Source organism: Culex pipiens, chromosome 2, assembly GCF_016801865.2.
Source record: "Culex pipiens pallens isolate TS chromosome 2, TS_CPP_V2, whole genome shotgun sequence".
In the NCBI taxonomy this organism is placed as follows: Eukaryota; Metazoa; Arthropoda; class Insecta; order Diptera; family Culicidae; genus Culex; species Culex pipiens.
This window is the reverse complement of record NC_068938.1, coordinates 79,271,123-79,400,515: the sequence shown is the minus strand read 5'-3', so window position 1 is coordinate 79,400,515 and position 129,393 is coordinate 79,271,123. Positions and strand designations below refer to the sequence as shown.

Genomic DNA, 129,393 nt, shown 5'->3' with positions numbered 1-129,393 from the left:
TTATGGTGTATTTTTTTATTCATAGCAATATCACGCTTTTTCCTTGTGTTCTGCAGATTCGTTCGTTGAGTCTATTGAGTCTCCATCGAATTGTTTTGCTAAGAGTAATTAAATGTAGACGCATGCTTCTTGAACCTAGAAATTCAATCGATCATACAAGAAACATTTTCAGCAGTTAATAAAAAATTACATCTTTATTATTTTTTGGTAATATGTTTTCATGATAAATAATCTAATCTAATCTAATCAGACCCTAGCGCAGCCAATCTTTCGAAGGGATCCTGGAGAGTGCCTTAGGTTAGATGACGCCTAGCACTCTTCTTGTCATTTATTAACATTTGTAGTGCACCATTGCATCGGAATGCATTGAAACATCACAAGCGTTAAAGCGGCCAGGCCTACTGCGTAAAGCCGTATCGCAGAGATGATTCGTAATTGGGTTGAGTTTGAGCACTGAGTGTTCGAACAACAACACAATTCTGAATCGACAGGGGAGGAAGAAGCGTGGGGACACACCACCATACGCTCCGAGATTTTGGTTGTACTCGTTGGGAGCACCATGCTAAGAAGGTTTGGTACTTCCGGGACCCTCTGGGATGGGACATTGTATTTCCACGAATGCCCTGGACACTATTTGCCGTGGTTATAGCGCCACAACCCGCCCTCTGTAACAGTATTCCTAATTCCAGTCCTAGCTTACCAAGTCGTCATGGCCTAGTGGTTAGCATTTTTGCTTACCAACTCAAAGGACGGGGGATCGAACCCCGCCTCGAGCGACTTTGATTTTTCGTTCATATTCATCATTTCAAATTCTGTGTACTTAACTTTCTCGTTGGGAGCAGATGGGAATCGAACCCAGAACCATTCGCTTACAAAGCGAACACCGTAACCAGTCAGCCACGGCCGCTCCGTTTAATCTGTTTACATGATAAATAAATTAATTAATATGGCTATAACTAGAAATAGGAGGATCACTATAAAAAAATATCGATTGCGTGCCCTCTCAAAATTCTCGTATGTTTGGCGAGTAAAATATTCTGATCTATTCAATCTGATTCAAATAGTAGATTTTTATTATTTAAATAACTTATTGTGCTAGGAACTTGCTTGCTCACTTCCTACAGAGCTATTTATTACTTGGAATTAGTGTAAAATGCTTTCTTGAAGATGCTGATAAGTCTACAAGAGGTACCCGATTGAAATAGATTCTGTTCCCCAAAGTATCCACTAGGGTGGCTTGAAGTTGTATGGGAAAATTTCAAAATGGACTGATTCAATCAGAACAGGCATTTTCCGGTCCCATTTTGGCCCCCAAACAACCCCCCAAAATTTGGGAGCGATTGGATTTGACCCGGCTTTCCGCAAAGCGATTCAAATTTGTAAGGAAATTTGTTAGGAAAGCCCTCTTTTTTACATTTTGATTTTATAATTTTCATTTTTCACTCAATTTAAAAACTAACACCGTAGAAGTATAGTCCTGAATGTCCTCTAAAACTTTCCCGAAGAAAGTATGGTCCTATCTTGCTTCTGGAAAAAGATACAGAGTTTTTAAAAGAGGCATGAATTATCTAGACATCCTAACAAATCACTGGAAAGAAGAATCATCTTGATTGGTTGAGTTATGTCCGAGAACCATTGAGTTGAAGTCACCATTCCAAGCCTCCTTTTGCGTGGCAGGCCTAATTTGCGATTTGTACCCTTTACAGTGATCAAAAAGGTCTTAAATAGAAGCTAGAAATGGGTTTACACCCTGTAGATGTGCCACCCTGTCTTCCAACCATGTCAAAATTTCTTGGAATAAGTAGCTTAACAACTTTTCCTAAGACACCAACGCTTTAAAAGGTCACCAGTAGAAGTTAGGGCTTGGTTGACACCCTGTAGGTGTGTCACCCTGCATGTTAATAATTTTAAATAAAAGCCACATTCATATACAACAACTTTTCCTAAGACACCATTTTGCTAGGTTACTTCCTTATTACGTTAAAAATAAGATTTCAAAATATCTACCGAAGTACTGGCAGTGTTGGCAAGAAATATAATTTTCAGCACTTGACATGCCTCTTTTAAAAATTCTGTATCTTTTTCCAGAAGCAAGATAGGACCATACTTTCTTGGGGAAAGTTTTAGAGAACATTCAGGACTATACTTCTACGGTGTTAGTTTTTAAATTTTTCACTCAAATTATATGAAAATTATAAAAATCAAAATGTAAAAAAGAGGGTTTTCCTAACAAATTTCCATACAAATTTGAATCGCTTTGCGGAAAGCCGGGTCAAATCAAATCGCTCCCAAATTTTGGGGGGTTGTTCGGGGGCCACAATGGGACCGGAAAATGCCTGTTCTGTAAAATCGATCATGTCGAGCCACCCTAGTATCCACTCTTTGTGAATGGAAAAAGTGGATTGAAATGAGTTTTCAAGTATCTTCAACTTGGCCGAACATGTATGCTCAACAAAATAGAATAAAAAGTTGTAGTTCAAATTTAACTGGATTGAACCCTCAGAAAGTTTTTGTTTTGTTAGAAATTTGCAATGTTGGCGGCTTTCCCCCTAACTCAATCCCGAAACATGAAACTTTTCATTCCTGCTTCAGTTTCACCAAAACAGTGTCAAAAATTGTTACTTTTCGATACATGTGCTGTATGAGTGTTATAAGAAACTTTTCAGCACTGTTATTTTTGGTAATGATAAGTAGATCAGTTGACTAAAACATGCAGTTCCGTCTGCAAATTTTAAAATTCTGTGATATTCATTCCCTTTTTGTCCTACTACTACTTAAAATAATTTCAGGATGACAAATCAATAGTCCTGAGTTGGTTCTGAGTTGGATTTTAATCTTATTTTATTTATAAAAAAAAAACACGTTAATAAATTATTGAACATCTTACAAAAATCTTGTAAGTGACTTAAGTTTTGTTGTTTTAGTTTAATAAAAATGTTGTATTTACGGTGTTCCAATACAATAATTTCCTACGCAAATGGAATGGTCAAACACTAAAGTTCTCGGAGCGGCTTTAATTTTTCGGGATTCTCTACCCAAAGTAGCTTGGTTCCTGCCGCGTCAGGATGGGCCATAGAATGGCAATTTTTACAATTTTGCAACAAAAAAACACATATTTCCAAAACCATTACTAAACATTGTTTCAGCCAATTATGGTTATCCGATTTGTAAAAGAAAGGAGAACTAATTAGGCTTAATAAAACATACGCATGATTTCGGTTAGCAGACGTTTATTACAATATTGATATCGAGAAGATCGACAACCAGAGAGACAATCGCACTAATCCAAAGAGCCATTTTCCTAACTAAAAATAATAAAAAAAATATACAAAAAATCACCGAATAATTATTTTACAAACCCTGGCACTCGAGAAGAATAAAAATCACTGTTGGTGAAGTTTTTCATCTCCATTGCTGTCACTGAACTTTATATTTGTCATAAGATTTTTAACTACAATAACCTCGCAGAACTCATCCAACGGTGTGCCTTCCGATCAACGATGATTAAGGATGGACTTTTTTTGCACACCTGTTTCCAATCTAACACATTGGTAAAAAAATAGTGAAAAACCCCACTGACAGCACACTAATGATGCTATTCGGTGTAGGGTATTTGTCCCTATTTTGGGTCCCTATAAAGTGCCGAGCGCACTTTTTATTTGATGTATTCTAAAAGGCTGCATAAGGCAGCCTTGCTTTTCTAACATGAATAAGTTGGTTTTTTAATACTAATGCTGTTACTTAATCACATTTTTGACGAAAATACTTTATATTTCTGTATAAGCCCGAGAAATTAAAACATTTTTTGTCCCTATTTTGGTGATATTGCTTCTAGCAAACGACCTTCTTTGGACATATTTTCGGCCTACCTTCTGATTGGTTGAAATCTCGAAGCACGTGGCGAACTTTTTTGACGTACGGTTCAGCCCCAGCTCGTACAGTACAGCCGCACAAGTTTGGTCGACAAACATGCTCAGTCATTGTGATATTTTAAGCCACAAATCAACATTAGAACGATTGATTTCACTTGCATTACGTGCATAATTAACTTGGACATGATTTATATCATTCTTTACGAGTTTTAAACATAATTAAACATTTGTTGCGTAGCCAAACAACAAGCCCGTAATATGCAAGAAACACTGTAACTTGTGAAAAGCGCACACACACTGTCACAATTTGTAGAAGTGTCAAATGGACTGAATATAGAGCCATTCTCTCCGAAATGGACGAAGTTATTAATCAGTTATTTTATTGATTTGATGGCAGTTTGGTGATTGTTTTTTCAACGGGATTTTGCAACCCACCAATAAAAACATTTTGCCGGTGGTTGGAGTTGGAGAAAAAAGTGAAGAGTGCTATTTTTATTGCTTTATTTCTAATTTAGAAGGAAAAAGTAAATTATTCTTGCCCACCAAAATGAAGATAATGACTGCACGTATCATTATCAAGTGGCAGATTCCTGCCAGATTTGGTGAAATGCTCAATTTCGTTGAATTAAGTTTGGTAGACCCAAAATAGGTACTAGGTCCAAAATAGGGACGAATACTCTATCGTCATTTGCGAATGACGGCAAAGTGCTTTCCAGCATCCATTAGAGCGCCCGAAAAGTTGAGCACTGAAAAATTCCAATTGAGAGATTCGACAGAAACGTGCACGCATCCTGGTGACGAGTAGAAGCACTACGCAACGATGTTCGGAATGACAGCCTGCTTGGAAATATTTTTTTTTTGCAGTTTTTGATTTTTATTTCCTTTTTTAACGTCAATGAAAGTTATTGTAAAGTGTGGCAATAGAGCTTTATGACGTTTCGCGTACGCACACTAGCGCATCATTTGATTTTGCTGGCCGGACAAAATTTAACCTCAATCTTGTTCGTATACGTACATGCAATACATTCGCATTTAGAAACCTTTATTGCATAAACGAATCAAATGATGTATAAATCATAGGCGCTGAAGTAATTTTTCATGTTTTTTCCTCAAATTTACCAAAAAGATCTTTTGAAAAATTGATTTTAATAAGATTTATTTGATTGATTATGCTCCTTATGTGTGGTTTATTAATAGAACAAACTATTAGAGTCATATTACAGCATAATTACAATAATAATTTCAAAAAATTGCCAGTTATTCGATTTTTTCCAAAAATTTCCAAAAAATCTCCAAAATGCATTTTGAAGGTCAATATTTTGGTCAAACGGGAAGAAAAGTAAAGTATAAATACTTTTACATAATATTTCATCATTACTTTTAACTTGTGCAACATTTAACTCAAGTTATCCAAAATATCGATCATCTTTTTAGAAAAATCGTTTAAATAAAATACCAGTCACAATTAATCACTACAAATCACCACGCATTATGATCGTTAGCGAAATTGCCACACTTTGCAATACCCCACTTTTCTGAAAATGCTTGATTTTTCATTATAAACGCGATTTTTCCCTAAAATCTGCTCAAACTGGGGCTGTCATTCCGAACACCGCTGGAACAACAGCGAACCTAGCGAAAAAAATGTCGTCGAATTCTTCAATTGTGTTTTCTGAAATTGCAAAAAATAGCTCGCTGGAGAACTTGTTTTTCGAGCACCCGTCGTAACTATCCAACTTGCTGCATTAACTCGTATTAAGTGATTCGATTGTCAGTAGTGAATTTTTTGCAAGGGCACTTGAAAATCGCGTTCGGGCAAAGAATTTTTATTGTTCTATTTTCCTGACATTCCCATTAAATCTCTGTATCAGATAAATATATTTCGAACTTCAACTTACCGTCATGATCATAGGAATATTTCGGATATCAACAAACAAACAAAACATTGCAATTTTTAAAATTTATTACAAAATAACAGTTCTTTTCCGTAAAGTTGTCTCTTTGCCGTTTCCCACCCCGTGTTGCTCCGTATAGGTAACTTTTAATTTTCTTGTGAGTGGATGTTTCTGCTTCTTCATTTGTTAATTTCCTATCAAACTCTGCTCTTAAAACTCTAAGTTTTAGTAGTGTATCGTTTCGACCTCCGCCTCTATACTTTTCGTCGTTTTCATCTACTAATTTATCTTTCTTTCTTTTTTTCACTAATTATAGTTATCGTAATCACATATTTTCAAACTGGTGAGATTTTCCCCCTTCTGCTTTCGACTTTTTTTTCTTTTTAAAAGAGCTGCTAAAGTAAGCTTTTGTTTTGAATTTCTCGCACTCTTCTTTTCCTGTTTTGTTTAGTAACATTTCGAGAGTAGTGACCCCAAGTAGAAAACAAACGTGCCCATTTCCGATTCGAAGGAAAGAATACCAATATTTTTTTAAAGTTGTTGGTAATTTAGTTTTGCCAAAGATTAGCAGACGTAACGAGTGTTTCTTTTTTGTTTGTTTTTGTTTTGGAGGGTCACGAGTTACCGTCTGTTCAACTGTGACTTTACTTATTCTGTTTTTTTTCTTACACACTAGCAGTCAAGTTGTTTTTAATTCTTTTCTCTTCTCCACTCTGTGCTTTAGAGAGCAATAAATCGTGTCCTCTTTCTTCATAATTTGCTGTTTAATTGTTTTCATTGTTTATGTTTAAGGTTTTTGCAAGTTCGCTTGTTTTGCTACAAACTGCCTGGGCTGCTGCGTTCAAGTTCGCCGACCAGGCAGGATGGTTGGTGTCCTCGCTCGTTGTCACAGACACAAACCACCGCGGAAATTTGCTGGTTTTAATTTCGTGCTATTTCACAACATTTTTTAGTTTATTTTTAGGTTGTCGTTTTTTTTCGGAATGATTCGAAGTTTAGTTTCCATTTATTTCTAAGGCAATTCGGGAGGTGAAAGAGATCGAGCTTTCAGAAGTTTCAGGCTGGCACTAGAGTAGAGGGGGGGTTTCTTGGATTGTTAAACTATTTTTTCTTCTGTTAATCTGGGTTCTAGGTGGGACTCAACGAGCGAACTGTGTTGCTGGCTCAGCTTGGTCAGAGTTTCATTCCAAAGTTGGACACACGATCTTGTGTCGTTTGAAGTGAAAAACTGGCCAAATCTGAGCGTTTTTATTGTTTTGTGTATTGAATCTTTCATCTAGGAGTCTTTATCAAAATTCCTCCTCGCGGTTCGTTTTTTGGTCGTTCGGATATTGGCGGAAATTTTGGTTGTGCATGTTCTTTTCTGTTGTCTGTGCTAATTTGGAGGGTGCCAAAACGCTGTAAACTCGATGAGAATAATTTCGCATTTTTCTAAAAAAAAAGTATCGCTGGGATAAATTAACAGTAGAAGATAGATAGTTTGAAGCAGCAGAGCCAATAAATATGTTAATTCAAGTTTTTGTAACTTCAGAGTTGTTGTTTAAAGATTTAATTCAGTTTTGTTTATGAAAAATTGAAAAATAAATTAAATAATAGTCAATTGATGATAAAAACAGAATATGAACATAATTGTTTTGTATGCTCGTCAAAATTTATGAAATCGTAATTTGATACTGTCCAATTATTGTTAAAGATATCTATTATGCAAGATTTTTTTCAAACATCCATCAAGACTTACTTCATTACCTACTTTTAAAGTGGAGATTGAAGGTTTAATAACATGATCCCAAAATTATTTCACGACACAAAAAAGAAATTGAGCAACTTATACAAACAAAGTCTTGATTATTTTAAAAATCTTCAACAATATTTTATTTTAATAAAGTTGTAATTTTTAATGTACAAATTTTCACAAATTACCGTATTTCAAGAAAATATATATTTTTTTATAATTTGCAGTATTGGTATCTAAAGATGCATTTTTTAACTGTGCTACACTTTATTAGATTTTTTTAAAAGCTCAAAATTTCACGAAATGCTGTATTTTATGAAAATTTATTCCAAAAACTCTAATAAATTAACAAAAAATTTGCACAGTTTGACATGAATATTGCAAAAAAATCGAATAAAATTTGGACATAAATCGTGAAAATATTAAAATATTAAAAAATATTATATCAGCAATTCCATTTGAAAAGAGCCTAAACCAAAAAAAGTTCTCCGATCGGGCTCAAAATTTTTCTGGGGGTTCCTTGGCCAAAATAATTGGACCCTTAGTTTTTTGTTTGACAATTAGGGTGACCTACGCCGTGTTAGGGTGGTTCGAAAAATGGCAATTTTCGTCATTTTTCGCAAAAACCTCTTTTTTCAAAAAATCATATCTCCGCGCCATTTCATCCGATTTTAGCTGTCTTAGACGCAAAAGAAAGGTGATGAGTTTGGCTATTTGTGAAAAATAGTGAGAAGTTTCAAAAATATAGCTTACCATTTGACAAAGTCGCATGGAAACTTAAAATGGCGTTTTGGCCGTGTCTGGACCAAAGAGCCTATGTCTGAATATATTTTTATCGGATTCCTCGGAAAATTGAACATATCATATACAAAAATTGGCGATGTCGAACCGTACGTTTCGGAGATATGATTTTTTGAAAATAAAAACTGAGTTTTTCGACGCAACACGCGCCAAAATGGAAAAATGACGAAATCCGCAAAAAATTAACTTTTTCCACTAAAACTGCGATAAATTTAAAATTTCAGCGATGACCAAAGTTGATAAACCCAAATATTCATCACAAACTATTACAAAGGCAAATTGTGGACAAATAGTTATCCAATTACAAATAAATATAAGTTAAAACATTTTTTTTGAAAACTTACCACTATTTACTTTTTTGTAAACGTGAACAATTTGACAATCTTTGTGAATAAAGCAAAAATGTTTATAATTATGGAAAACCCCATCTAGGAAAATCGCTGTCTGAAATGGAAGTGCCCTTTGAAAATCGTCAGTATACGAGGAAACTTAAGAAAAACGGAATTATGATAAACCATACTTACCAAAAAAAAACCTTCGAAATATGAAACCAATGAAAACTCAGAATCGTTTTATGAAAAAGAAATAATCTTTACTAAGAGATATAAAATGTACAAAAATAAAGTTAAGAAAAAAATGTAAATCTAAACATATCAAAATCAATTGTCTAAAATTGTGATAAAATTGTGACTGTTTAGACTTTATTCCACCGTCGTAAGAGAAACCCTTTCTCTCCTAAACTCATTACAGTAAACTTTTGCTAAATGTACGCACTTTTTAAGTAATAATACCGCTGGTTGGTTGCTTCCTTTAAGTAACATAAAAACGAGTGTGATTTATGTACGACTGTGTTAATTGTGTGTTTGTGTAGCGTTAAGATTAGAGCTAAAGGGGTTTTTTTTTGCAGGAACTATTGCAAACTGACTAACTATTCAACTAAACATTATTACCTAAATAATTTTCCTTACAAATAAAAGTATTTCAAGTAGGAGGGATACACGGGAATAAATGCATTTGGCTATTAATGATTTCGTTTTTCGATTAAATCACTGAGGACTGATTTTTTTTTCTTGCTTTGTCTAAGGGAAAACGAAACACGTCTCACGGGGTAACGCTAAAGTACAGTGTGACTATCCTGCGTTCAGTTACTTTAACTACACTGATTGATTGTAGATATTTAGAGTTAATGGTTGCAGTTGTTGTTTGTGTAAATATAACTTTGTGTGAGTGTTTTGTTTTGTTTGTTCCAAAATATATTGTTGATACGTCCTCATCATGTACGTAGAATTGAAGTTTGTGTCTTGTTTTGGTGACATCTTGTACCTAGTAAAATGATTTCAATTGCGCATTTTTTCTATTGTTTTGGGCTTTTTTTCGGTTTGTTACATCAATGAACGATAACAAATTAATATCTATGATTTATGTCTGTTTTTGTTTTAAGTTGATACTAAGTTGCACTGATTGTTTAACTATAGTTTTGTTCGCAGACATGATTACAAGGTAAGATAATATGTAATTGTTGTGTTTTGATGTTGTTGTAATTTTGTTGGAACTATACTGCCATAACTGTACTAATATAGAACAGTGGAATGTGTGTTTGTTTTTTCTTTCTCTCAATATAATTGTTTAATAATCACACTAGTCTAAATGATTGTTAAGTAAAACGGAGGATAATATTAACATTGACTAACCTTTCGTGTCTTACTGTTGGTGAACACAAAGCATTTATATTTAGAAAAAAATATCTATTAACTTCTAAAACATAGAAAATTTGCAAATTTTGTGTGAAAATTCTGGTTTTAATGAACTGGTTTGTTTTCGAGAGAAATTTGTAAAAGAAGAACCTGAACCATCGAGTTAGATGAAAAATCCTTAATTTGCATTAAATATATCAAATAGTGCGAAAATCTTTTGATAAAATAAAAAAGCTAAAAATCCAGTTAATGCTTGTTACAGCAAATGGTCAAAAATAGGTTTATTCGTCTAGTACCTTTTTCCATTGACAATCCATCGCTGTCAAAATTACAAAAAAGGCAAAATTGTTGAACAAATCGCGATTTTTTCTGTCAAGCTTCTTTATGATTTGGGTGCTTTCTCGCCTACTGTGTATCGGTGGAAGCATTTTCATAAAATGAGTTTCACTGAGTACTCGCTTTGACGGAAATCCGGAAGAAACCATGTGGCTCTTCTCTCAAACGTAGAAGATTGGTAAAATGAAAGCACGGACGAACGGACATGACACGAGGTTTCAAAAAGTGAAGCAGGTTTTCTCCTATTTCTTCTTGGCGAAAACCTGCGCAAGCGAGATCGCTTATGTCAAAATCTTCGCGCCACGTGGTCTTAAACGTAAACAAAGCCAGCTGATGGTGCAAACTTATGGGAACTTTTTGAAATGGTCGTGTCAATTTATATTGAAAATACCATTTCTATCAACTTTTCGGCAATTTTATTATCCATGATAATTTACATAGAATCATAAAGACAAACTTTATGTCAAAAAAACTGTTTCTAGCACAATACTAATGCTAATTGTTTTAATTAATTATTGCATAAGACATTTTGAGAAATCACGCGTAATTGCGCGATGCTACTTCGATAACTTGGATGTAGATGGCGCAATGGAGCACCCGATTCGAGTGGTAAAAATGACAGTTCTCCCATAAGGTATACATTGTAGAAAAAAGCAAAAACTGCTCGAATGGAATTGCTTCATTGATAGTTTGCTTCAGAAATTTGAAGAAAATTTGTTCCTGGTCATGTCCATTCGTCCGTGATGAAAGCTTACTGGATAGCAGTAACACAGGAAATGCCAAACCTTGTTTAAGGGGTTACATACATCTAAAAAATCTCAAAATGTATACTTTAATGCTTTGAACACAGATTTTAAAAAAAAGTTTATATGTGTGCTCATACTAACTCTTGACATTTTTGCTGATTTGCATGTCTGTGACCCCTTAACGAAAATTGACATTTAATCGAAAATTATCAGGATTTGCCATTTGGAAATGATACTTATTGTCATTATGATTATCAAGAATAAATCGTTTTTTTCCTCTTAAATCAGAAAAAGGATAAGCAAATCCCATTTTTTTCATGGAATATTCCAAGCCGCACACTAGGTCAAAAATGTCCACACTAACTGTGGTAGTGCAGGCCAAACGAGCGCCGCTCTGTTATTTCTTTAACTTCGATCCTCTCTGAGAATGTCCGTTAGTGACTGTCGTCGACGGACAGAATAGGAATTTTGTCTATGAGAGGAGAGACTAGGTCCCTTTCGTTTTTTTCTCTCTCTTTTTGAGAGATAAAATAAACACTTTTGATTAACACTCAAACGCTTTCAAAGTCATTCAAACCCTATTTTTTTCCTTAAAAATCCAATAATTTTTCGTATATTTGACCAAATTGTTTTTGGTGCCAAATAACAAAAACTTTTTTAGATTCCTGTTTCAAAATAACCAACGCGCCATGGGTTTCCCATATAGATAGGGCCTTTTGAATAGTGCATCCATCCCTGAAGTTCCCGGGACAAAAAAAACCCGGGATTTTTCCAAAACCAGAAATTCTTGGATGTCGGGTTTTTTTATTTTATTCCGAGAATTCCCGAAATTGAAAAAAGTCTATTTTCTGGGTTGGAAGTTCAGATTTGGTTGTGGAAAAAGATAAACAGTTGAAAACTTAGAAATCGTTAAGAATTTTAATGAATAAAATTTGTTATTGAGCAAAATTTGTAATTCAGCATTCATCTGGCTTATAAGGGAAAATCATCAAAGTTTAAATAGTTTTAATTAATAAAACAATATCATATAAATTATTTTCCATCAAAGATCGCCATCTGTGGCAAATCAGGACACATGTATCGATTTTTTGCATATTTTTTTTTGATTTTTTTTATTGATGTCGATTTAAACACGTCAACTGGGGCGAATTGGGACACATGGGGCGAATTGGGACGGCAGTTTTAACCTTGTTGGAGCACAATATTTTGATTTTTCTGGTAGGTTTCAGATAGAACAGACTAAGACCAACAAAATGTATACTAGGATGTAACAAAAATGACTTTTTGGCGGGCATTCAAGGGTTTGTTCCGGTGGGCATACTAAGCCCAAATCTAAAATATGAGCTTGATTGGACGTAACAGGAGCTGGCGCTCCGCCCTTCAATTTTAAATGGGATTTAACCCGTAAAAAAAGATTTTTTCAAAAATGTCACTTTTTGAGGCATTTTGGCCACCAATGCGTTTACCAAAAACATCACTGGCGTGTAGGCCAGATCCTTGCGCATCTTTTGGTATATATAACATTGACATTTAGAGCACCCTAGAGCTCGGTACAGGCCTTCAAAGTTTGGCATTTTTTTGAAAAATCGGTCCCGGCAAAAAAGATATGCGTCGCGCCTCGCGACGCCCTAGACGCCATTTGATTTTGCCGGGGCCGATTTTTCGAAAAAATGCCAAACTTTGAAGGCCTGTACCGAGCTCCAGGGTGCTCCAAATGTCAATGTTATATACACCAAAAGATGCGCAAGGATCTGGCCTACACGCCAATGATGTTTTTGGTAAACGCATTGGTGGCCAAAATGCCTCAAAAAGTGACATTTTTGAAAAAATCTTTTTTTACGGGTTAAATCCCATTTAAAATTGAAGGGCGGAGCGCCAGCTCCTGTTACGTCCAATCAAGCTCATATTTTAGATTTGGGCTTAGTATGCCCACCGGAACAAACCCTTGAATGCCCGCCAAAAAGTCATTTTTGTTACACTCTAATGCAGCTATTCTCAACGGGGGTACCGAGCCTACTTGATTTACATGGCAGGGGGTACCAGCCTAGAAGAAGGTTGAGAATCGCTGCTCTAATGTATACATACATTTCCAAATTTAAAACATTTAAATGCTCTAAACACTGCTGTCCCTATTCAGACTGTAGTCTCGATTCGCCTAAGATGACGGTACCTATTCAGTTTTGTTTTGGCATGTCTTATAAGAAAAAAAAGAAACAATATTGGAGTCTAATTTTATTTCAATTTGAGTTTTTTCAGCTACAGTATGTAAAAAAAGTATTTACACCCCTTGGGCACTATGCACATTTTGTGATTAAACATGTAAAAAATTTAAAGTTTGACAGGAACCTAGTACTACGTTTTGTTCAGAAACTCATGCCAAACATTTTGCTACAAAAAGCTCATGAAAAGATGATTTCTATAAAAAGTTATATAACAAATACTATTACGAAAATAAAAAAGGTGCAAAAAAAGTTTGTACACCTTTCGAAAAATGAACATAAATAATGTTATTTGTTGACAAATCACCATAAATCCAGTCTCCCAACTCCAAATAGGCATCCTTGACTGATTAAAAAAATAATTTGGATTGAATATAAAGTTTACTAACTACTTAGTATAAAAGTTTATATAACTCTGGAAATTCTATATAAAACTTATCTAAACTTAATTTTGCAAACTTTTAATTCAACTAAATGTCAATATATTACCATAGAATTGCTGAATAAACATTTTGGAGTGGGTAGAACACCGTTTTGGGGGTCTTTGTAGCGCTAGAATAGATTTTTCGTTGGAGTTTCGTACCAACCCGGAATTACGTCGTAGGAAAATCCGCCGGCATCCGAACCGGTCCACGATTCACAAGTCAACCTATGTGGAATCAGAAAGGGCATAAAATTTCCGATCTTTTGATACCCATACATCCAGGTTTTCTATAAAACCCACGTTTTTAAATACCTAAGCAAAAACGTTGTCATGGTTTCGTTTGAGCAACCTGCCAAAAATGTATGGAATTTCGTAATTTTTGTTCTCGTAGATCAAACTTACTTTTTGCCCAGGTATTTAAAAACGTAGGTTTTATAGAAAACCTAGATGTATGGGTATCAAAAGATCGGAAATTTTATGCCCTTTCCGATGCCACATAGGTTGACTTGTGAATCGTGGACCGGTTCGGATGCCGGCGGGTTTTCCGACGACGTAATTCCGGGTTGGTACGAAATTCCAACGAAAAATCTATTCTAGCGATACAAAGACCCCCAAAACGGTGTTATACCCACTTCAAAATGTTTATTTAGCAATTCTATGGTAATATATTGACATTTAGTTGAATTAAAAGTTTGCCAAATTAAGTTTAGATAAGTTTTATATAGAATTTCCAGAGTTATATAAACTTTTTTACTAAGTAGTTAGTAAACTTTATATTCAATCCAAATTATTTTTTTAATCAGTCAAGGATGCCTATTTGGAGTTGGGAGATTGGATTTATGGTGATTTGTCAACAAATAACATTATTTATGTTCATTTTTCGAAAGGTGTACAAACTTTTTTTGCACCTTTTTTATTTTCGTAATAGTATTTGTTTAATAACTTTTTGTAAAAATCATCTTTTCATGAGCTTTTTGTAGCAAAATGTTTGGCATGAGTTTCTGAACAAAACGTAGTACTAGGTTCCTGTCAAACTTTAAATTTTTTACATGTTTCATCACAAAATGTGCATAGTGTCCAAGGGGTGTAAATACTTTTTTTACATAGGTACTGTATCTGAAGTTCAAGTTAAAAAAACTCCGATTCACATTTGTTGAAAATCAGATTCGTTTCCAAGAATACCAGATGTCTCACTGGTGCTGCTTTTTTTAAGAGTTAGGAAGAGATTTTCGCGACCGTGTTTCGCGATTTCTCACAAGCGAGCTCGTCTCACTTTCGTTGGCGAGAGAACTTCGCTTTTGAGAAGAGAGGAATTGCCAATAGAAATAGCAAACGAGGTGTTTATTGCAAAGCTTGTTTTATTTTATTTTCAAAATACTATGAACAGAGTTAAAATTTGTCAATTTTGCAGATAATTTTCAAAACAAGGTTTAAAATTGCTAAAAAAATTTCAAAGCATGATTGTGTCCACTAACAGTAAGTTTTGTTTCTTTTTTTACTTTTGATCCCGCGTATTAAGTTTCCCGTTTTTCATCACTTTAGTTGTTTTTCTCCTTCTTCTTCTTCTCTACAGACTTATTTGATGTTAAATATATTAATCCTCTCTAACCCAAGATGATGTCTAGTTTTGGTTACCACAAAATGTATACATATAAAACCTAACATATAAGTAACATTACCGAGTATGCTGATTAGTGCTGCTGCTGCTGCTGCTTTAACCCACTTTTTACAGTGGCGTTACCAAAATAAGGGGGGGAGGGGGGGGGGCATACGGGTTGAACTAGTAGGCCACGTGTTTTGTTTTTTTTTGTTATGCTACTATTTTTTACCTCGCAGCTGAGCTAAAATCGAAGGAAGCTTTGTGCAGCCGGCCAACGCCTACTGCTGCTGCGGTTGGCCGACTTCGGAACTGGGACTGGGACACGAACCCGGACGACGATAACGACGACGACGGCTGAGGAAGTGCACACCGGTAAAGACCACCTAGATGAAGATTTCTCATATGGGATGCTGTTCGTCGCCGCAGTCCTCGTCCTCGTCGTCGTCCTCCTCGGAGTCGGTCGAGCTGGACGAGAGCAGGGCCGTCGTGGCCGGGTTCGTCGACTTCCGGCCGCCGTTGGCTGGTTTGGGCGTACCGGACGCCTTGATTAGAGCCGGTCCTCGGCGGAGTGCGGCGGCGGCGGCCGCACCGGCACCGATTCCAGCTCCGCCAGCTGTGCTGCCGGACCCTCCTCCTCCTCCACCGGCGCCGATGCCTCCGCCGTGTTTGTCTCGTTCTGGCAGGGACTTTGTGTAGTTTTCTTCTGGGATCGCCTCGCTGGTAGGGGGTTTCGTCACGACGGTTTTGTTTTCGATTGTTTCGGATTCACGGAGTTGTGTTGGTGTGAGAGCGTGTAAGACGAAGAGGGGGGCGTAGCGCCAATGGAGAAAAAAAACGAAGAGGGGGGAAACAGATGTTTTCAAATTTGATTTTTGAACTTTTAGCACTCAATTTTGGGTGTATTTTTGCAATTTATTGATTGGTGGGAGGTGGTTGTTGTGGCAGTGTTTTTTTTAAATGATTCTATGTTTATTTATTGACTTTTTTTTTCATCTAGAAACTAGTTGGGCCGTGAAACAAAATGGTCGCAAAGCGAAAACTATAAATTCTCTAGTGGAAATGTACGGAACGCAAATAGAACAGAGCGGAATAGACTAAAGGTATAAGGCTTGTGGTTCGGCACGATAGAAGTTTAGAGAACAAGAGAAAATCCAACGAGTACAGAAAAAAAGCTAAATTGCCATACAACGAGAGGAGTAAAGTAAACTAAAAACTTACCGAAGCTATGGATTGGAAAAAAGCAGATGTCCAATTCTTTAGATTATTCAACGCAGGTTATATTAATTTATCTAATCACCTCTGTTTTAACATTAAAATCTCACTATTACAGATTTGTAAAGTACAATCAAGCCATAATTTGATGTTTTGCCAGTTTATCCATTTTAAGCTTTTTAGTAAGAAAAATGCTTTCGAGTAAGAAAAATTTTCCAATTTTTAAGTTGCGTTTCCAAAACCTGGGAAATTCCGTTAACAGTTAACAGAAATTTAACTCATTGCACATATATACCAAAAGTATACATATTAGTACACTGAAGTACCACGCGTCTCCATAAAAGTAATGAGAAGACTTATATTAAATGGAGCCGCATGGTGATTTTTGTTCGAGAGTATTCCCATACATTCCCAGTGTCAAAAAAAAATTTGCATCATTTATTTTTTATACAACTATTGGTTAAATTTTCAATGTTTCAACTTTTGTGTAATTTGCTGATATTTTAACATCGTGTTACTATTGAAAAAGTCTATAGATAGTTTTCTTTATTTCATATGAGCTTTTTTATCAAATTATGAGCTTTTTGAAATATTTAATGAAATGTTCTGAGCTTTTCAAAAATATTATTTTCAGAGATTTTAATTCGAAAAAATAATGTTTATACTTAAAAAAAAAGAAAATCAAAAAAATATACCTAAAAGTAGCTATAACTTAAAAACGGTAAAAACTTCTTTTCATGTAAATTCGATTTTGCTTTTAACAATAGTTTGTAATATTTGTTTTGTCCAGATTTTCGACATATTCAAAAAAAAAAAACGTTTTTTTTCAGAAATTCGTATCTCTTAAACAAGATTTTGAACCATGACGCAACATGGCTGGAAAGATGTCTTTTTCTGTACACTTGAACATATCGCAAAATTTCAAAAATTTAAGAATACGTATTTTTAAGATTCAACTTTTAGCTATAAAAAATTAATGAAATTTTTGCGTGAACCTATATTTTGCTGCAAAGACCTATGGTGAAAAATTGATAATTATTCAATCATCAAACAAATTTCGAGTAATTCTTTATTCTTTTTAATGTTATTTTTGCTTTTGTGGCCAAAAAGTGCGTAAATATATGAAAAATCATATTTTGAAATCTATCAATGTGATTCTGTGATTTCCAAAAATGGCAGGAATTGGTAAAAATTTAAAAGTAGTAGCTTTCTTTTAAATAATTTTCTCTTTTTCTCTTTGGATTACTGAGTGATAAATTTCCCTTCTAAACTTATTTAAGTGGTGAAAACAATGCATTTTGGAGCTATTTTTTAATGAGCTAAAATGTTTTGAAACAGAGTATTTAAAAAAAGATGATTACATAAAAATGTCCAAAGCATGTAAATGTAAATGGTCCTAAAGCACTTTGTTAAATTTCATGTTAAAAAATGACGAAAACGCACCTTTTATTTCTAAACACTTTTTTTACGTGAGAAGACAATTATGACAAGACGAAATTTAATGAAAACATTGTCCATTTGAGTGCAAAGAAGAATTTGTTCAATTTAACACATCTCGTTGAATTTTGCAAAACAGAGCTAAGATTTCATGAAGGGTCAATACTTTACATTACAAAAAAGACTGAAAGTTTTCATTTTATCGCCAATCCAAGCATAAGGCCTTATTAGTAATTCTTATAAAAGGAAACATTTTTCCTAATTTTCATTTCTTGCAAGGCCATATCTAAGCAGACAAAGGTTAGAATATCAATGGTCAAAATAGAAAATTGTAGATTATTTTTGAACGATTATGGGCACTGCTTTTTTTTTTTGGCTTTTTTTAATGATTCAGGAACAAAAAACTTTTTGAGATACAGAATTTTCAATATTTTAAAGCACCACCATCTGGGGTGAATCGGGACATCTTGTCTTGCACAATGTTTGGATAGTTTTGAGTGGTTTCGGATAGAACAGACATGGAACAACAACAAAATTCCAAATTTCAAGTGTTCTAAAAATAGTCCCGATTCGCCCCTGCTGACGGCACTATTGTGTGGACAGCCTCCAAATTTGTATGAAGACTTGTGCATTGCTAACTTGGCCATAAAAAACGATGGACAAAGTATACTACAAATTTAAAAAGTAGTATAAATAAAATAGATATCTTCATTCTTTTCAAAAACACCAAATCTAACTTTACAAAAAAATCCGAAAAAAATCATTAAAAATACCTTGAATAAATTGAAAATTTTATGAGGATGAACAGACAAAATAATTATGCTCTCGCGTTCGAATTTCAAAGACATTTCCAATCGATAGCTTCGGTCAGCTTGCTTTACAAACCATATAGATTAAACCCGTGAGTAGAAAACATCTAAAAATAAATGCATAATACGCTGTTCCCAGACTACATCGATATAATATACCATAGGAGAAACCAACCATTAATGTGTATCCCGTGTGTCCGTGTACAACCGCTGTGTATTTGTGTGTTTATGTGTTCAGGTGTTGGTGTGTATGATTGTGTGTATGTGTTTGTTTTGTTTCATATACGTTAATATGTGATCCAAAGGTTTCGTTTTGCCAAAAGTAAAAGGAAGTATGAGTAAACCACAACACAAAAGAATTAAACTACTGGAGGCTTAAATTTCACTGTTTACCGTTTATTAATAACCTTTTTTTTATCATCAAAAAACAACAACTACAAAACACAGAAAGTATCGTTAACCAAACTACGTTCCTTTTTTTTTGCTGGTTGTACCGGTTAATATCTACAGAAAACAGGTGTGAAGAAGTGTAAACAGTAATATCTTTCATGCCAATTAGTGATGATGTTTGTTTTTGGATTATGACTACTTTAACAGGAAAAGATAGGGGCATAATAATACGTTATAGCACTGGGTTTTAAACATAAATATAACAACAAACTTAACCTTTTTTCTCGGAGTTTAACTGATAAATAACCTCTTCACTGGAAGTGTACTAATAAATAAAGCGATTAAAAGCCATGCAGGAATAATATGTTGATGCGTAAAATACTCGTTTTGTTTAGTAAATTTGTACAGATTAAAACTGACTTAGTGTGTTAAAAATGTAGATCTTAATAGCATGCTCGTTAAAAGCCTCTGGCGTAGCCTCTCGTTTTTTTTTTACCAACTATAAGTTAAAAATACGTTCTAGCAATAATATGCGCAATAATGACTAAGTAGTGGTAGTAGTAGTAGTAGTTAAAAGGCACAATAGGTGGAGTAAAATGTGGCTTGTTGAATGAGTTCTAACAGCAACATGAAATTCACTCGTTGCACACACGATCGTATGAGTCACCAATTGAAGCTGTACAAATGCAATTCTTACGCCAACTCGTGAGGGGAACCGGCACGTGGAGGGAGGGCTTGCTTGTTTGAGGTTAGGTTTTTGATCGAACTTCTTTATTCAATTACGTGAAGCGTGTATAATTTCACCACAAACAAACAGACGCATTCCTTAACAGCATTTCCAAGATTTTTCCCAAACCCAAAAAATTCCGAATCCTGTTTTCTTTAATGTTATGTTCCGTTTTTGCGAAATTGTTAAAAAAAAACAAACATACTGATAAAGATATAATTTAATTTGGTTGAAAAAATTAACCTAACATGACTGAATTTATGACTGTTTGGTTTAATAATAGATACTTGAACCGTTGTTCAACAAGGGAGAATTTGGGAAAAGTGGGATAAAATGAGACTTTTTTTGCAAATCTTTGATAGTCAAACAAAACTAAATATGGTCAAAATTAGCATAAAATAAGACACACACTACGCGGAGAAAACAGAGTTCCGAAAATCGTGAACAAGCGTTCATGAAATTGGGAGCCACGAACAAAGTGTTCAAATTCCATGGTACGATTTTCAAAAACGTACCATGGCATTTGAACACTTTGTTCGTGGTTCCCATTTTCATGAACGCTTGTTCACGATTTTCGGAACTCTTTTTTCTCCGTGTATGTACACAATCATGTATCTGAAAATTACTCTTCGATTCATCTACCCAGTGAGAATTTGGGCTCGATCCTCGAGTCCAAATTCTCACTGGGTAGCAATCCGATCATAAAATTTACCATTTTTTTTACTGGAGTGATGTTGTAGCGAATCTACGGCAAAACGACATCACAACAGGCAGTCAATAAGGTAAATATTATGATCGGATTACTACACTCAAACCCCGACGGTTTGACACTAACTGTTGTCAAATGAACGGGGTCTCTTTTAGTTTGACACCCCTTTTTACACGGAGTTCACACACACTATCAAACGTTTGTTTTGATAGTGTCCATGCGCTCAAAAAAGTGACAGTTCATGCGCTCCGTGTAATACGAATAGGGCGCAATTTTAGATGTAAACAAAAAGTTCTCATTTTCCAATCTAGTGTATGTTTGCATTGAGTGTGAGTGTGACGAGCAGCTTGTTTAAATCCAAGGTTTTTCCTTTAATAAAATTGGCAACTTGAAGTATCCTGTTTGTTTGACAACAATCATTGTCAAAAAATCAGGTTTTCAGTGAACTGAGATGAAATTTTAATGCAGCGCCACCACTTGTAGGGGTGGACAAAATGCGAACTAATGTAAATTCAAATTGATCTTTTTGACTAGTCAATGCCTAAAAACGCGTCTGTTTGTCTGTGCCTCCACGGTGTGGTTCCTCTCCGGAGCGAAGAGGAGATTAGTTGCAGAATTTTGCGGAGGGCTCTCCTCTGCTGGAGCTGTGCCGAATTGTGGTACGATAATTTTAATTTCGTTTTGAAGGAGATTAGTGATGAGAGTGTTTTGATTGAAGGTTAAAAAAAGTTATTAAAAAGTACCAGCATTTCATCGACAAGCGACGATGGGAGACAATAGTAAAATCGACATAGTCGGATGTGTTGTACCTGTTGCGGAGATAGTAGATAATATAGATATAAAGCGAGAGTTATCATTATTAGTGGCCTGCGGTTAAGGTGCGAAGTTCTTTGCACTGGAAAAGGTTCGTTTTGAAAGAATAGTAGTGCGTTGAGTTAGTTTTTCTTTCTTTTTTTTACGGTTTAGTTGGTAGTACTTGTTAGTGGAATGTTACGTTATGTTTTCAACCCTAAACTACTGTTAGATCTACATTTTTAACACTGGAACGCCCAACGCATGTCCAACTTACACGGACGCCCAAGCCTCCCAAAAAAGTTGGAACGGTAACTTCAACTCGCTGGTTCTCAGGCATAACTCAACCAATCGGGACGATTCTTGTTTCCAGTAATTTGTAAGAATGTCTAGATGATCCTAGAACTTTGCAGAACTTAATTTGATCAAATCTGTAATTTCTGCGACCGAAAACATCGTTCCACCTTTTTTCAAAACGACTGCCTCCGCGGAATTTTTGGCGAATTTTTTTTTTGTACGCGAAAAAAAAAGTTGGAACGATGTTTTTAATCGCAAAAATTACAAATTTGATCAAATTAAGTTCTGCAAAGTTCTAGAATCATCTAGACATCCTAACAAATCACTGGAAAGAAGAATCATCTTGATTGGTTGAGTTATGCCCGAGATCCGTTGAGTTGAAGTTACCGTTCCAACTTTTTTGGAACCTTGGGCGTTGGAATGTTAATAGTACGGTAAATTATAAGTACAATCTGATATCTATACAAGGAGCATGCAGTTTCTAGCAAATCCCATAATACTGAGGCCAATTGATCGTAGTAGTCCATGCATTGCGCTTTTTTTTCTTACAACTAAACCTTTCATTAATCACATTGGCATGTGGTGACCTTCTCCTCAAACATGCACTGACTGGAATGTGTAACCCTTCAAGTTAGATGCCTACTTCGATGTAAGTATGATCGTTCTGCCCTTGGCTACTAAACAAACTAAAATTAGTTCCACTGATCCTCGCACACATTTCTAAGAAAAATGTCCTCACAGGGGTTCGTCCATAACCAAAGTAACGACTAGCACTCATTTGGAAGGATCAGAGGTGGTGGTGGTGGTGGTGGGTTCGGTTTGGGAAGTGGGTTCGATCCCTTTCTCGTCTGCCTCAAGCGGAGGAGTTGGGAAGGGCTCCAGCGAGAATCGGCTCGGTCGTCGTCCCGTCACTAGAAGTCTGCGGAAGGGGAATACAATACTTCGATACAGCGCCAGACTCTCTACAACGCACGAGACTGTGATAGAGCTTTGCACTGAACACTATTTGTTTGTATTTTTTTTATGATTACAGTCAAACTCTGCGAGTTGCAAACTTGTTGCACAGCAGTTTTAGAAACTATTGTGCAACTTGTTTGCATCAATTCCGTGCAAAACTCTACCACCTTTCTCCGTTTTGTTTCTGCATGGTAAGTTTAGTTCATGTTCATGTTAACTTTCTGACTTGTGCAAACCTACTGAGGCTGTTGTTGTTATATTGGTTCTGTTGGCTGTCAAGTATCATGTTGAAGTGTGTCGTCACGCCGAACGTTTAAAGATTCCAATCAAAATTTTGCACTGCATGTCGCCTACCAAGGTCGCCTCTAGAGACGAAAAAAAATAACCGAAAAGTATTTGTGCATGCAAATCTCAATTGTGAAAAAATCAATAATAATTTTGCAAATTAAGAATAACGGCTTTTTGTGTGTAAAAAATGTTTCAAAGAAGGAAAAATGGTGGAAAAGTTCTAAAAAAATGCAAAGCACGCATTTAGAGAGTAGGGCGTAGTGTTTGTAGAGTTTTGTAGAGTTAGAGTATAGGAAGCTAGGTGAGTTGCTTTTTAGTCTTTTTTTGCGTATCGGGATAGAGAAATTTCTCAAAAGGCTACTAAGATGAAAGGTTTGAATTACCCAGAAAAACGATTTGCTAAGGCCACATTATCTGGATCGAGGAGAAAGAAGAAGAAATATACACACATTTATAACGGAAAGGAAAAAGGATAATTTGGGAATGTTAAACAACGATTGAACGGACTAAATTTTATTTAAAGAAAAGAGACAGGAAAATAATTTGTGAGTAAATTTATATCTATAAAAATTGTGAACATTTAGAACAGAACTGTTTGACTGTTCGTTCCTGGGTTGCAGCACATGCAAAAGTTTTAAATAAAGATTTCAAAAATATAAACAAAAGTTAAAAATAATTAAACATGTTTAAAATATCTCAGATCTAAGTTATTCCACATTTCATTAACTACTCGGAAAAAAACAACAGTCTCTGAGAAAATAATTGTGAGAACCGTAAGAAAATTTAGGCAAGTTTAAGAATTATGATTTTTGAGTTACACAGAAAAAAATAATGTAAATTTGGAAGCTGTAATTTTTGAAGGTTGAATATTACCTCTTTTATGATGTAATTTTACCTCAATTTAGACTGAAAAAGTGACATTACACCAGAAAAGTGGTAAAATTACACATTTCCAGAGGTGAAATTACACCTTTTTTCTGACATAACAGATGTACCCCTTCCCAGATGTAATATTACCATGATTTTTTTTTCTGTGTATATAGGAGCCCCGAACCAGAATGTTTTTTAACCAATAAATTCTAAACAAGATATTTGTGTATACCGGCATAAGGGGTGACATAGGGTCTGGGGGGTGAGATTGGGTCATACAAATTTCAGCATTTTTGTATGACCCAATCTCACTCCCCAGACCCAATGTCACCCTTGACGACGGTACTTTAAAATTTATGCTACACAGTAAAAAAAATAATGGCAATATTACATCTGGGATGGGGTGCATTTTTTATGTCAGAAAAAAGGTGTAATTTTACCTCTGAAAATGTGTAATTTTACCACTTTTCTGGTGTAATGGCACTTTTTCAGTCTAAATTGAGGTAAAATTACATCATAAAAGAGGTTATATTCAACCTTCCAAAATTTAAAATTTTTACACATATTTTAGGAAATATTACTCAAAAAAGAGGTAACATTCAACCTACCAAATTTTCAACTTTCCAAAATTCAACTTTTTTTTTGCTATGAACTACAAAAAATTATATAGCTAATCAACGCAATTGTGGAGTTGGCATAAACATAAAGGGCGAGAAATCTGGGTAAGAATCGCAGAACAATTGTTGCAAACTTACAGCCATATGTTTCTTACAAAAAAAAATAAATAAAAAAAATCGATATGGGCAGTTGCATTTTTTTCAGTTTTTGTCTCACCCGACTGCAACATTTTGCCAATACAACATTTTTGCAAAAGAATAATTTTTGGCTAAATTTGAAATTTTCATTGGAAAACACTGCCATCATATCAATTGTGATTTATTATGAATAAATTGGAAAACTTTACATCTTCAATGAAATATTTTAATCATACCACAAATTTTGAATTTTGAAGTGACAGATCGGAAAAAGATGTAACACTTTAAAAAATTGTTATCATAAATTAATTGATATTTTTACATTTTTGACGGTCAAACATTTAAATGATGTTTCAAACGTATTGTGATACTTTTTGTACCATTATTTTTAAAATCAGGCTTGAAAATTGGTTTCAAGAAAGAAGTTTAAATTTGCAAAATAAACAAGCGTTTTGAACCAAATTTAAATTTAAAAAAATTGCGAGCGGTATAATCTTGCATTGAACTAGAAATTTACTGAGATTCATATGCCGATTAGGCGCAAATGACAAAAACATCGAGTAAAGCCTCTTTGGAATGTTGATATTTGTGATATTGAGTTGGGTGAAAATATCCTGTCACTACATGTTTCAAAAATGATAAAAAAAATTTCAAAAAAGATATATTTCCTTCGAAAATTGCATTTTTTTAACAATTTATGGATTCATTTTGATAAAAATCTTTGAAACTTAGCTGGTTTAACTTCTTTAATTTTCTTCATAGCAACTTGCATTTTATTTTATTTTTAATTCAACAAATATTACATTTCTTGAGAACTGGGAAAAAAAATGAAAAAATATACAAATTTTTAATTTATTCAAACATGTAAATAAAAATCTTTGTTCAGAATCGTTACTAACAATAAAAATTGGTTTTCAATATTCTATAAGATTTTACATAAAAAAATCCAGTTTTTGGCATTCATTGATTGTTCTAAATCATTTGGATTATTTTGAGGCTCGATTAAGGCCGTTGCAAATATTATTCAAAGTTTATGTTGCCCCCTTTCCCCCTTCAAAGTCGTCCTGCAGATGGCAAAACAATTTTTTTTGAAAAACACCAAAATTTTAATGAAAATTTAAGTTTTATCAACTGAAAACCAGGTAAAATGCATTTTTCTGCGTTTATAATCATATTTAGCATGTTTGAACTGTTTTGAAAACATTTTAAATTTTCATGAAATATCAATGTCCCACAAAAACTTTTTTTTTTGAGAAAAAAACAATTTCCGTCAATACATCGATATTTTGAAAACTAATTTTTGGAAAGCAACTGGATGCGTTTAAAATGAATTTTAAAACACTTTTTTCATTCAAATGTTGAAACCTAGGCTTGCAATTTAATTTTTTATATTCTTTTTATTTTTTGTCCCCCCTCTCGTCTTTGGTCAAGGCAGAGGAAGATAAACTTAAAAAAATATTTGCAACTGCCTAACTTAACGCCGAAATATCTTTGGCAGAAAATCGTAAAATAATCACAACAAAAATAAATAAAAAAAAGCTTTAAAACGAAAAAAAAAAATAGATTCTCACAAAAAATGTCAAAGAGCGAATTTTAATATGAAGGATAATTTGGGTGCTAAAATGTATCCAAATAAATTAATCTTAAAATCGAGGCGCTGTAACTATTCACAACATAATCATACATATTTCAATATTTTTTAGCAGAAAATTTGATTGAACACTACACCCTCAACAGACAGTCGAGAAAATAACTTCACCAAATTTCACAGTAAAAATGGGCACTTGCGAAAGAATAATTCTCTCAGACGCACACCAACACAAAATAGTGTTCATTCGTTCATTCAAACAGTTCATCCCATAGAGTGGCTTACATTAGCCAATAAAATTCTCATGTTCATCGAACCGCGGTGGCCGATACTGTAAAGGCACAGATTTAATGTGCTTAAGGAACGATTCTCGAAATCGATTTTTTTTTTTCAATTTGACGAATGAACTTTTTTGAGGTTTCCAGTTTTTGCACGTTTTTCATCGTTGTTTCATTTATGAGTTATGAGATATTTCCCGTATCAACACGATATTTGCGTTCTCATGACCATAGAGACAAAAAGAAAGTATGCCACCTTGAAGATTCTTTTTCCAGTGTAAAATTTTATAAAATCAAAATTAGGAAGATTAGGAAAACAAGTTGAATCAGGATTACCAAGGGGAAGAAAATACTACAATGTGTGCGAGTTAAGGTTCCGAACGTGATGTTAGAAGAATGATCCCATGTTAAGGCTAGGGGGTGATGGAACTCGCTTCCGGACAGTGTCCCGTGTTGTCCTGCTGTTGCCTAGTTGGTTGTGTTAGCCTCTCTAGTGTGGTTAACTGACTGAATCTGAGTGTCACCGTGTGTTTAAGTTTGTGTGCGTGTTTTAATGTGTGTTGGTGTTAGTCTTAACTCTAACCTCTTACAGACTAAATAGTGAAAAGTGTAAACAACAATAACAATAAGAGAAAAACACAGTAAAAATACCAAAGAAAACACCACACACACATACAAAATTACAAGTATAACATTCGCCGACGAATATCTACGTTTAGTTTTATTCCGCATGCAAAGTTTGACATTTAATCGCGTTTAGAGGTTAGGATCTCTTCTATCCGGAATGTCCCACGCAAAAGAGGTCGGCCCATTTCGGATGGTTGAGCGTCAAATAAAAATTTCGCGCGCCTTGAACACTTGAGCCAATTAAGAAAAGAGACCACAATCAAAGAGAAATAGAGAGAGACCAGGGAGATTCGGGGACACTTTCTGGGACACACAGGAGATCTTCAAACACACTTACCCGCTCAGTTCCAGCATCGAGCCCCGCCGGTTGTTCCGCCGGTGGCTGGCCGTAACGGGGAAGGCATTGGCGTGCGGCACGGCAGCCCGCGACACTCCCAGCGGGTCCCCGTTAAGCGCGTCCGACCCAGCGCCGCCGGAATCGACCGTGATGTAGCCGGCAATCGACGCGGACCGTTTGTCCTTCTTGACGCGGCCGATGGGCGTCGTGGCGGTGACCGGGGTCGACGTCTCCGAGTCGGTCACCCCGCCGATCACGATGCCACCCGAGCCGGAACTCTCCCGCCGGAACAGACCTATTACAGACTTGGCCTGTTTAGGTTGGGTTAGGCCACCTACGCAGGCGCGTTGTTTTGTTTTCGGACACGGATATTTTTTTTGTTGTTTACGGAAGGAGAGAGAAGGTTCACGGAGTGACGGACGAGGTCACGGTGTGGACACAATGGATAGAAAATGCGGTTAGGTGCAAGCTAATGCGGCGGATGCAAATTAATTAAAACTAAAAAATATATTTATATTTATACAAAATGTGGGGCGGTGAGCTGCGGTTGTAGTACACTTTGAGTTCAATATACACGTGGCGCGGAGGAAGGTGAATGAAAGAGGGAAGATTTTTCAGCTGAAGACTCTGTAGGGTGGGTAGCTCACACGGTGAAGGGACGGTTCTCACGGGTGGGAAATTCGATGTGGGAAAACGGAGTTCCGCGAACTTAGTCCTGGCAAGTCGGCGGTGGAGTGTTTGGTGCAAACGGATGAAATTTTTTATAAAATTTGAAAAGCTAATAATTAGAGTATTTTTATTTTTTTGAAAGAAAAACTAAAACTTGGGCAGATGGAAATAACAAAACGAGGGTCATTTCAATAACAAGTCCTGTTAAAAATTTTGATTTTGTTATCAGAAAATCATGACCATCGGTAATTAGAAGAAAAAATAATAGCATTCTCAAAACTTCGGCTAAACATCAAGGTTGTTAACGATAAAATTATCGAGGTTTCGTTATTCCGATAATTCCATCGGAGATAATTTTATCGACGATAACGGACGATAACGTATATTTAACATATTTCTAAAGTTGACTAAAACCAACCGAATTATGTTGAATATTCAAGCTTCCTCTTAGTAAATATAATTTGATAATGTGGTAAGTTTCAAAGCATAAAAACTTTTAAAAAAATCACAAAATACCGTATTTTTATGAAAGTACTCAAATTTTTATAATTTGCAATATGGGTATCAAAAGACTCGAAATTTTGCATGCATTTTCACTATTATAGTGTTTTTTTAATGAAATACTAAAATTTTCACAAAATACCGTATTTTCTCGAAAATACTCATTTTTTTTTATAATTCGCAATATAAGTATCAAACGATTCAATTTTTTGCATGTATTTTAACTGTTTTAGAGGTTTTTGAATAAAATACTCAAATTTTCACAAAATACCATATTTTTTCGAAAACTTTTTTTTATATTTTTATAATTTTTATAAAACCATTATCGTTAGACGATTATATCATCGACGATAATTCTATCGATTAACAACCTTGCTAAACATAGTTATTGAGCAGATCTTATGAGAGAATGCCAAAAATTGAGGCAATAACAACTCAAGTTATGGCACATGGAAAATCATTCAATCATCGATCGCGTTATTCATGTGATATTCGAATTTGAAGAAAGAAAGCAATAAGTAGTCATTACCATATTTTTTCTAATTTTTTATTGTTGAATTTTATTTCAACTATGGGCAAATGTTGACAAATTTTTATACCTTAATTTGTTATTATTTTTTAATTAGCTATATATGGCTAGAACTATGGGAAAATGTTGACCAATTGACATTATGTTGGTCTTGAAATGTGGTCTTTATACCAAAACTCATTTAAAAGTGGATTTTTTTTAATGTTGTACCCTCAAGGTAATCAATTATTTGTTCGAAAATTTTCAAAGTGTGCATAACGACATATTGAATGTAGTAAATGTATATATTTTGAAACATATTTGAATAATCAAAGTTTCTGTGCGTTCTATCGCTTCTCCAAAAATATCTGGTTTTTTTTAATAGCATTGTATGGGTAATGCAGGTATTTTTGTTAAATGGAACGTAAATTTGAATAGATAATAATTTCTATGAGGTCTTTTTTAAACAGAGTTCTTAGTTCTTAGATTTCTATGGAAAAAATTATAAGTTTTTGCACTTTTTCAAACATGAACAATGCTATGAGTAGCTTTTGAAAGGTTTTCCAAAAATAGTTATTGAATTATTGCATTTTTGTTGAAGACTTATATTAACTTTTTTGCATTTTACAAAAGATGAAATTGGTTTTTTCATATCACTAAATAGCAGAATTTGTAAAATTTAACTTTTTCAAATTTAAATATCTGATAAGCTAATATCACAAAATCGGCTAAGGAATTTTGAACATTTTTGAAAAGTTATTATCATTTTAGAGCCAATGATTCTTCCGATAATTCCTTCTCCTGACGATTCACTGTTATCTCCAATCTTCAATACTTTCATTCATTTAGGCTAATTTTAAGTGCAAGCATGCTTCGGTAATATTGCTTGAAGATGGTTAAACGAAGGTTAAGGACTCGACCTTCACCGATTTGGACCAAACTTGGAGGGAACGTTCATCTATCGATAGTTAACAGAAATTCAAAGTTTGGTGCTGATTGGAACATCCCACTATTTTTGGCACCGCCCTCTTTTTTTGTCGATTTTCTAAAATACTATTTTTTCTTTTAATCATAACTTTGCAATTATTTGAGCAAAAGACTTTCAACAGGTTGCATTTTATAAAAAATTGTCCAAGGATTTCGAAAAAAATAATATTTTAACCCTTAAATGCCCACTAATATTATATTTTAACGTTTTAAGTATTAAAATTCAGTTTTGACCAATTCCTTATAATTTTATTTGTTATATTTTATCACCGTCGTGTTCCCCGGACAATTTTACATAATAATCAATTTAGACCTCAAACTAAAATGAACTATTGGCAAGATATACGATTTTACTGAAAAAAGTTTGATTTTGCGCTGCACTCTGTCCTATGAATTCACATCCGAAATAAGTTTCTCACATATAAAAACCGAACTATACGGGATTCATCCCTATTTGTTGAAAAATACGACATGTACTTCCGAGTGCTGCGCAAAATCAAACTTTTTTCAGTAAAATTCGGTGAATTTTCTCGACAAAAAAAGTGTGAATTTTCTCGACACGGAAAAGATTAATCACATGTAAACTCAGTTGATGTAAACTTGAGATTCGATCTAAACGGTTGAATCACATGTAAAATCATGTTTTTACGATAAATTTGTTGCAAATTTACATCAAATTGCATTTAGATTAAAATGCTTAATGATGTGCAAAAGTGTTAAATCATCAATGATGTATCATTCGTTAATATTTTTTGTGTGTATCATTTTTCTTTTGCAAAGAAAATTGAGGTGAAATTACATCATAAAAATGAAATAATAAACCTTCCAATATTACACCTTCCAAATGTACACAATTTTCTACTGTGTAGATTACATGCTATTGCATTTAGAGCAATTTTAGTGTAATTTTAAAGTTTCGAAAAAAATAATTATACAAAGATTTTTTTTTCATGATTCGATTATACGAAGTAAAAATTTTACGAGGACTTCGGGTAATCCATCAGCAAATTAAAATTGGTCTTGTTTGGGATTTTTATAATATTTCATATTGATTTGAATTTAGCCTGGTGAAAAGTGAGTTGACATGGAGTGTGTTTTGAACTTCACATGTAATTTTCACTCCAATATTTAAATTTGCATGAAAATTAAAATGTTCTCGAATGTCACACAACAAAAAACAAAAAAACAATCATGCAAAATAATGAAAAACGAGATTCGAAAAGCCATTCAAAGTGCTGGGTGAATGAGTGACAAAAGTTGTTTCTTCACGTCTAATACAAAAAAAAAAATAATCTTAAACCAAAAACACACCACTCTTTCGCGAACTTTCAAAAGCTTCTAACCTCACTACCGTCGAGGACCTCTTTCGGGATCACGTTGATTTGCGAATGCTGTTCGCCACCGTTTTGCTGCTGCTGACACGAGAGAAACTCTTCGAGACGGGGACAAAAAAGGACAACAATAACCAACGACGGATGACACACGGAGGGAAGAAAACGTTTGGTGTTACGAACAAATAAACTCAAAAAAGCGCTTCTACAAACTACAATTTGCAGCTTTTTTTTATGGGCTTGTAGCAAGCCACAGCTTTTAGCGCGTTATTTTTGTTGGATCTTTTCATTCGACGACGGTTTGATTCATGCGACTAGCAGCGAGTGTGTGGTTGTGACTTAAGTGAAACTTAATCATCGAAAAACGGGGATAGTTAGAGCAAAAGAGACACAGAAGGACATGGTGCAGTAACGACAAGAAGGTGTTTTAGAGACGCCATTTTGAACAAAATCGTTTGATGGTGGTGGTGCAGAGATAAGGAAAAAGAGAGAGAGTTACAGGAAGTTACAGATATTCACACATAGATTGGAAAATTTCTATTGTTTTTCTTTTTGTGGTGAGCTCTGCTGACGACTGATTCTGCCTGATTGAGTGTTTGTTTCCTTGTGTTTGTGTCGATTGTTGTGTGTTTGTTTCTTTTCATCGGGGAAGGTGCCATTTCTTCCACTGTTGAGTTTGGGGGAACGAAAAACCAAATAAAATATATCGAAAATAAACAAACGTTGGGAGATTGTTGTAAAACTTAAACTTTCAGAATGACCATCAAGGAGTCATGCAGAAGAGAACAACAATCGGGACAACGGAGAAGATACATCAAAAGAGAGAGAGAGAGTGAGAGAGAGGTAGAGTCTAGGTTTGGGTACACAGCGAGAGAGGGGTGAGAAATAAGATTGGGAGCAAAACGAGCCCAAGGCACGCCAATTGGTTGTGCGGGCAGGCGATCGCGCTAAGTTGCAGTTCAAAAATGAGCGATGAATGGGAGGGGAGCATGGATCAAGGGAGGAGGGGTAACCCAACTACAATAGTTCCGCCCACGCCCACCTCAAGAATCGTCGCGTTACGTAACATCCGGCTCCGTTCTTGGAATTGAATTGAAAGATGCAGGAGGAGAACCGGTAAACTTACCTAAAAATGTTGCACTTGGTGAATTATAAGCTAAATACTCCTTGTTCGAGGCCCACGAGGGGAACTCGTTCTGTTTGATAGCACCGTTTTCGTCGTCCTGGTCGGCCCGCTTCCACGGCAGCACGGCCTCGATGGCGGTGGGCGTCTGGACGCGGGTTTCCGCTAAATTGATAGTGTAAAAAATTAGAATCGTTATTATTTTAAAAATAGTGATTCATTTGAAACTGAGTAGTTCTGTAGATGTTTACATATAATTTCACGATTTTTAAATTTATATTTTTTTATTTGTATGAAACTTTGTCCATACATTCCCATTGTCAAAAGATTTTTTTTGCATCATTAGTTTTTCCATACAATTTTGCTGGTCAAAATGGGTAAGTAATTAAATGAATACGAGATGGTATTTTCTGATCGGGTTGGTGTCTTCGGCAAAGTTGTGGATTATAATTGAGACTATTCAGAAAAATAGCTACACTCAAGAAAAATTACCAACACCTCTATTAATATTATTTTTAGTAAAGGTTGAAATCAAAAACGAAAAAATTTATTCGTTTTTTTCTATTTCTTGTTTGAGCAATTCCAGCTCAAATCAGGAATTTTTCTTTTGTACCCGACCCTTGCCGATTTCAATGACACTTTTTAGACATGTAATCCTAGGCCTACATAAGCCATTTTTGTGTATATGGAGCCAGTTGCACTCGAAAATGTCATTTGAGAAGGGCGCAAGTAATTTAAATATTTTTTTATTTTGTAATTTAAAAATTACTGTAACTCAAAGTCGTTGCATCGTATCAAAAAGTGGTCAAAGACATACATGTAGGAAATTGGACGGGCTTTCTAAAAACAATACACTGAAAGAAAAATACACGCCAATTCCACGAGATTTTTCAATTTTTAAGTTTAAAAGTTAAATTTGAAGGTGATGTAACGATTTTTTTTCGTTCAAAAATTTTGAGGAAATAGCCAAAAATGTAACAAAAAGACTTACGAAAAATGCAGGATGGTATGTCTCTCCTAAAAAAATACAAAAATCATTTACTAAAACTGTTTTTTTGAAAATTGGTCTAAACGTCAACATTTTTAAAAACCGATAGTGGGAATCGATTCCCCAGACAATTTTACATAAAAGTCTCCATATTGACCATTGTCCTATGCCCAATCCTTGTGAAGATACAGCGGTTTTAAAAATAAAAATGTTGAAAAAATGTAATTAAGGCCATATCTGTAAGCCCATACATCCAATTCAAATGCTGTTAAAGGCAAACTTATAGGAAATTGGACGAGCTTTCCGGGAAAAATAATTTCGAGACTGAAAAATCAAGTCCATCATTTAGAAATTGCAAAAAAAAACCATCAAAATTTAACTTTTAAACTTAAAAATTGAAAAATCTCATAGAGATGGCGTGTATTTTTCTTTCAGTGTATTTTTTTCAGAAAGCCCGTCCAATTTCCTACAAGTTTGTCTTTGACCACTTTTGTTACGATGCAACGGCTTTGAGTTACAGTAATTTTTAAATTACAAAATACGAAAATATTTAAATTACTTACGCCCTTCTCAAATGACATTTTCGAGTGCAACTGGCTCCATATACACAAAAATGGCTTATATAAACCTAGGATAGCATGTCTAAAAAGTTTCATTGAAATCGGATAGGGTCGAGTACAAAAGTACCAGAAAAATTCCTGATTTGAGCTGGAATTGCTCGTTTTTAACATTAAATTCGCTTTCATTGCCTTTTAAATAATAAAATGTTTTTTACATGCTTATTGTTGACACTTAAAAAAACATTTGTATTGATTCGAATGCTTTGTGAGTTTGTTTCTCAGAAACTAATTGTGCAATTTTCTTAATCTCAGAGAAAAAATTGTTGGAAATTTTCTCAGCTTCTCAAAATTGCTTTTCTTTTAAGAAGTATTTTTAAAATGCAGGTGTCTTTTTTGAATGCGTACTTTGGGAATTTAACTGTTAGTGATAGAAAGTTAGATAAAAAATCTGAATTTGTTTTCCGTGTACCTATTTTTTCCAAAAGTCCTAATCATAACTTACAACTTTGTCGAAGACACTAGGTCTATAAAAAAATTCCTTCTCAAGATACAGAAATTCATACATTTACATATCCATTTTCATATAAGACTAGCCCCGAAAATTGTATGACAAGGACAAAGTTCCATCCAAAAAGTAAAATAAAAAAAAACAAAATCACGAGCTCGAATGGAAATCAGAGCCGTATTATTGAACCGATTTCAAAAGACCCGAGTTGTATTGTTAATTTGATTTTGGTTTACCGCGGTGGTTTTTCATGAAACAGTTCGTTGGCGCTGAACTGTCAGAAATTGATCGCGGTAGATGCTTTGGTGGATTTTTGACAGTTAGAATTATTTCAAGAAAATCCAGAACTTGATTTGAACAAATCTGTGATTTCTGCGGCCGAATATATCGTTCCAACTTTTTTTTCTAAACGACTGCCTCTGCGGAATTTTGGCGATTTATTTTTACACGTGAAAAAAAAGTTGAAAAAAAAAGAAGCGATGTTTTTGATCGCAAAAATTTAATATTTGATCTAGACATCCTATCAAATCACTAGAACAAAAAATTGTTCCGATTGCTTGAGTTATGCCCGAGAACCAGCAAGTTGAATTTACCGTTCCAACTTTGTTGAGGGCTTGGGAGTTGGAATGTTAATCAGCACCGAGTGAGTGATCTCTGATTTTTGAATCGAAAATCAGGATCCTTGAATTAATTGAGTTGTTTATGTTTTGTAAATACTAACCTTCAGAATCTCTCGACTCTCTGGAGAAGCGTTTGTCAATTTTGGTGGGCTCACCGTTCTCGTCAACTGTCGAGAAAGAAATAAAAAAGAGAAAGCAAAGAAGCACATAAACAATTAGTTTAAACCATTTTACTTCAAAATAATTCATCTAACAGCTCTAAGAACCACATTTATAGCGAAAGCGCTAGAAATAACAAGGGAACACTGTTTGTTTTTTTCTTAATGTTTCGATTTTTCATCAAATAACTTTACCGTGAGAAATGCCGTGCCACTTTGTACATGAACACACCGACTGTTTAAACTTCCATCATGCAAAATCGCCAAGGTTCAGTGGTGTGTAAGTGAGTTCGTGATGTCTGAGAGAGAGTGCGCTTGTGTGTCACGGAGTGCAAGTCAGCAGAGTCGATCAGAAAACGAATTTCAGAACAGTTCGGAGAGCTTAAAAACACATTCGAATTCTAAATGGGCAAACGCAAAAAATAGTGTCTAACGCAAATCTTTTTTTTATTCGGGGTAAATTTATGGAATTTAGAAAACTATGAAATTTGTTGGCTTGGCAGCCATTTAACGTGTAAAAGCATGCAAAAACGTGTAAAACCGTCTAAGGTAACGCTAGAGACTAGAAGACACTAATATGGAACACGTCTCCGGCAGTGGAGAGCTTGTAACTCGAAACAAATCAATTGAAGAACAAATTTTGAAGGAACGCAAAAGTGAGCAAGAGAGTAACTCTCTTTTGTCTTGATTCCTCTCTGTTTTTCTTAAGCTTGCAAAGAAAATGAGAGAAATCAAGAGAGAAGAGTGCTGTTCTCTTGCTCGCTGTCTTCCCCGATGAAAAAGTGTCGGATAGACGAATTGAATGCTAAACTTTCAGTAAAAAAAACAAAATCAAACTTCAATAAAAAAAAGAGCTGCAAAACAACACGATCGCTACAGAACTGAACTGAACTCTAGCCGGAAAGTGGTTCCCAAAACGTACCGAAGCTCTGGTACGACCTGTCCCTGCGCCAGGGCAGAAACGACTCGGCCGCCGTCGGTAGCAGACGTTCCGGCCGTTCGGAGGGAGTGCGGGCCCCGGGGAAGGTGACCTGATCCCCGGAGCCACCACCACCGCCGCCGTTGTTGATGTTGGTGTTCGAGGAAGAGGAGGAAAACTTGCTCGAAACGTGCTTGACGATTCGGGCCTTCGTCGGATCGAACCCGGGCAGGCTCGTGATTTGTGCGATCAGTGAGCTGTTATTGGGCTTGCCGGAAGCCGCCGCGGCCGCACCCTGGCCGTTACCCTCGGCGGAACCGGTTCCGGCGGCGCTCGTACCGGAACCGCCACCGATGTTGGCACCTGTGCTACCCCGGTCGGTCGGAGTAATCGCCGACTTCAAGCGGCCGCTAGTGGGAGATTCTGCTGTTTTCCCGGAGGAGAGGAGCACCGATCGAAACGAGGACGGAATTGGAGAGTGAGACAGAGAGTACGGTCGAAAGAGAGAATCCAAGTGGATTCAAGAAAAAAAACGGGGGATAATTTCAATGAAGAGTTTGGCAACCTTGAAGACTCTCGGTGCTTGGAGAATGATGTGGATGAAGGATGATTCAACGAAAGCACTGAGATTAAATTGTATGGTATGAACATGGATAACGATTGAAACGGATGAAGGTAGACAATATATTTTATATTCAAGAGCCAATATATTTCATATCATCCATAAAATACCTAAAAGCGAGATCAAAGATATCATGGAAAACTTTTCGAGAAACTTGAAAACTGTTGTGAAGTTGTGAGTTCAAGCCAATTTAAGTAATACAATACCGCCTTTTTTCGTCGGCTCACGATTTACTGGATGTTGATAAAATCTGACCAATTTAAAGCTTTGTTCGTATCTCAGACATCAATGTTCTGAACAAAATTAGGTTGTTGTTTATAGGACAAATGTAAACATTGTAAGCAGGATATATTCAATGTTTACATTTGTTTATATGACCTAATAATCATATTTTGCATGTTTGGGCTTGTTTAAACATGTTGTTTGGACTTGTTTAAACATGTTTTGAATTTTCATGAAATTCCAATGTACAGCACCGCAAAAAATATATTTTTCGCAAAAAAATAAAATTTTCGTCAATACTTAGATATTTTGGAAACTAATGATGGTAAAACAACTGGACAGGTGTATAATGCATTTTTAAACACTTTTTTCATTAAAATGTTGAAACCATGGCTCGTAATTTAAATTTTTATACTTTTTTATTTTTAAAAATGACTAGAATTGAAATAAAAGGTAGCTTAAAACCATCTCCCGGCAAAAATCAGAATTATACCGATTAAAAATATCGCATTTAAAAAAAAAATCAAAGTTAATGTCAAAAAATATCAAAATATAGTTCATAAGAAGAAACAGTATAGATACAGAGCAATTCTTCCCGAAACTGGCAGATTCCTTAAATTTTTAATCATCAAATATAAATATAAATAGGCAAAAATTTTCACGATGATTTTAAGAAAACTTTTTTAAGATAACTTTTCCAGAGCATTGACATTTTTCTCAAAAATTCTAAAACAACATTTTTCAAGTAAAAATAAAGACAGTAAAACAAAGAACAGTTTTTAAAAAATCCTGTAATTTTCATATGATTTTTTGACTTTCAAAATCAGACAATTATAAATTCTCAAAAACTGCCTCATAACTCTTTAAAGAACTATCATTGGCTTAATAAATTTTATTTTTAGAGGAATAAATTTGAAAATCCAAATCAAAAGTAAGTGCTTTTGAATCGCTAATTGGATTTTATACAAAAAAAAAGTCAAGTCCGAAAGTTGTTTTGACCTTAATTTCGATATTTTGTAAAAATCATTTTTTTTTAATCATAGCATGTTCAAACGAATTTGAATCAGATTGTGCCATAGCTATAAGATGGCATTTTTAGTAATCTAAAACGTTTAAAACATATTTTTTTCTTGCGCAATTTGAAAAGACAAATTCATCAATGCAATGCAATGCAATTTAAATTTACTGTTTATAGTTTTGTAAAAAATATCAAATCAATATAAATAAAACTTTCAAATCTTATAAAATTAAAACTTTTGAATTCACAAATTTATATTCTTGAGAAGGGACCATCCATAAACCACGTGGACACTTTTTTGGGAATTGGATACCGCCCCCCCCCCCCCTCCATCGTGGACAATTGTCCATAGAAAAAAAAACTTTTTTGTATGGATCGTGGACAACCGCCATAACCCCCCCCCCCCCCCCTTAAGTGTCCACGTGGTTTATGGATGGTCCCGAAATAGGAATAATTCAATATATTTCCACAAAAGAAGTAGATTGGTTATCGCAGAAAAAAAACAAGACTAGAAAGATACACAAATCTTAGTTTCTAGGTTAACTTTCATAGCGATCATGTTTGAAAATATTTAAATTCAAGTTTTAAACTACTAAATATAACGTTTGATTCCGATTGTCAAACTATAAATGAATAAAGTTGGAACAAAATATGACCATAAACGTAATCAAAAGGTTCCCAGAATGGACAGTGAAACAATCAAAATAGTAACATGAGAGTAGAGAGAGACAGACCAAGAAGTGAACAGTGCTGCCACCTGCAATATATGTTTGATGTCGAAATTTCGACCACAGTAGATGGTACTTACGTGACGATTTGGCGGTGAACGTCAGACCACCACCGTCCCAATCATCGGCCGGTCCCGCCGCTAGCCTCTCCTCGTCCTCGTTGTCCTCGTGCAGAACTTCGTTGATGTAGTCTGGAAGAAGGTTGGTAAAGGGGGTGGTTTGGTTTTTCGACCGTTGGTAAGATGAGTTTGGTTCGCATCGTCGTTTTCACACTGATGGTTAGTAGTTATGGTTTAAATATACTGATTATAATAATGGTTATTGTTAGACACGGGTTTAAAATTTTGGAAAACACTTAACAATTTGTTCTCACTTGGTTATACGAATAATGACAAAATCAAAACTAACAGTGATGGCAAAATGAGCGACGAGTTTGTTTGGTTCACAAAAAAAGTAAACGAGAAAATGTTTATAGTTCTCAGTGGTAGTAGTGGTGCAAGGGAAATTTGTTAAACTATGTGTTACTTGGTGCTACAACAATTGGGACAGGCACACACTCACCACGCAGGTGCTGCCTCAGAGATAAATGATAGAAAAAGGACACATAGAAAGGATACTCGTTCTCTTTATCTGAATTAAACATGATGAAAACAAATTGATATTGAGTGTTTAGCAGCCAAACGCCAAACATAAAGAAAATAAAGTACTAGCTTTCATTGTATCGTCAGGAGTGACATTATGTCCATGGGGTTAGACTGGGTAATACAAATGTGTATGACCCAACCTTACCTTTTAGACTCAATCTCATTCCTACTTGGATGATTGGATAATTGGAAAATGCTTGTTTTATATTTATGCAATCGAAAAGTTGCCATTTTGTGGAAAAATAATTTCTTTTTATTTAGATTGTATATTTCTTGAGCAAAGTAGCTGAAAATAACTAGAAGTAGGTATTTTATGAAAGTTTTTTTTTTTCAAAATTACCTCGCTTTTTGCTCCTTATTCACCTATCGCAGAAACTACACAAACTGATAAATGTTGAATGATTTTTTCGACGCAGTAATGTCGAGTGCCAGCAAATTAGGTTCCATTCATTTGCCGATTTTTCACTTCAAGCGACCAGTTATTCTGATTTTGGCAGAATTTCTCTGGCCACCCTGTCTTAAGACATCACACTGAATTAGAGTGTCCAATTTCCCGTACCGGGAAAAAAATTTCTGGGAATACCCGGGACTTCCCGGAAAAAAATATTTCACGTTTCCCGGAAAATTTTGAATTTTCCCGGGACAATGCTGCTGTTCAACACAATTTTGTTGCAAAATATTAATCAGAAGCGAAATCAGAAATTTTTTCGATAAATTTCAAATTTCCCGGGAAAAAATAACAAATTTTATGCTTGAAATTTTCAAAAATTTCTATTAAAAAATCATTTAAAAAAATTGCCACCAAAACCAATACCATCATCTTGTAGTCTACTTCTTTTTGAACAATGTTGCTTTTTGAATAGTTAGTTTTTGTCACTTCAGTGCCAAGATACAGAAAATTTAGTAAAAAAGGCGAATATTCAAAATTCCCAATGAATGTGTATGTGATAAAATTTAGATCACTTACACCGCTGTTTCAGTTACTGCCAGCATTTTATATGTTTCCCTAATTTTTGCATTGTTTTATAACAGCAATTTACAAGCAAAAACAATAATCACATTTTTTTCAAGATTTTGATAAAAATTGCTTTTTTATTAAAAAATAAACCACATCGCCTTTTTTTGGGACACACTACTGAACCCACTTGTAGATATAATGAAAATTTAGTTGCTGTTATGAAGGCCTCGAGACCAAAAAGCTCAACATATATTCTATGATTTTTTTTAAATGTTTAACGTAACACATCCAACAATGGTGGATATTCACTACAGGATTTCGAACTAAAAGTACCATGCTTTTCCATCGAAATGAGTTCCCAGTACAATTTGATGGAGACGCATGGTGCTTCATGTTCAATTAATGTACCGAATTCCGAATTTTAATCAGATTTTATATGGATCCTGCTGGTTTGACGTGAAATTGTTGTAAAAATAGATGGGAAATACATTCTGACATTTCGGGAACACTGCCATGTGAAATGGAATTATGTTTTCTTAATTCATATAATCGAGACCAAGGAGAATTACAATCGGTGTTTGCATATTTAACTATTTTCCAATTATCCTTTCAAAATCCTAGCATTTCTATTTTAACAAAATCATAAATTTTACGCATGCAACATATATTAATTTTTCAGTTTCACTTTATTGTTTTCTTCTTTAATTTTATACTTCAACATTTATATTCGATTACACTACATACAGCCAGAGTAGTCACACTACAACAGCAACTACTACCAAATTGTGCCATGTTCGAACTGCAACGTTGAAATAGATTTGTTGGTCCGAATGAATTAATTAATTTATTCCAAGTGCGAACAAGGCATTTTTCGTTCAAAACAACAAAAAGAAGGAACAGAATTGAAAGAACGGCTCATCAAAAAAGGAAGTAAAACAATTGTAGATAGTTTGAGTTCAAATAGTGTAAGACACAATAAGAAGAGACAGTTTGAGAAATAAAAGGTAAAGAGAGACAGTGAGAGATCAAAAGTGAAAAAAGAATTATCTGACGAGTCATTACCTATTTCTAATCTACGATATTTGCTAAGACTCTGAGAGTATTTTCTTTTACTTTTTTTGCGATTGTAATTGTTAGGTGGTGGTTGTGGTGGTGGATGGTGGTTAGTAATCGTAATGGTATCATTAGTCATAACGATATCGTTCGTACCGTGCGCAAACTGTTTGGCCGACCCGTTCTGCGCGAACTCCGGGAACGAGACGTGGTTCTGCTGCTTGCCGTCCTGTTGATTTATTTGGTATTTTTGTTAAAAAAAAGTTTAAGTTTGACGCTAAATTTATTTTTTATGCGGAAATCGCTTACCTTTACTCGTTTACTTCGCTTGTGATGCTTCTTCTCGCTGATCATCCGCCGGATGTTCATTTGCATTTTATAGTTTACTTGCTGTAAAAAAATAGAGTTATTTACTTAAAACATCGCAAAAAATGTTAGTGCAACCCACCTGAGTCGTAAGATCTCTATCGTCGACTGCGTGCCGACTGTAGCTCAGTCTTCGATGCTGCAAAGACAACAAATTGGATCTGTTTAGTCAATTCACAAGCAAATCTCAAATCACTGCTCTAATAACGAGAAGCCAGATTGGTGTGTTTTTATTGCGTTTAATTTCAAACATAATATATCTACTAGCCGAATGTCGGTTCGAACCGAATTTAGAACCCGTTTACAGAAACAGAAACCACAACACTGGAATATCAACAGCCAACATATTGCATTCCTTATTCTTAATTAGCATTAGAAACCTTCCACCGATCCTCAGGTTAGGTGATGTGTTTAGTTTGTACGAAGCTAACTCTAACGAGATTTCCGCTCGATATGGATTACTGGATACACGTGTGAGATATGCTAGACTCCTACGGTGAGATTATTGAGGAAAAGCGTTTGCTTTTACAGCTAGCAAAATTTTGGTATGAACTAAGACGAAAAATAATTGGCATGCTAGCTATCAACTTGGAGTGCATTTCTATTCTATTAGTTTGGAAAGGTGTGGACTCAAAAAAAACTTTTTTTCATCAAAATTAAACTACAGTAAAATCTAGCTAGATTGATATATTTTTGTCTGATCGTTATCACGCCCAATTTGAAAAATTGTAACGCGTTTTTAATTTAGCTTGCAAATCAAGTTAAATTCCATAATTTTATTAAGTCTTAAAATTTCGATAGTGATTTTAGGTAAACACGAAGAATAGTTTTGAAATTGATGAAATCAACAAAATTCTGCCGCTTGGGTTCAATATTGGTACTAGGTCCAATAAAAGGACATTTGCCCTACGCTAAATAATTTGACAAGAGCAAGATAGCAAAATGCTTTCTTCGAGATTTTTTTGAATAATATTATTAAATTTAAGGCTAGTTAAAAAAATGTAGAAAACAAAAACAAAAAAGGAAAGATTTGTGAAACACACTTCTACGGCGGTGATTAAGTATCGAGAATATTCATGTGGTTTGGAATAATTGGTCAACCACTCGAATCTGACTTAGTTAAAGGTCGCTGGACAGGTAATTTGTCGTAAAACCATGGAAATTTTAGAAATCGAAGAATACATAATTTTTTATGATTTGATTATCCTAAATGCCTAAAAGAAAATCGAACAATCTAACATCGGATAATGGAGTCTGAGAGAGATTGTAACCTTTATTGAGTTAAGATGACAAACTTGAAAGTTAATCCACCTGCCGCTGGATATTTACATTAAAAGCACCTCGCAAAATACATGCAAATTTGGCTAAATTTAGCTGCGCTCGCTGTTCAAACTTCATTACTGTGACTGTACAACTTTTGAAAAAAGTAAAACATTATCTGACTAATTTAAAGACTTAAATTTTAGGAATATTAAACAATTGAACGAGAAAATATTTAAAACTGTAAGAAAAATACTTCAAAGTAAACCAGTATGAGCGCACCTTGTTATCATGCTACACGAGATTAACACATTGTTATTGATTGGGTGTGGACGATGGGTAGTTTAATTGGAGGTAATGTAGAAAAAGAGAGCAAACACGAGTAGAGACATGAAAAAAAACGTAGAAGAAAAACGGGGAAAAACAGGTGCCAATTAGTATTGCCGATCTTCTACACTGCTGCGCTGCGGATGCTGCGAACGATGCGGAGAGTTGTTACTCCACCAGTTTTAAAGTTATACGGAAACTTATGAGTATGAGATACAGAGAAAACACAACACAACACGACTCTACAGACGAAATTGGTGCGCGTAATTTTTAAATGGTAAATTGTATGCAACACGGAAAACGCAAATGGAAACAGAATGGTTATTAAACGAGAGTGTGTTTATGTGTTTTTCGTTTGGTTTTAAGTCCTGGAGCAACCAACCACAATGCATAATATTCCACGAAAAAATCGTATCGCTTTTTGTCAACTTAATTGTGAGGTATTAAATTCCAATAATTTCATGCTTAGGATATTTTTTGATTGTTTGAATGGCATTGTGAAACAGTACCGAATTTTCTGGACGTACTAAGCCTAAGGGGTTACATACATGTAAATCGGCAAAAGAGTCAAGGGTTGGTATGAGCACACATTTATTTTTCTATAAATCTGTTTTAGTGCATTGAAATATACATTTCCAACTATTGACAAAACTAATTTAAAAATATTTGGACGTATCATTGCCGAAATATACCTTTTTGAAGTATTTAAACAGTTTCAAAAAACGGATGCCACGATATCTCAACACTGCTTTGACCAAATCGGCTCAAAATTTTGGTGAAGACTCGTTAAACCGGTCCCATGACGGACGAAGGCTCGTCAGTTTCTGATTTTTTTTAACAAAATTTCACACGGGATATGTTTTGAGAGTCTTCATCCCAAATTTTTAGCCAATTTGGTCCATCAAATCTCAAGTTATCGATGAATCAAATCTCGAGATAAACCCGTAAATCAACTCGGTGTTTAAAGAAAAACGCTCAAAAAGTTTTACAGTTCACTTTGTGCAAGGCAAAATTTCAAGCATAAATCGTATGTTTCTCACTTTACCCATGAAATATTTGACAAAATTCTGACTTTTTAACAATGTTAACTAACATTTATATGTTTTTTGATAAAAAGCAGATAAACTTGGTTAACTAAATATAAACATTTTTTTTTTGTAGAAAGTATATCAGTAACCTTAGTAATACTACATTTGACGTAAAAAAATAATTTGAACACCTTAAATCTGATTTTAACAAGATAAACTAGGTCACCCTTTAATTCAAACTAAGATTTTTTAACTTAACTTTTTAACTGATTTTTTTTTTAAAATGGTGCATAGACTTTGTGTGGCCTATCCCAGTACATGTTTTAAAAAGTAATATTCTTGAGAAAAACCTCACCAGTTGGAAAATATTCCAAAAATAAATTTAAATCCTATCAATGTCTCCCCGGTTTACGGTACATTTTGCAAAAGATTTTATATGGGGAACGTAACTTTTTCAGTAGGGGTCATTTTTGAGCATATTAGTCATTTTTGCGATTATTTTAAACATCATTGAACTTCTTGCGACAAATTCGCCATAAATCGGCTCTAGAAAGCATGCAATTTTTTTGTTATGCATACCAAATTACCTGTGTGGCTAATATTCCCAAAAATGGCAATAACCGAAAAAGTAACTTTAGCCATACAACATCGCATGAAAAATGTATTTGGCTTGGGCAGCTCGAGTTTTCGTCTAATCAAGTTCATATTTGGGATTTAGGCTCAGCATATCCATACAGCTCAGCCCTGTTTAAGTTGAAGTCACAAAGTCTTAAACCGAGTAAAAAAAAAGTTACATTGCAAATCGTATTAGGTTCATTTATTTTTAAAATATTTTTTTAAGGTTTTCACCCCTGAATTCAAAATAACAACTTGCAACGCAAATATTTTTCAAAACATTACCGAAAAACACTTCTAGAGTTTTTTTTGATTAGGTCCTATAAACATATGAAAGACAATAGTTTATTGGTCCTTTTCAAAAAAAAAACTCTGGACTTTTTTTTTAAATACATGGATATTTTGTGAACTACCCCAGTTTTACATGTTTAAAAAATATAAATCATTACTAGTTGAACAATATTTGAAATTCTATCAATGTCCCCCTGATTTACGGTACACCTCAGTTCCGTTATCATATTTTTTTTTGCAATATTGACCTTTTAAATATTATGGGTGTCCTAAAAAAAACTGAAAAAATATCGATGGGATCAGAAAAAATCCTATCTTAAATCCTACAAAAACTATCTGTATTGGCTTAATCAAAATTATCCTGAAATAAAAAATATACAGTAGTTGTTCGATAGCTTGGTGTTGTTTAACTGGGCAGCTTTTTAACTGGGCGCTCGATAACTGGGCCGTAGCCCAGTTAAAAAGCAGACAAACGTCAAAAAACCAAAACAAACCGAAATGACCGAGGGGTTAATGGATGCAATAATCATGTTCAATAAATAAAAAAACTTTTTTCAAACTTTTATTTAATTTCAAGTCACAATTAAAGAAATATGAAAAGTAAGCATTGTAAATAAATTTGATTAACTTTTATTTTTATATTTCATCAGGCAAATATTATGCATCGGTGGTCCCTTCGTTATTTTTCGTTCAGCCCAGTTAGCGAGCAGCATTCGGTGACTGGGCTACGTTCTCAGCCCATTTACCGGATAACTACTGTATCTAAATGAAATTGCAAATTTCATGCCTGATTTTCAATATTTTGAAACAAAAAGTATCGCAAAGTATTTTGTTATGCTTCCTTCAAAAAGACCAAAGAATTCTTAAAGGTATATTTTATCCCAAACCGAACTGTAGTCCCAAAATTCTATTCTGTTTTTTGAGTGAAAATGCATAAATAAGCGTTATACAACCCAGTAAAAAATTGTGTAAATTTGGAAGGTGTAATTTTGGAAGGTTGAATATCACTTCTTTGATGATTAAATTTTATTTCATCCAAAACCAAATAAAGATAAATAAAGCTTAATTGATGCACTGAACCATTCATTATATATCAGAAATCATAGAAACTTTGTAACATTTTCAGTGAAACAAAACAATTTGAAACAAAAATAAAAATTTAATAATTCTCCAATATTCATTTTTTTATAAATAGTTGAGATTAATGTTTGGATTGTCAATTATGTAGATATCTGCATTATAAACTGTTGCTTGGTTGCTCCAGGACACAGGTACATTACTTTTAAGTAGAATGAATGAATTTAAAATGTTTGAAAAAATCGAAAGAAATATATGTTCGTACCATATGCGTTGATGCCTTTTTTTTTTGAACCGGTGATTAATGAGGCAAGGATGGCATGGAAGAGCGCAATCGCGTTTTATTTTTAGTTTTTGTTTTCCACCCGGTTTTATTTTCGGAATTCAGCAATACCGTTTTGGGAGATGTTCATTTCCAGGAAAAGCCGATGGCAGGATGTCGACAGAATGGGCATATTTTTGAAGGTGGGGGAGCGCATTGTTTCACCGATTCGTTTGATTTTTTTTTGGTTCGTTTTGTTTTCCGTTTGACGCAATGGCCGCCGTTCAGGCAGGTGATGATTTATAATTGTAATTGGTGTGTTTTTGATTTATTTTCGAACGATGCACACCCAGGTTGATTTGTCGAGCGGTGAAGATGGTTTAAGCGGGATTTGTTTGATTTTTTTTTCGCGCGATTCGTTTTTGCACGCGGACGGGGGGAAGATGTTGAAAAGGGCGAAAAGAGAAACGTAATTATTCAAATTGGATGTTAATTAATGTCAAACGGGGGAGATATTCTCGACTGCACTACGAAATAAAGCTACCGAAATATATCATGTGGAATTGGCACTGTTGAAGGGATAAATAATTTGCCGAGTTAAATGTTGCTCAGTTTGTTTTTGGTGGAAGCTAGCCTAAATGGAAATTTGTTGAAATGGTTGCACTTTTCACGGTTTGCCGTTCGGTACTAAGCTGTGAGGCGCAATCGAAGGTGACGAACTAAGTGTTCTAGCATGGCGCCAATGTACGGTAGAACATTTTGGTGAAGGCATTCTTGAAAGTACTCACCCTTCGGTACGGTTTCAGTTCCACCGATAGCAAATGGTGAATCTTTGCGTCGGTCAAGTCTTTCTTCGACGGATTGTAGTCCAGCTCCTGCATGTCCAGATTGCGCGTTGAGTTCTCCAGATTCGAGAAGCTAGGGCTGTGGGTGGATTGAAAGTTTGAAAATATTACACAAATTTAGGGGGTGAACAATTTGTTAGGAAGAAAAACATCTTAGCCATCTATATTAGGTAAATAAAACTAATAAATTGATGCATGTTACGGGAATCACTTCGCAGTAAATCCTGGCACCAATCGTTATGCTACTAGAAAATCGGGAGCTCAAGTCCTAAATATATCTGACTGTATAAAAGAGGAAGAAAACCAATAAATTACAGGGAAATATACTTAAAAATTAGGAAAACATTACGAAAACACAAAATATACACAGAAAATAGAGAGTTAGTAAGTTTAAACCTTGATTCGATTCTTTTGTGCTCCCACAAAATTTACTTCATGCATGCATCGATCTATTAACTTTGTTTACCATGTGCCCAGAAACGAGGCCCCGCACCTGCCACCGAAGACGCCGGTGTAGTTGCGGAACAGGGCGCTCATCGACTCGGTGCCGGACATCTGGCCGATCGTGGACGGGTTCCGGCGCATGTAGTCCATCGCGTCGCGCATCGTCAGCTTCGAGTACGTTTCCAGAATCTTCGGCTCGGGACCCTGGGTAGGAAAAGGAGAGAATCAAGTTAGTTCAAGGGGCAAATAAAATCTCATCAGCTAAACTCACCTGTAAATTCTTAATCAGGTATGGACGAATGAACCTATTGTCAAATCTCTTAAACTTATCCCTAATATTGTAATTGCCCGTTTTGCCGACGATGTCCTCGATGCCGGCCATCATGTGATCCATAAACTGTGGGTGGGAAACAAACATAAACAACGGTTATCAACGCGAATCAAAGCGAATATCAAACGACAACAAAAATTTTCCTCGAAAAAAGACATTTCGGCCCTTCTCACCCTCTCGTGGATCCGCTCGTTCATCGTGGGCTTGCGCTTGTTGGCGCGCTTCACGTTCAGCACCCGCACCAGCGGCTTGATGGTGATGCCCTGCAGGAACACGGTGAAGTAGATGACCGCGATGGTGGTCGTCACGAACATCGGCTGCAGCGGAATGTGGTCCGGCGAGACGAGGAGCACCAGGGCGAAGGCGACCGCACCGCGAAGGCCTGTCATTATGTGTGGGGGGAAGGAAAATGGGGTTGTTGAGCAAATTGAGGAGTGGTTTTAGGGGGACATGATTGCATACCTCCGTAAGACATAACAAATTGATCTACTTTAGATAATTTATGTATCCTAAATCGATTTGCCATCGCTGATAGAATTAAAACACCTGCAAACGATAACCTCAAATTAGCTTCCTGGTCGAACCTCAGTCCAAAATCCCTCACCTATGATCCTAAACACGGAACAGAATACTATTGTCAGCAGGACGAACCAGGTGTTCCAGATGTGCCGGTTGTTGACCGTGGCCACGCCCAGGAACATGAAGATGATGGTTTCGGACGACGAGGACAGCATTTTCAGCGCGTACTTGATGGTGGTGTGCGATTTGTGCGAAACGTTCTGCTCGACGTAGTTCTTCATCGTGATGCCGCAGAAGGTGATACTGGAAAATGTAGAAATACCGATGTGAATATCGAGATCTTGCTTTTTTGAGAAGCAGAGATTTTTAAGAAATGTAAAACTAAATTTAACAATTTGAGAACAGGAAAAAAATTAAGATCTTTGAAATTTAATATCAAAACTAATGATCAACAATGAACTATCCAGCTGCAAAACATTCCAAAAGGGCGTGGCTCCAAGTCATCACTGTTTACATGAAATTAGATTCCAGATTCAAATTAAGCGGCCAAACTTACTCTAAGAAAGCATTTAAGACATATGCTTGCAACGTCGTGTAATTAGTAGACCTTGCTTGTAAATTCTGATAAATTTTGAAAATTGGCTTTCCTCACTCAAATATCTCGGGTCTTGAGTATCGAAATTGCATTTTCTCAGAGAGAAAAAAAATCGTGATGAAATTTCCAACAAGCTGCATGTATAAGTTTGACTGAGAAAAATGGGCTACCCTAAATTAAATGAGCATTTTCTATTTTGCGATTTTTTCGACATAAACCCGCCTAGGAGAAGCCAAAAACTTTAATTTTGGTCAAATATTGATAGTGTATCTATGGACATAAACCTATCATTTGAACACAATACAAACCTAAATGAAACAGTTTGTGTATTGAATCCGAGCAATTTAAGAAATAAAATTCAAAAGAGGAACTTTTTCAGTAAATCGAAGAGGGGGTGTGAGTAAGTTTTTTACTGCAGTATGAATCATTTTTTCAAATATTTTGAAATAGAAATTATTCGCTTTTGTTAATATGCTTTATTTTCGTTAAACATGCTTGATTTTCTTCAAAATATTAATTTAAATTTAAAAGTTTTTATTTGTAGAGGGGCTATAAATCACTCGAAACATATATTTTTTTAATTTGACCTCCTAAATCTACTATTTTTTAATACTTATTGACTCAGAATCAAATTCTGAGCAAATGTCTGTGCGTATGTGGGGAGGTCGATCAAAAATATTCACTTGATTTTCTCGGCTTTGACTGATCGAATTTTGTCCAGATGTGGTCTACTCGGTCCAGTTCCGGGTCCTACAGCTTGGTATTGAAAATCATAAAGTTTCGTTTAGTTGTTTAAAGTAATGTTGAAAAAACTATTAAGACGACAGCAAAAAAGGGTTATTCAGAATACATGTCACTAATTTCGAAATATAAAAAAAAAATTTAAAATATTATTGAAACATATTCAGCTAAACACTTTTTTTAAATAGGTACTTAAAACAATAAAATCAACAATACCGATAGAAAACTGCCATTTTGTAGTTCCTATTCTATTTTTCTATTATAGCATTAAAAATACCAGAAATTTCGAAAACCTTCATCTGGTGGATGTATTTTGTAGTGTTTTTACATTAAAGCAACGTATTTAATTTCACTTTTTAAATAACCTTTTTGTAAATTTGGCCCGCAAGAAAATTTGAGCTCCAAATTTGGCCCGACCTTCAAAAACTTTGAGCACCCCTGCGTTAATGGATGCAAAAATCATTTTCAATAAATAAAAAAAAACTTTTTCAATTTTAATTAATTTCAAGTTACAATTAAAGAAATATGTATGATAAGTAAGCATTGTAAATAATTTGAGTAAATTTTATTTTAATATTTCACAAGGAAAATATTATGCATCGGTGGTCCCCTCGTTATTTTTCGATCAACCCAGTTAACGAGTAGAAGTTAGAAGTAGAGAGCCTATATGGAGAGGCGAAATGTCACTCTCGGGGTTCCAATCGAGCAACAAGACCATGGAAGAACAAGGTCGGAATCAATTTAAAATAATTTTGGCCAAAAAACGAGATTTATAACAATCACAAGCATTGTAAAACTGTTAATTATTATAATCTGGTAGTTTTTGTTATGTTCCTAGTCCCTATTAAGAAGCAATAATTTTAGTGAATAAGAAAACTTTTGCACAACATTTCTTCATTTTTTTTTTCAAAATGTTTCCAGTCACCTCTAACATTTTTAAAATGCCGAATTGAAAACAATCCAAACTTTTCACATGACCCAAACAAATCTTTAGATACCAAATTCATACTTGTACACAACTAATTAATTTTTAAACTGTGAACTCACACAAAAAGTCAAATGTTTTGTAATTTTATAACAAGAAATACATTTTTTAACTATTCGAAGATGTTTAGGCTGAACTGCCGAACTAATAAATTGCGTTAATATGCCAAATTTGGTGAATTTGTAGAACAAAATAGCCTTTTTTTATAAAAACGAAAATTCACAAAAAATCGTCATGTTGTTCTAAAAAATCACCAAATCTGCACTGATTTTGCAAAATAATTTCACCAGGGCTTTTTGCACCCCCTGCTTTTCTCGGTATTGGGAAGAATTTTTCGGGGAAAAATCAAAGAAATTGGAAGCTTAACATTGCAAAACTATGCTAGAAAAATTTGAGCATCGCATTTGAGCTTAAGTTATTTGCAAAACTTTAAAATGTTGTGTTTTCATCTAATTTTCATTGAACTTTCAATATGATATTTGGACAATGCAAAAAGGATTTATTGATATTGTAAGTGTTGATTTATACAGTTTTTGCCATAATTTTCATTATTCTATACATAGATGAGTCCAAAAACATTAGAAAATACTTTTTTAATTAAATTTTCTGCAAAAAGCGTGATCGGGGCAAAATGCACCGCTGTGATGCTCCTTTGTAAAAACGGCGGTGGCATCTAGTGGTGACTAGTGAAAACTGCATTTTGCCCCGTTGTTGTGGTGCTTTTTGCCCCGTTGTTGTAGTGCATTTTGCCCCAAAGTTGGGATGCATATTGTCCCGCAAGGTTATTGGAAATGAATCAAAAATGTTTTAAGAAATTTTATAGTTGCGATCAATTTTGAGGTTTTTTAAGACTTTTTTCACGTGGATGACGAAGAGAATTAGTTGTTTTGAAACATCGAACAAATTCTTCCATAGATGTGCTGATATAGTTGAGAAATCAGAGTTTTCCCTTCCCCTCCCTTGCATATTACCCCCTCTCCCCCTGAATTGCATAACAGAAATGTTGTTATCGATTTTCATACAAGGTCAAAAACTTTAAACCCCAGGGCCGATGGTTCTTCTGCATGGATTTGGCTCAAATTTCTGCCGTCGGCCTTTTTTTGCATGGAGATTCGACCACCAAATATTCAGAACGATCCGTAAAACTTTTAATTCAAATTTTAAACAATCATCACGGTATAATATGCTAGGAATTTATTTCCAATATATGAATTGTCATACTTTTATTTTTGAGAGTTGAATCTATTAAGCCAAATAAAATAATATTACTGGAATTATCAAAACTTACGCCAGAATGCCGCTCATGTGGAATATCTCCGCGTTGAGATACGCCAGGTAGGCCATTACGAAGATGAAGATCGGCTCGATGACGCGCACGTGATCGGTGAAGCGCGTGACCAGCCCGGTCAGGAATCCCCAGATGACACCTGAAAGCAAGCAGTTCGTCTTGTAGGAAAGTGGGGATGGGGACTCATTTCAATTGATCCTACCGATGATCGTGCCGCCGAGGGCGACCACGAAAAACGACGCCACGCCGGATACGATATCGATCACCTCGATGTTGGAGGTGCCAATCTCGTTGTACGACTCGAACATGTGGTACATCACGACCTGTGGATGGATGGGGGAGGAGGGGGAGGTAATTCAAGTTGACATATTGGGGTTGGACATATGTGTGCAGGGAACGGGGCTGGAAAGTTGTTCAGGTGTGCAATATCTGATGGATTGGGCTCCTCTGGGGCTGACACGTAAATTATTGTGGTTTGGTTGTGCGTTTTAGCAGAATGCATTACTGTGAATACAAAGAGACGAGTTGTTCCTTTTAATTCCGCTATATATTTTTAATATCTTGACAGATACGTATTTCGTCTACTACTTGCAGACTTCATCAGTGTTCTGTTCTCGACTGAAGGTTCATCGCTGGTGTATCCATATTTGTAGTTACTGTAGGTACTACCTCCTCGTTCTTCTTTTGTGCCTGTATAGGTAACAGCTTAAACAGCCACGTCGAGTCGTTACCTGAATCCTTGTTGAGTAAACGTTTGTTGCCTGCCTTGAAGATTTCCAAACTTTCGGCGACAGCCAGCTTCGATGGGTTTGTGATGTGTCTTAAGATGACCGCGTCGCTAGTTGTGATGTTATGTTTTTCCTCGATGATGTGTTCGGTTACTGCTGACTTGAAATGGGGGACAAATCCTTTCCGTATTTCCTCCTTGGCAATTCTGACATATGTGTTTATATGCTCATCCAACCTGGTTTGCAGCAATCTCTTAGTTTGTCCAATGTAGCTCATATCACAGTGGCCGCAGGATACCTCGTAGATGCCGGGTTTGCCTAAAGTCGGTATGGGGTCTTTCGTTGAACCTAAGATGGATTCCAACTGGCTGTTTCTACTGCTGAACACTAAATCGATGCCAAATTTAGCCAGTTTTTGTCGTAATGGGCGTGTTATCCTGTAGTCGAATTCTACTGCTGCTCTTCGCAGTGGCTCTACTGATGGCGTAAGGGTTGTGAGTGAAGTTCTGTGCAGTTTTCTATCCTTCTTATCGATGATTGCTTGGATAGTTGTTCTGCTGTAACCGTTGATTTCCGCTGTTTCAAATATGTACTCCAATTCTTTCTGTTTTCCTGCTTCGCTGAGGGGTAAAGTTGTCATCCTATGTATGAAATAATGATATGCTGCCATCTTATGTTGGAATGAATGGTTTGACGTGGCTGGGATTGTTCTTCTGGTGTTTGTTGGCTTCCTGTAGATCTCGAAAGAAAACGAAGATGGGCAACCTGGTTCTCTTAGGATCAGGATGTCTAAGAAAGGTAACTTTCCTTCGACTTCCATTTCGTAAGTGAACTTGATGCTCCTTCGTGCACTGTTTATGGTGTCCAGTACCGTTGTTAGTGAATCCCTTTTGATGATACAGAAGACGTCATCTACGTATCTCCACCAACGTTCTGGTAGTAGGTTTTTGGTTTGTAGTTCGTGTTCCAAAGCTGCCATATAAACATCGCTCAGGAACGGTGACAGTGGGTTACCCATCGATGCTCCCATCTTCTGTTGGTAGATGCAATCCCTAAACTGGAAGTAGCTCTGTTCCATGCATAATTTGACGAATGTTATATACTGGATCGTTTTTTGTCTCCATGGTTCTCCCTCGTATTGTGATTGCAGCCAATCCCGTAGAGTTCCTATTGCGTTTTTTACTGGTATGCTTGGGAACAGTGCTGTTACGTCGAAGGAAACCATTATTTCATCCTCAGCTATCGGTCCCGACTCTAAGAGCTCCTTTGTGAACACCTGCGAACTGATGATCGAACGGCTCGGGAAGGGTTTCGGCATACTCTTGAATTCCTCGACAAGCCACTTTGCGATCCGACTGGTTGGGGCATCCACTGCTGAAATGATTTCTCGCATCTCGTTGCCTGGTTTATGCACTTTAGGTAGTGCTTTAATTCTTGGTAGAGTTGGGTTCGGTACTCTCAACGATTTTGCAGTTTTCCCAACCGATTTCAAAAGACCTGCACATTCTTTGAAGGTGTTCTCTACTTTTTTGACCATATCGATTAGCGTATATCCTCGTTGTAGTGAATATTTTTCCCTGTTTCCGAGTTTCTCAAGAAGTTCCTTGTCGTATTCGTCCCGATCCATGATTACTACCCGGTTTCCCTTATCCGCTTTTAGGTAGTACACGGGTTTCTCCTTGAGTTCCTTCACTACTCGTACTTCGGCGTTGTCCTGGTGTTTTGTTGTTGCTTCTCGTATTAATTTGGATACCGTCATCCTGACGCTGTTGATTTGTATTCACAGTAATGCATTCTGCTAAAACGCTCAACCAAACCACAATTACCATGGCAACCAAGCCTTCGGAGCACAACAAGTTCATCGGACTGAAGAAAATCATCGCAGGTATCCACAAAGACATCGCCTTTTTGAAAAAAATACGTCGAACACCGAGTTACACCAACTAGCCACAAGATTAGGACGAAGGGTCATACGGACAGCAAGATCATCCGGAGGGTGGAGTTAGAGCTTGTCAAAGAGAGCATCAAAAAACTCTACGGTAGACTGAGTATCAAAACTCTCGAATGCTATTCACTCCATCTGAAACTAGCCAAAGAATTCCCCATCGAATTCGAAGCCTTTTTGACGAAGGTGAAGGTAGCCGAGAAGTGCGAATCGGAAAGGAAACGCAAGATACTGGACAACAAATTCCGACAACTGATTTCCCACATTGCCCCTACAATGAAACCAGTAGTTAAACCCTTAGAAGAGTTCGTTGTTAATCGTTCTTCTGAAACTTTTTCAGAAGAACAGTTAACTTTACTCAACAAAGGTCTTAAGTACGCGGTATCATCAAAACCAAACCTGGAAAACATTGTTATTGACATCGAAACTGTTATCAATGCTAACAGCATCGATGAAAAACAGACAAAACCTCCCCCGCTCCTTCCAGCACAAATCAACAGCGTCAGGATGACGGTATCCAAATTAATACGAGAAGCAACAACAAAACACCAGGACAACGCCGAAGTACGAGTAGTGAAGGAACTCAAGGAGAAACCCGTGTACTACCTAAAAGCGGATAAGGGAAACCGGGTAGTAATCATGGATCGGGACGAATACGACAAGGAACTTCTTGAGAAACTCGGAAACAGGGAAAAATATTCACTACAACGAGGATATACGCTAATCGATATGGTCAAAAAAGTAGAGAACACCTTCAAAGAATGTGCAGGTCTTTTGAAATCGGTTGGGAAAACTGCAAAATCGTTGAGAGTACCGAACCCAACTCTACCAAGAATTAAAGCACTACCTAAAGTGCATAAACCAGGCAACGAGATGCGAGAAATCATTTCAGCAGTGGATGCCCCAACCAGTCGGATCGCAAAGTGGCTTGTCGAGGAATTCAAGAGTATGCCGAAACCCTTCCCGAGCCGTTCGATCATCAGTTCGCAGGTGTTCACAAAGGAGCTCTTAGAGTCGGGACCGATAGCTGAGGATGAAATAATGGTTTCCTTCGACGTAACAGCACTGTTCCCAAGCATACCAGTAAAAAACGCAATAGGAACTCTACGGGATTGGCTGCAATCACAATACGAGGGAGAACCATGGAGACAAAAAACGATCCAGTATATAACATTCGTCAAATTATGCATGGAACAGAGCTACTTCCAGTTTAGGGATTGCATCTACCAACAGAAGATGGGAGCATCGATGGGTAACCCACTGTCACCGTTCCTGAGCGATGTTTATATGGCAGCTTTGGAACACGAACTACAAACCAAAAACCTACTACCAGAACGTTGGTGGAGATACGTAGATGACGTCTTCTGTATCATCAAAAGGGATTCACTAACAACGGTACTGGACACCATAAACAGTGCACGAAGGAGCATCAAGTTCACTTACGAAATGGAAGTCGAAGGAAAGTTACCTTTCTTAGACATCCTGATCCTAAGAGAACCAGGTTGCCCATCTTCGTTTTCTTTCGAGATCTACAGGAAGCCAACAAACACCAGAAGAACAATCCCAGCCACGTCAAACCATTCATTCCAACATAAGATGGCAGCATATCATTATTTCATACATAGGATGACAACTTTACCCCTCAGCGAAGCAGGAAAACAGAAAGAATTGGAGTACATATTTGAAACAGCGGAAATCAACGGTTACAGCAGAACAACTATCCAAGCAATCATCGATAAGAAGGATAGAAAACTGCACAGAACTTCACTCACAACCCTTACGCCATCAGTAGAGCCACTGCGAAGAGCAGCAGTAGAATTCGACTACAGGATAACACGCCCATTACGACAAAAACTGGCTAAATTTGGCATCGATTTAGTGTTCAGCAGTAGAAACAGCCAGTTGGAATCCATCTTAGGTTCAACGAAAGACCCCATACCGACTTTAGGCAAACCCGGCATCTACGAGGTATCCTGCGGCCACTGTGATATGAGCTACATTGGACAAACTAAGAGATTGCTGCAAACCAGGTTGGATGAGCATATAAACACATATGTCAGAATTGCCAAGGAGGAAATACGGAAAGGATTTGTCCCCCATTTCAAGTCAGCAGTAACCGAACACATCATCGAGGAAAAACATAACATCACAACTAGCGACGCGGTCATCTTAAGACACATCACAAACCCATCGAAGCTGGCTGTCGCCGAAAGTTTGGAAATCTTCAAGGCAGGCAACAAACGTTTACTCAACAAGGATTCAGGTAACGGCTCGACGTGGCTGTTTAAGCTGTTACCTATACAGGCACAAAAGAAGAACGAGGAGGTAGTACCTACAGTAACTACAAATATGGATACACCAGCGATGAACCTTCAGTCGAGAACAGAACACTGATGAAGTCTGCAAGTAGTAGACGAAATACGTATCTGTCAAGATATTAAAAAAAAAATATATATATATATATATATAGCGGAATTAAAAGGAACAACTCGTCTCTTTGTATTCACGTAAATTATCATGTAAATTAAGTCATTATTTTCTGACATAGTAGCGTGTATTGGGATTGTTATATAAGTATACTAGATAAAAATAGATCAATGGGGAGACTAACTGAGGCTGACTGAGTTATAGTATTAAAATTTAAAAAGCAAAGTAACCCACCGTGACGGCATCGTTGAGCAGCGACTCGCCAAACACGACGATGTACAGCACCTCGTTGACGTGGATCTCCTCGAACACGGCCAGCACCGCGACCGGATCGACGGCCGAGATGAGCGACGAAAACAGGAACACGTGCAGGAACGGCAGGTCCACCCCGAAGATTCCGGTGAGGCCGCACCCCCACAGGGAGAAGCCTGATAGAATAGATGATAGTTCATAGTTATTGTATCATTTCAATGGAGACGCACGGTTGTCAAACTCACCAATGGTGGAGATGTTAAATATCGTTCCGACCACCGCCATCAGCAGGATCGTGCCAATGTTGTCGAAGAACATCCGGTTGGGCATAAAGTACCCGGCATCGAGGATGATCGGCGGCAGCATATAGAAGAAGAACGTGTTCGGCGTGAGCGGGGACACGTGCAGGTTGGTGGCGTACCTCAGCAGCACCCCGATGATGACACCCACCACAATCAGCAGGCAGGACTCGGGGAACATTTTGCTCAGCTTGGGCGTCATGTGGAAACCTGCGGAGACGGGAGAGGAGAGAAAACAGGAAAGGGTAAGACATGTGATTAGTATTCATTTCAGTAGCTGCTCTGATGCGCACGTGTGCCGTCGGGGGATGAGCTTTTTCTTCTTCATCACTCTATGAAACAAGATGCACTTTCATCGTCTAATTGACTGCCGGTTTTACTATGGTGCATTTGGATTTAAATGATGATGTGATAAATTGAGAGCTGATACTTAAAAAACAAATTGTCCGAAGTAATTATTATGAATTTATGATAAGAGTAAGTTCTATTCCTTTTTTCCTCTATTGAAGATAACCAATAGAAACCACATTTTTTTAACAGTGTAACATCCTCTAACTCAGAAACGATCCATTCAAGCGTCAATAATTTCCCTTCCCGCAATAGTCAATTACTGGTAGATTGCATTACGGACGAGCATCTGTTTCGCACTGAACAGTCTCCGGTAATCAAGATTTATGCACACATAAATCTCGTCATTAGATATGTCCATGTCAAAATTAATATTAATCTGCTGTAGCTGATTAAATATTGCATACGAGTTGTTATAAGAAAACAGAGGTTATTTTATTCAATAGTTGAGCAAATAATTAAGATAACAAACCAAAATTTTTTCCAATGATTTTTCAATGCAATCCATGACCTCGGATTCACTGAAGGTTTTGCTTTGTTTAGCAACAAAACAAAACTGAGATGCACGGTGTTTAAACTAGAGAACCTGGAGCTTATTAGAACAAAAGTACCAATCGAAGCACGAGAACTGTCAAACTGTCAAAAATGTTGCAAAATGACTGAAATCCCTTTTCATGATTCTTTGAGAAAATTAAATTAATTATATTTAACAACACTTTAGTTGTTGTATTCGTAAGGCATCTTCTATAAAGTATGTCACGCTAGAATCGGATATTTTTTATTTATTGAAAATTGTTTTCAGCTCAGTTCTCAGTTCTAGCTTGTAGACAAAAAAAATCATACAACTCCATGAAAAAAAATATTTTTCTAATTTTATAAGCTGTTACTCAAATCAAACAATAAATTAAAAAATGATCGCAGGTTTCTTCTGTTGAGATGTATTTTTTGTATCAAAGTGACCAGTTTGAGAGAGAGTGATTCAGATTAACATTGAAAACATACATGCAAAAAATATGTTTTTCAGGACAATTAATTTTTCTTGAACAAGGTATATTGGCTGTATCTTTTTAAAACTACTAAGATTTTTAGTTTTTCATGAACCACCGTGGTTTAAAAACATATTCGCATTCTTTGGGCACCTTTCAAACAATACGAAGTAGTTTTTTAGTGATTTTTTATGGTTATAATTTGGCATATAGTTTTCAACCCAATAAATAACATTGGTTGTATTGTAAGTTTTTTCATTACAAAAAAAATATGATTTTTAATTACACGCTGAATAAATGAATTAACCCTCTACTGCCCAAATTTTTTTTTTGAAAATTTTTATTTTTCCCGTGTTCTGGAGGTCATTTTGAGCAACTTTTGTTCTACGAAAAACTTCACTTCTCTTGTTTTATGTTTTTCTTGTTTCATTTTTAGTATTTTAATTTGCATTTATCTTGTTTAGTTTATGTTTGTTTTTGGTAGTATTTGGCCTACTCTACCACCTCCTATCATTACATTTTACCTATCTAATTTTTTCATGTTTTTACAGTAACTTTTTCAATTTTTTGCATGTTTTTCACATTTTCTGCTATAAAATGAAACCATTATCATTTAAATTGTAAAAAAATGCGTAGAGGCATAGTCTGGGGCACTAGAAAAATTACTGCATACTTCTTTTTACTTAAAATATAGGAAATGTTAGTAAAAAACACAGCCAAAGTTGACCCCTAAAAAAATTACATTTTTAAAAACATTGGCAAAGTCACATAAAACAAGTCAAACTTCCAACCCTAAAATTTTCCAAAATTTTAAAAGTTCTTCTTTCCAATGCTTTTTGAAGATCAAAAATTGGTTGAAAAATGGATTTTTGGCGATTTTTTAAATCGAAGCCCGTCTAGAGGCGGGGTTGGGTTGTAGAGGGTTAACATCATTCCACAATCAATTACTCTTTTTTCATAAATTGTAATTGAACTTATTTTTCTTGCACAATCCTATTTAAATTGTTCAATGATACCAATTGAATGTTCATCCTATTTGATTATGGTAAACGAAAAAGTAAAAAAATGTTTGGAGGGTTATTTCGAGATTCATCCTAAAAAGAATACACAAATAAGGTATTCTTTAACAAGCTTACCTAAAATATAATAGTTTATGTGTACTTTGTACACTCTTGTAAGAAAGGCGAAAACACACGACTTCCCGAAGGTTAAACATGCTCTATTCTCAGTTTTGAACCCGGTTTGCAGTACCTGTGTAAACAATGAAAACTTCATTTTTGTAATAATATGCAAAATCTATATATATATATATATATATATATATATATATATATATATATATATATATATTATATATATATATATATATATATATATATATATATATATATATATATATATATATATATATATATAAAAAATTTCGATGGTTTTGTTCGAACGCAAATCAGTTCAATACGGAGCGTCGGATCGAGGTGCTTTTTTTTGCGTTGGGTTCGCATAAGCCCAAGGAAGGTTCTTACTAATTGACACATTGGCCACTCTAGAACCGATTCCGGAGCATCGGCAAATTGTATGGAGAAAGTTACGTAAAATCATATTTTGATCACAGGAGGCTGATAAAGCAACCAAGCTATACGTCAAGAAATAAAAAAAAAGACAAGACGAAGTTTGTCGGGTAAGGCTTGTTTGCTGTAAATTTGAAATTCAAAAAACTAAGACTACTAAGACTTACTAAGACACGTTTTTCAGTGATTTCTCGCTTACTTTTTCAAAAGGTCCTATGTACATAGGAAATCCATGGTGCATTGGTGGTTTTGCAGAAGTCATCTAGATTTGTAGTCGAAACCATGAAGAGATAGAAATTTTGTGTCAAAAGGACTTTTGTCTAAAATTGGACGCCTGATTTGATGACGTACTAAAAAAAAAACTTATTTTTCATCAAAAAAAACTTCAAACATAGTTTATATATCGCTGCCACTTCCCGTTACTCAACTCTCATTTATGGGAATTACCCCATAGAGAAAAATTTCAAGAAAATCCAAGAGGGGTCGGGGCAACTTTTCCGATTTCGTGTGAGTTGGCGGAGAAATACCCATCTGCCTTTTTTTTTTGAAAATAGATCAAAGAAGTGTCGTTATTATAGCGAACTAACTTATAAACCACGAAATGTGAGGAAAACATCTTCTCGAGGTATTTTGTACACTTTTTTAACAAATGCCGAATAATTACAAGTCTTTCTGTTAAAATTTAATTCATATTTTTTTATTTTGCAAAACTATCTCTAACCCTCAGGGTTGCGAATGAGCGAGCGAGTCAGAAGCCGTGCTCGCTCATTTATGAGCATGAGGACTTAACAGGTAGCTCGTGCATGCGCTCATCAGCAAACCAGGTAGATTTTTAGTATTGTTGATGAAAATGGCACAGGCCAATTGGATTGCCACTTTCAAAATAATTTCACCGTGAAAAAGGGACACCACCTCCGTGTACGCACGAGAGCAAGCAGCAGTCAAGTGCTCAGTGCTCCATCGTTTTTTCGATTTTTTTCGCCGTAGTTTACCGTGATTAGCCGCGAGTTTGCTCCACCAGCATGCCAAGGGCCGGCCGTGGCCGTGGCAGTTCGAGTGCGGCCTCGAGTGACCCGCGAAGTTCGTCTACCGGCCGTGTGCAAAAAGGTAAACAAACAAACGCCGTGTCGACCGCCATCGCGCAGGGGAGAGTGAGCGCAGAAGGAATCGACAAAAAGTTACTACATCCCGGATATGTTCCAAGATCACCAGTGCGAACCCGTTCAGGTACTTCCGGTGCCACGACCAGTGGCACATCGACATCCGCCAACATTCCCATCAGGAACGAGTTCCAGATGCTGAGCGACGACGAAGAAAACAACAACAACAACACCGACGGTAGCAGCACTACCGACGACGACGACGACGATGATGGTCGTGCACGGAAAAAAGTGCCGACGCCAAAAAAGAACAATTCTCCAACGGAACGAAGACCACCTCCAATTTTTGTTTTGGACACGTTGGCGGACGATGTTGACGAGTTGCTGGAAGGCCTCGGATATTGTCTGAAAATCGGTAAGTCGGCAGTGCAAGTGATCACACTGAACAGAAAAGATTTCGACCTGGTGCTTGAAGAACTGAAGCGTAGCAACTTCAACTTCTACACATACGACCCAGAGAAGCCCCCTGTTAAGGTTGTCTTGCAGGGTTACCAAGACCGTCCGATCGCCGACCTGAAGCGACACCTCTCGAACGCCGGAATAAAGCCACGGGAGATAAAAGTGCTCTCGCGAAAGACAACAGTCACGGGTACGCATACCCTGTACCTGTTGTACTTCGACCGCGGCACCGTCAAGATCCAAGATCTGCGGCGGACTAAAACGTTGGACGGTTTTTGGGTAAACTGGCGGTTTTACACCAAGAACCCGACGGACGTAGCGCAATGCCACCGTTGCCAGAAATTCGGCCACGGCTCGCGGAACTGCAACCTACGGCCCCGCTGCGTGAAGTGCGGTGAGTCACACCTCTCGGAGGCGTGCGCACTGCCACGAAAGGCGGATTTGGGGGAAAACGCAGAACAAACTAAGCCGCGCGTAAAGTGCGCGAACTGTGACGGCAACCATACCGGCAATTACCGCGGATGCGTCGCGCGCAAGGCCTACCTCGAGGAGCAGGAAAAGAGGAAGAAGAAAGCAGCAGCGTCCCACTCTCCTCAGCGAAGTACGAGCGCAGCCGTTCCTGCAGCTGGACAGCGTACGGTTCCAGCGGACAACCCAGCGATCCCTCCTGGATGGGGGCGTTCGTTTGCCAGCGTGGTCGCTGCCGGTAGCGGCGATGCGGCCCAGCAAGGAGTCACCGGGGAAGATCTCTTTACCCTGCCGGAGTTCTTTGCTCTCGCGGGGGAAATGATGACGCGGTTTCGGAGCTGCCGTAACAAGGCGGAGCAATTTCTGGCCCTCGGGGAGCTGATGATCAAGCACATCTATAATTGATTATTTTTGTCTGTGATCTAGTTTTAAGCTTTCTCTCTATCTATCCTTTTCCCATTGCACTTTCTGTAAGTTTTTTGAAAACTTTTTCTTACTCTTGTCTATTCCATAGTTACTGTAATAATTTTTCGATTGAATTACGATGCAAAACACAGCTGAAAGGAACACCAAAACTCTGTTGCGTACCTAAATGAACTCATTGTAGCTTGATTATTCACAAATAAAACCGAATTGAAATTGAAAAAAAGGGACATGAACTCATCAAAGTTGCATTGGTAATTTAATTTTGGTTAACCGCAGTAAATTTTCTTGAAATCATTCGTTGGCGTCGAACTGTCAAAAATTGATCGCGGTGGATTGCGGGGGATACTTTTCTACCACAGTTTTTTGTGTGATCAATGTGGTAATGGTAAATGCTTTGGTGGATTTTTGTTAGTTCGAAATATTTCAAGAAAATTTACCGCGGATAACCTAAATCAAACTAACAATGAAACTTTAATGTTGTCCGCCTATATTTTTTTTAGAGTTTGATAATTTAGAAAACTAGTTTTGATCAAATTCCCGATAAATGAAAAATGGCTGACTCGCAATCAAGGTGTCTTAATTTGCTAAGAATCCCAGACACTCTTTTTAGCTTATTTCACTCTCAATTTTAGAGTAAACTGTCAAGGAACGGAATTGTTAGGTCTTGAATAAGCTGTGATTAGGATGGTAATCGACTTTTTTAATATTAAAACATGTTTTTCTTTTGAGCACGCTCATTTCTCATTTATATTTTTGGATCGACTCCAGCATATAAATAAGATAATTGATGTGAAAATTATCTAAGACACGGGTTTGACATTTATTATGCAAAATTATTTACAAATAATTGACTAAACAAGATGAGGTGCCCAGGAATTAAAACATGACTAAACGTTTTACCAAGAAAAAATATTTGTGTTCCTTAAAAGATACTTTTCAGCTTTATTAAATAGTTCACTTTCACGTGTCACTCTATTATCAACTTTTTTTTCATTAATCGAATTATTTCTACACAGTAAAAAAGTGTACATTTGGAAGGTGTAATTTTGTATGGTTGAATATTACCTCTTGAATGTTATAATTTTACCTCGATTTAGACTGAAAAAGTTGCATTACACCAGAAAAGTGGTAAAATTACACATTTTCAGAAGTAAAATTACGCATTTTTCTAACATAAAAGACGTACCCCTTCCCAGATGTAATATTTCTATGGTTTTTTAACTGTGTACAGATCTTAATGTAACAACTTAACTCTGACTCCAAAACAAGTTTAAAAACAAAAAATATGACAAATAACTTCATCCAATATTATTACATCCAAAGTTAAAGAACGAGGGGATAGTCCTCACGAAAAGAAACGTGAGGAAAGTGCTATTTTGCGAGAGTATAGTCCTCTTGCGTGTTCATTCGTTCATTGCAACAGTTCATCCTATTGAGTGGCTTATATGGACAAATGAACGCCACTTTGTCACCGAACCATGGTGGCCCATACGGCAAAGGCACGGTTCAATAAGCCGAAGGTCTTGGGTTCGAGTCTCGGTACCGGTACTTTTTTTTTGATAGATGAACTTTTTTTGAAGATGAACCCATGAGTAAAGTACTCTCGGTAATTTCGGGATTTATCCTCTCCGTCCGCACACAGTACCATTATACTACCGAATCGTGCTCTTTATCCTCTCGTATGCCGATGCCCAGTTCTGGGTGTAAGATTAGCCTATTCAAGCCTCCATTAAAAAAAAAACAACCTCGAAGCTCTACTGAAAACAAGTTAATATCGTTTACAGGTAAAAATACCGCTCATTTTGCTCAATGAGCAAAAATGAGCGCGAGCGCGAGCAATGAGCATTTTCGCTCATAAAATAAATGAGCAAACACGAGCACGAGCAAACGTGAGCTAGCTCGCGTCGCGCTCCTCCTCACGAATGAGCGAAAAATGCTCGCTCATGAGCGGATGAGCGCTCAAAATCGCAACACTGCTAACCCTTGATGGTACCTGCGTGGACGATGCAAACTTTATTGTTGTAATAGTGGGTTAGTGTTTTAGTATCGATTCGTGATGTCGTGACACTGATTAGTATTTCTTGTCCGTAAAACAAGCACTAACTAGCCACAGTCATTATCACGAGTGATTAATTTAATAGAACACAATAAACCTCGTGATATCGTGTTTATAGTTTGCTGAGTCTGCCTTTATGTTGAGCAGTTCATCATTTTAAGGAAAAATTGATCATCATTGAAATTTACAAAAAAAAATAATCATGCTATTTTTGACCATTTAAATTTAGTAATGATTTACATATCCTAAACATAAATTGGAAAATTGGCACAAAATAAAACACGATGTGTAACATAACCATGATTAAAATTCAAAAAAGTGTCACAAGTAAATATTTTCCCTTCGCAAAATCCCCCCAACCAAAATCAATAACGTTTAATCCCGTTGTTTTTCCACAGCATTGTGTACACAACACTAAGAAACTTTCCAGTGCCAACATAACCAGAACAAGCATCTTCAAAAACACTCTCTCTATCTAGCTCGAGAACACACAGTACAAGTGGGAGCGGGGTAGTACCTACTACAAGAACTGACAAGTGAAAAACAAAAAAACTTTCATAAGCTCATCGAACACGCTGCCTCTCCCAGTAGTTCCTTCTTTCATTAACCGGCAAAACATGCTCGCTCAGGGGTAAACTTTGGCTCGTGCTCAACCGAACACTATGAATTAGGAGAGAGTGGCGTATATTTGGCCAATCTGACTGTTTTTTTTAAATAATTAATTTTACAAAACTAGAATAGATTTCGGCTAAGATATCTTAAATGTTAAGGTTTAAAAAAATAAGTTTGTGCTATAATATGAACCCTCTCAAAGATAGGATTTTTGCTGCCATGTGTTCGGTGATGTTTCGCTACTTTAGTGTCAGTCTATAGCCATTTATGATGAGTGAGTAAATGTGGCACATAAGACGACAGTGTCAAGCAGCTTTTGACACATGTGCCATGGCCTGTTGAGAGTTCTTGGGTTATTCGTTGTGAAAATGAGTAAGAATAAGAAAATTGAGTTTCATGCATACTTTATTCAGACTCTGATTTGTCGTCATTTTTAAATAAAAATTCGAAACGCCAACCAAAAGTGAACCTTAATTTGCACCAATTGAGGTCTCATAAAAAACACGATACTACCATCGGGCACTAGTTTTAACCGCTTGAAGCGACTTCAATCGAATTGTACCGGATCAAACCACACCGTTCGCCTGCCAGCCTGTCATTATTAATTTAGTGCACGAATGTGGGGTGGTGGTGTGGCTCAGCTTCAGCTGGGTTGTTGATGGCAATTTGCCGCCACAGATATGCCGTCGAACTTAAAAGTAATAAGTGTAACAAGTTGGTGTTTGGTTCATCACTGCTGCTGTGTCTTCAGCCTTCACAGCAAAACTCGATATGAACAGAAGACCTCTTGGCTTCCAGTAACTGATAGACTAATCAAGTAAATTGGCTGGTTGGATGCAATGCAGTCCAACGAAGTACACAGCAAAAAAAAGTTGAATTTTAGAAAGTTGAAAATTTGGTTGGTTTAATATAACCTATTTTTTTGGGTAATATTACTCCAAAAATGTGTAAAAGTGTGAACCTGTAAAATATTCACCAGAAACTGATAAAAATTCACCAATTCCTGATGTAATTTTACACATTTTTTATGACGCAAAATCTGTCGCCATTTCCTGATGAATATTACCATCATTTTGTTCTGTGTAGTTGTGAAAGTGATAATAATGTGAGGAAACTATCCATTGCGACTTGATTTGCTTTTAACAGGATTACAAATACACAGAAAAAAAAGTTGAATTTTGGAATGTTGAAAATTTGGTAGGTTGAATATTAACTCTATTTTTGAGTAATATTACATAAAAAATGTGTAAAAATGTGAACCTGATGAATATTAGCATAGCATAGCATAGCATTGGTGTCTACCCGTAGCTGCTACTTCGTTATTGACCAGGACCCCCAAACATTGCTCCGTGGACCACAGATGAAAAGTAGGAACCAATCATCACCCCTTCGCAATTTTCAAAGGTCCCTATCATGCTGATCAATACCGACGCCGGCCACGACCAGAGGTAAGACACGGGGAAGTGGATGGGAATGTTAGTCCGATACTTGAGTGATGGGACCGCCAAATCGACTGCGTCTCCGACAAAGTATCACATGAGTTTTGAGGGGTTAGTAAGATGGGTATGAGGTCAGGATTCACTGTGGTAGGTGATGCGACCATAAGCAATTTGTTTATCGGTTGAAATTTTAAAAATCTTAGGCAGCCGGCTGCGGAAAGATAGCTATCTAGGGATTTAAATATAGTATTAATTCGACCGCGATTCTCCAGAAATTCTCCGTCGGCGTGCCTTCCGATCAACGGTGATGTAGGAAGGGCTTCATTTATTGAAATGATTATTGAAATGATATAGAAAGGGCTTAATCCAGCAATACGACTTGCTAGTCTCAAAAAAAAAAAAAATAGGTACGTTTTTATAGAAAACTGTAAATAGAGAACAACACAAAAAAACTCATCGGCCAACGAACGCGAGTGGAAAAAAAACAATGAAAAAAAAAAAGAAAGTAAAAAAACAGAACTGCGCGTCCCGAAAAGCACCACACTACTGATGCCATTATTTAATTATAATAGCCAATCACCCAATGCACTCGAACAGCGACACAAAAGAGACGGAAAATAACACGAAAAAATAGGACTGCGCGTCCACACAGGCACCGCACTACTCCGCCAAATGTGAACCTGATGAATATTCATCAAAAACTGATGAAAATTCATCATTTTCTGGGGTAAAATTAATCATTTTTTTGCCACAAAATCTGTCACCATTTCCTGATGAATATTACCATCATTTTTTTTTTCTGTGTAGTTCTTAAATTTATATGGGTAATTCTCCGCCAACTCACACAGCAGTTGCCCCGACCCCTCTTCGATTTGCGTGAAACTTTGTTCTAAGGGGTAACTTTTGTCCCTGATCACAAATCCGAGGTCCGTTTTTTGATATCTCGTGACGGAGGGGCGGTACGACCCCTTCCATTTTTGAACATGCGAAAAAAGAGGTGTTTTTCAATAATTTGCAACCTGAAACGGTGATGAGATAGAAATTTGGTGTCAAATGGGCTTTTATGTAAAATTGTACGCCCAATTTGATGGCGTACCGTAAACCGGGGTGACTTTGATAGGATTTCAATTTGTTTTTGGAATATTTTTTAACAGGCAAGGTTTTTCTCAAGATTATTATTTTTAAAACATGTACTGGGGTAGGCCACACAAAGTCCATGCACTATTTTGGAAAAAAAGTTTTTTCAATAATGTTTAGAAAAATAGTTACGTTAAAAATTCTTAGTTTTAATTCCGGGGTGACTATGATAGTCATAGTTTTTCTTGTTAAAATCATATTTATGATGTACAAACTTTATTTGTACGCTAAACGTACCATCACTAAAGTAGCTGATATAGTTTTTAAGAAAAAAAATCAATGTTTATATTTAGTTAACTAAGTTTATAAGCTTTTTAACAAAATACATATAAATTTTAGGTAAAATTGTTAAAAAGTCGGAATTTTGCCTGAAATTTGTTAAAACCAGTTTTGTTTGTAAAATTATCGGTTTATATTGCATTTTATACTGAATTCGAAGCACGAATCACAAGTTTTCACATTTTACATGAAATTTGTTCAACTGAAATTGCCTATAAATTTGGAATTTTTTTTAATTGTGTTTCAAAAACACATATTATTTATTATTTATAAACTTTTTTAACCTTCTCCAAGTGGAAAATTGTCCAAAGAATCCGAAAATGCATTCCGTTTCCGATAAAAAATCATGTTTATTGAGAAAATCATGACACTTTGAGAAGTTTAAAATAATGACTTTCATCAACATTTTCTTAACTATAGTTAACTTACTTTTTAAACTTGTCAAAATTTTATGAAAAGTTCTTCTTGAGGTACTTTGAACACTTCTCTACCACGGTCAGTATGTTTCTAAACCATTCCTTACGTATTTTAATTGTACTCTTCATTTTGTGGAAAAATCGCAAACCTATCAAAGTCACCCCGGCTATCAATGTCACCCCGTTTTACGGTACTCAGAATTCCGAAAAAAAACGTATTTTTCATTGAAAAAACACTTAAATAGTTTTAAAAACTCTGCCATTTTTCGTTACTCGACTGTACAAAATGTTGTAACTAGAGCGTCCAATTTCCCGTCCCGGGGAAAAAAATCCCGGGAATTCCCGGGATTTCCCGTAAAAGAATATTTCCCGTTTCCCGGGAAATTTCTAAATTTCCCGGGAATTCCCGAAATTCAAGCGGAAGTATACATTTTCTTACTTTTTTGGTAATTTTTTTAAAGCTACAAAAAAAAATAATGGAAGGACTAAATTTAATTTTAATACATTCAATTTACTGTTTTTATAGAACTTATTAGTTCGTCTGAAAATTTCATGTCAAGATTTATTTCAGATGATATTATTTTTTGAAGCATTCACAACTAGGAATAGATCTTTATTTGTTGGGCAACAAAAATTACGATATTATGAAATGAAAATAAACTATTAAAATTTTTGTAAGCTTTTTAAACGATTTTTGTTTATATCATTTGAAAATAAGGTAACTCTTCCCGCCAAGATCAAAGAATTAGGTTAATTTGTTAAAAAGTGTTCGAGAAATTACAGTCAAAAGTTAAAAATGTATAGAGCTACCAAGGGCGTGCCGTTTTAATCTGAATATACTAAACTTTTTTTTTTCTATGAAAAATCTTTCAACCGAAGTCTTTTATTAGGCCGAATCATGAAAAAACATTAAAAAACTTTTTTGCAATTCCGCCGTGAAACAACTTACTTTTCCTGTCATTCTTGAACGACGAAATAGCCTACTTTTCTGTACCAAAAATAAAAGAATCGAATAGCAACACTTTTCAAAATAAATGCTGAAAAGTTCTACTTTTCAGCACTGCAATGGGTGCTGAAAAGTTGAACTTTTCAGCACTTCTTTCGATAAGTAACACTTTTCAACATTTTTTTTATTTAAACAATTTATTGACAAAATACAAGAAAATTTTACTTAAAATTTCACTCAATGGGTGTTTTTCGGAATTTCAAAAAATGTTCTATGGAACTCGTTGCAAAACTTGATTTTTTCAGCACTCGACGTATTTATCCAACTCGGTGAACCTCGTTGGATAAATGTACGGCTCGTGCTGAAAAAATCCTCTTTTTGCAACTTGTTGCATAAACTACTATTTCGTATTATATAAAAAGTGCCTAAAAAATGCAAACATATTTCAAGACTCGCTCCAAACATTTGAAAACTTTGAGTTGTGATTACATAAAAATTGTAATTCAAGTGAATAGCAGATTTTTAAGGTAAATTCAATGCTTATCTATTTATTCATGAGATTAAACCAGTAAGATTTGTTCTGGATAAAATATTTGCCATGAAAAACATATTTTCTTCATTCTTTTTTTCATTTCAATGTTTTGTCATGAAAAACATATTTGCATGTTTTTTTTTTGTTTCTGCTAAATTATCAATTTTATTCTTTATCATATTCTCTTAAAATGGTCACAGAGACGTATTCAAAATCAATTTTATCGTTTTGGAGCATGGATTCATTTTACTCACTTTCCAAACACTGTGATTAAAAAAATTACCTAGCTACTTCTTATCAATACAAAATAATAATCTTTTTTTTTATATTTTGAACGAATTGCAAGACAGCTTATATATTTAGAAAATTTATATATTTTCTTGAAGTTGTATGTTTTTTTTACAAGCAGCCAAGGCATTAATTGAACCTAACACTTATTTTGACCATTATAGTTGCTATTTTATACTATTTTGTTGCAAAATATTAACCAAAACCAGGATCAGAACAATTTTCGATAAATTTCAAATTTCCCGGGATTTCCCGGGAAATTTGTTGAAAATTTCCCGTTTCCCGGGAATTTTGTAACCCCGGGAAATTGGACGCTCTAGTTGTAACATGTCATTTTAAGGGAAATTTAATATACTTTTCTAATCTACATTGACCCAGTTGGGTCTCTTTTAATCAGGAATGGCCAAAGTGTCGTGTGGCGTGCCCAGCGTGAAATTCTGGGTCCACTCCGGTACCAGTCTGTTGACAACAGCAGACCTTGACCGAATCTACTTTCGCGTGAGAAATGTCGTCGAGCTTGTGGTCTAGGTCAAGTGGCGTGAAGAAGCGCGCAATTTATGAGTCATTCGCAGTTTTGGGTTGGGCTGTTTTTTTTGCATTATTGGTGAAGCGGGTTTTGCCCTTCTTGAGAAAATCAAACTGAGGTCACCTCTGGAGTCCCATTAATTTCACTCTTGTGAGAGATTCAAGTCTCAGCAATTAAACAAATCGAATTGAATTCTCCCACTCGGGGTGCCAAATGAAGCTTGACGAGATGGGCCGAGAACTCATCGAAACGCCTGTCATATTTGAATTAAGATTGATACCAATTCAATTACAGTGTCCACACGCCACCTAGTGACTGTAGTGTATAGTGTAGTGGTGCTACTGCTGGCCATAATTGCTCTGGAGCAGAGGAGAAGAGGCCATCTACGCCCCATCTAGGGGCCATTTCACAGCCAGCAGTATTGCGGATGGTCCCGAGATTCTGCTGCATGCGGGTTCAGTACCGATCAAACTCGAATCGAACTTTATTTATCGGTATGTGATATGACGATATAAGAGATGAATTTATGCGTTCAACCTCGTTCCAAATCGTTGAACCGTCGACCCACCGAGTTGTCGTCGATGGCCACACTGGACGTCCAGTTGTCTGCAGAAAGTACGAAAATAGCACCAACGCCACCAGAGACTGCGAGAGAGAAATGGGCATTTAAACATTCATTCAACTCGGGCGCTTTTATTGATTCATAAATAATGGCCGCTTGAAAATTAAAAATAAAACCGCAGAATGCAGCTGCAAATGGTGGCGCATTCGATTTGGGTGTCCCTCTTCAGGACAGGGAGGATCGTACCCTCAAATGAAGTGACGGGGGAAATTGAAATAATAATAGAGTCGAGATCGATCATTTCAATTGATTCGTATAGCCGTGCTGAATGTTTGATTAATAATTCTGACGCTTCGTGAATTTGATGCTGATGAGGATGGAGCTTGGTAACGAGTTCAACCAGAGTCAATTGAATTATGACAGTTGTTTATATTTAAACAAAAATGCCTTTTTTACTGACCTTCCTTCACGAGATTTGAAAAAAGTTGATTATGATTCAAAAATCACATAAATTAGGAAAACAGGATTGTGGTGAATGAAATTGTACATCCTCGTGGATTGAACTGGCAGCTACACAGTAAAACCAACTAAGTACACTCAACCCCCGGTGAATGGTCACTTTTTTAGTTTAACACTTTTTTAGTTTGACACTTTTTAACTTTTTTTAAACTAAAAAGTCACGAACTGTCACTTATTACACGTTTGATAGTGTGTGTGAACTCCGGGTTAAAGGTGACCCCGTTCGTTTGGCAACAGTTGGTGTCAAATCATCGAGGTTTGAGTGTCATTTTGGAAGGTGTAAAATTAGAAGGTTACCACTTTTATGATGCAATATTACCAAGTGGCAAAACACTGCAAAAGTGGTGAATTTACCCAATTTTATATGTAAAATTACACATATTTCCATTGTATCCATAACCATGATCAGATGTATATTATCAAGATTTTTTTTACTGTGTATGTCCTGCAGACATACTTTGTCAACTCTCACGGATTCGAAAACAAAAGACCCTTCCACTTTTTAATATTGGAGGATAACATTTCATATTTAAAAAAGGCTTAACAACATAAATCTTAGTCCTTTTAAAATGTTAAGCTTGACTTTAAAATATAAAAAAAATATGATAGAATTCAGATAGATCTCAGTTTAAAACTCCTTTTAAAAGTTGCAGTTGAACTTCAAAGTGCGATATGCCATCATTACATACACGACAGAATAAAAAAATGTTGCTTTAGTCAGATTTTCATAGTTATAAAAACAAAAATTGCTAGAATTTTCTCAGACACCTGATTTTTTTTACAGAAATGGATTCTTGAATTAACCTTAACTTGAAAGCAGTATGTTTTATTGTAAACAAAGGTAATTTGAGTACTTTATGATTGTAAACTTGCTTATGCTTTTATAAGGAATATTGTCTTTAGGAATTTCATTATAAAATATAGAAAAAGTTTGCTTTGATTAATGTCCCAGACTATGCCTCTCCCATTTTTTTCTATTTTAAATGATAATGGTGCCATTTTATAGCAGAGAATGTGAAAACAAGCAAAAAATAGATAGGCAAAATGTAACGATAAAGGGTGGTAGAATAGGCCAAATACTACCAAAAACAAACATAAACTAAACTAGATATATGCAAATTAAAATACTAAAAATGAAACAAGAAAAACGTAAAACAAGAGAAGTAAAATTTTTCGTAGAACAAAAGTTGCTCAAAATGACCTCCTGAACATAGAAAAATAAAAATCTTCAAAAAAAAACTTTGGCAGTAGAGGCTTAATATCTGCCAAAATTGTATGAAAACGTGTATGGACCACCCAGTGATGTAAAATGCTTTCTTTGGTCATAGCCCCTCTAAAAGTTTAAGTCGAAACAAAAATTATAATTTATGAAATCGGTCGATTTTGCTTATTTAAGCAAACAATTTTTTTATTAAGAGCAGAAATTTTCATTTTAAGTTTCAAGATTTTTTAATTTTTGTACGGTTATTTTTTAGAGTGTAACAATACTACACATCTACTATTGAATCTTTTAGTAAAAAATAGACAAACTGTACCAGAATGAGGTTGATATGTCCAGTACTTAATTGAATATTTCTACAGAAAACACAACAACGTTTCTCTGAAAACATGTTCAAGACTTTTTGGTCTCCAAAAAGTGTCACCGGAGCAAAAACAACGCCATTAACCGAAGGATGTGTACCAGTGCAACCTGTGCTCAGTAAATTCCGCACTTTGCACTGGTCGGCAGATGCACTCCCAACAAACACCGCACATGTTTGTCCAAGTGCTTGATCAACCGCCAGGACGGTGAAACGGTGTGTCAACATACCCCTCCTGGATGATATATTTCAAACCATAAAATAACTAATTTTCCATCAAAGAAATATGTATATTTACGATGTCGTTTGCAAATAAACTTGAGCACACACACACAGAGGGAAAAACATCGCCCGTTAGCTTGCAATAATTTTCGCCCGAGAATCTTTCGTGATAACAATCCATAAAGTTGTCACCAAGGCTGAGGAACTGATGGCATCGGTATCGATTACTTCTGAATCAATAAAGTGAGTCAAACGGGTGGCGTTTACCGCCAGTTCTCGAGCCAAGTGGTTTGGAAAAAACAGAAAACAAGTCACACACGTGCAAGTACGCAGCAAAGCCATCCTGCAAGCCCGCGCTTCCGAAGGTATGTTGTGTTGAACAACTACATTGTGCGCGGAGATATCATTCTCTCACGTATCAATTCCATCTGTGAGATGCAAACTATTGCTACAGTTTTATCTATGTTGGGGGAGGAGGGTGAAAGGTGATTGAGGTAGGGGAAGGAGGAATTCCAGACCAATGCGGTGTTCTGTGATCTATTTTTAAAATAGTGATGTATGTTAAATTATAGACATTACGTTTGATTCAATATCATTAGAAAGAAATCGATGATGCTATTATGCAGTTAATGATGAGTTATCATATGGCTTGGATAGCTATTGATACGACTAATTGGTTAAAGCGAACCAAAATAAAAATTTAGCAATTTTCTCATCAAATAGTTTGGCTTAAGATTTTGTTTTAATCTTTTTTGATTAAATGTGACAAAAAATCAACAGAACATTTTTTCAAAAAAAAAATGGAATTTTTTGATAGTTGAGCATGAGCATGAGCATGAGCATGGTTGACTGCCAATGAGCTGCTACTCCGTTATTGACAGATCAGCTGAAGTTAAACAATGAATCAAAAATGATCAGTGGGAGCCAACCATCCGTTCACTGTTTAACCTCTGAAGATCCCTGCTTTATTAGTCAATACCGGCGCCCTCCCAAGAAGCCTGCAGTTCAACGAAAGGGAGGAATGTTAGTCCGATAGTTGAAGTTGCAGACTCATCAAGCACATAGTTTTTCGCTATATACTTGTTGATACCGCATGAGACCGTTGAATCCACAGCATCTCTTTCAAGCATCACGTGATTAATATTTTTTTTGGGTTAGTAGGATAAGGTATTGGCTTTTCGATGCCTACCGAGCTACGACGCTATGGGGAGGACTTTCATAACAGACCCGTCGGCGAGCCTTCCGAGCAACGATGCTATGGGGAGGTCTTTCTGGTTAACACACAAAATCACTCACACACAGTTTTTTGCTTCACTATTAACTTGACGATCCAAAATGTCAGTGCGTCTTTCGATCATTTTATAGAAATGGCTTTTTCACCGCAAAAAAATAAAACCTTATTCAAAAAATTAAAACACAATCCACCTGACGCCGTGCCTTCCGATAAACGGTGATATAGGAAGGGCTTTGAAAATCACAAAAATCACTTTTCACTCCGATTATTTGTTTACGACCACGCGCTCCCTTTGCCAATTATCCACTCAAATGTAATTTTTTGATAGCTTAAACTATTAATTTTGCATGTTCAAAAATGAAAGGGGTCGTACCGCCCCTCCGTCACGAGATATCGAAAAACGGACCTCGGATTCGTGATCAGAGACAAAAGTTACCCCTTAGGACAACATTCCACGTAAATCGAAATGTGAGTTGACGGAGAATTACCCCGATAAAAAATATAATTTTATTTAATTTTTTTATCAAAAAATTTTAATTTCAAAAATTAGGTTTTTTGATGCAGGTCAATCTTGCAATCGACTGGAACATTTTTGGAAAAGAGCAATATTTTCAAAGTATAGAATTTTAGGTAAAATGTACGAAAAAACTATTTTTTTACAATTTAAACAATATAAACGTTTCTACATTTTCTATTGAGCTTTGTAGACTGACAAGTTGTAGACAGTGACAACAAATAGTTGTGACAAAGCCTCTTACAGTATAAAAAAAAGTATAAACAAATAAATTACAAGCAATGATTTCAACATTTGAATTATTTTTTTTTTTCAAAAATAATGTATTAAACACCTGTCGACACCCATTAGTTGCTGAGATATCGGCATTAGAAAATTGTGGGTTGTTCGGTTGAGGCTAAGAAAACATCAATTATCCTGTTTTCAAACACTTGCATGGCAATATCTCAGCAACTAAGGGTCGTATTAACAAAGTTCAAAAAATCAAAATATAGAGAATTTTCTCAGCTTTTCAAAAATATTTTTTCAAAAGTGGGCAAACATGTGCACTAATTTTGAAAAATGAAAAACTGTGAGTATTTTCAAAAAAGTTTCTTAAAAATGGCTTTACCTAAAAAACGGTCCACTTTATCAAAATTTCACTAAAGTACTTTTTGATTGCAAATTTGATTTTACATCGAAAAATGAAGTTGAAAAATTTTTGCGACCAAAATTTCATTTTTTTGAAAAAATCAGTATTGATTAAAAAATTCAACTCGGTCAAAGATTTTTTGCACAACCTGGAAATTTCTAAAAAGTTGGCATTTAATGTCCCCTAAAATATATTAAGAAAATAGTGTTTTTTTTTTTTGCAAATCAAGTTTCAGTGACAAAAAGTTAAATCATTTCATGTATCATTTTTTTTTTCAGTGTAGTCCTTATCCATTCCTTCAAAAGATACAGATTTTTGACTTTTCATACTTCATTTTTGTATGGACAGCTGCCAAATTTGTATGGAAAATTATATGGACAAACTAATGATGCAAAATGGCTTCTTTGGGCATACCGAAGGCACAAAAAAAAATTCAGTCGGATTAAAAAATACCTAAAAAAAATCGAATGACCGAAATCTGAGTTAACTGCTCATCGACAATTTTCGATCGACAATCGATTAAACAATCGCATTATCTCGTTCTTCTGTCGAATTTTGTCAATGGTAGATCGAAATATTTTGATTATGACCGAAATTTTTCAATCGACAAAATTCGATCGTGAATTGAAAATTAAAAAAGATTTTTTAAGCTAGAAACGATAATCTTCAATAACCTTGTCATAAATAAAAGGTAAATATATAAAGTAAAATAACAAAGATAATCCAGTGATAAAAATGTTTCGCAATCATCATGAAAAATCGTTATCGCCTGGTGCAAAAACCCCGCCAAAACAACGCACCAGAATAAACACAAATAAAGCGATTCTACCCCCCGTTTCAGCCCCCCAACATTGAACCGTTTGCGAAATTAGAGACCTCCTCCTGGTCTCACCAGACATCGTTACATTGCCCCGGGGCCACGCGACTGCCACGCGCGCTCTTCTTCAAATTGAGCCCTGCGCGATGAATGGCGTAAGCATATTTTTTACTCCTAAATGGTAAACATGTTTATGGACGGAGAGTCCTATTCCGGGTAAACAAATGCTCCTCCTGGCCCCGAGACTGGTTCGGCTGTTTACACGTTGCTCGCCCTCCGGCCAAACCATTGAATGGTCGCCCCCGCTCTCAACCGTAGATCTCTGATGGACTCAAGTAACTCAAGTAGAAAGTGTTTTCAAAGCGTGAGCGGCCCAGTTTTTGAAGTTTTGGTAATTGTTTAGATTTTCTTATATTTTTTTCGTAGTATAAAACGAATTTCACATCAAATAAATGTCCCTTCACCCTACACAATTTCTAAGCGCAAATTACACCCATCCGTTCCGCGCCGACGCCGGACTTCATCCATCAATGACCAACTGACCACAACACCCCTCGACTGACCACCCCACAGTAGTCGGAGTCATTAATGTGTCAATAATTAGCCCTAGCTACTAACCGCCCACAGCCATCACTCACCGATTTTCGCTATACTGGCCGACAGGATCCACACGCCAATCACGAAGGGCGTCTCGACGCGGGAAAATTCCACCTGCGCCACCGGATATCGTTCCACCTCGTGCCCTCCAGTGGCATGGCCATCCTCGTCGTGGCCAGTTTCACCATCCTGCCGCGAGGAACCACTGCCTCCTCCTGCTCCGTCCGATGGCACCGTCGAGGACACTATCGAGGCCAGCTCGGCGGATCGTTTTAATTGACTCTCGCTTGGCCCCAGGGAACCGAAGCCGGCCAGCCCCGGCGTGGCCACCAGCTGTTCCGACGACTGTGGAGGAGAAAGCAATAACAACGGATTAATGAGAATGTCAGTGGAAATGAGCTTTGGTTGAGGTTTTTTACGACACTTTGTTTGTAAGCAGTGGGATAGCTGGTAACATTTCGTCGCTTGTGTGCTATCTTGTGACACGTCTGCTGTAAAAAGATAGGACGTGTCACAAGATAGCACACAAGCGACGATTTATTAAAAATACCTGACTCTTATTAAAATTAAAGATTAAAGCAAAAATAATATAAACGCAATTCAAACGAAAACGGTACCCAATTTTCCCAATGCTTCTAGGGCTACCCTTACAGCTGGCCGTGCAAAAATGGTCAGTTTTGGGCGCTAATAATTGCGGGAAAAAAATCTTAAAATATGGTGTCTTGTGGAAAGTTGTTTTAAATTTAATTAAGGTTCTACATCCGAGAAATGTTAAGAATTGGATTACTATGGCGCCCTCAACAGGTAAAAAAGTATAACAGTTGCCTTTCTCCATACATTTTGACGATTTTTTCCATACAAACTTCAAACGATTAGAGGGAAATTTGGAATTAAGCCGTGTGATGGCAAAGCAAAGCAATCCACTTTAACGACCCCCGGGTCTTTTGTGGGCTCTGTAGCAAGTTTCTGCTCATTTCTAGGCGTCCGAAGGTTAAGTGTGGTGAGTCACCCAAAACCTCTTTTACGCAAATGGACCGACGTTTTACTTCCCCATCCGATAGAAAGCCAGGAGGATAAGGCGGGAATCGAACCCGCGCCCCATAGCAACTTAGGGATCGGCAGCCGAAGCCGCTAACCACCGCGCCACGAGGCCCTTCGCCTTGTGATGGACCAATCTTTAATTTCAGGGGGTAGCCCGAGGAAGCCTGGATTTGGACCACCCTACTATTCATTAATGTAATAATTGTCGTAAATGCAAGCGTAAATGTTAAATATGAAAATGATTTTTTTAGTCAAAATGGACCAAAACTTGCCGAGATATCTGACCAACTAAAAGAAAGGTGCCTCTGGAATATCTATTTTTCATGTCATGCAATCTTCTTGAGGATGTACCCTACAGACCAGTTTATCGATTTTCGGGAATCTCATTAATTATAAATTTTGAAGCAACATAAGTCAATCAACACCATTAAATAAGTAAAATTCCATACCGCAGGTCCATATGAAAGTTAAATAGTTATGTCTTTGGCCAAAATAATGAGACCCGTACTTTTTTTTGTTTAGCAATTAAGGTGATCTCTATTTCAACACAAAAATCACCTTTTTCAAAAAATCATATCTTCGCTTAATTTTAACTGTCTTGGGCGCAAATGAAAGATGATAAGAGTTTCAACAGTCTAGCCTAACATTTGAAAAAATCATCTGAAAACTTCACTTGCCGTATTGACAGTGTCTGGATCAAAAAGCCTAAATCTCAGTGGTTCTCAATTTTTATTGATCCATTTCCCCTTTGGCTGAATTACAAGAACTGCATTCTGCCGTTCATATCCAACTAATTGATATCATTGCCCAAATGTCATAACTTTGGCATTAATGTTTGCAGAAAGATAAAAAAAAATCACAGCATTACATTTTTTCTTCACTTGCAACAATTTACAAATATTTGAAGCATTTTCAAAAACGATTGTTCATTTACCTGCTCTTATTTAATGAAATGCAAAACCTTATGAAAAATATTTGTTTTTCTAAATATTCCTCAATGAAGCAAATGTAAACACTCAAAGTTTTAATTTTGATCAATCATGGTCTGTCTACCGACCGATTTTGGTTTAAAAAAAAAAACAAAAAGGTTTAGGTGTCAATTCACTTTTACAAAAATATTATTCAAAGCTCGATTATTATTCATATTAATAATAATAAAATTTTGCTCAACAATATGCAGAAACTCCCACAAATTAATGAAATAACAATCTGAAAAACTCAAATCTACGAAAAAACTCACGACTACTTTTTCATAAGAGCCCAGTTTCAAAAGAATTCAAATTTAATTTAATTTTCATAAAATTATCTAAATCTAACAAAAATCTAAAAAACATTGTATTTTTAAACAACCGTCATCTGGGGCGAATCCGGACACATGGGACGAATTGGGACAGCTGTTTTAGCAATGTTGCAGTTTAATGTTTTGATATTTTTGAGTGGTTTCGGATAGACCAGATTCAGAGCAACAAAATGTGTACATCCATTTCCAAATTAGAAGCTTTTATCTGCTCTAAAATGTGCCCAGATGACAGTACTCATTTTGAAAAAATATAAATACTAGCTTGAATTTAGGCCAAATATTTTTTGAAGTTTATGTCTCCTAACTCTGGGCAAAGTTGAGGGGGGAGAGGGGGGCAATAAAAATAAAAATTTGAAAAACAATCCATGGTATAAACATTTGAATGAAAAAAGTGTTTTAAAAATGCATTTAACACCTGCCCAGTTGTTTTGCAATCATTAGTTTTCAAAATATCAAAGCATTGACGATTTTTTTTTACCAAAGATAATCTTTTAACATTGCGCAATTACCACTGACTTGGACTTTGCACATGTTTATTACCACACAGAAAAAAAAATGATGGTAATATTCATCAGGAAATGGTGACAGATTTTGTGTATAAAAAAATGATTAATTTTACCTCAGAAAATGATGAATCTTCATCAGTTTTTTACGAATATTCACATTTTTACACATTTTTTATGTAATATTACTCAAAAAAAAGAGGTAATATTCAACCTACCAAATTTTCAACATTCCAAAATTCAACTTTTTTTCTGTGTACCGATTGCACTATTGCGACTTTTTGAATTCGAATGTTGGAACAATGGCTAATAATTGCAATTTTTATATTTTTTATTTTTACTTTGGTCAGAATCGAGGGACATAAACTTCAAAGAATATTTGCAACGGCCTTACTGTGAAACGTAATTTCACATTCAAAATATTTTTCATCAATCAATCAGACATCAACAACTTTGAAAAATGTTATAATTTTTTGGAAATGTCGCAAATCTTTATTTTTTTTTTCAATATCACATGATAAAGTTTGCGTAAAAACTAAAATACCGGGAACCAGAGATTTTTTCTGCTACGGTAAAAGTTAAAATTAGCTTCGACATTCCGAAGATATACAGGTTAATGTATTTTTTTATTTCAGTTTACAATATATGATTTTGAAACAAATTTGCTTTATGGAACAACCGTTTCAAAACGTCATTTTATGGACTTTACTTAGTCTGCTAGGACCACCCTAATCACCAAACAAAAAGAAAGGGTTTAGTTATTTTGACCAACTTCCAGCCGAAATTTGAGCCAATTTGAAGCTTATTGGAATCGCTGAAAAGTTTTGTTTTATCATGCCGAATAACACGTTTAACTAATTTTTTTTCTCGGTAAAAATTTGGTACTTAATTACAACGTTTTGTACCGCACTCATGGGATAAATGGTAGAAAACAAAAATAAAATGTTTTGAAACACTTCTTTCAACATGATTTGTACACAAATTATGTCAAATAGATACAAGAGTTTATTGCCCTCTCCAAAGCATCCAATGTATCTCTAGTTGCAGTTGCTGCACATGAAACGTTGCAATCCAACTATACCCTTTTGCAATCAGAGACAACCCGAATAACTTAATTACGAGTTCATCATAAGCTCCACTGTCATCCAGGGCGCGGTAATAAATGATATCTATAGTCGTCACACTGTTTTGACGACCATCCATCTCTCGTTGTCGTACACACTGAATGGTGCCAGCATGGTGACATGAAGACCGATAAATTGCTGCAAACGCGACCACTGTCACCAGCAGACTCTGCCGCATGGTATTTATCTTGGTAACGTAATACCTGGGACGCGGCCTGCCTGCCATAATTGGGCTCTCCAACAATGACAAACGACCGTTTGATACACTGCCATCATTGAGTCGGCTCGATTTCATATCTGTTGGGATGTTTACCATGTCGCAACATCAAGGTGTTTTTATTCGGTAGAATTTATTCTATGAAAAACAGTTTATCACCTGTCTTCGGCGAATTAGAACAATGTGGGTCAATCAGCAACGACTTCAACTTCACTTGATTTGTGCTACATTCTTCCATCAGCACGGGTCGAGTTCATTAGATTCCACTCACGCCAAATTTGCTGACGGTGCAGAAAAAGATCCATCAATGAGTTGAAGACATGCTCAGGTGAATTTGGCGTACGCCTTAAGCACGTGATCATGACAACGGATGACGAGATGAATTGGATGAATCATCGTGGAACGAGGAAAAAAAACAGTTGCTAATTGAGTCGGCTAACCGGTACTTCCCATTGTTTGAGTCGGGTTTTTTGGGGTTTCGATGTCACGAATTTCTAGCATGTTGTTGACCTCAGAGTATTTTTATGTGGCTTATTATAAATATCAGTTTGAAACTCACCATCGCCGCCTCCTCGCTGCCGCTACCTCCTGCCAGCACATTGCTACGATTGGGTCTAGCTAACACAAATCCACCGCCCTCGGCCAACAGCACGGTTACCACAGCCACACAGATGCCCAACTTCACTAGGTACTTGCTAAAACTACTGCTTCCGACGGGACGACCCTTCCGGGACCCACCAAAATGACCCATCACTAGTAGTGCCTTAACTAACAGGAAAACTTGACCAATCAAACCAACAACAACGGAACAACTCAACTGAACGTGGCCACTGGAATTCTGCTTCTTCCCAACTTCTTCTTCCTCTTCTTCGTTCCTAAGGAACCTGGCCCTAGCATCCCCAACACAACCCTCCTCACTATTTACGCCGGATTCTTCCTGTTCCGGTTTAGCACCATTCGTTGGAACCGGTTCCGGCACGACCCGGCAGGCCCGCCGTGACAGGTTCACCTCCTGCTCGAGCACGGTGGCCGCCGTCCGGGAGATTCTGCTCCAATGTTGCTCCATCGTGGACGACGACGATACTTCCGGCAAAGGTCCGGGATCAACCGACGATCTGCCACCTTTCATTGAGCGGACATTCCGGTTGCGTTTGTGTGTGTGTGTTTCTCTGTGTGTGCGGAGTATTGTGCGTTTCGTCCGAAATTTGTATCTCCGCGAGCGCGACAAATATTTACTTGCGTTTGATGTTGACTTTTTTCTGATATTTTTCTTTGGCTCGGATGATAGACGAGAACCACTTTGGCTGATGATGCTGGAAGGAGATAAGAAAAGAAGGGAAATGTTTATTGCTGAATGGAAACGGGCCCGAAATTGGATTTTTATGTGAGCTGAAGCAAAAGGCGCGTCGTCGTTCATCAAGCGCAGTTTAAGGGACTGACGAGCGTGTTGATGGGCGCAAATTGCGCGTGCCGTAAAAAGTTACGCAAACTAATCAATGAGGCGATATGATGGCAAATAGAGTCAATTCTTATTTAACTAATCAAAAGTTATTGATAAGAAAGTGGCTGCTGAAAATTGAACGAAAAAACTTGATTTTTGACCTGACAACCTAACAAGTTGCCGTATCCAATAAAACAAATAACTGCAAAAAATATCATTTGAAGCCTCAGATTCCAAATGTATCACAATTTCAAACATTTCTAACTTTTAATTCTCGATCACAAACATGCTGTGTGGTTTAACAGATCCAAAATTTGCATACAGATCGATAGCTGCCTAAACTGGTTTGCATTTCTATTTTAGTCTGAATTCATCTCTAACTGGAACATCCAGTCTCGAGCATCGTCGCGCTTGATAATATGAAGAAACTTCGTCGGCACAACAAGACCACACTATCAGTGAACTGCACTTTCAAGCGTTAAATTTAAAAGCTTTGCAGTGTCCAACATGGTCAACCCACTTAAATATAGTTTTTTCGAGAACAAACAAACCCACTTCCAAATTACAAGACCGTTTAAAAGTAAAGACACTTTGCTCAGTCATAGTTGGTCGTCAATATTTACTCTTCAAGGAATTGAAAGTAGTGTTTTGCAACACCGTTGTCGGTCTTTGGGCAAATATAAATTACAAATTCAAGCACCGCCACTTGCCACCAGCCGCAATTCTAATTTGCTTCTGCTGCCTTTAAAGTGCGATACCGATATCGATCCGGAGTGGCACGTGATTAAACTTGAACTACCGCGTGGGCTTATCAGAGCTGCGGCGGTTGTCCCACTTGAGCAGCTAACATGTCACACTTATCGGGGTGCACGGAAATGTCACGAGTTTGTCCAGCAGCAGCAGCTTCTCAGATTTCCCTTATCGAACTCGCGGTGGGCTGTTCCGATGGCACGGTTAGATGGTGGCCAAAATTGGGGTAGGAAAGTTACTGAATGAAAACACCCCCCTTCGATTGACCCTAATTGATTGTGCGTCTCCATTGTTGTCCAGTGATTGCGTTTCTTTGCACTGTTGACGTCGCGATAATGAATTTGTTTGTGTCGATTATGATTGATCGTCGGCCCGAATTTATTGACACTTGTGAGAAGATTTGTTTCGCATCGATGTGCTGTGGAAAATTCCTCCAAGAATCAGTGATAAAATAATTGATATCTATCTGTAGAATTTAACTTATAACCCCACGAGAGAAACATTTGAAATTTTGACAATTTTAAACAATAAAATTACCTTTTTTTAAAGATATTCAAACCTCAGTTTTTGTATTCGAAAAAAATTAAAAAGTATTTTTATTTTAAAAAGTAACATGTTTTAAAATCTACCTTATTCCAATAATTTTTTTTTGCAATAACATAGAACAACAAAATTTTGGCACAGGTTCAATTCGAGGGAGGGCATCCCAAGTAACATTTGAGACTTTATCGTAGCCGTTACAACCGCTATAAAACCTATCAGCCAAACCAACATTAAAACCCCTTAGTCGTATCAACCTCCCCAGAACCCCGATAAAACCCTAAAAAAAGGACCTCCGCAAAAGGTTCTTACGGCCTATTTATAAAACCTTCATAGGAGTACAAGGCTTTACAATTTAACAATGGTGGTTTTAACAACCTCCTCAAAGCCTTAATAAAACTGTTAAAACTTAGTCAGTAGTAATGGAAAAGTGACACTTCATACGTCTTCAAAGTCTTATGCGAAAAGTAAGTTTTATTCGGCCAAAAAAAAGGCTTCTTCTTACCAAATGATATAATGAAGATAGCTTGCAAAACTGGCGATGATCAATAAAAGATATTGAGGTAATTAATAATTTAAAAGCTTTCATCTCGCAATTGGTAGTTCAATTTCAGCTGCAGTTGAAATATTATCGATTGATGTGAGGGAGATATGACCGAGCCACGTAGCCCAGTGGTAACGCTTCCGCCTCGTAAACGGTAGATCGGGGTTCAAATCCCGGCTCGGACCAACACAACTTTTCCCTTCTGGAATCGATTGCTTAGTAAAGGGAAGGTAGTGTATCGTCACAAACTGGACCTTATCACGACACCTTAGGGAGGCGACCTATGGAATGTTAACATTAACCTTAATATGTTAACATTAAGTTGAGAATGAAACTGCCACTGAATCCGCTTTGTAAATGCCGGCCCCGATACTCTTCAAGGGTGTTCCCCTCAGGAACTGGGAAAGATTTACTTACTTGAGGGAGATAGAGCTGAACAAATCAACTCGCTTCATCAAAAATAATTATTTTGTAATTATAGTAAAACATGCTTTTACTAAAGTTACAAAAACGTGTGTTTTGATCAAATTTCAATCAAATTTATTGCTTTTTCTATTTGTTCAACCAAGATGGCGGCCAATCACATTCAATCAGACCACGCGTTAAGCGCCATATTTATGCATTGCTATTTCGCCGCGATAAATGTTTTTTAGAAGCTTATGGTTTCAAGTAAGCTTTTTGCATGCCTGATGGCACTTGACAACTACAACACCCTTGGTTTTAAACAATCACGCAATAAAACCGTTGGCATGGCATTGCCATCGGGTTTTCAAGATTCTCTTAAAACTTTCTTAAAACCTTATCGAAGCTAGTTAGCTTTTATTGTCACCAGAATGTATGTCCGAGTCATAAAACCTTCTTAAAACCTTTTAATCAGCCTAGCTTATTGGTTGCTGTGAATGCCGAAATAAAACTAACAAGCAATCAAGATGCTACCATAAAACCTCTTTGAACTTTGGGAACCCCAAAAACAAGTGCACTTTGATTTTTTCAAACATATTTTGACTGGTCCGATAGGTTTTTCTCCAATGTATGGAAAGTAAGTACGGTTCCCCTTATTTTTTGTTATTTGTTCATGGAAGTACATTTTTTCGGATTTTTGAGTACAAATCGGAATCGGAATAAATTAAACATCCAATTTAACATAAAGTCATCCCACATTAATGCAGCATTTAATTGAAAATCACATCTTTTTCGAATGAAAGAGATTGAAACGGATCGTATTATTCCTTAGGACAAAGTTACACGCAATTCATAAATTTAAAAAAGAAATAAGGTGACGACTTAATGAAATACAAAGCATTTTTGATCAACTTTCTCTTAAACTAAATGACCGCTTCACCTTAAGTCTGTTGCAAATTCTATTAAAAGTTTTTGTCCCCCGACTCCGGTCAAAGTCAAGGAAAGAACTTTCAACTTTCAACTTTCAAAAAAATTTGGAGCAAGAAGTATTGCAAAAACTTTATCCCGAACAGCAGATGACCAAAAAGGTTAAAGCAGCTGTCAGAAACTAAAACGATGAACAACAACAACTACCGAAAATTTGCAAAATATCAATAAATTTATGAAAATATTTTTTTCCTCAAGTCTTATTTCTATTTTCAGTTCTTAGTCCTAAAATACTAAATTTGTAAAAGTCTAAATAAGCAGTTTTTCATTGAAAATACAAAAAATAATCGTTCTAAATGTATTTTAAATAGATTGGGTAATTCTCCGCCAACTCACACAGCAGTTGCCCCGACCATTTCTGCCATTTTCCGTTACTCAACTGTAATTTTTTTTGGAACATGTCATTTTAAGGGAAATTAAATTAACTTTTCGAATCTACACTGACCCAGAAGGGTCATTTCTTCATTTAGAACAAAAATTTTCATTTTAAAATTTCGTGTTTTTTCTAACTTTGCAGGGTTTTTTTTTTGGGTTGTAACAATGTTCTATAAAGTTGCAGAGCAGACAATTACAAAACTTTTAATATAAAAACATAAGGGGTTTGCTTATAAACATCACGAGTTATCGTGATTTTAGGAAAAAAAAGTAACATTTTGCGTTTTCTTTGTTTCGTTGTCCGTGTCTGTCACTGGTGACCATGAACGGCCATGATCAACGACGACCAACTTTTTCAAAACTTTTTTTTTCATAAAATCGCGATAACTCGTGATGAATATAAGGAAACCCCTTATGTTTATATATCACAATTTTTATAATTGTCTGCTCTACAACTTTGTACAACATTGTTACACTCTAAAAAATAACACTGCAAAGTTAGAAAAAACGCGAAATTTTAAAATGAAATTTTTTGTTCTAAATGAAAAATGACCCTTCTGGGTCAATGTAGATTCATGTTTCATGTTTCAAAAAAAATTACAGTTGAGTAACGGAAAATGGCAGAGTTTTTAAAACTTTTTTTGTGTTTTTTTCGATGAAAAATACGTTTTTCGGAATTCTGAGTACGCCATCAAATCAGGCGTCTAATTTTACATAAAAGTCCCTTTGACACCAAATTTCTATCTCATCATCGTTTCAGGCTGCAAATTATTGAAAAACACCTCTTTTTTCGCATGTTCAAAAATTGAAGGGGTCGTACCGCCCCTCCGTCACGAGATATAAAAAAACGGACCTCGGATTCGTGATCAGGGACAAAAGTTACCTCTTAGGACAAAGTTTCACGCAAATCGAAGAGGGGTCGGGGCAACTTTTCCCGATTTCGTGTGAGTTGGTAGAGAATTACCCATTACAATCAATTGCACAAATTTTTCAATGAAATTTTAATTTTCAGCATAAATTCTCCCCTGATTTTTTGGAATATCTTGGAGGAGGGGGGGGGGGGACAAACACATGAAATAAAATTTGCAAATAGTAAGCCGAGAAAGAAATTGGCCTTACTGATCAAATCACAAGCCAAGTATTTTATAATGTTACTCGTTATGTAGATAAATGAAACTATTATTTCACTAACATTGCCTTGTTCTTATATTTTATTGCGAACATTTCGTTTCTCTGTAAATGGGATCTATTCAAACGTAAGAAAAGCAAATCATAAAAAAATTACTCTCCCTAACCTTGCTCACAGTTTGTTGCCCTTCATCCGCCGTGCCAAAAGTTAATCCAGCGTGGTCTGGTCGGGAAAAGTCGAAAAAACAAAAGCACCCGTCGGAAATATGACGATAACTTACGATGCCAAAACAAAAATTGGTCCCATACACACACACAAATACACACGATAAGCGCACAAACACAAACAAGCCAGAGAGCTTAACCATGCCGCCGAGCCGGTCGGTTATGCTCGAAGGAATTTTACGAGCATCGCATTCGCGAAAAGCCCCAGACTTTGTTCGGCCCCAAAACGATGTTAGCATACAAATTGAGCCCAAAGGAAGAAAAAAAGGAAAGAGAGCAATTCCAGAAACACCACCACCACTGCCAGAGGAGCTGAGACTGAGACGTTTCAAGTCAATTTGGCGCCAGTCGGCAAACCATAACCTTTTCACTCTCGGATGGAGAAAAATGCGTCCAACTTTTGTTGTCCTTGGTTCGCGCGCAAAAGTCATCAAAGAGCTTCAAAGAGCTACTTGGGGCAGGTTGGAGCCACCAGCAGCAGCAGCTCACGCTCGAAACGATGATGGGAGATAAAAGCTGAGCTGGCTGGTGGAGAACTTGAACTTAATCTGACGGGGGTTATAGCTAATCGTATACTTAAATAAAGATTATATGATTCACTGGTTATGTTTCCACCAGTTAGAATGAAGAAAATCATATACTTGGTTGTGTTTCAATGAGATGACATTCACATCTGTATGAACTCTTTTGCATTTCTCATCGATCGAATGCAGATCTTTTTGTGATTGAACATTTGCATACAAATGATAAAAGCGATTGCATCGTAAAATGCACTAGCCAAGGGCTGCAAAGTAAATCACATTCTCGAAGAAAATTTAGATTTGGCTCACGGTACTGATACTTGCTGGTAGATGCAGAATAGGGTGACAACAAAAAAAAATCGTCATCAGGGATCCCCTCTGATTCGATTCCTTAGGCAAAAATAAGTATCTGTGCCAATTTTGAGCCAAATCGGTTAAATTTTAAGGGTGGGAAAAATGCAGAAAAACATTGTCCAAGTGTGAGATTCTTGTAGGAAATTTAATTTTCTACAACTTTGTCGAAGGATGCAAAACGATCCGAGTTGATCCTGATTTTTGATGACTTTTAAGTCAATTTATTTTCATCGCATTGCTAATAACTTATCAGGATCAACTCGGATCTTCTTGCACCCTTGGACAAAGTTGTAGGAAATTAAATTTCCTACAAGAATCTCACACTTGGAAAATTTTGGGCGAGACCCGCGCCACCTGCTGCCAAAATCTTGAAGCGATGTTTTTCCCCATACATGTTTGCGGTTTTTCCCATATAAACTTCAACGATAAAAAGCGACCCCTTAACCTTAACCGATATAGCTCAAAATTGACACAGTTACTAACAATTGCCTAGAGAATCGATTCAGGGGGTATTTCTTCAGATTTTACAAAATTTTAAATTTTTCTTGCCACCCTAATGCTGAACCAGTGAACCATATTAAGTTCCACAATTGGAATTGAGTGTTAGATGCCCAACATTTTTGTTATTTCGCCCACACTTGTTGGTTTTAATGTTTTTTAAAGAATTAAAAAAATTTAAAATACAGTCTACATAAAGCAGGTTATATTGTACTTATGTAATTTATTGTGTAGATCAATCGATCCGGAACCTGGGTGATGAATAGAGAGAAAGCGTAACGTGATTTTCGAATGATCCCACTTTGTTTACATCTACAATGAGGAGGCTGTTCAAGCACAAGCATGACTTTTTTCTTACTGGTAAATGAGCTGTTTTATAATCAGTAGTATGTGTTTTATTTTGTCTAGTTTTTGACATTTTTTGCTGGAAAATTGTGTGTGTTTTCAAGTTTCGATCGGTTAGAAGAGGTTTTTCTTTTTTACGGGTGACGAAGAACTGCGGCGAGAGTGTCATTCTGCGATGTCGCAGATAAATTCCCTGGCTGATTTTGGAATCGAAAAACATCGCTAATTCTAGCGAAGCTGATCAAACAAACAGAGAAGATTTTCACTAAACCAGTAGGTTTTCAAACGGAAACAACCAAAACAAAGGCATCGACTCCATAAACAACTTCCATTTATTATTATAAAAAATGAAAATCTCGCGTTCAACATTCTTAAGATTTCTTGACTTCAACTCCAGGTTCCAAAAGCCACACATTTTTTACTTTTGCAAAAAAAAAAAAAACAATTTTTAATGATCGACAACAATACTCTCCACTTTTGGCGAACAGTAAATTGGTTCCACTTTGACAGTTCAAAATTGAGGCCGTTTTGCGAACCACTTGAAAAGTGACCCGAACAAATGAAAATTTTGAGGCCATCCATGAAAAAAGTAACATAAGAGAGGGAGTTCTGTCGAATGCCCAACTTACATCATTATATGGTGAATTTCGAAAATGTTTCAAATAAATTAATATGGCAGTGAATGGCCAAGAATGGTAAAACTGCAAGACATTTTAGGCCATTGCACATATTTTTCAAAATTAATGTTAAAATGTATTTTATTTTCATTTTGTTGCTCGGATCACGCTCCAATTTGATGTGGATTGACCCGTATTTTTTTCTGCCATTAGGGTATCCTAGGTCAGTCAGGACAACAACAACACGCCGCGATTCAAATGATTTTTTGGTGATTTTTTGAACTTTTAAGAAAAAGCAGTTTGGAGTTTGAAAAATTATGGTTTACATTTGGAAAAGCTGTATGAAAATTTTAAAAGGCCGTTTGACAGTGTCTGGAGCTGGAGAGCTGGACCAAAAATACTTTCAGACATAAGCTCTTTGGTCCAGATACCATTACAACGACATTTGAAATTTTCCCACGACTTGTTCAAATGTTAGGCAAGATTTTTTAATTCCAAACTATTTTTCCTTGAAAGCGCCAAGCAGAGGTTTAAAATTTTAGCAACAATTATAAATACTAATAAATTTTCCCTTGATTTTTTGTGGAAATTTTGAAGAAGCAAGAGGCAAAAAAAGCATCGGCGAAACTATTTTTCAAAACTTGTAAACTACAGTTGTTAGAAGATTCTGATGTTCGTAGTGAAATTTTGTTAGGACTTCAGGCAATCGTGTCTGGACTGGACATGGGAAAAATTACTTTTTCCAGTTGCAAAACTGCTATCAAACATCTCCTGATTATTATTTTTTGTGATGAAAAAGTTATCCGTGCACTGCAACTGAACAAACAACATTCGTGTAGCAGTGACATCAATACCGCAACGCCTCAGATGCACCACTAGCAAGGCTCTAATTTCTCCTGCAGCAAAACAGACATGGGCAAAACACTTACACATATTTATGTTTTATTTTATTTTATTAAAATTATCCCTAGTATTCAACACAGGATAATTCCACTCAGCAGTTTATTAGTGCTCTACAGTATACTTAGAAAACTTGCACGTAAAATTTTACAGACAAATAATAGTTCAAAGTATACTTGACTAAACCAGTTGTCAAGCCATTCAATCTTAACAGTCTGATATAATTTTGAACTACACAGTAAAAAATAATCTAAATTTGGAAGCTGTAATTTTGGAATGTTGAATATTACCTCTTTTATGATGTTATTTCACCTCAATTTAGACTGAAAAAGTGACATTACACCAGAAAAGTGGTAAAATTGCACATTTCCAGAGGTAAAATTACACCTTTTTTCTGACATAAAAGATGTACCCCTTCCCAGATGTAATATTACCATGATTTTTTTTCTGTGTAATGTTTACCAACATCTATACGACCTTTCAAGTGTCAACAACCAAATCCAAAACAACCCATTCCAAAACAACCCCAACCGAACCAGTCTAATCTCCACCCAGCGCTGAACCAGCGCGTCATCAGCTGATTATTCAGCACGGTCGGTTACCTTGACCGTGCCCAACACCATTAGCCTTGCCAAAGGGGGGAGAAGGGGGCATCGCATTGGCAGTAGAAGCCACCAACTGGCCACCGAATTGCTACTGGCTGGCTGGTGTCAGTTTACTAACCGGGCAGGTGCCAACGGTCGTATTATTGGTCCAAGAAGAGAGTATCGATTTCATGCATGCATAAACAGAACAATGTGAGCGGAAGGAAGTAGTAAATCTTCGCGGGGAGTTCGTCTGATTGGACAAAGTTCGGTAGATCTGAATGGTTCATAAAGAGTTGTAATCGCTCAATCGATCGGACGGTTGGTCGTACAGTCAGCGTGTATACAAACAACTTTCAGTAAAGATCACATTGCAGGTTGTGTTGGGTGTGTCAGCTGACCGTGACTGATGAGGAGGATGGGCAGTTGCAGCAGATTCCCAGATTCGATTTCGTCTAGTCTTGCCGTCTCCGTTGGAAAGCTGATGTGGATGCACCCCAGGGATGCCACATGATTTTTTAAAATGTCTGTGTAAAAGTCTGTGTATGTCTGGGCCTCTGTCTAAAAGTCAAATATATCAATTTACAGTCATAGAAATCCATCAAAAATTGTGTTTTTATGCATTTGAAGACTAACGAAATAATTTTCGATTGATATTTTTACAAAATAACAATTTAATGAAGTTTTTAAAAAGTCTGTGCACCTCAAAAAATGTCTGACACGAGCTCAAATGTCTGTGAAACACAGACAAATCTGTGTATCTGGCATCCCTGATGCACCCTGAGTCGTAAAGTGAACGTCAGACGATTTAGAAGATTGGAGATAAGAACGCGGTTGAGAATTCATAGCGTCCGCTGATGTGATGAATGAATTGTATTAAGATTGCTTTCGGTTGAAATTGCATAGTTTGATTAAGCTTTCGTTCGCCACGAACTTTGCAAACAACTTGCATTCTTCCAAACTAATCATTTCAAGGTCGTTTGCGCTCAAAGTTCGCCCACCCAACTTGATATGCAGCAGATGAGGCCACCGTCAATTTCCCATTATGAGATTGGTTCGCGTTGCTATCTTCCAAACTTTCAAACCTGCCACCGCCTGAGGCTTCTGGCTGGAGGATCATCATGAACCGCTGCTGTTTGGATTTCTTCCAAAACGGGCCAGCAAGAGTCTGGGGAAAAAAAAATTCAGCGCCTCCCAAAATACTCAATTTAAATTCAATTCAGAGAATAATTATCTGGAGCAGCCCGAGCTGCCGGTAATGAGATCAGAGCTCAGCTCAATCCACGTAAAGATGTATGGCTTTGCTGATATTTTGGATTTTTTCTTGTCCTCAGAAGGGTTCTAAAATGTGTACACTAGAGGTGGGCAAAGCCCCTCTTTTTCGTACGCTCATTAAAAAGAGCCGCTCATTTGAACGGCTCTTTCGCTCTTTTTCACAATGTGAATCCAAACTTAACTCTAGGATGTTGCAAAAATTGCTATTAATTTTAAAATTGCGTTCAATTTGCAAGAATTGAACTAATGCTGATATGTTATTTGGAGAAAACCTTCTGTGAACTCTTTTCTACATTCTGATTTAATCGATAAAAGCTAAAGTTTAATCGGAAATAGGATTTGTTTTTTTTTCAAAATCTCTAAACTATTCAGTAGATTTTTGGTAATATTTTGCAAATTATGCAATTTGAAATGCTCAAATTTGTATTCCGGTAATACTTTAATGTACAATCAGTTGTAAAGTGAAAAGTTTTTTTCATGTTGTTTAAAAAATCATTTACTTTTGGGATTAATTTTTATAAGCATTGAAATATTTGAAATTGCATTTTCAATTCTCAAAAACAAATTTAATCAATAAATTACATTTATAGCATGCCATCATGAGCCGGTTCTTTCAAAAGACCGAAGTTTAAAAAAGAACCGCGGCTCGCTCTTTTTTTGCCCACTGTTACAGTAGTAATGGAATCTTTTTTTTTCAAAAAGCTATGGTTAAACAAAAACTAAAAAAAAAACTAACTTAATCCACCTACGTGGTTGATGCCTTCCTCACTTTTTACCAACAATGGGTAATATGAGTGGTTTGGACACATATTTCAGCTATTTTTTTTTTAAGCCAGAAAAATACGTACACACATATAACTTCAGTAATCATAACTCGAGACAAGGTTGCCAGATCAAAAATGTTGTGAGCTCGTTAGAAAGGTTTTTCGATTACCTAACCAACGATGGATTGGATTGTTGATCCGGACATAGTTTACATACATTTAAGTGAGATCCGGCTTCCAAAAAGTACATAAATATTACTTAAGTGGCCATATCTCGAGACAAGGTTGCCAGATCTTCAATGTTTTGGACTCGTTGCAAAGGTCTTTGAGAACCTAACCAACAATGGGTCGGATGGTGGATCCGGACATAGTTTACATACATTTAAGTGAGATCCGGCTTCAAAAAAGTATATAAATATTACTTAAGTGGCCATATCTCGAGACAGGGTTGCCAGATCTTCAATGTTTTGGACTCGTTGGAAAGGTCTTTTGATAACCTAACCAACGATGGGTCGGATGGTGGATCCGGACATAGTGTACATACATTTAAGTGAGATCCGGCTTCCAAAAAGTACATAAATATTACTTAAGTGGCCATATCTCGAGACAAGGTTACCAAATTTTCAATGTTTTGGACTCGTTGGAAAGGTTTTTTGATAACCTAACCAACGATGGGTCGGATGGTGGATCCGGACATAGTTTACATACATTTAAGTGAGATCCGGCTTCCAAAAAGTACATAAATATTACTTAAGTGGCCATATCTCGAGACAAGGTTGCCAGATTTTCAATGTTTTGGACTCGTTGGAAAGGTTTTTGATAACCTAACCAACGATGGGTCGGATGGTGGATCCGTACATAGTTTACATACATTTAAGTGGGATCCGGCTTCAAAAAAGTGCATCAATATCACTTATGTGGCCATATCTCGAGACAGGGTTGCCAGATCTTAAATGTTTTGGACTCGTTGCAAAGGTCTTTGAGAACCTAACCAACGATGGGTCGGATGGTGGATCCGGACATAGTTTACATACATTTAAGTGAGATCCGGCTTCCAACAAGTACATAAATATTACTTAAGTGGCCATATCTCGAGACAGGGTTGCCAGATCTACAATGTTTTGGACTCGTTGGAAAGGTTTTTTGATTACCTAACCAACGATGGGTCGGATGGTGGATCCGGACATAGTTTACATACATTTAAGTGAGATCCGGCTTCCAAAAAGTACATAAATATTACTTAAGTGGCAATATCTCGAGACAAGGTTGCCAGATTTTCAATGTTATGGACTCGTTGGAAAGGTTTTTTGATAACCTAACCAACGATGGGTCGGATGGTGGATCCGGACATAGTTTACATACATTTAAGTGGGATCCGGCTTCAAAAAAGTGCATCAATATCACTTATGTGGCCATATCTCGAGACAGGGTTGCCAAATTTTCAATGTTTTGGACTCGTTGGAAAGGTTTTTTGATTACCTAACCAACGATGGGTCGGATGGTGGATCCGGACATAGTTTACATACATTTAAGTGAGATCCGGCTTCCAAAAAGTACATAAAAATTACTTATGTGGCCATATCTCGAGACAAAGTTGCCAGATCTACAATGTTTTGGACTCGTTGGAAAGGTTTTTTGATTACCTAACCAACGATGGGTCGGATGGTGGATCCGGACATAGTTTACATACATTTAATTGAGATCCGGCTTCAAAAAAGTGCATCAATTTCACTTATGTGGCCATATCTCTAGACAGGGTTGCCAGATCTTCAATGTTTTGGACTCGTTGGAAAGGTTTTTTGATAACCTAACCAACGATGGGTCGGATGGTGGATCCGGACATAGTTTACATACATTTAAGTGAGATCCGGCTTCCAACAAGTACATAAATATTACTTAAGTGGCCATATCTCGAGACAGGGTTGCCAGATCTACAATGTTATGGACTCGTTGGAAAGGTTTTTTGATTACCTAACCAACGATGGGTTGGATGATGGATCTGGACATAGTTTTCATGCATATAAGTGAGATCCGGATAAATGTGAAAACACATTTTTATATATAACTTTTGAACTACTTATCGAAACTTCAAACAATTCAATAGCGATGTATGGGACCCTAAACCAAGTCGAATGCAACCAGTTTGATCAAAATCGGTCCAGCCAGTGCTGAGAAAACTTGGCAAGAATTTTGAACACATACATACATACACACACACACACATACACACACACACATACACACACACACACACAGACATTTGGTCAGTTTTCGATTCTGAGTCGATAGGTATACATGAATATAGGTCTAGGAGCTGTTTTTCAAAAGTTCAATTTTCGAGCAGGATTATAGCCTTACCTCAGTGAGGAAGGCAAAACAATTTTAAATAAATTCAAGTATTTTTAAATGAGCTCAAACATATTCAGAATCAACAATAGTGCAAATTTAGTTTCAAGTTATTCACAAGCTAATACTTCAAGCTAAAATTTGAAGATTCAGTCAAATTATTGTATTATTTATAAAAATTTATTTTTTATTTAAATTCAATTGTTTTTTTATTTATGTTTCCCCCATTTAAGTTAATTTTTTTAGTAGTTCCTTTTTTAATACTGAAAATATCATTGTTTCTTTGAAAAGAATAAAGAATATATTCAATACAAACAAACAAAAAAAAACAATTTATGATGTTTCATTAAACATAATCATTATCATCAAATTTCAACACATTTCCAAATAAGAAGCCGCAGAGAACCAGTGGCACCACGGCATCAAAAATTCTAGAAAGATTTTTTAAAGTTTTGCAGCATAAAAAGAGGCGCTGCTGTCGTTCACGAGCAACTTCATTTTTCGTACGACCAACTTTGTGCCTGCGATAATCTGCTAGTCGAAGCAAATTTCAGAAAAGAAAAAAAAATAAGCTAGCAAAAACGAGATTTTGAACGGCTTGCGAAGCTCATCGGAATTGTCGGATCATGAGTGGATAAAGTGAATTGAGAAGAATGTTTTATCATCACATAATTCATTATGTGTTAGTTTTTGCCTTTTATTCTTTTAAAATGTAGAAAAATCAATTTGATAAATTTTAAAATATTGAACTAAAAAATTTAACTCATCTTATTAAATAGATTTTCAAGTCCTCTGTTTCTATTTTGAATCGATTTCCTTCGTAATTATAATTTGAAGTAAATAATATTTCTAAACTTACGCATCCAAAACAGTCTAAAATGCCAAATCCGCGCTAGGCAACTTGATTTTCGTCAGCAGCCAGCTATCATCATAATCGTCGTCTTCTACTGGAACGAGCTTAATTGCTCACAGTGTGTTTGGTGCTCTCTGGCGCGGAACATCAGACATGGTAGCAGCTTCCAAAGTTGATATACATAATTTGCCAATTCAGCTGTGATTTTGCTTTTATTTTGGGGAATTTGGAACAACGTCAGCGACTGAGTTTTGGAGAATGGGTCTGACGAGAAAAACGGGTGCTTCGTTGCTGGCTGACGACTTTTTTTGCAAAATGTAAATCGAAATGTTAGATATTATTTCTTTTGGAAGCTATCTTGGCAAAACCAAGACAGTGAGTGAGAGAGTAACTCTCTTCGGCTGCTTTGCTCCCATTTGTTACAGTTTACTCTTGAAAAAACGGCAAGACAGTAAGTAAGAGAGCAACTCGCTTTCCTTTCAATTTCTCTCGTTTTCTTCGCGAGCAAACTGCAGCTAACGGGAAGAAGTGAGAAAGAAGGAGAATTGCGCTCTTGCTCACTGTCTTGCCTCAAGCTCAAATTTTCAGGTAATTTTCAGTGTCATCCCCTACTATTTAACCATACAATGCTATCTAATTAACACCAGTAAATGTAGTGCAGGTTGCAGGTTCTAATTATTCCCCCAACGAGCGATAAATTGGCTGCTAACAATAGCACAAAGTGGCGCTAATTTGGCGCAAACTGTTCAATCAATAATCACCTCAGTGTGTGTGTGTGTGCACGTGTGATTAAGCATTTGTTTACACTCCAGTTTGCAGCTGGGTGTTACAATTTCGGCGAGAGTGATTATTTTCATTCTGATAGCCCAAAACGAACGAATCGACTTTGAGTTTTCAATTTGTTCCGACAGGTGCTAATAATAGAGTTATGGCTTCATTAGACCGAGCTTCGGTTGTTGATAACCTCTGTCTTTGTGCAGGTTCAACGGATTGATTTGACAGTTGTAGTTCTAGGTTAAGGTCCCCCCTCTGAGTGATAGCGTGATAAAGAAAAAAAATGACACGTGCGGCCACGTGGCATGAATATCATATTGGCTGAAACGTATAAAACATTTAAATGCAAGAAATTGCATCGCCACTCTGGCGAGACCAGCAGTCTGCAACAATGGGAGTGCATTGTTGGGCAATTTCAATTCATAGTGACTTCATTGTGACAGATCCCTCGTCTCCTGCTGACATCCCCGGGACAGTAGTCTGTCGTTGCGAAACTGTGTTTGCTCCATCTTGCTGTACTGAACCTACCTTCTCCCGAGTGGTTTATGGGGAAAAAGGAGCTGTTATTGTTCCAAGGGAATGCCACTCTGGGGGGCACACAGAAAATGGCATTCCGCAGATGATAATTTTTCAATTTATTTCTCTCCATCCCACAAACAATATGCACTTGGACGCGAGAGACGGGAAAAATGAAGTAAATTCTGTTGCAAATTGGATGAGCTGCGAGGAGCAGTGAGGGAAAACGCAATTTCATTTGCAATTTTATTGAATTAATGTGCCTTTTTTGATCTCAGTAGTCAGCCACTTGAATGGATTTGGCTGTCGGCAACTCTCTGTCCGGGGAAAAACAAGTCGAGCTGACCATAACCTCGACCAGACGGAAATCATTGGATTATCTTCAATGTCTCATTTATTCTATTTGGAATTGAAATACAAACAAAAAAGCGCAGTCTCAAATCGAGAGAAAAAAAAATCAAGATGAGAGCGTTTTCCTCTCAGATTACTTTAGTATTCGATTCGCCTAGTCTTCAAATCTGCAAATTTGTTAACAAACTTTTTAACGTTTTAACTCTTTAACTCTTCAACTATTTAACTCATTAACTCATTAACTCTTTAACTTTTTAACTCTTCAACTCTTCAACTCTTCAACTCATTTACTCTTTAACTATTTAACTATTTAACTCTTTAACTCTTTAACTCTTTAACTCTTTAACTCTTTAACTCTTTAACTCTTTAACTCTTTAACTCTTTAACTCTTTAACTCTTTAACTCTTTAACTCTTTAACTCTTTAACTCTTTAACTCTTTAACTCTTTAACTCTTTAACTCTTTAACTCTTTAACTCTTTAACTCTTTAACTCTTTAACTCTTTAACTCTTTAACTCTTTAACTCTTCAACTCTTTAACTCTTTAACTCTGTAACTCTTTAACTCTTTAACTCATTAACTCTTTAACTCTTTAACTATTTAACTCTTTAACTCTTTAACTCTTTATCTCTTTAAATATTAAGAAGAAATCTGAATTCTCAAATTGATTTTGAAACATACCTTGTGTTTGTTCTGCTTAAGTAGCTTCAGCCGTGTATCTGCAATTGAAGAAAGAAAACAAACATTGATTAATCCCGTCATATTTCGGTACACGCCGGAAATCTTAGATTACTCTGACTAATCAAGTCTTAAAAAGCTTAATCAACCGTGTGATGCCCATCAATTCCCGGTGCCCGTGTCACTTGCCAGCACATCTGGCATGTTACACTTGAGCACACTTGTCGACGGCCCGATATGGCCGATCGATCACTGGATGCACTTTTCCCGCGATTATACGCCCTGACCGACCACATACTACAAATGCGATCCGACGTGGAAAATTAAGTGCATCTGGCGTTGACCAGCCAGCCAGCCGGCGTTCTGCGAATTTAATGAGTTTTTCCACGCCACGGCCCACATTGAATCCCCTTCTTTGGGATCCCATCGGGAAAAACTCTCGAGGCCATTAGCGGTCCTGGACCGTGTAGTTCGGAGAGGAAAAAGTACGAAAAAAAAAACTTTGCAAAACATCTGCCTCGAAAATTGCACTCGCGGATGCACTTTTGGAGCATGCCCTCGAACGGAGGAGGTTCTACAACGTTTCATGGCTGGTAGTTGGCCAAAATAACTACACGAGCACTTGCCCTCTGTCAGTAACTGCAAATCTGTACGTACGCGGAAGGGTAGTGTGACTTATTATTTGCTATTTTTGGTTGACATAGAATTTTTTGATTAATAATAAATACAGTATGTAAAAAAAGTATTTACACCCCTTGGGCACTATGCACATTTTGTGATGAAACATGTAAATAATTTAAAGTTTGACAGGAACCTAGTACTACGTTTTGTTCAGAAACTCATGCCAAACATTTTGCTTTAAAAAGCTCATGAAAAGATGATTTCTATAAAAGTTATATAACAAATACTATTACGAAAATAAAAAAGGTGCAAAAAAAGTATGTACACCTCTAGAAAAATTAACATAAATTATGTTATTTGTTGACAAATCACCAGAAATCCAGTCTCCCAACTCCAAATAGGCATCCTTGACTGATAAAAAAAAATAATTTAGATTGAATATAAAGTTTACAAACTACTTAGTATAAAAGTTTATATAACTCTGGAAATTCTATATAAAACTTATCTAAACTAAATTTTGCAAACTTTTAATTCAACTAAATGTCAATATATTACCATGGAATTGCTAAATAAACATTTTGGAGTAGGTATAACACCGTTTTGGGGGTATTTGTATCGATAGAATAGATTTTTCGTTGGAATTTCGTACCAACCCGGAATTACGTCGTCGGAAAATCCGCCGGCATCTGAACCGGTCCACAATTCACAAGTCAACCTATGTGGCATCAAAAAGGGCATAAAATTTCCGATCTTTTGATACCCATACATCCAGGTTTTCTATAAAACCCACGTTTTTAAATACCTAAGCAAAAACGTTGTTATGGTTTCGTTTGAGCAACCTGCCAAAAATGTATGCAGTTTCGTAATTTTTGTCCTCGTGGATCAATCTTACTTTTTGCCCAGGTATTTAAAAACGTAGGTTTAAAAAAAACCTAGATGTTTGGGTATCAAAAGATCGGAAATTGTATGCCCTTTCCGATTCCACATAGGTTGACTTGTAAATTATGGACCGATTCGGATGCCGGCGGATTTTCCTACGACGTAATTCCGGGTTGGTACGAAATTCCAACGAAAAATCTATTCTATCGATACAAATACCCCCAAAACGGTGTTATACCCACTCCAAAATGTTTATTTAGCAATTCTATGGTCATATATTAACATTTAGTTGAATTAAAAGTTTTCAAAATTAAGTTTAGATAAGTTTTATATAGAATTTCCAGAGTTATATAAACTTTTATACTAAGTAGTTAGTAAACTTTATATTCAATCCAAATTATTTTTTTAATCATTCAAGGATGCCTATTTGGAGTTGGGAGACTGGATTTATGGTGATTTGTCAACAAATAACATAAATTATGTTAATTTTTCGAAAGGTGTACAAACTTTTTTTTGCACCTTTTTTATTTTCGTAATAGTATTTGTTATATAACTTTTTATAGAAATCATCTTTTCATGAGCTTTTTGTAGCAAAATTTTTGGCATGAGTTTCTAATCTAATCTAATCGAACACAAGCGCAGCCAGTCCGAAGAAAGCATCCTGGAAGAACTTGTGGTAAGATTACGCCTCAAGTCCTTTCTTGTCAATATTAATGATTACAGTACATCCGAGTTACCCCGAAAATGTATAGCAAAAATTAAAGCGGCCAGGCCTACTGCGTTGCATTAACCGCAGAGACAGATTCTGTGAACGGATCACATTTCATAGAATCATCAGGGGAGGAAGGATGCGTGGACATACCGTACCAAACGCTCCGAAACAGTTGTGGTGTGGTGTGTAAGTGTAAATTTGGCAGATAATAATATTTAGGGGCATGGGGGGGGGGAGGGGAGGGGGAGGAAATGTGGATAGGAGAAAAGGAAGGTGGGAATGGGATAATATGGATATGATCAATAGAATATTATATAAAATAAGGGAATAAAATCATCTATCAAATAATGATAGATAAAATGGATAGATCTCACCAAGTCAAGATTCAACAGCTCCAGGCAGCTGGCAACCGTTTCCGTATTTTTATATTCTCCGTCACATCCAGATGGGCGAAAAACTCTTCCACGATGACGATGGTCGTCGAAATCATGTGCGCCACGAAACCAACCTTGGGCTTGTTCCTTGTTCAGCGTCTGGTCGCGGGTCCACCGTCCGGATCTTTGGCCACGAGCAGCAGCTTGCAACGCGCACCCTTGAAGCAATCTCTTGCACCGGTTTGTAGTTCGGACAATTCCGGTACATAACCCATCGTGGCCTTCATGGCGTTCATCGTGCCAGTGCTTCTTCCAGGATCCAAAATCGAGCTTCTTATAAATCCACAGGAACCACCGTCGCAACTGCCGAAACCACTGGCTTAATCCAAAAATCCGCGTTGATTCAAATACTTCTGAAAACTTTTTTCTAAAAACTGATCGTAGAGAAAAAAAACGACAGCAGAAAAAAACACGTCTGCCCGCACGCCCGGCTTACTGTGATACCGTAGCAAAATTTTTGGCATGAGTTTCTGAACAAAACTAAACTAAGTTCCTGTCAAACTTTAATTTTTTGACATGTTTCATCACAAAATGTGCATAGTGCCCAAGGGGTGTAAATACTTTTTTTACATACTGTATTTGAAACTAGATATGAACAAGAAGAAACACCATTAATTTATAAAAATAATCCTAAACATTTTAACCTGGCCTTATATGGAACAACATCAACCATAGAATCAATTACCTTAGTTTTCCAACTTGCATACACTGCCTCATTTCGGGTAAATATTTGGATTGCAGCAGTTGGAAAAACACAAGCCGCACGGCCCGTTCATTCCATGCAACTGAAATTTAATTTAACTTGGTTGAAACCGTTTGAACATATCACTTAGTTGTCCAAATCAAATTGCATTGGGGTAATTCTCCGCCAACTCACACGAAATCGGAAAAAGTTGCCCCGACCCCTCTTCGATTTGCACTGAACTTTGTCCTAAGGGGTAACTTTCAAGGTTGTTAATCGTTAAATTGACGTCTAACGATAACGAAAATGGTTATCGTTATCGTCGGGACGATAACGTTAATTTATCGTTATTGTTATCGTTATTTCGATAATTCATTAATGGACGATAATTCATTTCTAATATCTATCTAAAATCGACTTAATTCAACCATATAAAGTTTTAATTTCAATGCTTTCGCTAATAATATATTTTTTTAAGATGTAGTATGGTTCGAAGTATAAATTTAGTGTTTTTATTTAAAGGTCCTATAAGCTATTGTGTTTCATACAGTATGTAAAAAAAGTATTTACACCCCTTGGGCACTATGCACATATTGTGATGAAACATCTAAACAATTTAATGTTGCCAGAAACCTAGTAGGGGAAATTCTCGTATGTTTGGCAGGTTAAGCTCTCGCTCCTAATTCCATCCAATTTGCTGATTTTCATTATTTAAACAACTAATTTTGCAAAACTTTTGATAGAAACTTGCTTGCTCACTTCATATTGAGCTGTTTATCACTCGATTTCAGTTGAAAACGCTTTTAATTAGCTTTAATTGAATGTCAAAGTTTTGACCTGCCAACATTAGAGGCACGCTGGAATTAGATGCTGTTCCCCTACTACGTTTTGTTCAAAAACTTATGCCGAACATTTTGCTACGAAAGGCTCATGAAAAGATGATTTCTATAAAAAGTTCTATAACAAATACCATTACAAAAATAAAAAAGGTGCAAAAAAATTTTGTACACCTTTCGAAAATTAACATAAATAAAGTTATTTGTTGACAAATCACCATAAATCCAGTCTCCTTACTCCAAATAGGCATCCTTGACTGATCAAAAAATATAAAGTTTTCTAACTTCTAAGTATAAAAGTTTATATAACTCTGGAATACCCATATAAAACCTATCTAAACATAATTTTGCAAACTTTTAATTCAACTAAATGTTAATATATTACCATAGAATTGCTGAATAAACATTTTGGAGTGGGTATAACACCGTTTTGGGGGTCTTTGTATCAATAGAATAGATTTTTCGTTGGAATTTCGTACCAACCCGGACTTTTTCAATAATTTGCAGCCTAAAATGGTGATAGTTTGGAAATTTGATGTCAAATGGACTTTTATATAAAATTGGACGCCGGATTTGATGGCGTACTCAGAATTTCGAAAACACTTATTTTTCATCGAAAAAGATACAGTAATAGTTTCAAAAATTATGACATTTTTCGTTACTCGACTGTAAACAAATTTGGGACACGTCAAATCAAAAAAATAAATTAAATGTACTTTTTGAAGCTGCAATAACCCAGAAAGGTATTTTTTTCATTTCGAAAAAAAATCAGAGTGAGAATGACCCATTGAAATTTGTAAAAATATAAAACATATAATGAAAGGGTTTTTAACATTATTGATTCATCCTTAAAAAATTCTCCATGATTTCAAAATTCATTTTTCATTTTTTTAATACACGTTTCCATACAATTTTGCAGACTGATCACAGAAAGAATTGTATGTAAACATTTTAAAGACTGTAATAGACTTTGTCACAAAAAAAGCTCAACTCTTAAAATATATGTAATTTTTAAATTTTTAAACACTTATGTCAAAGATAGCGCAATTAAAATTTGAGCAGTTCTGCATTTTTTTTTTTCACTTTAAATAAATAGCTAACCACGGAAAAATACTCATAACTCCTTACTTCACATCATAAACTTCAACCTTTCCAATTTCTCGAAAAAAACAGCAAATTTGGCATCCCACCGTTCATTTGCACCACACCGTCGAAATTCGGATAGCCAATATGTTATACGACGGTGTGGGTGCCAGCGCAGGTGAATTACAACCAACTGGCGTTTGAGTGCACTTGCAAGTGCACTGCACAGTTAAAAACAAGTGGTATTATTACATCTTGAAATAAAAACAATTTATATGTCAGTAAAAAAACATAATTTTTACCTAAATAATATACGTATAATTTGCAAGATTTGTAAAAAGAGATTCATCACCACTTTCAAATTCAACACTACTCAATTTCACACTTTTTTAACTGTGCAGTGCAGCAGCTGGGTGAGAGCAGCACCTCTCGATATAGTGTGGTGTAGTGTTTACGTTTAAAAATAGTTGACGCGACATGTTATTTTTGATTTATAGCAAACGGCCAAATAATGCGCGACGCGAAAAGTTTTCGGGTGCAATTTTGGGGATGGGAAATTGAGCTGGAAATTTTGCTCGATTTTTTTCTTTATTTTATTTGTATTGTCTAAATAAACTTATTCAAGATATGATTTAAAATCGATGGCAAAGTTACTCAACAGGCTCACATTTGATATTTTTATGCAGATAGCTGAAGGCCAGAACAACCATTTCAAGTTTGCATGAATAAAGCTAATTATTTTCTGGTCTAATAAACTTCAGTAAAGCACTCTTGCTTAATGGGATTTCAAATAAAAGATAATGACTTTAAATCGTTTTGCACTTTAAATACTTCGCTACAACCAGCAATTAGTTAGTAGTAAGAAAAAATCGACTAAAATAAAGTTTTTAAAGCACAATTTCAATGCAATAACATAATACCGTAGAGTGCCTAAAAGGGCACCTCAATAATGGTGAGCCCCATTCAGCGCCACTGACTGGTTTATACGGTCACTAAATTATTACACCATTATATGCAAATTGCCGGCCACTAGAATAGTACAAACTTGCACCCGCCATGCGAAAAGCACCGAAGCGGTGTGCTTTTGAGGTTGTTTGTTCCCAAGTCCGGAACAGTACGCAATGGCTTAATGTACAAATTGCTTTGATTGTTTGAGGGCCGCAGCGAAGAAAAAAAATACAAAAAAAAACTTTAAAAAATTAAGTTTAAAAATCTTGAAATGTCATAAACAGATCCATTGCCAACCATAAAATCTGCCAGTAAGCTGTCTTCAACTCGTGTTAATACAATGTAATGATTCTCTGAAGGAAATTCATGGAGGTAAACTGACGATGATCTCACTGGCTATTTTGTTGCTGAATAGTTGAAACGAGTTGGCCAATTAGCAACTTTCACGCAAGTCTTACAATGTTTGAATATTTGGGTAACAGTGAACGGTGACCACCAGGTAATCTTTCTTACCGGTACTTTACATCGATAGGTGGATATCAGTCAGTTTATCTTGATTATTTGATTAAGTGATTTCCCGTAATCTGGTAATGGGTACTCAACTTTGACAACAACATTTTGACGTTCAATTACAGCTCATAAAATGCGTTTTCAACTGATATCGAGTGATGAACAGCTCAACAAAAAGTGTGCTAGAAAGTTTCTATCAACAGCTTTACAAAATAAGTTATGTAAATATTAAAAATCAGCAAATTGGATGGAGTTAGGAGCGAGTACTAAACCTGCCAAACATATGCCCCTATCTAGTGAAAATGAGAGTGAAAGTAAATTAATTCATTTACAACAAATTGTGCTCTCCTGAAGTTGTTATTGATAACTCATTCGAAATTTTACATTTCAACGTCTATTAAAACTACGTTTGTTGAATTGTATAAATCAAAGTTTTGTAAAACTCGTAAATCTGAAGATTAAGGACACTCTCCTATCTGTGATTCTAAAGTCATATTTTTTTTTTTTTCAAAATATTTAATGTTACAGTGGACTCTCTCGTTGTCGATATTGAAGGGACCGTCGAGAGCGGGAGTTATCAAATTATAGAACGAAAAATCAAAGCAATCTATTTGAAGGGACTGCAAAATTTATTGACAGCTGGAGCAATATTGATATCGAGAAGATCGACAGCCAGAGAGTCCACTGTATTAAAAATAAGAAACAAACGTAAAATAAGATTTACTTTTCGACTCTCCGATGAATGCTGGAAAGTACTCTTCGGAATTGTTGTTTTTAACCATAAAAAAAAGTAGGCCGTTTCGTCATTCGAGAATGACAGGAAAAATAAGTAGTTTCACAAAGGAATTGCAAAATAGTAGTTTATGCAACAAGTTGCAAAAAGAGGATTTTTTCAGCACGAGTCGTACATTTATCCAACGAGGTTCACCGAGTTGGATAAATACGAAGAGTGCTGAAAAAATCAAGTTTTGCAACGAGTTCCATACAACATTTTTTGCAATTCCGATAAACACCCTTTGAGTGAAATTTTAAGTCAAATTTTCCTGTATTTTGTCAATAAATCGATTAAATCAATTTTTTTTTGAAAAGTGTTACTTTTCGAAACAAGTGCTGAAAAGTTCAACTTTTCAGCACCCATTTCAGTGCTGAAAAGTAGAACTTTTCAGCATTTATTTTGAAAAGTGTTGCTATTCTGTTCGATTCTGTTATTTTTGGTACAGAAAAGTAGGCTATTTCGTCGTTCAAGAATGACAGGAAAAGTAAGTAGTTTCACGACGAAATTGCAAAAAGGATATTTCAGCCTACACAGTTAAAAAATTCATGGTAATATTACATCTGGAATTGGGTACATTTTTCATGTCAACAAAAAATTTGTATGTATCACGAGTTATCAGCCCTTTTTATTAATTTCTATCTTTATATTTCAACATTATGACTCGAAACGATAAAGGCTATACAAATCAATAACTTTCATTGAACGCTCGTTAAACACCACAAATCTGACTCAATCTTTGCCACCGTAACGTTAACGTTATGTTATTACACCCGCTTTCAAACTATAAGAGTAAAAGCAATTTTATTGAACCATAAAAACCTTCACATCCATGCTGCACTGATGATGTGTCCAGATGTGCGCACATCGTCATCAAGCATCGTCAGCCAAATCGAAAAACCTTAGCCTTGAAGTCGAAGTTGGCTTCTTTGAACACCTTTCTTCCGATGCACAGATGCATCACCGCACGAACCCTGACGTTGCAAAGCCTGCTGAGCTGTGTGATCGACCCATATCACGATATGCCGGCATCGCCGTCGGTTCCGCCGGTGCTTCCCTCTCCGTTATGTATACGAGGAGTGTCTTCTTCGTTTGATGTTTCGTACGAGTTTGTGTGCCTGTACATATGGCAAGCATGGCACGAGGTTTCCGAAAAAACGCGATAGACCCAGAATAGGTGCACATAACGAACCGGGTGAAACAAAAAAAAATGTGGAAAAGTTCAACGAAGACATTCGTGCAAACATTAACCGTAACACCAACACTAGTTCGAGCATGCCGTCAGCGCAGTTCCAGCAACGTATGCAGTGATTCATTCGTGGGAAGTTTTGTATTATTGTAATATTTTTGCTTAACAAATTTCTTCGACAAAGTAGTCCGTGTTACCTGTTTTGGAATCGATTTTGGAGAAATCCCCCCGTGTCGAAGCCGTAGCCGCCCAAACGCCTACTGTTCAGCTGGCGAACGCAATGCGTCACTTCGTCGAGCTGTCACTGGCAACAGTGCGAGCGATGCATGCACGTGGTCCGCTTATATACAGCGCCGTACATAGCCTACTGTTAGCCGAACTACACGGTAGACCTGGGGATCCGGCGTGTGCGAAAGGAGCGGGAACGACAATGCCAAGTATTTCCTCCGGCTAAACGCTACAACACCGTCGGAATCACGTACGCGTCACTGACCTTCGTGTATTTCGCAGGTTTTGCTCTTCAGGTAGCCAAAACAACAGCAGTTCCAACTTCTCAAACCCCCCAACAACAACCAGAAATCAACCCGATGTTGGTCCGACACTCCGGAACGACTACGACGGAAGCAAGCTCGCGCGCGGTTTCAGCAGACAACCGTCTGGGAAGACAGCTGAATGAAAACTACACCCTTCGACTCCGGACGGAACGGAGAGTCGTGTTTTGTTGTTGTACAGCGCGTCCCGTTCTTTTTTTTTCTCTCGATGTATGCTGTGTGTTATTCTCATCCGTTGTACAACTTGCCAGCAATACGACGAATGAACCCGACACTGTCGGACGGACGTGAATGGGCTGGCACGAATGAATCAATATTTACAGAAAACGGACACATACACACAGGCACGTGGGTTGGTTGGTACGAAAACTAAGAGGCGGCACAAATGAATGAATATTTGATACGGTTTTGGCGCTGGGTGTTGTGTTTGATTGTAGGGATGCTAATAAATTCAAAATAGAAGATTCGGATGGTTGGATTAAATCTAGAACGTACTTCCATATACAAAAGCGGTTAAACCCTCTGACAAATTTGACAGAAGTTTTGCAAATCTCAGTAGTGCTGCAAATGGATACCAGTAGCTTTGTAATCATTGTTTAGCAGTAGCGTTTGTTTTGGATGAAAAAATAAAACTCATTCTAAAACAATCAGATTCCATCAAACCAAACCTATTCTTAAGTAGTGTAGTGGTAAGCGTGGTTGCCTCTCACCCCAGTTAGCCTGGGTTCGATCCCAGTCGGCCCCGGTGTCATTTTTCGAGACGATATTTGGCTGATCACAGTTCCGGCCTAACCCAGAGGTTAGGTTATTAGGTCAGTCAAGGGGTTTAGGAGTGGTCTCCCAGGAAACCCCTGCCTCGGTAGAGTCACTTGTCTGCAGTTGGACTCACAATCCAAAGGTCGTCAGTTTGAATCACGGGGTTGATGGGAGCCTAGGTGTAAAAAGTTTGCCTCACCGTTTCAAGCTTTTGGACACCAAGTTTCGAGTAAGAATCTCGAAATAGAGAAGGCCAAGGCCATGCTGTAGATCGAACAATTTTTTTATATGATCTAAACTGCCCCTGATCACATAAATGTCCCATATGCATTTTCATCGTTTTTGAGTTATTGATGCAGTTTTGTTCAGAATCGCGAGATCTTTCAGAAAAGCCTATAACATCCAGTACTTTGTTCTAGAAATCAGGAGGAATTCCAGTTTTTTCGTGAAAACTTAACACGTAACCTTATGTGTCGGACAAACTTCAAATTCGTTTTTCTCAGCTTGCTGTTTTTGCATATGGGACATTTATGTGAACATGGGCAGTAAAGTGATCTGGGAACATGGTATCAAAGATGGCCAAAGAGATAAAGAGACAGGCTTGACCAATTTGAGGTCGATACTTCGGATAATCAAATGTGGACTGTATTGATGCTCAGTTGTCACATTTTAAAATTCAAATATATAATTCACAACCCTAGTCAGTTTGTTTGCTCATTTGGTACACGCGATGTGTTGTTCAGACAACTTGGAATGAATTGATGTACTAACAGTATAGAGTGAAACGTTGAATAAGGACAGGAAAGCAGTAACACTGAATATATATTAATATTTTCTTAGACTAAGAGGTCTAATATTCGTAAAGACACTTTTAGTTAAAATTCATATTACTCAATATAATTTTTAAAGATCGATTCAAATTTTGCACTCAAGATTAATCATCAATGAGATCCGGGAGCATCGTACCAACACAGATCCAATCTTTCAAACGGGCCGGGATTTGTGGCATCGATTTGCAAACACGTGCAACACCGCGCAAACAACGACACCAATACACTGAAATAAATGCTTATCACACCAGTTGGTTAACCGTTAATTCATTCACCATTAATCGGGCTACCGCGTAAGTACACTGGCTGATCGGAGTTGTAAACAGTAGAGTATAGTGGACGGTTGGGTGGCTTACAAGTGCACACACATACACACACACACATAGGTGGTGCTCGTAACCGCAACCGTGACCTTAACCGAGGCCCCGCCGAGCACGCGATTGGCCCCCAAACCGGCCGGAACGGATCGGTTGGTGGTGCGTTGGAGCGTTGGGGATGATAACTTGACTCTGGTTGTAAACCGCAGAACTATATTGAATTGCTAATAATAGGTCGTAGAAATGTCATTATGGGGACATTCTTGAGATTATAAATTGTTTTAAATTGCTCTATATTTTCAAATGGTGAAATTCTTAAGAATATAAAACGTTTTAAATTGCTTACTCTAATTTTTTGAGAAATATTATTATAAAACCATTTTTTTATTGTTCTGACTTATACAGAAGTTTATTTCGAGTTGGAATATTTTTAATAATTGTTTTTATTCCATGCATTCATTATCACTCAAGTTTGAATTTTGATGGTAATTTATTCCATTTTGTTCCATTAACATTCTGTTGATCATTGCAATTATTCATGATCCAAAACAAATTGAAACATTTGTTAAAAAAAGGCTAAATTGAAACCCGAATTGTATTATTGTTTGGCTTTTTTTTTTGCTTATAAAGTAAAAAGTAAATTTTTCCCAGTTCCTGAGGGGAACACCCTCGTCGATGTTAATATTCCATAGGTCGCCTTCCTAAGGTGTCGTGATAAGGTCCAGTTTGTGACGATACACTACCTTCCCTTTACTAAGCAATCGAATCCAGAAGAGAAACGATCACCAGTTGTGTTGGTCCGAGCCGGGATTTGAACCCCGATCTACCGCTTACTAGGCGGGAGCGTTACCACTAGGCTACTTGGTCCGGATTTTTTTTTTCTGTGGTCAACTTTTGCCTTATCTTCAACTAATATCTCCCATTTTCAATGTCAAAATAAGTATGCAGCAATTTTTGTTACGCCTCATATTATGTTTTGGCACACCTTGTTAGGACTTTAAAACCAATATTTTTAAAGATTATATAAATAAATGAACTATTTTCGATCAAAAGTATTTCATTGCACTAGTACCAAATTAGAAATACAAAATATCTGAAAAGCATGATTTTTCAATGTTGTTTCAAGGCCCTAGTAATATTTTAGGTTTTAAATAGGCAATATAATTGTTTCATGCCCACGGTGTTATATAGTTAATCTAAACTAGGGAAATCAATACTCCACAATATGTCCAACTTTTTTTCTGTTTAGGTCCAAAATGTAGCCAAAAACCATTTACCATGTTTCACCTGTGATAACAAAATGATAAGATTTACACAAACAAAGCGTATTCTTCAGTTATGTGCATGAAATAAGCTGCAAAGTCAGTCACAAATGGCATGTTTTTTAACTGTTTTTTTTATAAATGCCAGAATATTGTGGAGCTTTGCATTGTACGTCCAAAATAGGGACATCTATCATACCAAAAACAAACAAGCCACCGAAAATTAGATGCAGAGGAAAGTAGATCCTGATAAAAAGTTACGTGACCCGAGAAATTAACCAACAATGACAGTAAACTAATTAGCATATCTTCTTCTTCCCAAAACTGAAGGCCAAAGCACACCGAAATTCCTCGCAGCTGGGATAATTACTTTTTGTAGTAATAAATTTCACTATTTTCGTTTCCAGGGCTCGCCAGTGGAAATAATTTAACCTTGCATTTATTTTCCCAGTTGGAAACAAGCGTTTCGTAGAGCTCCCTTCACACACAACAACGATATCGCGTGACAGCAGCTGTTGGTATGTGGAAACACTTGGCTCCTTTGAGAAAAGCTGCTGCATCACTTTCCACGGACAATGTAGAGGAATCTGGAAAATTTTCAGCGTCAGCCCTCGGCAAAGGAATGTGAAAATCGATTCCTCAGACAAGTTTTACCCCTTTTTACTTTTATGCACTCTCTGAAATGTTTTTTTTAATATAGTACATACTAAATTTAAATAAAAGATTCAAAATAATAACCACATTAAATGTATAATAACAATAATCATAATAAAAGCTTACAATTTTGCAAGCGAAACAGAACATTCAAAAGCTCTAACAAATAAGCCAAAAGAAACCCATTTGTCAAGGGCTTGCCATCACTTATGTGTGCTGTTGTGCGAACAAAATTAGCTTTCCAAGAAACTTAAACGTCAAGACAATTCCTACTTAGAGATATTCAAACAAACTATTACTCCCATTTTTGTTATGTTAAAAAAATTACTATCAAGTATTCTTAAAAGGGATTAAAATTAAAGCTAACTAAAAAACAGTATCAAAAACCAACATAAACACCCTTAATCCACCAACCGACCAAAAGAAAGCACGGAAAAGGAAAAAAAACGCTTTTCATTTGCGGAAGTGGATTTTCCTTTTTGTGTTTTGATTTCTGGGTTTCGCGTGCTTTCTTTAGTGGCCGACGACGGTTAAGGATATACCAAGAGTACCTGCTATACTTGGTAAAGGCCGGGAAGAAGAAACAATCCGGTTTGAAGGGGTTTTCCATTGTGATGGAAATCACGTACCGGGGTTTTCTGGGGAGCAGGAAAGTTCGAGAAGGTTATGCCAGCTACACTTGTAAAGGATTAAACATGGCTTGTTTGATCGTAAATGTAATCTACGAACTATTAGGTTGATATTTAGTTCTCAGTGTGTAGTTATCTACGTGCGCATGTATTGCGTGTTTGTACACGAAGGATTTCTAGGTAAAATATTCTACCCGCCAGCAAAACAAATGGTAAGCTAGTGTGGGTGAAATCGGGCTTAGATAGCTCTATTATTTTTTTTGGTCATTTACGGTATTTTCCGTAAACGTGCTTCCAAAAATTTAAGTCGTTCCCGTTTCAACCAAAATTTTTTGTGAAAACATCCATCTTATTTTTGCAAAACGAATCTTCCCATCAGATTTCATCACTAAAAATATTACCCGTTAAACAAATCACAATAAACATAACTTTTATTTTCCTAATTTCTGGAGAAACATTAGAAAAAGGTGCAAAAGCATTTTGACAGCTGGAGCTGTATTGCAAATTCCAAGAGATCGACAATAATTATTAGACCAACTGTTATTTTACACTGTTGGCTCGAAATTAGCAAAATAGTTCCAGCTGTCAAAATGCTTACCCACCCTTTTCAAATGTTGCTCCAGATTTTTGAAGTTTTAGACTTTTAAGGGTTTAAAAATAAAAATAATTTAGTTTTTGCACTTTCACTACACATGTGTTTATTTCTGATTATTTTTTTTCGATAAGCAAAGCAAACTTTCTACAATTTATTTCTTTTGATGAAGATAATTTCTAGTTAGAGGTTGGCAAAACCGCTATTTTTTGGAGCTGCTCATTTTTGCTCGCTCATTAAAAAGAGCGGCTCTTTTGAACGGCTCTTTCGCTCCTTTTTAAAATGTTGATGAAATTGCTATTTTAAAGAATAATGCTTAGAATGATGTGATTTTTCAAGTTTTTTATTTTACTTTTATTAATTATTTAAAAAAAATGAAAACACGAACTTGCGCTTGAAAACTATAGGTCTTGGTGCTCAAGATTTTTGCACGAACCTCAACGTTCGAATAATTGGCACCCAAACTTGAATATTGAATTTAGGAGAAAACTGCTATTCATTTTACGAAATTGCGTTTATTTCTGCCAAATTTGAACATATGCTGATATTTCATTTGGAGCTAATATTCTGCGAACTTTATTCTACATTACGATTTAATCGATAATCTCTATGACTGCTCAAGTTTAATCGGGTGAGCTATTTAGTATATTTTTGGATAAATTTTCAAAGTGAGTAATTTGAAATGAAAAAAAATTGTATTAAGTTTTCAATATATATTGATGAGAAAGTTTCAATAGACCCCATAACGAAATATTATGATTCAGCTCTCAAAATCTCGAGAATTATCCTCTCTTTAACTTGCCGTTCCTAAAGTACTTAAAAAAGTACACCACACGGAGAAAAACGAGTTCCCAAAATCGTGAACAAGCGTTCATGAAATTCGGAACCACGAACAAAGTGTTCAAATTCCATGGTACGATTTTGAAAAACGCACCATGAAATTTGAACACTTTGTTCGTGGTTCCGAATTTCATGAAGGCTTGTTCACAATTTTGAGAACTCATTTTTCTCCGTGCATGAGACAATTTTGGCATTAATTTTTATTAGTTTTGAAATATTTGAAACTTATTTTCAAATCTCGAAAACAAATTTAATACTGCGATTTGTTGGAAGTTCAATTAATATATTTATAAACATAAAAATAGACACAAGTTTAAAAATCATTAAATCTTGGAACGGTTCTTTCAAAAGACTGGAGTTTCAAAAAAACGCGGCTCTTTTTTGTGAGCAATGGTTTGTTCGCTCTTTCATAGTGAACCGGCTCTTCGAGCGACTCGCTTTTTTTTGGCCGCCTTTAATTTCTAGAGTATTTTTAAAGGTCCTAAAAGCAATTGTGTTTCATATGTTCATAGAACCTATTCAAAAAAAACTCTGGAATTTTCAAATCCAAACTATATTTAATTTCTTGAAACTTCAACCAACGAAAAATTAGATAAACGCAACAGAGAGTGCTGAACCAAATCATTCAAGTATTTTGCTACATTAATTTGAGCAAATCTCTTGGATATAATCCAATCATCTCCAAGCTGCATATCGAATAAATCCGAACGACCCAACTTCATTAACATTTAACCTTTCCCAAGTCACGAGGCTCTCTTTGTTGTGCAAACTTGCGCTGAATTTATAACGAGAAAACAAAAAAAAACTGATGCAAAAGTTGAAGACAAAAAAAGCATTGCTCCGAGCCTTCCCCCCAACAGACGACAAAGAACAAAGACCTTTCCCAGCCCACACGCGTGTTGGGGAAAAGTTGGTCATTTGTCCGCCGCACGGCCCGTATCGAAAGATCACCTGGTCCAGGAGTTCAAGCCCCACACACGTCGCCCCAAAACATATCGTCTTGTTGTCATTGCAGCGCAGGACTGTAGGTCAAAGAAAATCGATACAGCCAAACTGGCAGAAGGGCTGCCAATGTCAGATTTTGGTTTGCTTATTTTGCTTGGGTGCTGCTTTTTGGCAACTCTGCCTCGCTGGTGTTATGCTAATTTGATTTCCAAAACGGCCAAAATTACCTTTCTAGAGCATGTGTGGTGTGATGTTTGCTCTCGCTGCAACCTTGAACAGCAGCGCAAATGTGGGGAAATTATTCCGGGAAATTTGGAAAATTATATAATCTCCAGAATTTTCAGTTTTCCCTTTTTTTTTTGTTTGTGCTAACGCTTTGTGCCAGCGATTTTCCTCTTGATCATCCACACTTGCACACTTTTTAGACCACCAAAGTTTCACATTTTTAGTACTTTTTGGTTGGATCAACACTAAAATACTTGGAACAAACACTTATCGTTAATTCTCGTGGAAATACGGCCACATAAATTCCTTCCCCCTGGCCAGAACCGTCTCCAGGGACAGGTTGCACACGAACCACTTATGTAACAAAATTTTCCATCCACCGAAAGGAAAAATCCACTCCACTTTTCACACACTTTTCCAGGGGATTCTCGCTCCCCGAGGTCGGGAAAGTGTGGCCACCCCACTAAAAGCCCCGTCCGCCGCCGGAAGTTGTCTGTTTGGGGCCGGAAAAGGACCGATTTTCACCCGGAACGAGCTCCGCAGACCAACACCACCACCCCCCTGCACAAAGGGTTAACTCTGATGGACGACCGGGAAACTGCGTTTTCACCACCGAGCTGGATGCGGCCGCCATTTCTTGCTGCAGCAACTGAAATGATTCGGTCTGGTCGAGTTTTCCCCGTGCGAAGCGCGAGTGTGTGAAAAGCCCTTACGAGCTGGGAGCGGAAAATTCGGAGAGAGTGAGAGCGACCCAGAGAGAGCGTGCGCTCTCTCGCGAAAGTCACATGGCGGCATTGTTTTCAAACAAATCGCAATCAAAACAAATACAGAAATGACCTTTGGCTGGTTTGTTAGTAAACAGTTTAATTTTGGGTAAAAATGATAAATGTTAAATTAAAATGAAAACATTAATCAATTTCAATTAATCACTCTAAAACGACATAAAAATAAAAATTTTCCCCCAAAAACAAGCAACACTCCCCACAAAGAAAGTAATTTTCCACCTCAAATAAGCTAAACAACCACCGCCATGTTAGTTTTCCCTGCGCCCCCATTCCACAACTTGTTGGTCGCGTAATCAGCTGTTTTTGACGTTTCGAATTGGCGCATGTGCACTCAACACGAACGTAAAATGTTTGTTATGCTTGGGAAAGGCCTTTCTGGTCGTGAGAAAAATCTATTTCGATGCAGAATGGACTTTCTGCCTAGCTGGGTTGGGTGGGACTTTTCGACTACTAAAAGTGTGGGAGGATTGACAACTTGAAATGACCGGTTAAGTAGCTTGGTGAAGTAAGTATCAGGGATGGAATAATCGCAAAAAAATCATTTTCACTTGCGAACATTCTTCACCTGCGAAAAAGAGAGGAGGCGAATCACGCAAAAGAAAATCGCTCTCGAACTTCTCAAACAAAATCAATCTGTTGAAGATTTTTTTGTGAATTTCCTTGTAAGCACAACTTAAACCTAATTATTTCGTTTTGTTTACACACATTGCCCATCTACAAAAAGTGACAGGTCATTTTTCGACGTGTGACGTTACACCTGCAAGTGTAGTAGTGAAATAGATGATCCACCGAATAATCAAGATGATTGATTTTTCTTTAACCGATCTTTCGTGTGCGAGAGATGAGCGTCAAATGATTTTCTTTTGATGATGATTCTTCCATCGTTGGTGAGCATAAATTATTTTAACCTGGTTTTACTGCTAAGTTAATTTTTTTTAATAGGGTTCTAAAGTCCTGAGTAGTTTTTTATGTACAACGGTAAAAAACACAATTAAACCCCATTTCTTATTACTTTTTTTCATTTTAACGCAAAAAATAAAATTGACAAGACCATATTTTTTTTTGACGGATCAACTATTTTCCCCTTGGAACGAGCTGACAAGTAGAACATTTTCTGTCAAAAAGGGGCGCAAAGTCAGTTATCTAAAATTCTTTTAAAAATCCATTTTAGTTCCTTTGTGGTCATACAAATCTCGGGTGAGTTTTCAAAAAGCCGTAAGAGCCACCGTGACCTCTGACACTAATTTTCGTTTTTCTCGAAAATGAAACAAAATTTCATTTATTTTAAGTTTGGGGCACTTGAAGGACGTGTAGATGAACAATCTCGAGCATTTTTGATATTGGTTTTTCGTAAGTAGGTCGAATACCGATGCAAAAAGGACTTTGTTTACCAATGGCTCTTACGGCTTTTTGAAAACTAATCCGAGAAATGGTCATTGTACTCAGAAAAATAAGCTTTTTTGTTGTGAACAACGATATCACAAATTTAAGCTAAATTTTCGGACCCAATTAAATTATTTGCGTTATAATTAATGGTAGTTATAAAATTGATAACTCCAGTTAAAATTTGAGAATTGGATTTTTTAATTGATCACAAAAATTAGACAATATTACTTAGATTTGCTACGAATTTTCTACAACTAGGTAGCTATTTGTCGATACAAAATTGACGAGAAGTTTGAAGTAAGAATCTTGCAATAGAGACCGTCAAGGCTATGCTATGCATTTTGATTTTTGTTTATATTTTTCATCTTTTCGATTTCAGCAGCATGATTTTTTTAATCGGGAAAAAAAAACCTAATGTTTGAGTTATGGGCAAAATGTTTTCAGCTTTAAAAATATATGAAAACTGCTTTAAACACCAGTAACATCCACCATCCACATTCAATTATACGAACTCATGATGGTTAAACTCTGTTTTGGAATATCTGATAACTATTCCTATTTTTCATGTAATTTATGACGAAACGGCCTAACAGTACTGAAAAGTATGTTTCAGTAAAACTTTTCAGTACTTGTATCGAAAAGTAAAATTATTCGGTACTGTTTTGGAGTATGCCATATCTTGTTATGGGGAGTGTGCCATCTTATTTTTCTCATTTTTTTATTTTCTGAGATCAACAGATTGTTTGCGGGTTAAGGAGCTCTAAAAGAAACAAACTTTTCAAAATAGTAATTTTAGTATTCACTAAACTTTCCAAAGTCTCAAAGCAAAAAGTAGAGTATACTTATTAACTGCAAGGATTTTTTTTTATGCCGTCATCAGGGGTGACATTGGGTCTGGGGGTGAGATTGGGTCATACAAAAATGCTGAAATTTGTATGACCCAATCTCACCCCCCAGACCCAATGTCACCCCTGATGACGGTAATATAGACTACAAACCATAAATCTCGTGTATTCCTTCTAGCTTATTCTATGCACGAGTCAAGATTTTCTCCAGTCTTCGCCAGAAGTAATCCAGGTCGGTCCAAGTGACTCTGATTGAAGTAGCTGGTGCAAGTAAGTCCTCCTGCAAACAACACCTTACGAGCAAACAAACTAGACACATGTGTTGCATTATTAAACTAGGCTCAACTGATAACGACCGCCACCGGCGCTCTTCTAGACTAGTTACGTCTATCGAGGACAGGGTCTTCTGGTGGCCAATTCAGATACCCAAGTCCTCAAGAATGACCTTCACACCGGAGTTCCAGTTTTCCAGAACGTAATGAAACTAGAGTTATTATATACCCCTTATAACCTGATAATTTCACGATGGACTTTTCCACCAGACCACCGTTTGATAAAAAACGACGACGACATTCCGGAGGTTTGTCAGCGCGTGGCACAAAAACGTCACTGGCCGTAGGAGAGGCGTACCTGTTACTGGGTTTCAGGTGATAACTGATTGTGGCCCGGTCACACTCGAGACAGACTAAACATCACTGTGACGAGATTTTTATTCTGCGTTTCGCGCGACGTAACCATAAAGATAGCTGCTCCATATGTAGGTAGCATTTTTATGGCTCCCCTGCTATAAAAATCCAAACTGATGGTAGATAAGTGATTTTTTATATTCTGGTATCACCTGGATTTACTGTGCTGTTGTCGTGGAAAGATGAACCAGTTTATTTTTGCAGGCTTAATTTATGACAGGAATGCGCCTCGAAACGATGTTAAAAATATAATCAAAAATAGGAAATTGCAACGGAACTTGTTTGTTACTTGTTATAACCTGTTTTTTTTTCGAGTTGAGAGTTACTGCTCTGTCAGAAAGGTGGGTCGAAAATATATAATCTGAAGCGGCGAGTGGCACCGTTTCGGGACGGACGGATTTTACGCTTTTCGTTCTTTTTCGGGCGGATTTTTTCGGACATTTTTCGGTTCTTTTTCGGATTCGGGTCGTGTATCGGATATTCGGATCTGTTTTTGATTTGTTTTCGGTTGCGGATGTTTCGTTCGTCTTCGGATGCGGATGCTAAGAGCAATAGACCCGAAATAGGGGCATAAATGTTTTAGTTTTATATACATTTATCACTCAAACCCCACATTGTCGGAAATGATACAAAACTTGACAAACTTGTATTATTGAAATGTTAATACCATGGCTTGTAATTTCAAATTTGATATTGTTTTTTTTTATACAATTTTTGGTTTTTCTGTTTATCTATCTTTTGAGAAAAGTCATCAAGAAAATATTGAGAAAAAGATTTGTTATGAATTTAGAAAAATTTGCTTACAAGTCAATAAAAGAAATTATTTAACATTTGAAATTTCATATAGAAATTGTGCATACACAGAAAAAAAAAAGTTGAATTTTGGAATGTTGAAAATTTGGTAGGTTGAATATTACCTCTGTTTTTGAGTAATATTACAAAAAAAATGTGTAAAAATGTGAACCTGATGAATATTCATCAAAAACTGATGAAAATTCATCATTTTCTGGGGTAAAATTATTCATTTTTTTACACTAAATCTGTCACCATTTCCTGATGAATATTACCATCATTTTTTTTTTCTGTGTACTGTATTAAGAATATTTTTAGTATATTATTTAATTCAGATAATTACACAACCAAACAAACATTTGAGTAAATTAAAGTTTGCAGAAGTAAAAAAAATGCTAAAGTTAAATATATAAATTGTTGTAATGAGCTATTTTGAAACTCCTTATATTTTTTTTCAATTTCAGTTCGGTTTTATTAGTGAACAATCATGTTACAATTAGTTCATTTGCAGTACATAACAGAGTTTTGGAGTTCCATTCAGCTGTGTGTTAAATCACAATCCATTTTGGAACGATTATTGCTTATAACTTAGAGATTACCAAGAGTAAGATATTTTTTAGAAAAAAAAACTTATTAAAATTGCAAAGTAAAGGGTATATAAATAGAAAAAGCTTAAACTAGATCACAGTTTTTTTTATCTATTATAAATGTGCCTAATCATCAGCTCCCCGAAAAAAAAAAAAGCTCCCCGAGGGCCAGAAAAAGCTCCGCCTTGTTGGATGCAAAAACTCTTTATTCAAATCAAATATTTCTTTAAAAAAAAATCTAGATTACTTTTTAGAGTAGGCAATCGTGAACATTGATGATTTACAAATATCTTTATTTTTATGCGAACATATTTTTTTAGCTAAAAAGTGTTATGATCATTTCGTACCATTTTTTTAATCGTTTGGCAAACTTTTGCAGCATTAATTTTTTGATAATAATCAAACTTTATTTATGAACAAATTTGCTATTTTTGCTGAATAGGCTATAACCCTTTTTAAATCACTAAAATATATTTATAAACCTTCTATGATCACCAAAAGATTCATACTTTTACACATTACATAAAACGGGTACTTACATAGTTGTACTCTTCAAACTTCAAACATATTACGAAATAATATCAAATCCACTTAATTCACTCAAGTTTCGAAATCTCACAACCATCGAAAATCAGTTCCAGCAAAATCACTATAATCCAGTTCAAATCAGTTCCCCAATTCACCACCGATACGCAGGAAACCGAACCAACGACTAAATGACACTAGAACTGCTCACCCCGAACTGCCTGCCTGCCTGTCCTGACAGTAGCACACCAGACACTGACTGAGCAGGGACAATGAAAAATAGAAAATGAACATTTTATCAGTTAATTAAATTCAACATACTTTTATTGCACATACACCCCCGTTGAAGAGTGTGGCAAACCACCCTCACACACAGGTGTAACAACTCCGCGCAGTCGGTGAGTGACATCGCGGAATGACGGTTATACTCCTAGCTGCTGCTGCTCCTGTAGTAAAGGTGCAATTTGGGTGGCGAGTTATCAGTGTGAATTGCTCATTGGCAGTTGACGAGGGAAGATAAATTAAAATGCTCCGAAAAATTCCCTTCAATTTAGGAGCCATCGAAACTAACACGCGCGCGCAGGTTGTCACGTGCAATTGCCTTTGTAAATGAAAGTTGTCAATTTTGATACGACCAGCAGCGATACAGACGATTTCAATTAAGATAAGCGTAATAAATTGACAGTGATAGGAATCTGGACGATTGGGAATGGGACCTCTTTGGCGGAAGATGCACTTGTTTGAGTTGAGTTTTTTTTATTATTCAGTTGGATAAACCTTCTCCTTATAAAATGTACAACAAATCAAATCAAATAATTCGCTCTACAGCATTACCTTGGCGTTCTCGATTGTGAGATTCCTACTCGAAACTAGGTGTCCGAAGGCTTGATTGTGGAGGCAATTGCAAACCTCTTTTTACACTTTAGCAGGGTTGTTAAAATATCAAAATATCAAAATATCAGCTCTCAGCAACTACAATTATCCCGCCTGAATATTCATGCCTCAAATACAACTGCTCTTCTCTCCTTATTGAAACTCTCAGCGCCGAACACGTTTTTGTGTTTACAAACTCGCGATTGACGTTTTCCTTTTCTCTCTTATTCCCGCTTGCACGATCATCCAACCCTCACAGCGTTTAACCATAAAATCCGGCACAAAACCAATTTCTGCAAGCGCAGTTTTAAGGGACGTCATGTATGGTCGGCTTCTAATATCCATCTAGCGTTCTTTCATTGCAGTTTTCGGAGAGATTGAGAGACTCAGCGGTGAGAGCGCATAGTCGAGGAAAAGGGGAGGAGTGATAGAGAGAGAATGACATCGCTGGGAATCACGAGACACAAGAAGACGGCCGCTATACTCTCGGATGTTTTTGGTGCAGAGATAATCAATTGATAGCTTTTCTATCACTCATTTGCAACACTGCACCTTAACTTCCATCCACCCCGGGATTCGAACTGAAGACCTTTGGTTTGTGAGTTCAACTGCCTATCAGCGACTCCACCAGGACAGGACCCAGGGAAACGACTCATACACCTGGATTGAGCTAACGACCTAACCTCTAGGTTAAACCGGAGCCAACATTTACTTCCCCGTCCGATGGAAGGCGTGATCAGACAAATATCGTCTCGAAAAATTCCACCGAGACCGTCTGGGATCGAACCCAGGCCGACTGGGTAAGAGGCAATCACGCTTACCCCTACACCACGGTCCCGGCATGTACATGTACAAAATGTACAACAAATGTATATAAAAAAAAACTAATTGAGTTTCTGATAGAATTTATTCTCCTCTCTGCAGTAAACACAACGCAGTAGGGCTGGCCGCTTTAATTTTTGTATTACATTTTCGGGTGCTCTCGGATGTACTGCAATTATTAATATTGACAAGAAAAGTGCTTGGGGCGTCATCTAATCACAATACTTTCCAGCATGCTTTCATCGGACTGGCTGCGTTTGTGTTAGATTAGATTAGATAGATTAGATTGAGTTTCTGATAGAATTTGTTCATACTATTTGGAGCATAAACAAGACTTAATCTGAATGAAAAATTTTACATTGGAAACTTTTATGATTTTATAAAATTCAATGCTTTCAAGAGTTCTGGTCTCTATATATGAAACTTGTCAGGCTGTGTAACGTTTATAAAAAAATCATTAACAAACTTCATATGCGTTTAGCATTCTTTATATATATGAGGTGCAAAGTTATGATTAAGAAAATGTTTTTTTTTGCGAAAATCACAAATTTTTCACCGACCATTTTTCACCCTTTCACGGCGTAGACCAAACAAAACAATATGGGTCTTATTAATTCGGCCTGGGAACCCTCAGTCCAAATTTGAGCTCGATCTGAACTTTTTTGTTTTGGTTTGTTCACTTTTCAAATGGAACTGCTGTATATTAGATATTTCTATAAAACACAGTGACTGTCAAAGTCCCTCTGGTTTAATAATTAACAATTTCCAACAAAACTGTTTGTAAAGCACTAATGAAGAAAACTTTTTGGTAAAAATTTACACGTACGTTGTATACACACTTAGATTTTTTACCGAATTTGGTAGTTGAAACATCGGTAAAATTTAGATCGATAAACCTGTCAAAATGAACAAAATTTTACCGAATTTTGGTTGTACGATGAACAATAATTAACTTCATTACCGAATTTCAGTAAATTTTTACCGAATTCGGTAAATTTCAGTTTACCGAACTGTTCAGCAGTTGAAAATTCGGTAAACTTTACCGAATTCGGTTAAAAAAAATCTAAGTGTGTAGCTTAGCCCAGTGCATGTTTTAAACATATAAATCTTGAGACAAATCTTACCGTTTGAATAATAATTGAATATTAAATTGAAATCCCATTAATATCACAACCCGACAGTTTTGATGTTGATGTCGATAAACGGCTCAGTTAGATGTGGTTTCCCTGAACACGCTGCAATTGACAGAATTGAATTTAAATGAATAACCTGCAAAAAAAATTAAATTAGGAAATAAATGCTAGGTCATCATTTTAAGAAACCATGCGCACCCTCTTATTTTTGCTACTCCCATAGAGAAACGTGGGTGCGCATGGTTGCTTAAAATGATTGCATACCATTTATACTCGAAATTTACAATTTTATTTATTGGCATTTCCCTCACTAAAATTCAATTCGATCAATTAGAGGAAATTTAGGAAGCCCAAATCTATTATACCTTGATAAAACTGAAGCGTTTACTCGCATCAACTTCAAAAATGTGTATTACCCCGGTTTACGATACTGAAGGAAAAAAAATAATCCTAATACAGCTAAAACAAAATAGTAAGTGTGTTGGACAGAACAAACCAATAACTAATATTTTGATCACCTCTACTCCCAGACGAACTTTCAACGTGACGAATTCTCAACGCGAATGTATTGCATACTCAAAGGCGCATTTCAATCGAACGAGAAAAGCTTGGATTATAAAGAATCTTGCTCAGCTTTGAGTAAGAGAAAATAGGAAAAGGAATAAAAATAAAAACGTGAAGTAGTTAAATACCATATCAACTAAACACCCACTAGCATGTGTTGCTCCAAAAAGACGTTTCCTCTCACAGATATGATGTAAACTGCACGAAATTGAACTAAGCTAGAAACACGTGTACACAAACGAAAACCAGGACAACACATTTTTTTCAGAAATGACCTTGTGTCAGTAGATTTTAAGTAAAAAACTAACTTAATCCACCTATGTGGTTGATGCCTTCCTCACTTTTTACCAAAAATGGGTATATGAGTGGTTTCATCATTTTTTTAGATCCAGAAAAAAAGAACACAATGTATAACTTATGTGGTGATAACTCGATACAGGGTTGTCAGTTCTTCAATGCTTTGGACTCATTGGAAAGTCCTTTCAATTACCTAACCAACGATGGGTCGGATGATGGATCCGGACATAGTTTACATACATTTAAGTGAGATCCGGCTTCAAAAAAGTACATAAATATCACTTAAGTGATCATAACTCGAGACAGGGTTGCCAGATCTTCAATGTCTTGGACTCATTGGAAAGGCCTTTCAATTACCAAACCAACGATGGGACAGATGATGGATCCGGACATAGTTTACATACATTTAAGTGAGATCCGGCTTCAAAAAAGTACATAAATATCACTTAAGTGATCATAACTCGAGACAGGGTTGCCAGATCTTCAATGTCTTGGACTCATTGGAAAGGCCTTTCAATTACCTAACCAACGATGGGTCGGATGATGGATCCGGACATCGTTTACATGCATATAATTGAGATCCGGCTTCAAAAAAGTACATAAATATCACTTAAGTGGTCATAACTCGAGACAGGGTTGCCAGATCTTCAATGTTTTGGACTCATTGGAAAAGCCTTTCAATTACCTAACCAACGATGGGTCGGATGATGGATCCGGACATAGTTTACATACATTTAAGTGAGATCCGGCTTAAAAAAGTACATAAATATCACTTAAGTGGTCATAACTCGAGACAGGGTTGCCAGATCTTCAATGTCTTGGACTCATTGGAAAGGCCTTTCAATAACCTAACCAACGATGGGTCGGATGATGGATCCGGACATAGTTTACATACATTTAAGTGAGATCCGGCTTAAAAAAAGTACATAAATATCACTTAAGTGGTCATAACTCGAGACAGGGTTGCCAGATCTTCAATGTTTTGGACTCATTGGAAAAGCCTTTCAATTACCTAACCAACGATGGGTCGGATGATGGATCCGGACATAGTTTACATACATTTAAGTGAGATCCGGCTTAAAAAAGTACATAAATATCACTTAAGTGGTCATAACTCGAGACAGGGTTGTCAGTTCTTCAATGTTTTGGACTCATTGGAAAGTCCCTTTCAATTACCTAACCAACGATGGGTTGGATGATGGATCCGGTCATAGTTTACATACATTTAAGTGAGATCCGACTTCAAAAATGTACATAAATATCACTTAAGTGGTCATAACTCGAGACAGGGTTGCCAGGTCATCAAAGTTTTGGACTCATTGGAAAGGCCTTACAATTACCTAACCAACGATGGGTCGGATGATGGATCCGGACATAGTTTACATACATTTAAGTGAGATCCGGCTTAAAAAAAGTACATAAATATCACTTAAGTGGTCATAACTCGAGACAGGGTTGCCAGATCTTCAATGTCTTGGACTCATTGGAAAGGCCTTTCAATAACCTAACCAACGATGGGTCGGATGATGGATCCGGACATAGTTTACATACATTTAAGTGAGATCCGGCTTAAAAAAAGTACATAAATATCACTTAAGTGGTCATAACTCGAGACAGGGTTGCCAGATCTTCAATGTTTTGGACTCATTGGAAAAGCCTTTCAATTACCTAACCAACGATGGGTCGGATGATGGATCCGGACATAGTTTACATACATTTAAGTGAGATCCGGCTTAAAAAAAGTACATAAATATCACTTAAGTGGTCATAACTCGAGACAGGGTTGCCAGATCTTCAATGTCTTGGACTCATTGAAAAGGCCTTTCAATAACCAAACCAACGATGGGTCAGATGATGGATCCGGACATAGTTTACATACATTTAAGTGAGATCCGGCTTCAAAAAAGTACATAAATATCACTTAAGTGGTCATAACTCGAGACAGGGTTGCCAGATCTTCAATGTCTTGGACTCATTGGAAAGGCCTTTCAATAACCTAACCAACGATGGGTCGGATGATGGATCCGGACATAGTTTACATACATTTAAGTGAGATCCGGCTTCAAAAAAGTACATAAATATCACTTAAGTGGTCATAACTCGAGACAGGGTTGCCAGATCTTCAATGTTTTGGACTCATTGGAAAAGCCTTTCAATTACCTAACCAACGATGGGTCGGATGATGGATCCGGACATAGTTTACATACATTTAAGTGAGATCCGGCTTAAAAAAGTACATAAATATCACTTAAGTGGTCATAACTCGAGACAGGGTTGTCAGTTCTTCAATGTTTTGGACTCATTGGAAAGTCCCTTTCAATTACCTAACCAACGATGGGTTGGATGATGGATCCGGTCATAGTTTACATACATTTAAGTGAGATCCGGCTTAAAAAAGTACATAAATATCACTTAAGCGGTCATAACTCGAGACAGGGTTGCCAGATCTTCAATGTCTTGGACTCATTGGAAAGGCCTTTCAAATACCTAACCAACGATGGGTCGGATGATGGATCCGGACAGGGTTGCCATGCATATAATTGAGATCCGGGTATTTGTGAAAACACATTTTTATACATAACTTTTGAACTACTCATCGAAACTTCAAACAATTCAATAGCGATGTATGGGACCCTAAACCAAGTCGAATGCAACTGGTTCGATCAAAATCGGTTCAGCCAGTGCTGAGAAAACTCAGTGAGAATTTTGGTCACATACATACATACACACACATACACACACACATACACACACATACACACACACATACACACACACAGACATTTGTTCAGTTTTCGATTCTGAGTCGATATGTATACATGAAGGTGGGTCTAGGAGCTTTTAATAGAAAGTTCATTTTTAGAGCAGGATTATAGCCTTACCTCAGTGAGGAAGGCAAAATGTTCATGAAAAAGTATTGAATAAAACTCTTTTTGAATTTTGGTTAAACATTATAATTAATATTAAAAAGAACAGGTTTAAAAATAATTCTTTTATTTAGGCGAATAAAGGTTAGTTTTAGTTCCAAGGTTATCCATAAAAAAAACAACCAGTGTTACTGTCAACTACATTGCTCAATGAATCGGCAGAACGGTAACGCACCTCGGGAAGGCTGCTGATATCACAATATTTGAATTTCGATAAACATCGTGCTGTACAGATCCGTCAACGGAACGGAACTGTGGGATATCTTTATTTACAATCAGTCACCACCAGTCACCGGCGAGTACCAACGGCTTTACATCAGTTACCTCGCACTGAGGACTTACCCGACGAGAGGCAAAAAGTGCCCCGTTGACTGTTTTCCGAAATGAAACTGACTAATCGGTCGAAACCAAGTAAACGACGTTATTTCTTTTGTATGTAATTTACATTTTTTTTAAATAAATGCTTATTAAGATATTTAAATGTTCGATCATTTTCATTGTGTTCAGAACAATTAGGTTTGTTAAGAACTGCAATTTATGGGCATAACAAACTTAATGAA

The 129,393-nt window shown here is 36.4% G+C and overlaps 1 protein-coding gene across 6 annotated transcripts; it reads right to left on the bottom strand.

Annotated features, from left to right (window-relative positions):
• Positions 1-14,832: 14,832 nt before the first annotated feature.
• LOC120422970 (sodium/hydrogen exchanger 3) lies at positions 14,833-109,676 on the bottom strand. 6 transcript variants are annotated; one of them, XM_052708929.1, is made up of 22 exons: positions 109,208-109,674; positions 83,138-83,891; positions 78,435-78,738; positions 58,078-58,341; positions 57,815-58,008; positions 52,683-52,803; positions 52,481-52,619; positions 48,957-49,174; positions 48,815-48,898; positions 48,526-48,734; positions 48,293-48,418; positions 48,044-48,225; positions 47,521-47,656; positions 46,736-46,750; positions 41,955-42,011; positions 41,816-41,896; positions 41,663-41,735; positions 38,932-39,042; positions 35,286-35,351; positions 32,515-32,676; positions 27,393-27,726; positions 14,833-16,036 (listed from the first exon to the last, which is right to left on the bottom strand). In XM_052708929.1, exons 2-22 carry the CDS (start codon positions 83,705-83,707, stop codon positions 15,718-15,720), a joined length of 3,765 nt encoding a protein of 1,254 aa, XP_052564889.1. In that variant the 5' UTR covers positions 83,708-83,891; positions 109,208-109,674; the 3' UTR covers positions 14,833-15,717. The 6 variants fall into 6 exon arrangements, with proteins under 6 accessions (XP_052564889.1, XP_052564891.1, XP_052564890.1 ...); XM_052708931.1 differs by having other exon boundaries at positions 48,071-48,225; positions 109,208-109,673; XM_052708933.1 differs by lacking the exon at positions 14,833-16,036 and adding an exon at positions 22,115-22,611 and having other exon boundaries at positions 109,208-109,672.
• Positions 109,677-129,393: the final 19,717 nt, after the last annotated feature.

Coding starts and splice junctions, on each gene's coding strand:
- LOC120422970 (XM_052708929.1), bottom strand. CDS start 83,707: ATGAAAGGTGGCAGATCGTCGGTTGATCCCGGACCTTTGCCGGAAGTA. Junction 58,342..78,434: donor GGCCAGTATAGCGAAAATCG/GTGAGTGATGGC, acceptor CCGTCTCCGCAG/GTTTCCACATGACGCCCAAG. Junction 27,727..32,514: donor ACCAAGTGCAACATTTTTAG/GTAAGTTTACCG, acceptor GCGCCTGCGTAG/GTGGCCTAACCCAACCTAAA.